At 36.2% G+C, this 144,179-nt stretch overlaps 5 protein-coding genes and 1 long non-coding RNA gene across 10 annotated transcripts; 4 read left to right on the top strand and 2 right to left on the bottom strand.

Moving 5' to 3' along the window:
• The first annotated feature begins 7,657 nt into the window (after positions 1–7,657).
• LOC147396528 (putative uridine nucleosidase 2) lies at positions 7,658–14,523 on the top strand. Its single transcript, XM_086451264.1, has 9 exons — positions 7,658–7,821; positions 9,068–9,183; positions 9,543–9,602; positions 10,275–10,460; positions 10,540–10,644; positions 12,160–12,256; positions 13,332–13,439; positions 13,523–13,658; positions 14,208–14,523. The coding sequence occupies exons 1-9, from the start codon at positions 7,776–7,778 to the stop codon at positions 14,314–14,316; spliced, it is 963 nt and encodes a 320-aa protein (XP_086307390.1). The 5' UTR covers positions 7,658–7,775; the 3' UTR covers positions 14,317–14,523.
• A 7,092-nt stretch (positions 14,524–21,615) lies between these two features.
• On the top strand, positions 21,616–27,182 carry LOC147396527 (uncharacterized). 3 transcript variants are annotated; one of them, XM_086451261.1, is made up of 6 exons: positions 21,616–21,775; positions 23,028–23,299; positions 23,382–24,033; positions 24,292–24,491; positions 24,819–25,063; positions 25,357–27,182. In XM_086451261.1, exons 2-6 carry the CDS (start codon positions 23,028–23,030, stop codon positions 26,445–26,447), a joined length of 2,460 nt encoding a protein of 819 aa, XP_086307387.1. In that variant the 5' UTR covers positions 21,616–21,775; the 3' UTR covers positions 26,448–27,182. The 3 variants fall into 3 exon arrangements, with proteins under 3 accessions (XP_086307387.1, XP_086307388.1, XP_086307389.1); XM_086451262.1 differs by lacking the exon at positions 21,616–21,775 and adding an exon at positions 21,811–22,540; XM_086451263.1 differs by lacking the exon at positions 21,616–21,775 and having other exon boundaries at positions 23,164–23,299; positions 23,370–24,033.
• A 16,805-nt stretch (positions 27,183–43,987) lies between these two features.
• LOC147396526 (protease Do-like 10, mitochondrial) lies at positions 43,988–82,305 on the bottom strand. 2 transcript variants are annotated; one of them, XR_015180753.1, is made up of 9 exons: positions 81,811–82,305; positions 79,435–79,680; positions 71,614–71,809; positions 59,339–59,598; positions 57,552–57,679; positions 46,943–47,146; positions 45,136–45,332; positions 44,990–45,040; positions 44,385–44,476 (listed from the first exon to the last, which is right to left on the bottom strand). XR_015180753.1 is itself a non-coding variant. In XM_086451259.1 (8 exons), exons 1-8 carry the CDS (start codon positions 82,187–82,189, stop codon positions 44,237–44,239), a joined length of 1,704 nt encoding a protein of 567 aa, XP_086307385.1. In that variant the 5' UTR covers positions 82,190–82,301; the 3' UTR covers positions 43,988–44,236. The 2 variants fall into 2 exon arrangements, 1 of the variants encoding a protein (XP_086307385.1); XM_086451259.1 differs by lacking the exon at positions 45,136–45,332 and having other exon boundaries at positions 43,988–44,476; positions 81,811–82,301.
• A 3,131-nt stretch (positions 82,306–85,436) lies between these two features.
• LOC147396525 (uncharacterized) lies at positions 85,437–102,548 on the bottom strand. The gene is made up of 2 exons (XR_015180749.1): positions 102,365–102,548; positions 85,437–86,028 (listed from the first exon to the last, which is right to left on the bottom strand). It is a non-coding gene; the product is annotated as an uncharacterized LOC147396525 (long non-coding RNA).
• A 1,529-nt stretch (positions 102,549–104,077) lies between these two features.
• LOC147396524 (la-related protein 6B-like) lies at positions 104,078–115,908 on the top strand. The gene is made up of 10 exons (XM_086451543.1): positions 104,078–104,528; positions 109,907–109,988; positions 112,644–112,738; positions 112,863–112,934; positions 113,149–113,228; positions 113,452–113,551; positions 115,021–115,068; positions 115,150–115,218; positions 115,309–115,458; positions 115,549–115,908. The coding sequence occupies exons 1-10, from the start codon at positions 104,253–104,255 to the stop codon at positions 115,744–115,746; spliced, it is 1,170 nt and encodes a 389-aa protein (XP_086307669.1). The 5' UTR covers positions 104,078–104,252; the 3' UTR covers positions 115,747–115,908.
• A 21,451-nt stretch (positions 115,909–137,359) lies between these two features.
• Positions 137,360–141,901, top strand: LOC147396523 (endoglucanase 12-like). 2 transcript variants are annotated; one of them, XM_086451517.1, is made up of 6 exons: positions 137,360–137,579; positions 137,939–138,433; positions 138,528–138,835; positions 139,537–140,131; positions 140,351–140,523; positions 141,295–141,901. In XM_086451517.1, the coding sequence occupies exons 2-6, from the start codon at positions 138,061–138,063 to the stop codon at positions 141,694–141,696; spliced, it is 1,851 nt and encodes a 616-aa protein (XP_086307643.1). In that variant the 5' UTR covers positions 137,360–137,579; positions 137,939–138,060; the 3' UTR covers positions 141,697–141,901. The 2 variants fall into 2 exon arrangements, with proteins under 2 accessions (XP_086307643.1, XP_086307642.1); XM_086451516.1 differs by having other exon boundaries at positions 137,360–137,590.
• The last annotated feature ends 2,278 nt before the right edge of the window (positions 141,902–144,179 follow it).

Genomic DNA, 144,179 nt, shown 5'->3' with positions numbered 1-144,179 from the left:
TTACCCCATGTAGAGCAGGAGTCTACTTTCCCTTAGCTTCATTTATTATTTTCTTTAGCATATTGATCGGAACCTTGTTGTTATTTCTACCTGCAAGTTTTCCTGAGGGTATTGTGGAGTGGAGAAGGTTTGTCTGATCCTATGCTCTTGGCAGAAGGCCATGTTTGTCTCTCTAAAAATTATTTTCCATTGTCAGATACAATTGTCTGGGGTACCCCAAACTTACATATGATATGTTCTCATATGAACTTCTTTACTTTTTATTTTTTAATCTTAATTAGAAGAACCACTTCAGCCCATTTTGTGAAGTAATCTATTGCCACCAGGAAGAAGATTAGGTTATTTGGATCCTTTGATAAGGGTCCCACCAAATCCATTCCCTACTGAGCAAATGGTCACGGATTCAATACCGAATTCAACTACATAATTGGTTGGTAAATTAAGTGAGTATGTATTTGACACTTGTCATACTTCCTTACATACCTAAGGGCATCTTTCTAAATATAAGGCCAAAAATACCCATGGAAGAGTATTTTGAGTGCAAAAGATCTATCTCCTAAGTGGTTCCCATAGTTTTCTTCTTTTACCTCCTTCAAGGCCTACTATACTTTTTTCAAGTTTAAGTATCTCAATAGTGGTCCCCCATATGAGTTCTTATAGAGCTGGTCTCTGAGCATGGTGTGCTTCATGGCTTTTGTTCTGATCTATCTAGCTTTCTAAGCAATGTTTGACAACTACCCTGTCTTCAAGAAGTTGACTAGTGGATCCATCCAACTTGGATCCCCTTCTAATGATATGAACATGACTTGGTCTTGCTCTTCAATAGCTGGCCTCTCTTAAAATTTGAGTGAAAGTTCTCTCTTCTCAGTTGTCACTAACATCGAGACTATAAATGTCAAGGCATATTCATGGCTATTGTCTACTCAAAGGATGTGCGTTACTCAAATATATTCGACTCTACTCAATTGTTCTCTGGTTTTGTTCAGATACAATTGCATTATCTCGTTCCTTGCCTTGAATTTCCCGTTCACATGATTGATGATGAGCTAGGAATTACTGTAAACTATGGCTTGTTTCACCCCCAGTTCATTTAGCTTTGTATTGCCGATCAATATTGCTACTTTGTTATTCAAGGCTTGGTACCTTAATTTCACCATTTTTTCACTTCTCGTGTTTTTCGGGGTAACCAGTACTGCCCCCACTCCTGACCCTTCCGAATTTGATGACCCATCCACGAAAAATTTCCAACCAGTTTCCAACTCTACAAGCTCAAAATTGTTTTCTTTTGGTAACCCTTCTACTATAACTTCTGCACTTTCTTCTATTGAGAAGTTTACTACCACTTGGCCCTTAATTTAAATCCTCGGAATGTATTCAATTCTGAATTCTACTTGTTGGATTGCCTATTTAGCCATTCTGCTAGATCCTTCTGTTCTACCTAACATGGTCTTGAGAGGGTACTCGGTGATCACATGCACTCTCTGCGCTTGAAAATATGGCCTTAGTCTCATAGCTGAGTAGACCAAGGCTAATCCCAGCTTCTTTAGCTTTGAGTACCTTGTTTTTGCAATAGTCAATGTCTTGCTTAGAAAATACATTGATTGCTTTTTGGCAACTCCTGTCCTTACCAATACTGAATTGATTGCACATTAAGATGCAACCAAATATAATTTGAGTTCCTCTCCCTCTTGAAAGGATTTGAGGTCTTCCTAAGTACTCTTTTAGCTGACCAAAAGCCTATTCACATTCTTTTGTCTACCCAAACTTGGTTGTCTTTTTGAGCAATAGGTACAATGGTTTGCACTTATCTGAAGACCTCGAGATGAACATTTTAGGACTGCTACTCTCCCTACTAACTTTTACACTTGTTTCTTAGTCTTCAGGGATGACATTTCCAGCAATACTTTGATTTGCTCGGGATTAGGTTCAATCCCTCACTTGCTTACTAGGAATCCTATGAACTTTTTAGAGATTACCGTGAAAGCACACTATTTTGGATTGAGATATATCCCAATCTATTTGATCTGAGCAAACACCTCCTCCACATCTCCTATGTGTTATTTCTTTATTTTGTTTTTTACCATTAGATTGTTGATGTCTACCTCAATATTCTTTTCGAGTAGATCTTTGAATAGGTATGTCACTAGCCTCTAATTGCCTTTGCATTCTTACTCCGAACGACATAACTTTGTGACAGCACAAGCTTTGTTCAGTTATGAATGTTGTTTCTTCTCGATCTCCTTTATTGAGCTAGATCTGGTTATAAGCAGAGTAACCATCTGTAAAGGATAGCCTCTCATGCCCTGTTGTTGTGTTCACTAATTGATCGATGTGTGGCATTGGGAAGTTGTCTTTTGGGTAGGCTTTGTTTAGGTTTGTGAAGTTTATGTAGGCTTTGACTTTCCCATTTTTCTTTGGTACTGCTACAATGTTAGTTATCCAGTTAAGGAATTGAACTTCTCTAATGAACCCAACCTAATCACTTTATTGAGTTCCTCGTTGACAGTCCCTTTAAGTTGTGGTGCTAGTCTTCTAGGCTTCTGTTTGACTGGCCTCATCTAATTTGATACATTCAGATGGTGGCTAATGACCTCTAGGCTTATCCTAGGCATATCTTCTAATGACCATGCAAAGACGTATTTGTTCATCTTACCAATTCTTCATTATCCTATAATTATAGCTCGAATATGATCCCTATCTGTCTTCCATCTCCAATATCCACCATCTGGACGTCGTCCAGACTAGGGGGCTACTCTCCTCGACCAACCACCATTGTATTTGATATTGATCATCATGTGGGTAGCAGATCTGCACAATTGCTTGGTCACCTCAAATGCCCATATCCCTTGAGAGGTTGGGAATCTTAAGACTTGATAGTAAGTCGAGGGGACTACCTTAATCTCATGAGTCCACTACCTACCTAAGATCACGTTGTAGGGGAAGGAAGCGTCCACCACCGTGAACTTCACCATCAATGTTATTGGTCTTGCTTGGATAGGCATGACTATCTTCTTTAGGGTTGTTTTGATATCCCATCCAATCCGACCAGAGGCTCCCTGACAAGGTTGAGCATGATTTTAGTTAGACCCATATTTTTTAAAGCAGATGAGTACAAAATGTCCATTGAGCTCCCACTATCAACCAATATCCTCTTCAACGTAAAGGTGCCGACCTGGAGAGTAACTATGACTGCATCATAGTATAGATAAACTACTCTTCCAAATACTTCTCAGAGAAGGCCACTGTTAACTCACTTTCCACAAAGTTTTTGTCTGTTAATCCATTCTGAGTAGAGTAGACATGTTTTATATGTTTTGCTCTACGCACTTTTAATCTTTTGTCTGTGTTATTCTTCTTATGATTTTTTTTTGTCTTTCTTGAGTACAACGTGGATTACAACTAATCTTCCACCCTACTCGCCTTCCCATTCGAGTTTTCGGCACTGCTTTTCCTTATGTGGCCTCTCAAGCATTCTCTTTAGTTTCATCTTTCCTGTGAAATCTCCAAGGAGACCTTGATTAGCCAAACCTTGAAGGAAACCCTGAGTGCTTGGCACTTGTTTGTCATTTGAGCTCGGACCTTATGATACTCATAGTAATCCTCATTCGCAATGCTCTTGGTTACTCAAAGTATTGTTCGTTTTGGATAACTGGTAGAATCTCGCTTGGGGAAATTAAGAAGTAAGTGCTCTTCTTTTTTTATTCTACTTTTTTGCTCGAGTGCTCTTGTATCATTTTCTTCTGTTCTTGTTATTTCTTGGTTTTCACTATTGCGTGGACAATTTTCCTTTTGCTAGCTATCTTCCTTGGATCATCTTTGACTCTGATGTATTTCTCTACCAGCTCGACCAACGTCGAAGGTTTCTTCTTCAATATAGATTTGGACATGTTAGATTTCAGAGGCAGAGCATTCTAATGCCACTACTACTATATTCCCTTCATAACTTTCCATTGACATAGCCTCCTCTCTAAATCTTTTGGTGAAATCTTAGAAACTTTTTACTGGGTTCATTCTTATGCTGAGTAGAATATCGACGTCTTCATCTAGCTTCTTATTGCCAATATAATGCTTAATAAACACCAAGCAAAGCTCCTCGAATGAAGCTATGATCCCACTAAGTATCTTGTGGAACCATGTTAACATGTTTCCTTGTAAGCTAATAGGAAAAAGGCTACACAATAGGGCTTCATTGTTCTCCCACAATGTTAAGAGTTGTTTAAAGTGATACAAATCTTCTATCAAATCTTTCATTCCAATGAATGGTGTGAATCTTGGTGCAATGAACTTCTTAAATAGCTCGGTGGTTAGGATCTCAACAGTGAATGGAAATCCCGATGTACCTTTGATGGCCTACGTAGCTGTCAAGCTAATTTTGTCACTTTTGATGACTTTTTTCTCTCTTCTGATAAAATCCCTGACTTCTTCTCTAGTTAAAGGTGTTGGGACTCCCGTTTGAATTGTTGGAGCTCATGTTTGAACGACTAGTGGAACCACATCGTTTGCATCATCCTACTCACAGGCAGGCCTTGAGCCATTGCTATTCAAGGAGACATTATCATCAACATATGCAGTCTGATGCTGGTTTTCTTCGTGATTGTCATTCTATTGAGCCTCCCAACGTTGAGTAAGAGCTATATTCTCATTGGCCAAAGCGTTTATCTTTTGTTGCATCTCTTTCTGCATCACCTCATTCATTTGAGTTACCAACTGGTTTTCAGTGATGGGAATTGCAGGAGGGGCTTGTGGTTAGTCGTTACCAGAACGAATTGATCTCACAATTCTCTCTTTCTCTCTCTCTGACAAGAAAATAAAATCGAATCAATTTTTTAATTTTTTTTCCCATAGACGACTCCAAAGATATAGATGTGATTTATGGTTACCTCTGACAACTCAGCTTCGATGTTCCATTGAATGATCCTTGCTCCTACGATGGAATGGTGGCACAGTGTGGTACTTGCCAAAATCCTCCAACGATTAAGTTAGTTCCTCAAGAAATAATAATGAACTCCCAAGCTCCCTAAAAAATGATCGACCCCTTTACCTTGGGTCTTCTCCTCTATTTATCGTGTTCCCAAAAACCTTCTCAAAATAAAATTTTTTCCATGATCCCTGATTTTCAGGGATCTTCATAGGGGAACTTTTATTTTTTGAGGAACTTACCTAATTTGGAAGGAGTCCATGTTGGTCGTATTATCGTCCTCTAAGATTCTTGGGATCTCCCATGAAATCAAGAAGTCTGGGGGGCCCTGGTGTTTATATGTAACCCTGCCCTACTTTTTTTTCTGTGCAAAACAAGTTAGATGCTCTTCCTTGCCCTTTGTCTGGGTTAGGTTGACTTAGATACCACATTGAACATAACAGAACTGCTCTACTCAGTTTTTCTACTCTGCTTATATCTAGGCACATGTAAGGTCCAGATGCGTTATAGTTTTTACCCACTACACTAACCAATCAAAAACTTGATGAGGTTAAGAATGTATTGAAAAATCTCAAATTGTTTATCCCACATCTCACTCACATCTGTGATGGAAACCATAAGCCCCCACCCCCACATGTATAACATGAAAATTCCTGTAAAAAAAACAAATCATATTATGTTTTCCCACATCCCACTGGCATGTTTGATGGTAAGCATCAAAACCTTACAAAAATCACACAAATTTATTCTTTTACTCATATCTCCACATCATGACCTATGTTTATTGGAGGCCATCAAAACCCACGATGAGATCAAAGATGATTAGAAGAAGAACAAACTAAAGGAATAGAAAAAACTTGTAAATCTTCTTTCTCTCCTTAAATCTTTGAAGTTGAAGTTATCAATTTTTTTTAAGAACTGTACAAGGAGAAGATCAAATCAACCAAGATTTTTTTTTTTTTTTTTTTGTTGAAATTTTGATGAACTAATGGAAAACGAACTTTCAATTTCTTCAATCTTGCTTTTTAAATGGAAAGCGAAGTTTCAATTTCTTCAATCTTGGGTTTTTTTTTTTCTTTTCTTTTTCAACTTCACTTTAAAGAAAAATGCTAAAGTGACCTCCTACAATACTGTCGTTGATGTGGTGATGTGCATAGAAAACATAGATTTATTCCCTCGAGATACGAGTGTTGCACATTCGAGGAAATTGATGGTTTTCTATGTAAACTTAGTATTGAAGGTGGTGTTGTTATGCTGTAGGAAGTCGACGTAGCTCTATTTTAAAAGCCATAATTAAAAGTTAAAATAGGTGTAAGCCAATGAGAGTTGAGACTTTTTGTATTTTTATATAAAACAATGGATCATCTTTACCATTATCATTTTGGTGAAAACCAATAAAATTGCAATCCCACGGAATTGTAACGACGTTCTTTCTGAGATAACAAAAATATCTTTTTTTTACTATGTAATTTTAGAAACACCTTTAATTAATATTTATAAATTATAAATAAGTCTTTTTAATGCATTTATGTTTGCAAATGCCACCTTATGGTATGTATAATAATAAATAAATAAAACTTTTGTGGGTGTCACAACTCCTTGCCTCCATGTAATTCCATCCACTGGTCATAAATATGCATGATATAATATTATAAAAAATTAAAATTTCATGGGGCCACAGCCCCTAGTCCCTATGTAATTCCACCTTAACAATCAGGGGCGGAGCTAGTAAAGACCTGGTGGGGGCAATTGTCCCCACAAAACTTGAGATACCCCTCTATTTTTAACTAATTACATACCCCATTTGTCCCCACTCCCCCATTTCTCTCCCCATTTGCCCCCACATCATCACTTCCCTCCGATTTTTGTCCTTCACCCTTCAATTTTTTGTTGATGATATTGCCTCTTGATTGGGACTTCTCATATATTAATTGAAAATGACCTAAATATCCTTTTCTTCAACTTCTAACAATTTTTTTTGAATTTCTCCTCAAAACCATTCATCTTCAAGTTCTTTAACTATAAAACTAACCATAGTTTACCCCCATTACAAGAAAATTCCCTATTAACAATCGAGATTTTGAGGGCAAATCAAGTAATGCAATGGGTCAACAATCACAACAACAACAACTTATTGCATATTTGATAACACGATTTTAAAACAATAATATCATTGAGTTGGGCAATGATTTAGTGATGAAGCAACATTGCCTCAAGTGTTGAGGTTATGTTTAATAGCTCACTTTTTTATTTTTCATATATTAAAGGGTAAATTACACTTTGAACCCCTATAATTTGACATAATTTTATTTTATTGACTTTCCTCCACTTATCTTTTCCAATAATACTCCTTAAACTTTTTTGCCTTTTATCTTCTATTCCCTTAACCTCAGAGAAGATGCTTGTGCCGAGTTAGTCATGTTATCATATTACAATTTACAAGGGAGATGGGGCTGAGGGGGTGTTTGAAAAGAAATTTTATTCTAATTAGATTATTAAATTACTACCCAAAAATTAAGGGTATTTAGAAAGAAGTTACTTATTCAGGGTCCATTAAGTAATTTTCCGAGTTTTATTATTATTATTACAGAGTTACTATTGCCACACCAACTGTATCTATATGCAATTTCTTTGGTGAATTTCATAGGAATTGATGTGGGATTAGTAAAAGTTGGTGTGGCAATAGCAGTTCTCTATTACTTATTATACTAATGACGGATGCTCCACGCCTCCAGCACAAAACAAATATTATATTAGCCTGCGCCCCAGTGCGTAAGGGTTATTTTATTAAACAGAAACACTGATACTCTCTTTTCAATCTCTTCGGATTTGGATTTGATTTGGTGAAATCGACGCCATGGGAGAACCGAAGAAGATCATCATTGACACAGATCCTGGAATCGGTAAGATTTCTCTTCGATTTTATGTTTAATATCGTTTCATTTCAAATTTTTTTTTAAAAAAAAAAACCCTAATATTATTAGCTTTAAATTATTCAACATTTTCTTCTATATTTGAAAGATCTAACGATTTCAAGATTCTTTCTATGACCATACAGGAAAAATGAATTACTTAAGAGTCAATGATAATATGACGCCTCCATCACAGAACCGTAGATCAGTTGCCTCGGGATACTCAAGAAAATTTTATGATTATACGTATCCCGAGGCAACCGATCTACGGTTCTCTGTGATTAAAAGGATGGGGGCGGGGGCGTCAGAAACTCATTACACACAAATGTGAACGGATCAAGGGACATATGAAAAAACATATGTAAAAACAATGTAACATTAATAAATTTTTAAAATATGGGTTAGAAGTTTGGGATTGAGTTTTTGTGAGGATGATCTCTATGATGAGAAGATCATCTGAAAAAAAAAAATCAGTCCAATCTGAAACTTCTAACCCCATTAAAAGTGATTTAGAATGTGGACGTTCGATTCTTTTGCCAACTTTTGCCAATAATTTGTAAATCACTTTTGATGGATTTAGAAGTTTCAGATTGAGCTGATTTTTTGTGAGGATGATCTTCTCATCATAGTGACCATCCTCGCAAAAAATCAGTTAAATCCAAAACCTCTAACCCATATTTTGAACAACCATTGTTTTTTCATATGTTTTTACATATGCCCCATGAACCGCCCCCCACACAAATTATGTTTTAGTTTTTCTTACTTCAATTCATGGTTTCAAAACTCGGTAACTCGTCTTGTCCGGTCTCGTCTCGCCCCAGATATCAAGTTGACTCGTCCTAGTCATCTCGTCTCACAGATAACATAAATCATTTAACTCGGTCTACATACAATCATTATTTATTAATATTCATTTATATGAAACAATAATTATTATTTTTATATATAAAAGAAGGTGGATTGGAGGATACTCATAATTAGAATATATACATAAACCCAGTTGAGTTTTACTGACTTAGCCCTTATTTTCTAAATATTGCCCAAGTCATCTCGGTTATCAAACAAGATAATGTGAGAGACGATTTGCATTTAATAATCTGTTTTTGAATGAAACTGAGAGATGAGATTTGAAACCATGATTCAATATTAGCTTAATTTATAATTTTGGTTTAAGGTAGAAACTTTTAGGGTTTTTATTTAATTTAATTTTTTTAAAATCTATTGATGATGCACACAGATGATGCCATGGCAATATTTTTAGCACTCCAATCGCCTGAAGTGGAGGTTATTGGACTCACAACGATTTATGGGAATGTTTATACAACGCTAGCCACAAGGAATGCTTTGCATTTGGTATTGTATTATACATTTTAAATTGGTAATTTGTTGATTGTATTTGTAACATGCTTTTAAAACTCATCTAAGACTGAGACATATCACCCGAGTTAACTCGGTATCGGAGCTGAACGTGACCAACTCACAAGTCACTTTTTTGACTGAGATTTAATACCTCAGTTCAGTTTTTTGATTTTTTGAACAAGACGTCTCAAACGTATCAGAAAACTTGTCCGAGACGACTCGGTATCAGGCCAGGACGAGACGAGACGCAAAACCGAGTTTTAAAACCATGATTTATAATGGCATTTGTCTAGATTTGACATTGGCTTAGTTTATCTTTTTAACTGATTGAAATATTTTTACTTCTTGTTTAGTTGGAGGTTGCAGGTAGGACTGATATTCCAGTGGCTGAAGGATCTCATGTAACAATCACCGTACGTAATCATTGTTACCTCTTGATGCCATGGAGCGCTTATTTCTTTTTGTATTTTTACCTACTTCCTTCTATGATTTTTTTTATTTTTTGATACACATTTTAAATTGTATATGCCTTTTACACATAATCTTGAAATGTCTTACAATGCCCACTTAGGATATTCCATGCACGTTTCTAGTTAATTTGTCAAGTTTACCTGATTCACATATTTCAATTGTTTGCTTACATCTCAAATATATTCTTTTTATAGTTTCGTTCCATTATTAGTAAAATGGGTTATAGTGCTGATAAATTTTTTTTTTTTTTTGGGTAAAGAGTTAATGGTTAGCAAGGTGAAGTTGGGTTCAAGTGGGGTTTGAACCTAGGAGCTGGGAACAACACTCTACACGTCTTACATGTTAACTAGTTGGTTCTTCCCCCCAACCGTAAACTTGAAATGTTTTACACTGCCCACTTTGGACATTCAAGGCAAAGTTGTTGATCAAATTTTCAAGTTTATCTGATTCACATCTTTCAATTGTTTGCTTACATCTCAAAGATATTCTTTTTTGTAGTTCTTTCCACCATTAGTAAAATAGGACACAGTTCTCACACGCATGCAATGACATAATTTATTCATTAATTACAGTTACTTTGTACCTGATTCCATTTTTCTTCTATTCTTGTAAAGAAAGGTACAAAGCTCCGTATTGCTGATTTTGTTCATGGAACGGACGGGCTTGGAAACCAGAACTTCCCTCCACCAAAAGGGAAGCCAATTGAACAGTCAGCTACTGATTTTCTCATTCAGCAGGCAAATTTATACCCTGGAAAAGTTACTGTGGTTGCACTGGGTCCACTTACAAATATTGCCTTGGTTAGATTCTTAACCTTTCCACACATGCTTTTTATAAAATCCAGTTCATGATTGCTAACTAGATTACTTATTGGTGCAGGCCATGCAAGCAGATCCTGAATTTTCGAAAAAGATTGGGCAGATTGTTCTTCTTGGTGGTGCTTTTGCAGTAAATGGGAATGTAAATCCTGCAGCTGAGGCCAACGTATGCAACTTGAGATCCTTTGGCCTTTTGTACTCATTCCTAGTTTCTACTTCAACATAATAAATCCATGATAGTTTAATCCTGCTAGACTCTTAAAATTTTAGTAGGTGTGAGATATAGAATAATGAAGAAGAAGGAATTAATGAAAAAAAGTCAAAATCATTCAGAAAGATCTTGTGTCGGAGTCCAATGTTTTGAAATAAGTTGATTGTATATTATTATTATTATATTGGGATGGGACTAGTCCCTACGGTCTCACATCCTGATCCCATGGAAGTTTCCCAACAGGTTACACAGCAAGTTGATAGGCCACCCATTTTTGAACACACAACCAGAGGGAGCTAACATGAAGATTTTATTGTAGACATGAGTCACCAGAGGTTTATGCTGCAAGCGAAGAGGGACTCATGAAAGATTGAATGAGTTAAAATATTGCATTATCTTTCTTGTCAATTTCAGAAATTGCGTGTATTTATGTATGCCATATGAGTGTATACGACAGTGAGGTTTGTCTCTTTGGTTTCTTTTTTTTTCTCGGTTGGAGGGTAAGCCGGGTTTAGGTGTACCTCCTAATTGACTTCTATAAAGAAAAGTCGATAAACTCACATGGTGTGAGAAAAGCACTCAAAGACTTGACCCAATCAACAATCAGACTCTTGGACACCTGGATAAATCATTCAAGTATCGAATTGCTTTGGAGTTTACTAAGCTCAGCAGGGATTCCACTAACATCCTAATAATCAGTAGTTTTATATAAATCTTTGTACATTAAGATAAACTGCTTAAAAAATCTAATAAATAATGAAGCTCTAGAGGGATCATCCTTCTGTCTAAATCAAACCATATATAAATCGGGCAATAGCAGATCTAAATACAATGTACAAAAAGAAGCTAGCAGCATGGGTTACTTCATTCCGATCCACTACCCATGACATGAGATTGTTGTTAGCATTTGGAGTTGGAGGTTAATCCAAAATGTGTTTCTCCATTATATACATCTTTGGTTTGTATATTCCAATTAGGTGACTAATCTTTCTCCTTTGTCATTATCTTTACATATTTTTTCTTCATTTTTACTTTGGGGTATTCATGCACTTCTGGCACCCCAATTTTTGTCATGCAATAACTTGTCGAACATAGAGTTAACACAAAGGTAGATAATGTGAAACCCATGAATAGACTGTTCTTATTCATTGCCATGGACTTCAGTATCAACACAAAAGGCTATTTTGTACTCAATTGTGCCCCAGCATTACTTTTTCCTTATTTTAGTGGTCTACAGAATCATTTCTGATGGTTATCAGTTGTGTGGTTCTGTCTTAGAGAGCTCTCTTGAATCAAGTTCTTTCTGGCTTTCTGATTGAGCTTCCCCTGTAGAGTTTCTACTAGAAAATATTACGATCCTATTAACTAATATGATCTCGAGTTTCTTGAATTTGGGTTTATTTTTTGTCATTTTATATTATGGATGGTTTATCTTACCATTATTTTTGGAATGTGGATTGGGATAATCAGATCTTTGGCGATCCGGATGCTGCTGATCTTGTGTTCACAAGTGGGGCAGACATTTTAGCAATCGGAATAAATGTTACCCATCAAGTTGTTTTGACAGGTACCCCTTTTACAATCACATGTTGCCCAGTTTATTAATCATGCTTGGTTTAGCTATTTCATATATTTTTTACTTTCAGTACTTGTGTAGACATGAAAACATATAGTAATACAGATAATAATGTTAAATATCAACTCGATTGCTCACAATGAATGGGCATGGGATTCATGGTTGATAGAACAGTTTGTGATGGCATGTCCTGGGAAGCTTTTTTATTTCTCTGAGCCCCATTTTCTCCATGAAGCTCTTACACTTCTTGATCACAGTTAGTTTTATTCATTGACAGAATAGTTTGTGATGGCATGTCTTGCTGAACCTTTTGTCGAAGGTGTTGCTCCAGCTTTAGAGGTCTTGCTCTAGGTCCCACTCCCATATATTTGTCTCTTGTTCTCATCATTGTCAACCATCATCAGAATTCCTTCACGACCTTGTTTGCCTCCACCAATATCTTATCGAGAATAGTCTTAAAATGTTCATCATTTCTTATGATTTATGATTAGAATCTCAAATCTTATCAAATTCCTTGATTCAAGTCGAAAACAAATGTAAATTTTCTTATCAAATTCCTTTTCTTATTTATGTGTTAATTTTTCAAAAAAGGTGACAAAAGTGGTTTTCCATTAGGCGTTTCACCTATGCTCAATGAAGTATGGAACAAAGCTACTGAGAAATTATTGTGAGGATTTATATACTAGCAATTTTTTCTTGACAAATCTCCTCCAACGTTATAACTAACGGCCAATCAAAAAAAAAAAAAAAGAAACATTATAAAAACTAACATGCCGTGGATACATGTCTGAACAATGTGATACACAAATTCAAATAGATTTTGTTTATAACATGAAGTAACAAATAAGCAAGAGTTTACACATGAGGAAGAAGAAAACAAATGAAAGATATTAAGGTGACCTAATTGATGATTACATTCCATGATAACATTTTACTTTCACAAGTCACAACATTGGTTCTAACACAGCAACATGGTTGAAAGAAAAAAACCTAAAACTAGTTTTTTTCGTTTTCAATTTTTATTTTTTTAATATTAATTTTGTAACCTCTGTCCTGCACATTGCAGATACTGATCGGGACAAACTTGCACAGTCCAAGGGGAAATTTGCTCAATACTTATGCAAGATCTTAGAAGTCTATTTCTCATATCACCACCATGCATATAATACAAAAGGTCAGTGGATGGGGCCCATCGAAGCGATACATTCATCTTTATTTTATAATATGTTGATGATGGAAGTGTTGGATTTGTTGCAGGTGTTTACCTTCATGATCCAACAACTATTCTTGCAGCAGTAAATCCTTCATTGATGACTTACACTGAGGGTGTTGTAAGAGTCCAGACAAATGGAATAACGAGGGGCTTGACAATTTTTTATAACACAATGAAAAGGTGAGACTATTTTTGTTCTCTTGGATAACAAATATAGTTGAGGATTTTTTTTTTCCAATCTTGATGTGAAGAACAAACCCATTGTATTTTGGCACATGTGCATGAGGTTATAATTGATTCACTGGGTCCATCAGGAAATAGTAGTTTATGCACATTTTACATATTCTAACCTATAATCATGTAATTTAGATTTGCCTTTATATATACTTGTGGGTGGCATGTGCAAACACACATGAATTTGAAGGGCTTATTTGTAATTTAAAATATTAATCAAAGGGCGATTTCGATGAATTGCATAGTAAAAAAGGATATTTTTGTAATTTTGAAAAATAACCAATGTGAAGTTAGGGATTTGTGATTGGAATTTTATTGGTTTTTGACCAAAATGACCCTTATTATATTAAGTTTAATTGTTAAGGTGGGGGCATTTATAGAATCCAAGTTTTGGTGTTGAACCACTTCTACTCTGCCCTCTCTCATTAAAATAGGAAAGATTTATTTGTATCCTTAAATCGGTTATAAATGTTTTGACGTAGTAAAATGAATCAGGTTTGGTGAAGTCACTGAATGGTCTAATAAACCCACAGTGAAAGTGGCAGTGACTGTGGATGCTCCTGCGGTGGTGGAGTTGGTAATGGAACGGCTCATGAACTCCTAACAATGTGGCTGTTGGCAGACTCTACAAACGTAAAAAGTACATCAATGCAATGGTTATGTTAGATTATCAATTGTGATAATATCACCAACCACATTGCTGTAAGCTTCTTTATACTATCATTGAGGAATCAGCTTTCATGTAATCTTATTAATTCATGTCTGTAAGGACACAATCTTTTTTCTTTTATGGTGGTTTGCAAATTGTTTCCATTCAAGCTCATAATATATATATATATATGTATTTTTTTTTGTGTGTTTTATCTCGAATGAACTAAGGAGTCTTCATTTTCGGATGTTGAATCACCAAATATTATTTTGTGAAATGCAGCAAGTCCACTGCTTTCTTCAATGTCAAGTGGTGAGTTCGCTTTCTTACTTTTTGTTTGTTTGTTTGTTTGTTTTTGTGTGTATGTTTAAATCGGTGAAATCCAACCATATCTTGTTAACTTTTAATCTGGTTGTCCATTTTAATATTATTATATATGCATTTTGAGTATTATGTGAAGTTCTATTTAGTAGTGAAATTCAGCAATCCCGCTGTTTTTCAAACAAATAAAACAGTTGTGATCCTCTATTTGCCATTTATATATACATTTTCTAGACCCTATTTTGAGTTTGGGATTTCCTAGAATTGGATCCCTAGGGAAGTTGTACAAATAATCCTTTGGGCTATGTTTATTACTAGGCGGTATAAACTTTTCTACCCTATGACAGTTTAAGTTTTTGTTTCACAAGTCGTTTTTTTAATGGGTAACTTTAAGTTTGTTTCACCCGTTTCTTTAGTAATAATTAAAATTGTGGGTAAACATAAGAGAAACCATTTCCTTACTAAGGTAGGAAAAAAGATCTCGAGGAGATGCGTTAACAATACCTTGAGATTTTTTTATAAATATCAAGGACTTGTTTTACAAATCTCAAAGTCTTTTTGATCTTTTGGATGGTGGATGCGTTTTTTACTGAGGCCTTTTTTCCTCACTATGTTAGTAAGGCTAGTCAGACTCTTCTTAACATAACTGCAAAAACATAGAAACTGGAATCCCATTTCAGGGAAAAATTATTATATCTTCTCCAGCCTCAGCTGTTGAGGCCAGAAAAGTCCAAATAACATTTTGGCTTGTTTACAAAGGACAAAGTAGAACATTTGGTGGAATAGTTTTTAATTTAAATGTTTTATTTATGTGGCCTAAACACATGACACATACATGGTTTAATTAGAAAATTCAATTACTGAATTGTAAATTGTCAAAATCAATCTATAAATAATCCAATAGAGAATCCATAATCAAAATTAATGGGTTAGTGGTTATCATGTTCTAACTCAGACATGTGGTATATATATAGGGTCCCGTTCCCCACCCTAAACTTTACCCTACACTTTAACAAACGTGTTTTGTCTTACATGGGTTAAAAGTTTTGAAATAGACTGATTTTTGGTGAGGATGATCTCTATGGTGAGGAGATTATCCTCACCGAAAATCAGCTCATTCCAAAACTTTTAACCCATCAAAAATGGTTTATAAAAAATGGATGGTCCAATTTTTCAACTTGTAAACATGGGGCTAAACATTTTGGAATGGGCTGATTTTTGGGGAGGATGATCTTCTAATCATAAAGATCATCCTCACCAAAAATCAGCCCATTCCAAAACTTCTAACCCATGTAGGACAAAACACATTTGTTAAAGTGTAGGGTAAAACTTAGGGTGTTGAACATTTCCCATATATATATATATTATATATATATATATATATATATATATATAGGGTCCCGTTCAATGGCCAACATTTTGGCAAACACTATTTCAAAACATGGGTTAGAGGTCTTGGAATGGGCTGATTTTTGGTGAGGATGATCTCTACGGTGAGGAGATCATCCTCACCAAAAATCAGCTCATTCCAAAACTTCTAGCCCCAGTTTACAAGTTGAAAAATCGTGAACCGTCCATTTTTTGTAAACCATTTTTGATGAGGTTAGAAGTTTTGGAATGGGCTGATTTTTGGTGATGATGATCTCCTCACCGTAGAGATCATCCTTACCAAAAATCAGCCCATTCCAAGACCTCTAACCCATGTTTTGAAAAATGTGTTTGCCAAACTGTTGGCCATTGAACGCTACCCATATATATATATATATTATATATATATATATTAGTCTCTATAGAGAGAAATGTCTCCTCATCCCTAATTTAAAAGAGTTTGGTTTATAGTCCAAAATTGCTTTTTAATTTGGTCTATGGTCTCTTTTATAAGATTTGTAATTTTTTCTTTTTATAGATACTAGTAGGTGACATGTGCAAATGCACATGCTTTATTTTGTGACTTCTCTTTAATTTAAAAATATGAGACTTAGAAGACTAACATGATAATAGGGATTTTTTTTAACTCAACCTGACAGGGGACTCAAACCTCACCGATGTGGCATGGGCAAAGAACCGTAGATTCTGTCCCTCAAGATATATAATCGATCTGACCAACCTACCATCTGCAATTGTGTATCCCTACGGTTCTTTGCGCATGACTCGTTAGTGAGGTTTTGAGTCCAGCTGTTAGGCTGAGTTTAAAATCATTAGTCATTTTTTTTTTTTAACGAAAATGACCCTTATATTAAGTTTAGATATAAAGGTGAGGGGCAATTGTGGGATTCCAAATTTTGTTGTCGAACCATTTTTACTCCACCTTCTCTCTCTCTCATTATAATAGTAAAAATAAAGGACTCCATGAAGGGTACATCTTGCCTTGATTAGTAAGATGATCCACCTTGGTAGAGGGAATAGATTATTTTTTAATTCTTTTTCCCTATAGATCGCTACAACATTTTTTAACTATTGAGAGAGCATCGCATCAACAAAATCAAGTTGTTGAAATTTGAGAACTCATTGATTGTTAATTTTTCAAATCCTTGATCAGTAAAAAAAGATTATTGTTTTTTATTTTTTTATTTTGAATTTTTCTTCTAAACCTAATCTAAGACATGAACCCAAGAGGGATGCGGTGTTATCTTTTCTCAGCATAGCACCAATCATACCTTCCTTTAGGAAGAAAAACACTTTTGTTAATGCAAGATGTAGGTTTGGCAAAGATTTAAACTGGAAGCATTAGAGTGTTGAATTTGAGAGTTTGAAATTCAATCAACTATAAATTTACACTAGTCGAAGTTTATATCTTAACCCCCAATCTATTTGAATATTTTTACTAGATTGAATGATTTAGTATACAAGGCAATAAAACTTCAATAATGCTTAATGTGACAAAAAGATTATCAACATCCTAACCCTTTTTTCTTATTGAGATAAAACCATGCGAATTGCAGTAATAAAACATGATTTATGAAAGAGATCCCACAACTCTATCTAAGTTCAAATCCCCTCTTAGGTGTCACCCTTTTGGATTTATCCCTTAAATTATCTGGTGCATGTGAGGAGAGAGAACTATACGAGCCCAAGGATTAGTTAAGTGCTCTAAGAGGCTTAGATACCATTACAATTTCAAAAAAAAAAAAAAAAAAAGACTCGGTCCAAGATTTTCAAAATTTTTGGACAGGATGGTTTGGATTTCGGAGACAATGTTATGGGCGATTCACATTGACTATCTTGCTTGACCGCCTTAGGGACTGAGGGGACTTGCCCGAATCATCTTAGTCTTGAACAAGTTTAAAAATCATGCTTCGAAATTACGGATAAGTCATCTCGGTCTTGGAAGAGTACTAAAACAATGGTTTGAACTTTGAAATTATACCCAACTTTTTTTTTTTTAATGGAAAGCTTTCTACTAACCCGAACTTTTGGTTATTACGTCCCAATTACTTAAATTGTTTATAAAAGCCAATTTTAAAGATCATCTCTCTCTCCAATATTCACTCCCAAGAGAGAGAGAGAGGTGCACACCTGATGATCAATAATTGTTTACTTCAACCTCTTGACGTTGATGTACTGTTTTTCACTTTTTGCTATTTGTACTTTGTTTACTTCAACCTCTCAATTCATTTAATATTTTTCTTTTAAATTTCAAATCCTCTATAACGTGATTGGCCAAAAATTTTAAAGTCTTGGATCGGGTCAAAAATTTATTTTATCAAAATCAAATTTATTTTATCTGAATGATACCGACTTGGGGTAAAGGAGTCTGTTCCTTCTTTGGTCTCAAGTTCGAATCCCACAACCCATAAAAACCTTGGTGGCCACGCATTGTTTTATTTAAGTGGGGTAAAGCCTGGGTGCAGGGCGTAGGGACTAATCTAATGCGCGCAAACTGACGCAGATACCCTTCGTTATCAAAAAAAAAAAAAAAAAATCTAGGTCATGAGCACTACAGGCACATGTTATTTTTCTTGAACATAGGCCTCTCTCTCTCTCTTTGTTTGTGGTGGAGAGAGTGATATAAGAAACTACAGGAAAAAAGAACTACAAAGGATCCACTCCCTCTCCAATGACAAGCTATTTGAGGTTAGTGACGCCAAAATTTTGATATGACCAACCAAAAAACATGATCCAATGCATGTGTTAAAAGTTGTCTTAAATATGAAATATGGTATATCCTATGATAAATTTGGCATTGGATTTAATATATCTCAAAATATAGAATAAAAAATCTTTTGGGTTAGAAAAATTGCCTTTCGGATTATTTTATTTTATCAAAATGCCATCCAAAGCATAAATAAGTGTGTTATGAATTATTTTGTTTAACTAAATTGCCATTCGAAGTCATACCAATTGCATTTTTTTGAGATGGTAGAATCGTAGAGGCATGTGCCAAATAAAATAATTTTACTTAAAGGACCCTGGCCAAAGGACTTCTTTTTAAATAATCCCTAAGTTTTGAGCGATCCCTTAACATGACATTTTGTAAACTTTTCTTTTCTAAATAGTCCCTCAACCTCATTCCCCCCATTTCCAGTGAGTGAAATCCTGAAATTACCCTTTCATTATTTCATAATGATGTGAAGCCTTGGAAACCCTTCTAATAGATCAATCTTGTTCTCATTTTCTCAATTTCATCTTTTCAATCTTCTATACGACAAAACTGGCACAAGAGCTGAGTTTTTAACATTATTTACTAGTTTTCTATAAATATAAAAGATTTAGGGTTTGATTTCATGAAACTTCCAAGTTAATAGGGTTTACGGTTCATCCATTATGTTTTGTTTGTCATTTTTATGAAGAAATTGCGTTGGAACCAAAATCGCAAAAACTGAGTTGCAGCGTTAAGTTCAATTTTTTATTTTTTTTTGAACTCAACAATGCTTATATTTTAAAAATGTCGATCTCGATAGTATTTCAACTTGGCTATAATTTAAATTTACATCCTCTTCAACAACCTTCATCTCCTCATCAACAATATTCAAACTCCTTCCCCTACCCCTTCCCCTTCCCCTCTCCCTCTCACTTTCACTCCCACTCCTCTCCTCAACTTCATTTTCTTTCCCTTTGCTTTTCTTCTACTTATCCTTTTCTCATATATGGATGGATGTTCCATCTACGGAAAATTTTAATTTCTTCACCAATTTTGGTTCATCCTCCTTCCCTTGTGGTTTCTGTAAATATAAAAATATAATGAATTGTTAAAATATATGATGAACAACTTAATTTAAACGAGTTGAACTAATCTTTTATACTCTTACTTACCTGGTAGGTATTTATATGTTTTAGAGGGTCATACTTTTTAACAAATTCTTCATCAATTTGTCATGTGTCCAAATCTAAAGCATCCACAAGAATTTTTTCTTTCTTCTCTTTCTTTTTCAAATCTAAAGATCTTATGACCTGTGTGGAAAATTTAATTTCCATTAAACATTTATACAAAACAATCATATTGTCATAGTTTTTTTTTTTACCTTGCATTCTTTTAAACTGCCCTACGCAGTCTTATTCCAAATGAAAGTTGTGGGTTCCCATTTCAAGCATATGGGCCATGCTTCCTTCATAACCAACTTGTCTATCTTTTGGGGTTACAATGTGTTTATATGCCCACAATACAAAGTAAATATAAGATATTGAATTAACGAGTGAAATCATTTAAAAAAAAAAACAATGGTAAAATTCATTATCAGTAGGAGATATGTCCATCCATAGATATTATATGTAGCCCTCTCCACCACTTCTCCAACTATTATCATGACATGTGCTAGATTTTTATACACAACCAACTCCTATGGATAATTGTTGAAGGTTGTCAAATTGTTCATAAGCTCAACATATTTTGGTAAAATAGTGTCCTTGTTAGTTATAAGCAAAAAAATATCAATGACATAAAGAAGACTAAGCTTCAAGAAATCATTACTTTCTATTCCTAGAGTCTCTAGTGTTGTAGCAACATCCTTCATAAGGATCTTTTGAGACATGGGGAAATATATTTTTCTTATGCTTTTTTTTACTCTTCACATACCTCATTTTCTACACATTTGAATCCTAATATAAGCTAATATCTAATAGTTTTCCGAAGCACGTACCTTTAAATGCTTTGGTCTATGCTTTTATTAAACCATCCAAAAATTTTATAAGGTTCACAGTACTTGATAGTAGTGTTCCTTTCCCCTACAATGTTCATAAAAATAAATAAGCAACAAGAAAAATAAAATATATGATATTTGAATTAAAAAATAAATAAACAACAAGTAATACATAAATATATATATATATATATATATATATATATATATATATATATATATATATCATATTCAACACTTACATTGATAAAAAAAAGTGGTATTCCATTACCGTCAAGTTCATAATATTAATTAGTACGAAGTTCGATGGTAATAAAAATTGAACTTGACACTGTAAAAATCAAGCTGAATCGTCTTTCTCCAACTAAAAAATGCCGGGGGGAAAAAAAAAAAAAAACCAAAATGAACATCTATTTTCATTTTCAAACCAAATGAACCATAAAGATTGGATTTTTATGATAAAACAATTAAAAAAACTCAAAGAAATCCTAAATTTTACATACCTCTTCAAATTGAATGAAAATATCCTCGAAAAAACCTTTATCAAGTTTTTTCGATCTTCTCCAATGAAAATGGTGGCTCTTACATACTGAATGAATGCCGAAAATTGGGGTTTCTCTGATGAAAGTGGTGAGTGTAGGTAATTTTGGAATTTTGGTTACTGAAAGGAGGGGGGAATGAGGTTGAGGGACTATATAGAAATGAAAAATTTACTAAATGTCTTGTTAAGAGACCGCCCAAAACTTAGGAAATATCTAGAAATAAGTTCCTCTATGAGAGTCCTTTTTTTCAACATTTTTTTAAATGAAATTGAGTGTCAAATGTAACATTGCCACTGGAGTTCCTCTGCTAAGTAAAAGTTGAGGTGCCAATAGAACCTCTTATTTTTAATATGATCAAACGTAAGGCGGGGAAGGGTTTTGTTTCCTTTTATGCAGCTCTACACTCTACAGTCTCCTCATTCTCTGTTCGTTGCTTCGCTTTAGCAATTAACAACTAACAACCAAACACTGAAGGTTCCTTCACTCTCTCTCTCTCTCTCATATTTCCATTCTTCAATTCTATTTCAGTTCTAAGTTTTCTTTCAAAAATCAAAGTACGGATTATCTTCGGTTTTAGACCAAAACGCGTTTCAATTTTCGAAATCGTTGTTTCCATTCGATTTCGAGGATCTTTCATGCGTTCTAATGGATTGAATAAATCCTATCTTTGAAGTTCTGCTTATGTTTTTTTTGCAGATCATTAAACATTAATATTATTATATTTGTTTGGTTCTTCTTCATCTCTCATTCTTGGTTTTCAGGTAAGACATTTGGGGCTTGAAAGAAATGAAAATGGAAGCTCTGGACTATTGAGAGATATTTATTTTTCTCCTATTTAGTTTCTCTGAACTCGTCGGTTATAATAAGAATTGAAGTGTTTTCGTCCTTCCTCTTTGGTTTTGATTGATCGTTATTTAGGATTTTGTTCGTCACCAAATCATAATTAAACCCTAGATCAGTATTTTTTTTTTTTTAATAAGTAAACCCTATAGCAGTTTAATCATTTCATGATTTTTTTTTGTTATGTTGTTAAGAACCTAAACCAATACACCAAAAGGTCTAAACCTGTTGGAATGCATCAAATTTAAGCCCTTATCCACTTAGGCACGTTAACTAACCACTGCGCTCCACAGCCAACAGCTTTCACTCTGAGCTTGACACTTCTCGGGGCTTTTCTCATGGTTTTCCTTGTGGCCCATAGCTCCTCCAAGTAACCTTTTCTGTGACTCGGAACTCGAGGTGTGTATGGCTCTGATACCAAATGTTAAGAACCAAAATCAATACACCAAACTGCCTAGAACTGTTGGAATGCATCAAATTTTAGCCTTTATCCATTTAGGCACGTAAAACATGTTTTTAATGGAATAACAATTTGGAAGTACTGAAAGATTTTAATTTTACATTTCTTTGAAATTGGGTTTTCTATTCTATCTGAATTTAAGGTTTTTCTAAATAAATAAGCCAGATTTTAATTATTTATTATTCCATTCCCCAAAACGGAGAAGAACAATTGAATTGTTTGTGTAACCATGGTTCAAAATATTGGAATGTATCAGCGAAGACCTATATGAAACATTGAATGGTTTAGGAATGTTTCATAACGTATTGGATTTTTTTTTTTTTTTTGTTGGAGACAAAATCGATCAACTCTTGATCAATTCATTGCTTCAAGATGAGATTTTAAACCTTGTGCTGGTCGTATAATTATTGTTTGAGTCTATTGCAGATGGCCAGATGGGATGAGATTTTTTCCCTCCCAGTGCAAAATCCTCCAACTTTAGAGTTCTCTTCTTCCGATCTGGTATGGTCCAAGGTGGAAGGTTGGCGTGACAAGATGGATAAAGTTTCTCTCATTCCCTTCACTAGGGTTGCTGACTTTGTCAGGGGTGAATCTTCCAACAAAGAATGCCCCACTAGATTTCATGTCGAAGCGAGGAGAAGAAGGCCTCCTGGGATGCCTTACAAGCCAAAGGTCGATGGCATTCTTGAATATATTCTGTAAGTCTCCTACTATTTTTTTCTTCTTCTAATGGCTCCACCTATCATGCATTATGGTTTAGAGACGTAGTTGAATGTATAGGTATTGGTGCTCCTTTGGCCCGGATGATCACAGAAAGGGTGGCATTATACGGCCCAGCAGGAACACTTATGTCCCCAAGAAGAAATCTGCTGGACGTCCAAATACTAAGAGAGGTTGCACATGTCATTTTATCGTTAAACGTTTAATTGCCAAGCCATCAGTTGCACTTATCATATATAGCCAAGATAAACATATAGACAAGAAAGGGCTTCCTTGCCATGGCCCACAAGACAAGAAGGCTGTTGGTACGCAGGCCATGTTCGCTCCTTACATCTCAGATGAGCTCCGTCTCCGAGTCTTGTCGCTACTTTATGTAGGGGTATCGGTGGAAACCATAATGCAGAGACATAATGAATCAGTAGAGAAACGAGGGGGGCCGTCTAACCGTGATGACCTTCTCACTCATAGATATGTGCGGAGACTGGAGAGGAGTATCCGACGTTCCAGTTATGAATTGGACACAGATGATGCCATTAGTATTCGAATGTGGTGTGAAAGTCACCGGAGTCACCTTTTCTTTTATGAGGACTACTCTGATTCAGATCCTTTCATTGTGGGGATTCAAACGGAGTGGCAGTTGCAACAAATGATTCAATTTGGCAATCGCAGTCTCTTAGCATCTGATTCTAAATTCGGAACAAACAAATTGAAGGTCCGTTTTTTTCACCTTATATTTTATTTTTGAGTCGTAACATTGAAATTGACATCGTTTGGGACATTGGTGTGCACAGAACCATAGATGCTTCTCACTCATTTCTCGATGAAAAGCATCTATGGTTCTACAGAAACATCCATGTCAACAATGTCTGAAACGTTGTCAATTTCAGTGTTATGTCAGCATTTTCCTTTATTTTTTTCAAGTTTGTTGAACATTTCGAAATTTAATGTTCTTTTTTGTGCAATTTTTTAGTATAATGTTCACAGTCTCTTCGTGTTTGACTCGGACAAGAAGGCTGTCCCAGTAGCCTGGATAATAACACCACAATCTGCAAGTGGGGATGCATATAAATGGATTAGGGTTCTTTACGATAGAGTCCGATCAAAAGATCCCACATGGAAGTTGGCTGGCTTCATAGTGGACGATCCTGCAGCTGACCTTCTTACCATCAGGTCTGACTTTGCACCATCTCGTGTTATATCTGGCTCTAAATATCTTCAATTTTGTGATAAAAGCATGAGATTAGTCTTTTTGTTCCAAAATATGGGCAAGCCTTAATGACCATTTAAGAACAGATGTTGAGGGATATATAGTTGGTCTAATAATCCAAGAGATGGGTCATTAATTGGATGGTAGAAAAGGGATCAAGGAGGGTGCACACAACATTTGTAGGAGAGACCAGACCATATCACCCAACAGAATAACTTAGGGTCATAATCTCCCGTTTATGGATGACCTCATTTGCAAATGAGTGATAAATCTTTCTCTATTTTACTCAGGGAAGTGTTTCAGTGCCCTTTACTAATATGCTTTTGGCGCGTTCGTCATGCTTGGCATAAAAACTTGATAGAGAAATGTCCAGAAACTGAGATGCGTTTGGAGATGTTAAGACAGCTCGGGCAGACAGTATATAGCATCTGCAAAGGAAATGGCGATGCGCAATTGTTTGAGAATTTCATGGAAGATTTTGTTGACTGCTCAGAGTTTTTGGACTACTTTAAGGCAATTTGGGTTCCAAGAATAGGTTGAATCTCATCTTTTTAATCAAGGGAATTTTCTTTTCTTAGATAAAAAAACTTTCTTGTGCTTCACTCCATGCCATCAACCCCCTCTGAACATTCATATGTGACTGTTGGACTGGTGTGCTGACTCAAATGTTGACCAGATGACCCGAAATATACCAATTGGAATTGCCAACTTATGAAATTTGAAAAAAAATTCCTGACTGTTAATCATAAACTTTTCTATGGTTAAAGTTTTATATTCTGATAAGATAATTTATTTATCTCTATCTAATCAAATTTCATCGTGCCTTAGGTATGTGGACCACTATATTGCAGACTCTTCCTCTTGCTAGTCAGGAGACTTGTGCAGCCATGGAGTGTTACCATCATCAACTCAAGCTCAGATTGTTAAATGAGAAGGACCCAAATGTTTATCAACGCAGTGATTGGCTAGTCGATAAGTTGTCTACCAAAGTTCATTCCTACTTCTGGCTTGATGCATATTCAGGGAAGGATGATTTTGCTCGATACAGGAAAGATGAGTGGATGAGTGGTTTAACATCTTGGCGCCGAGCATTGGAGATTCCAGACTCAGATGTTGTCCTGGAAGGTAGATATGCAAGAGTAATTAGTCAACACGTTCAAGAGAAGTCTCATGTTGTGTGGAACCCTGGCTCCGAGTTTGCATTATGTGATTGCAATTGGTCGGGAATGGGCAATCTTTGTAAGCACGTGATAAAAGTGAGCAGAGTCTGTCGGAACAAAGGGGTTTCTGTACCATCTATGAGCCTCATCAAGTATAACCGGATTTTGAATGATATGCTGCACTGCCCACCTAATGATTCTTTGCTTCGTGATCACGCAGTTTCTTTGGCTGTATATGTGCAGATGCAACTAAATGCATTAATTGGTCTAGAAAGTAGGGGGACTGTTGGTGAACAAAGTATTGGGGGATTTTCTGCTAATAGAGATGGAGATATAGTAAATGAGAGCCAATGTTTAAACGAGAACATAATATCATCTGTTGAGAATACCTCTCGAGTTGGATATGAGGCTCAAGATGGAGAGCAAATGATGGCTTGCAGTGAGATGGATGTTGATCCATTATTGCCTTGTAATGAGATTCCATGCATCTTAGAAAAAGGGAAGGAGAATTTTTCTTCCAACAGTAAAGCTGGGGATCAAGATGATTTCTCAAATGAACACTGTCAAGAAAAGATAATTTGCAATGGTGTTTGTGGTGATGCTTTGGAGGAAACCATTGTTGGCAGAATGATGGATGTGGATCGAAAACCGACCCATAAGCCCTCATCACCCGTGGAGGCTGCAATTGTTGCGATTGAATCTACTGATAACATCTTAGAGAATGGAAAGAGTGATCTTCAAACTGTAAGTCAGACCTGATTAAGAACTTTTCCTCTGCTGGTCCTGCTTTCATAGAATATGGGGATCAATGTGCTATTGCAGAAGAATCTTGTCCTGATGATGTGATCGAGGTGTCAGCGAATGACAATGGCATATGTCGGATCGTTGCTATGGGATCAATACAAACGTCCCTATCAACTTCTAGTTCTTCCAAGAAGCAAACATGTGAGCTTATGGTCTCTGGGACCGATGATGTTTCAGAGGATATGGATCCTGGCAGATTGATGAATGTTACTTCCAAAAAATATCCAGACAGGAAGTTAAACAAGTTTATGAGCCAGTTGTTTTGTATAGACGTCTCAGATTATGGAGAGAAAAATGCGACAGGTGAGAGTTGAAGCATGATCAAGTGTTCTTAGAATGCTGAGCCTCGCATAGTTAGATGTGGAAGAACTTTATGAAGAGGCAGTCAACCAGGTCAACCAGCTAATAAGTAAATCATTCACGGATCTTTATCAGAACAGTCAATCGCGGCCTCGGCCTCTCCTTGAAAGGTCATGGAGTTCAGCAACAAGCACCTGTCAACCTTGGTTTTGATGAAGGTGTGTGTGCCTTTGTGGCAAATGGGGCTGGCAACAGGTCGGTGAAGCATACGGCTGTATCCATATCTGATATCCTATTTGTCCAGGATTTACATTCCGACTTTAAAGGATATCTGCATCCATACCCGAATTTCAAGTGGATGTCTGAGTCTAATATATACGTCATTGTGAATTTACTGTCTTAAAACTGGATAAACAGAAATTTGGGCTGGATGTGACACATATCTGTATTTGACCTTAAAAAAATTTCGGATATAATAATTACAGATAATTTTATCCGATTTCTTAACCAGAAAAAATTATGTATCTACGAAGGAATAAATCTCTTAGCCATAGAGGTAGCGAAGTAGGGTGGAAGTCCATTTGATACCGACTTGTAAAAGGTATAGATCGGGTAGGTCTTGTTTTCATCTTAGTAATCGTTCAAAGAGAAGGAGATCCCGGAAGAAAAGGCGCGCAAATCCTTGAATTCTTAGGATTTCAATGCGAAATACTAGGAAAGGTTCTATAATCAAAAGATCCCACGTTTCCTATCCAAAATAGAAGGAGATAAGATTAGAAACATAGAAAAGGGAAGTTCCTCTACTATAAGTAGAGGAAAAGGGTCATACCGTCAGGTACGCAATTTTGGACCTCATAAGAACTCTATCGAATTTTCTAAGAGATCCAAGTTGGGCATTGGAGGTTCTGTTTTTCAGAGAACATGGACGATTTGGAGGAGATTCAACACACAGGGAAATCCAGATGCCGAGGTGATCACAAAAATCGCCTCCACTATAAGTAGAGGAAAAGGGTCATACTGTCAGGTACGTAATTTTGGACCTCATAAGAACTCTATCGAATTTTCTAAGAGATCTAACTTGGGCATCGGAGGTTCTGTGCATCAGAGAACATGGACGATTCGGAAGAGATTCAGCACACAGGGAAATCCAGATTCCGAGGTGATCACAAAAATCGCCTTTACAATTGGCGTCATTCATGGGAACAAAAAAAAAAAAACACGACATACACATGGCAAATACCAGAAACACTGGCAAGAGGACCACAGGTAGTAGTAATGGAGATCGTCGATTTTGAGGCAGCAGCGGAGGAACAAACCAATGGAGGCCAAGGCGGGCAAAGAAATTGGCCTGCTTTGGGCATTGGCGCAAATCAGAGTAAATCTGTAGCAAAACATGGAGCGTTAGTCGAAAGAAGTCCAAACACTTGGGAGGGAGAATGAGCGTCTAAGGTAGCAGAGAGGGGAAGAGTCAGAGAACCATGGAAGAACTGATAGAGATGGGGGTCAATGTTCTGAAAATCACGATCCAAAGGGAATGAGTGAGGGAAATTGGGATAGTATGGAACAGTATGTACTGTCGAATCCCCTTACCTTAGGGGAAGTGGAAGATCTTTTGAGGTGTAGAGAGGAGGATGTTGTGAAAGGAGAACATGTCGGTCGACTCGCCCGGTCGGTCATCAGAGATTTGAGGACCTCCCCGTTTATTGTAGCAATTCGGAATGCAAAGCTGCCAAGGAAGTTCCACATGCCAAAGTTCGACTCCTTAGATAAAACAAGGGATCTTGTAGAGCATGTGATGCACTACAGGAGCATGATGATCTTGCACCAGGGAGATGATTCACTGATCTGCAAGCTATTCCCGTCCACCCTTATGTCAGGAGCCCATTCCTGGTTCCAGGGTCTTTCGCTTGGGTCGGTCGAAAATTTCCAACAATTGGAAAAACTCTTCGTGGCCCAATACATTCCTAACAGGCGAAGGAAAGTCAAAGTCAACGTTTTATTTTATTTACGACAATAGGAGAAGGAGAATGTTCCAAATTTCATGGCTCGGTTCTGGTCGCAATTTCTCTCAATCGAAAACCTAGATGACAGCATGGTGGTTCAGGCGTACGTCAACATGGTCATACCAGGTACCAGACTACATGAAGAGTTGATCACGAATCCTCTAGAGAGAATGGAGGACCTTTACGTGGTGGCTGAGAAGTTTATTACACTAGAAGAAACTCTTAAGAACAAATCTCGAGAAACGGTAGCTATGGCAAGCACTGCACCCCCGATCAGCATAAGTCAAGGTAATAAGAGAAAAGAAGTAGGCAAAGGGTCAGAAAGGAAGAATGTGAGAGAGTCGGTGAATCGAAATTCATGGAATTCAAAGCGAATCCTCACACCGTTGACTATGAAGCCTTCCGAGATATTAAGGCACATCAAAGATGATTTGAGCTTTCTGCTAGCCCCATCGAATTATAAGAGATGACCATGTATGCCTTATTGCAAGTATCACAAAGCGAATGATCATCTGACAGACAGTTCGCTGGAGATTGAAGCGTGTCATTCAAGACATGATTGATCAAGGTAAGCTTAAGAGATATGTGGCAGCAACCACAGAAGAACCGAGGAGACGGGATTTGCCACCCCCATCACCATGAGACCTTCCAGTTTAGGAGGACAAAGGTTGGAGGGTGGTGAATATGATAGTGGCTGAATTAGGATTTAACAGGGTTCTTGAGATCTCATACCGCTTTAAGGTCAGGAAGTCGTAGTATGAGCGAGAAGTCTATCAGGTTGCAAAAGGAGTAGTAGTGGCTCGAGTACCAGAATCGATTTGGGGAAGCAAAGAGACGGTTTTTACCCTTGACTTGAAAAGGGTGTCAAGCCCCCACAATGACGCTCTTGTCGTTACCTTAGAAGTGGGCCCAGTAGATTTGAGAAGGATACTTATTGACGTTGGGAGTGTAGTCAACATTTTGTTCCTATCAGCTGTCGAGCGTATGGGTGTGCTTAGAGGATTAGAACGATCGGATGTCAATATTTACAGGTTTAATAGAAGTCCAGTGGCACCTGCAGGAGAGATTACCATTTCTGTGGCGACCAGTCCTGAGGTCGTCATGACCAGGTTTGTTGTGGTCAACGTTAGCTCTGTGTACAATGCCATTCTGGGATGAAAATGGATCCATTCCATGCAAGTCGTACCCTCCACGTTCCACTAGGTTGTATGCTTCCCAACCCGACAAGGCTCGATGGAGATATGAGGGGACCAAACAATGGCTTGGCAGTGTTTCTCCTGCATAGTAAAGGAAGTAAGAAAGATGGAGTATCGGGAAAAGATCGAGGAAATAAAGGCAAGCCCGTTTGGTTCGGGAGAGTAATAGTAATTACAGGACGCATTGTTGCTAGGTTGGGTGTCAGTAGTGGAACAGGTAATGGAGGTAGACTTAGAAGGGGATGGTATATATCGAACCTTCGTTGGGTCGAAGATGGGAAAGGATGAGCCAGTTAAGATAATCAAATTCTTAAAGAAGAACAAGGACGTCTTTGCCTGGTTGTTAGAAGACATGCCCGGTATCGATCCTTAGGTAGCGAGCCATCAATTGCACGTAGATCCTGGATTCCAACCTATGCTGTAGAAGCCACAAAGATTGGCACCAAGGTTAAGGCAAGCAATTAATGAAGAGATGGCAAAGTTATTGAAGGTCGGGTTTATAAGAGAGTACAATTTCCAACATGGATCACGAATATCGTGGCTATACCAAAAAAGGATGGTTGAGCGAGGATCTGCATTGATTTCACCAATCTCAATAGAGCATGCCCAAAGGATGGATTCTCGCTTATAAGAATTGACCAGTTGGTAGATGCCACAGTGAGGTATTAAAGACTCTCCTTCATGGACGAATACTCGGGTTATAACCAGATCTCGTTAGATCCCAAAGACCAAGAGAAAACTGCCTTTATCACATAACAAAGGCTTTTTGCTACACAGTGATGCCGTTCGGACTAAGGAATGCGGGGGCTACATACCAGAGGCTGGTCACGAAGATGTTTGAGGACAAGCTCGAGGACACTATGGAGGTTTACATTGACGACATACTGGTAAAGAGCAAGTAATCAAAAGACCATATGGCCCATCTGGAAGACACTTTCACTCGTCTGAGAGAGTACAAGATGCGCCTCAACCTTAAGAAGTGCACATTCAGGGTATCCTTAGGAAATTTCCTGGGGTACATTGTGACGAGAAGAGGAATAGAAGCTAACCCAGACCAGATAAGGGCCTTGACAGAAATGCTTTCACCAACCAATGTAAAACAAGTACATAAGCTGGCGGGTTGGATAATTGCACTCAACAAGCTAGTGTCAAGGTTTTCAGATAAATGTCGACCCTTATTCACCTTGCTAAAGAAGGGGGATGGGGTTCGTATGGTCGGAAGAATGTGAGAAGGCATTCCTAAATCTTAAAGCTTACCTTAGGGCTCCCCTCCTCTTGAGTAAGCCAGTGGACAAGGAAACCTTGGGCATATACTTGGCAGCTACGCCTACGGCGATCAGTTTCATCTTGTTCAGAATGGAGGAGAAGAAGGAACTGCTTGTTTATTTCGTGAGCAAGACGTTGGGGGCCTTGGAAGAAAGGTACAGCCAAACAGAGAAAATCAGGCTCGTCCTAGTTTATTCGAACCAAAATCTCAAACCGTATGTTCAAGCTCACAAAGTCAGTGTCATTACAGATTACCCGTTAAGGGAAATATTGCATAGAGCTGAAAAATCCCGGAAGATAGCAAAATGGGTTGTTACGTTGGAAGAGTTCGACCTTATTTTCGAGTCAAGGAATGCGCAAAAATGTCGAGTAGTTGCTAATCTTCTGGCGAATTTCCCTATAGAAGATCCCTACTAAGAGGAAGAGGAAGATGCGAACTCGTCAGAAGAAGATATACCTGACCCAATGAATCCTGACATAGGCTGAAAGTTGTTCACTAATGGGTCGGCTAACTTCCATGGGTTAGGTGTAGGCATGGTACTGGTTACTCCCAACAACGATTGTTTAAAAAAGATAGTGAAGCTTGGGTTTGAAGAATCGAACAATGAAGCGGTATACTAAATAGTGCTCGGCGGATTAATAATGGCTCAGGATTTAAAGATTCAGGAGTTACAAGTTTACTCAGACTCCCAGCTCGTTGTCGGACAATGCAAAGGAACATACCAAGTTAAGGATTGAAGGATGGCCAAGTATGTGGAGCTTGTCCGAGAGGAAAATGCCAAGTTTGAAAAAGTGAATATTCAGGATATTCAGAGACGACAATCGCCATGCAAACTCGTTGGCATACGTAGCCTTAATGCTCGGGGATATAGAGGTCTGGACCATTCTCGTACAATTTCAGGCTTGCGCAAGCACTTATCTAGAAGAGGAGAAAGAGTATATGTAAGTAGACCCACGTCCAAGTTGGAGACATGAAAGAATAAGTTATCTCGGGTTAGGAATACTACCAGAAGACAAGAAAACAGCTTGGAAAGTAAAACAGAAAGCGGGACGGTATGTTATCATTAAATGAAGGCTCTTCTGGATGTCCTATGGGGGACCACACCTAAAGTGCGTAAGTTTAGATGAAACGCAGTTGATCCTCGGGAAAATACACGAAGGGGTATGTCAAAACCACTCTGAAGGAAGGTTGTTGGCTTACAAGGCCATTTCACAAGGATATTATTGGCCCTACATGTAGGAGGACGCTAAGAGATACGTCCACAAATGTGATAAGTGCCAAAGACATGCTCGCATGATATGCCAACCCTCGAAAAAACTCCATCTGATCCTCAGTCCTTGGTCTTTCACCATCTAAGGACTAGATATTAAGGACCATTCTCACGAATAACTGTGAAAAGGGAGTTTTTGCTTGTTGGAACATATTATTTCACTAAGTGGATAGAAGCCGTCCCTTTGACCCAGATCCAAGAAGAAGAAGTTGTAAAGTTCCTATGGAAGCACATCATAACCATGTTCGGAATACCATACGCCATCATAACTAACTACGGAAAGCAATTCAAGGGTAAGTAGATCCTCACTTACTATCAAGAGTATGGAATTTGAAGATTGAATTCAACTCCGAGGTATCCTCAGGGGAATAGACAAGCAGAGGCATCCAATAGGCAATACTCGGAAACTTGGAAAAGAGGTTGGATGAAAAGAAAGGTCGATGGGAAGATGAACTGCACAACGTGCTATGGGCATACCGAATTACTGCGCGTAGTGGCATGGGAATGTCTCCTTTCACTCTGACTTACGGAACATAAGTTATAATCCCAACAGAGATTCAGGTACCACTCATACTGGCACAGAACTTGGACTAGATGGATGAAACAAGAGATAGTGTTAGAAAGGCTCGGAAGATACCACCAGGAGCTAAAGAGGTTTTACGATCAAAAGATGCACAGAAGAGTGTTTAGGCCAGGAGATCTTGTGCTAAAGAAAGTTTTTCAGAATACACAAGTACCGAACAGGGGAAAACTTGGGGAGAATTGGGAATGACCATACGTGATAGACAAGCTCGGACAAATAGGGGCGTATTACTTGAAGACGATGGCTGGAGATTCACTTCAGTCATTATGGAATCCATTCAACCTTAAGAAGTATTTTCAATAGAGGTACGATTTGCTGATTAAGTAGAGTTTTTTTTTTTTTTTTTTTAAAGTGTGTCGTTTAGAATAACTTAATTTAAAATTCCAGTCTTTTAAGTTTTTGTATAAGTTTCGAGGAATTCCACAATGCTATTTCTTATCTAAATTTCTTTATAAAAGTTGCCCATCTATTTATCGAATTGTTGAAAAGGCAATAGAGTCAATTCCTTTTGGACTTGAGCATCACTTTATGAGGTGAATGATGCGAAACTCAATAAGGTCGGTTCCTTTTGCACCCGAGCACTACTCTATGAGGTAAGTGATGCAAAATTTCTATAAGGTTGGTTCCTCTTGGACCCAAGCATCACTCTATGAGGTACGTGGTGCAATTTTTGGACATGGCAATAAGGCCGATTTGGAACTAGCCGAACTTTACAACAAGGGAAGTAGCAAAAAAGGCTATTATAAATTGATAAGGAAAGGGGGTCATTGTTTGTTGATATAGAAATAGACAAGTCCATAAGACATAGCGAAACTAACTCTCATTAATATAAAGTCTACTACAAAAAAGAAACAGAGAAAAATGGAAATGAAGAAGAAAAGAGGCCTATTTATAAAGGGAGTATCCTCAAGATTCACGTTCAATCCAAGGGTCAGAATTGCCTAGGGAAGATAGCACATTATGGGTTGTCGTAGCCATCCTTATGCCCCAAACACGAGGTGACTGAACATATTGCGCCCTGTGTCAGGCCAATGTAAGAACGCCACGTGGAAGGAACTCAACTGCCCAGAACGTCAAATGCAAGCACTTAATGCATCTTCATAATGAGGCGACGGCTCATAACTACAAACTTATCGGCAAGTGACATGTGTAATGATTAATAAATGTGTGCATTGGGACCATACAACCTATTTAATTTGTGCCATTCCAGGTATCTGAGATCAGGAATCTTAAAGCTCAAGTGTTACTCGGAACAGGTTTGCGGAAGTTCTCGAAAGGACAAGATGCTCGTGACCTTCTGAGAGGGGGCATTGTGGAAGAATAAATCTCTTAGCCACAGAGATAGCAAAGTAGGGCAGAAGTTCATTTGATACCGACCCGTACAAGGTATGGATCGGGTAAATTATGTTTCCATCTTAGGAATCAAGGCTCAGGGAATGGTCAAAGGAAATGAGATCCCGAAAGAAAAGGCGCGCAAATCCCTGGACTCTTAGGATTTCAGTGTGATTTACTAGAAAAGGTTCTATTATCAAAAGATCCCACATTTCCTATCTAAAATAAAGGGAGATAAGATTATAAACGTATAAAAGGGAAGTTCCTCCACTATTAGTAGAGGAAAAAGGTTATACCACCAGGTACTCAATTTTGGACCACATAAGAACTTTATCGAATTTTCTATGAAATCTAACTTAGGCATCAAAGGCTTTGTGTATTAGGGAACATGGATGATCCGAAGGAAATTCAGCACACAGGGAAACCTAGATTCCAAAGTGATCACAAAAATCACCTCTACAGTACCCATACCTGAATAACTAAGGTTAGATGAATCAAGTAAGCAAATATTATCCAAGCCATTGCCAGCCTCAACGGAAAACTTGTAAAGGAAACTTGTTATAATGGATTAGGATCAAGAGTTCATCCACACCTTTTCCTTAAAATAGAGGGGGTGATTTTTGGAAGCAATTGGCAAACTAAATGTGATCTCATCATTAACTCTTAGAGAGGGGATGATTATTGATGAGTCTGTTCTATTAGTAAGAAGAAGATTCAATTTGGTGGTGTGATGATGGAGATAATGAAAGAAAAATAGGTTTCCTTTCTTGATTATACTTAGCAATTGAAGGGTGTCTGCGTATCATTAACTTGCATGGAATGGATTCATCATATTGCACATCGAATGTGGCATAAGATTATTTTCCTTGACATAAATCCATTTGGTTGGGTTTAAGTTTTGGCCCATTACACAATGTTGACTATTTGTGATCTGATCTGAGACCCCCCTGGCGAGGAGTGTTCTATGTCTTGCTTTTGGTCTTGAGTGTTCCCAAAGCTTATTGAAGAGTTATTCATTGAATCATGTAATTATTAGGTAAAAATTGTCATCATTGGGGCTATCAATGGATTGGATCAGACCTGAAATTTAATCCATTTAGATATGATAATTCTATTATAATTCTAATTAGAATATATTTATTTTTCTGGCAAACCGGAAACAATTCAATAAACCCCGTAAAATTGGCTTAAAAAGTCGAATTCTGCACAAGAGGAGGGAGCTACTTTTTCTTCTTGGAATTAGAATGAGCTGGAACGTGAACAAACACAAGAGCAACCCCTCTCCCTATGGGAGTGCAAGTGGTGCAGAAGACTCTTCAATCTGCGAGTGACGTGCTGTGTTGTCCAATTCATACTCTCTTGGATTAGCAGACGATGATCGTCTTCTCACCTTAGTACACTGAACACTGACCCCATCTCGCATTCATTAAGAAAACTAAAAGCATCGATTTTAGTCTTTTTCTTTTTCGGCAGCTCTTTCTCTTCTTCTCTTACCGGTTGTTACTAACTCTTTCCTGCTCCCCATTACTCAATGAAAGTCGGGGGAAGGAAGACCTTTCTTACCAAGCCAAGGACAGGAATAGCTAATCCTAAAGGACAGGACTGATATGATAGTTTACCTCCGCTAGTGAACGCCCCTCAACTGACTCTCTCATGTTAGATCGACTCAGGTACAGAGTAGATCGCTCTCGCCCTGTATATACGAAGACTTATTTAAAGGGAAAAGCTCATCAACTTTTACTGATAGTCTCGCTCGCGTATCACCCGCTGGCGGATCGGCCGCTCTTCCCTTTCCCTCTGGATTGTGGTTCATCCCTCATGGAGATCGCTCCCTCGCTCGTGTACTTGAGCCCGCTCTATTCGATACTGCTTTCTTTACTCGACTTGTCTAATGGTCCCGTTGTATATGGACTCGACTCGCACTAGTGACGCTGTGCTATGCACATATCCGAAAGCGGTGATAGCTTTCTAAGCTAAGCGAGGGTCGATGTAATTGAGCTTATGTCTCGCTTTGATACCGCTTTCGCCCCCCTTTGGGCATGGTCGGGGTACCATTATCTCTCGTTATCAATTGAATCAGTCAAGAATACAATCAAGCGTTTATCGCCTTTGATCGCTCCCGGCTCGCTTTCGGGGCGAGCCTGCACTCTCGCTTGCTTCTTACTCGCCTACGAAAACAATACTAGACTCGACTTCCACACCTGCGCTTCCTCACCTGCCTCTCCACTCGTGCCTACTTTCACCAACCGGTCTTCCCTTAGTCCTCCCCTACTCCATCCCTCTGCTTGGCTCTAGCCTTGTCCGGACCTCCACCTCTTTGAGTTCTCGCCCCCTGAGTTGCGCTCTTTGTCTCGTCCATCTGAGGCCGACGGGTGCGTCACATCCTTTGTGAGCGAATCTCTTCGCCCTATGCTGAGTCGTAGTTCTATTTCGCTTGGGCTGCTCCTTAGTCATTGGCCTCCTTTAGTTCTTGGTCGTAGCATTTCTCTTGTGTGCGTAGATTCCCCTAGCTCTGTTCATGGATCCATTCTAAGACTCCAAATTTCACTATTTTTCTCGTGATAGCTCTTACTCCTTAAGACAAATTATGACTTACTCCTTCTCGTTATAGCTCTTAGTCATACTTCTTATAGCTTTTCCACCTGCTTTTAGCCCTTCCCTTACACCTATTCCTCAAGTTCGAGCTCTTACTCATTCAGATAGGATCTTACCCCCCGAGCTGGCGCTCGACCCCTAAGGGGTCTTTTGCTCGGGCTTTTTTGCTCTTGAAAACAGCTACCACCCAACATATACATGGGCATTTGTGCCGTAAGGCCCGGGATAAGACAGCGAGGACAGCTCTTCGTCTTCTTCGTGAGCTGAACTGAGCCTGAGCCTATCCATTGAGGAAAAACCGCTTTCTTCGCTTTCATCCCTTGACTCGCTAGACTGCAAAGCTGGACCTCCCTACTTACTGGCTTGACTGCATTGACTTACTGGATTGCCCCTTTTTAGTTACAGAAACCTGAGGCAAAGAGCTTTTGTGACGTCACATCAAACAAGAGCAAAAGTGCATTTCAAAGGTGAAAATCGAAGATTACAAGCTTGTGCCTCTTCTCACTCTACTCATATTTTTTGGAAATAAGGAGTGCTACAACACACATTTAGGGCACCCCCCCGGTCCTTTACTTGGACTATAAGAAGTCGGAATGTAAATTCATCCAAGCAGGATGGGGAATCCAAGTTTACGAGAGTTGGGGCACGTAGAAAAATAGATCGGATGAGGCTTTGAATCAAAAGACAATGGATAGGCCATTTGAAGACCGTTGAACGATCAATACGATGTTTTAAGACTGAGATCGAAATCGAGAAAGGAGGTTTTCTTCGTCAGACTGTGGGTGGGACACTTTCACAAAAGACTGATCTGATTCCTCTTCCAGGGTGCATTGAATTTAAACAAAATCCTTTTTCTTGAAGTTCCAGTAGCAGTAGCTTCTTTGACAGCTTATCCAGTAGCTGGTGAGACAGTACTTTTCAAAGTTGTTCGTGCTGTTCAAATAACTATAGTTCTTGGTGTTGCAGGTGAAGCAGTAGCTCCAGTTCTTGCTTCTGAAAGAGTTCCATCTTTTCCTGTAGCTGCAGCTGGCTGTGGTTCGTGTTCAGTACGAGTCAAAGTAGCAGTAACAGGAAAAGAAGGGGGAAGCCAAGCCGCAGTAAAGGCGATAGAGAGAGAGGGATCAGGATCCGGAGAAGAGAGAATCGATGAGGACTTTCACTCCCTTTCAGTTTGTCTCTGTCCGCTACCTTCTTTATCAGAAGAAAGAAGGAAGAGACAGAGGAAGAGGAAGAGAGAGAGAGGATTGATGTAATTGGGTTGAGGCACAAGCCAAGATCTTTACCGTAAGGTGAAGGAGATTCACAAGGAACGAAGAAGACTTTGGAGAGCAAGTTTGTCCTCAGCTGAGGAACATATAATAGAGCATGAATCATAAGGGATGGAGACATAGACCCACAGTGTGAAACAGGTAAGAGAGTGCCATCTGCAATGTTAACAGAATCATTGATAGGTAAAGGAGAAAGAGATAGGAAAAGAGATCTATTACCTGACATGTGACTGGTAGCCCCGGAATCCAGAATCCAATCACTGGGAGTGGAAGAGGAAGCAGCAGATCCAGATACCTTTAGTGCCATGTTTGCAGAATGAGAAGCCCCGAGCTGTTCAATCTTCTGAGTGATAGCAGACATCAATTGCTTAAGAGTCAGAAGAGTCAGAGGACCTGACTCAGAAGGAACAGCAGAAGAGAAAGAAGCACAGCACCCTGCAACTCTGGTCCATGAGATCCATGATCCTAAAAAGGTGGAGGAGTAGATGAGGTAGCAACATTGGACTGAGGACGTGTCCAACATTTATCAATAATGTGGCCATGGCGCTTGCAATATCGGTAAAATAGGCTATGTCTTCTTCTGATATCTAGTGTAGTACCGTCAAGTGTAGTATAGTCAAGGTCCAAGGGTTGGTCGAGGTCCGTTGGAACCTTTGGGCCCTCTTCCTTAGGTATAGTAGGATCTGTACTTGGATATGCAACTGTTGGTACTCGTACTGTCACCCTCGTATCTGCTGGATATGGATCTGTGGTCTCTACTGGTTATGCTTAAGAAACTGTAACTTAGTCAACAGGTTCTTCGTTCTTCAACTGGATAAAGGACTAGCTCTGGTAATGCTGTTGGTATTAATGCTCTACTACAGGTTCTGTTTTTAATTCCGTTCCGTCAGGGTCTTGATCTAACACTGGATTAGCTGCTAGGTCTACTGCTTGCTTTGCTCTTGCCATCCTTGCCTCTGTTGCTATTAGGGCTGGTTCTCGATCTGGAACAACTGACTGACGTACTGGTGCTTGCTTTGCTTATTGCGTATATGGTTTTCGGTTGGCTCACTCTTGTAGTTCGCAGGGTCACGCTCACGAACGTCAGAATCAGGCTCTCGATCACTACTATAAGAATCTGGATCTCGACCGAAGCAAGCAGTTTGAGACCCAGCGGATCCCCCTTATTTTAGTAGGCGCCAGTAGCTACGCTAGAAGTTTTTCCTGTGTTTGTTGTTGTAGATTCCGTGAAAAATCCAGCAGCAGCGATTGTTTAACTGACTGATCCAGTTACAGTGCCAAAGCGAGCAATTCCATACCTGAGAGCAATTCCAGGAGCAGCAGTTCGATAGCTCGTTGCCCGTTGAATAACCCATTAAAGTGGCCGGGGGCAACAAAGGCATAAGATCCTGTTGATTCCGCAATCGATTATGTTGCTTACGAGTTAGATTAAACCACTAATGAAGCTATGCCATGCAGTCATTTCTTATGTTTTTTCTTTTGATTTCCGGAGGGAGCGCTTGTCTCATTATACGATGCATAGGTTACTACCCTGACTAATGTTGTTCTCACCCTGACTGTGGTATATAGTATCTATAGCGGTGCAGTGGTCACCATCCGGGTGGGGTAGTTTGGTATGTCTGTTGTCAGATCGAGATCGAGATCCAGAGCCCGTTGTTGGAAAGCCAGTAGCTAGGGTTGCAGTACCCATTTTAGTAGCATATCTATACGCATATCTAATTTAAGCAGCCGATCCACCTATATTATAGTAGTCAATCCTATAGCATTTCCACCAGAAGCATGAAAGGTATCACCCTTAAAGAGGCAGAGGCATCACCCATAAGGGCCATAAGGGCATATATCAACAATTAGCACATCCGGCACTTTATGCACATCGAAAATGTGTTCCGAGATTTTTCACATCTGCCTCTGTTCCGACTTCATGCACTTTATGCACCACGGCTTTGGTATTTTACCAGGTCTTTCACCAGCACCACCTTGTCCAGCAACATGCCTTCCAGTTCTAGATCCAAATCCAGATGCAGATAAAGAAAAAAAAAAAGGGATCGAGAGGCAAAGGAAGCATCCGAGTAGTAAACAGAAGCATAGGTGGAAGCAATGGTTGATGTTCATGAACCACAAGCAGCCGTTAAAGCAGTCGAAGGAGCGAAAGTAGAGGCAAGGACCGGCAGAAGCAGATCCAGTTGTTTCATATCCTTTGGCTCCTACCTCTATATTGGAAAATCCAATAGTAACTTATCCAGTAGTAGCATCTGCTTCTAATACCAGTAATCCAATAGCAGCACTGTTGAACTAGCAACATCAGAGCTAACTTTAGATGACCCGACGGAACATAATGAAACTAAATCATCAAGATTCAAAGGGACAATGTAATATGAGATGATCAAGAGAGAGATTATGATTTGGGTTAGAGAGATGAAGATGAAGATTATTGAGCTAAAGATTCCGACCTTCGTGATCATGATGCAGTTGCTGATGATCGTGATCCTACAGGTGTTCCAGATGGTCCAGATGTTCCAGATGCAGCTCTTCCTGTTTCTAGGGATCTTCCACTAGCCAATGACAAAAAATCTTATCAAAGAATAAGGCACCATCAATAAGGAAAGATAAACCAAAAAAGGCCTAAGCTATTTTATCGACTTTAGCCCGTGGTTTTTCCAACTCAGTAGGGCTTTGTAGATTGTCCAGTTCCATACCAGCTTCTTCTCCAATCTATGTCTTTGCTAGTGTTTCCTATCCAGATTCTTGGTTCCTGTTCTAGCTCCTAAGAAGGGTCGATGTAATTGAACTTTATATTCTCTACTGCTCTCCTATTCTTATTCCTACTGCTACTATTAGTCCTTTCATTAACTACAACCAAGACTCCGCCTCTATCTCCACGGCTCGAGACTGGATCAAGGATTTGGTTTAATAAGGACCCCATCCAATAACTTATTAGATCAGTTTTTTTAATTTTTATTATCAATTATCTTCAAAACCGGATCCAATAATGTGTCAAATGTACAAATGATGTGCTTATATTTTTTATTATTTAGATATATCATTATGTCTATAGATATATTAAATCGATTCCATTTTTTGGATGGATCAGATCTGTAGCAAGACATCAGATTGGGCTTAGACTTTAAACTGGAAGATCCAATTGGGTCAAAGTCAAACGGTACCAATCTGATCCATTGAAAACCCTAGTCATTAGTATCAGCCCATGTTGGCTGTGACAAGGCTTGGATTTAATATTTAAATTAATGGGTAATGGCCCAAAAGACAGGACGAGGATCTCAAAGAACTTTCCCTCCATAATAGATAAAACCTGACTGGGAATGATAAAGGTTATAGATACATAGATTTATTGAGGTGGTAATGGGTGCAGTTTTTCACTTATTATTCTTTTTTTTTGTCGTTGTTAATTCCCCGAAATGTTAATAAAATATGGATTTTAGTATTTTCTTGAAAAGGACTATAAAGTACTATTGACGTAGCCAGTCATAATACACTAATGGTAACTTGAGGGACTGTTGCATGGATAGGAGAAGAGGAACAAATACAAGAAAAGAAGAAAATTCCTTCATTGATAAACTATAGAGCCAAACAGACCCACATCCGTATTGTATTATCGTTGAAAAGTCGATTGTTGGGGTTACAATAGATTCATTTGAGATTAGACAAATTTGGATTTGATTAGGTGTAAGATCATTTTGATGACTAGAGACACGCATTTAACCTATAAGACCGTGATTATACTAATAAAGGTTTGGAGCAAAGATTTTAGATGAAACATCAGGTGAGACGTTCCATACATTGACATCATTAATGACATTCTATGTAGGAATGGTAACTTGGTATGGGTAGGTTTTCCTGAATAGATTAATTGCCACACATGTGAGGAAAGTTTCTTGGCATAAACAACATAGTATGGATAGATCAAATATAAGGCTGGGGGTTAAGGGGGGTAAAAATGGAAAAATAATAAAATTAAAGGGGTATTTATTTATAATAAAAAAAACTTTGGGATGGAAAGGATAAAAGAGGAAATATAGTTAAACTAGAGGGGTTTATTGAAAAAGGGAAGTTAGGAGATTAAACTTTCCTCTCTCTCTCTCTCTATAACTTTTTAAACCTCTCTCTCCTCGTTCTCTCTGGTTTTTCCCAATTTCTTAAATATTACCCAACGTTAATATAATTATTATTTAAATAAAAAATCATGAGATAGAATCTTACTTGGAACTAGTAAAATTGCAAAACAAAAAATAAAAAAAAACAATTTTTTAAATATTGACGTTTTTTTTTTTTTAAATATAAGAAAAATGAGTGATAGAATCCTACCTCATTAATTTATATTTATTTTTTAAATTAAAAAAAAATTTAATTGTGGGATAATAGTCTTACTTGTGTTAATTTATATTTATTTTTTATAAATTTAAAAAAAATTATTTTTTTTAGATTTAGGGTATTAAAATGAGTTTGGGGCAAGTTACGTTTAGGCACTATCAATGCTAATATTGACATGTTTGAAGCAATGGGGTTTCTTTCCAAAATGAAAAATTAACATGTAGAAGTTGGTATCATGTAGTAGATGTTTAAAGTAAATTGTAAGTGATTAAAAAAAATTTGGATTTCTATTATAATCTTGGTTTAAAGAGTATTATCGTATGACCTATATGAAAATGCTTTGTCTATAATTTTTTGATTTGTTCTAAAGTAATATGTAACTATTTATCCTTTTTTATTTAACTTCAAACAAGATTTTAAAAAGAAAAATAATTTTTTTCTTTTTTTTTTATGTTTACGTGATAATCAAGCAAACGTAAAATTTTCCATTGGAAACAACCAAACACTCTAATCACAAAATTATGTAAATTTCAATAAACACAAAATTCTGCAAATACAAAAGTTTGTGTTTATGGTAATTTATGTTGCAAACAAGCAGGACCTAAAGACAATAAATTTGAGGAATTAAAAGGGTAAACGTGGGAAAAATAAAGTTGGGGGTATTATAATTTTTTTTTTTTTTTGTTGAGGTTATGGGATAAAAGATTAAAAAAACAATAGAATAGATCAAAAGAGTGAAAAATAAAATATCATAAAGTTAGAGGGGGTAAAGAGATGAGAAAAGTGGTTGGGATGTATCCTAGGTAGATTTCTCTCCCACAAACAATAAAAACCACGGGCATGTGTGGATACACCTCTCCGTGCAAGAGCAAAAGCTCAATCACTCCCCGCAAGAGCAAAAACCTCTCTACGGAAGAGCAGGTCCTTGAAGCTTCTCCACAAAGAGCAAAAAACCTCTCCTCGCAAGAGCAAAAACCTCTCCACGCCAAAGCAAAAATCTATCCAAACGTTTGCTAGCTCCCCGCAAGAGCAGAAGTCGTCAAGAAGCTTTATCCAAACGCAGTGCACATCCCTCTAGGAAATTAAGTAAAATATAATCAGTTCATGAGAACTCATTAGAAGATTTTATAAAAGAAATGAGGTGTTGAGGAGAGCTTTGGTGCAAGTGGGGAATTGAAAAAGGGAGAAAGGGAGGCCAAAATCGAATTGGACTTTTGTAAATTGTTTCTCTAGATAAAGTTAATAAAGATTAAAGAACTCAGATACATGATGATTGGGGAAATTAAAAAATTTCCTAGTAAGTGTGGTACATGATTCAACATGTCAATCTTTAAAATATGATTACCCATTAATTTATAAAAGGGAAACATCAATGCATTGTTTGCTTTTTTTCTTTGTTCTTTTTTTTCCTTTCAGAATCTGTATGATTGTGATGGAAAATACAATTTTCATCATATAATCTGTATGATTGGATGGTTCATTATGGCTCTTCTTGTATAAGTTTCTCCACCAAAAAACTGCTACAAAAATTTTTGTTTGTCATTTGTAAACAATAAATAAATTATATGATGAATTAGGCCTGGTTTAGACGCTCTGTTAATCTAATGGAGCATCTGTAGCTCTGAACCTGCTTTCTGTTCGTCCATCAAGTCACTGGACATTGCACAAGGTATTCTGTGGCGCTTTAATATTCGAGATGTGGCAACTTTGGCCAATTGATAATTCAACACCACCACTCTCTCTTCATCCAAATCAAATCTCAAGCTCTCTTCGGTGCAACCTTCTACTAGCCGGCATAAATGTTTCAGATTCTCAACTTCCACCCCATTAACTTTCTTCACCTGTCCGCCACATGTGTACAGATTTTTTAGACCAATGTATGGGAAATTTTCTTAGTAGTGGAAAGAGATATCTATGTAGCAGCGGAAGCAAACAATTTAATGTACTGCCACTTTAATACCATTTTAGGATGCACAAATCAGTAGCCATGAGAGTTAGAAATCAGCTACTTATATGATACTTTGATGGGTCCAACCCGGATCTCCTACATCAGATGTCAACCTCATCTGATGATTGCACCCATTAAATGAATTGACTATCTTTCCAGATAACTCATTAACTTTTTTTCTGTTTCACCATCTAAGAAACAATGGGAAATCAATGGTTATGATAATCAGACAAGGTTGACTTTTACTAGGAGATCTTGCAGCTGAAAGGCTGAAAGGCGGGACATGAACCCTCCCCCCCCCCCCCCCCCCCAAAAAAAAAAAAAAAACTGTATGCCATAATTACTGCCAGAGTACAGCCTAATCCCACAAAGACAGGCTGCAAAGACAAAACCATAGTAGTAATACCTGTAATTCGGCAAGACGCTCGTACCCAGCATTGATATCATCCATTAGCATCTGCAACAGATCAAGGGGCTCAGGTACATTGGATTAAAACAAAAAATTTAAGCACATCCATGTATGTCTTTTTAGGGGTCAAGATTTTAACATACTAGGCCACTCCTTATGCCATGCCAGACACCATAGTCGATGTGTTGGAAGCATGCCACACCTTTTCAGAATAATATTCCCGATTGACCAATCGCAAGAAGCCTAACGTGGTAGTTTTGTAAATTAGGGATGCCCTCAATACATCTGGGTTTGTGCGATTGGTCGATCTGGAATTCTGTGAAATCTGGAATTGACTTTCCTATGAGAAAAAAAATTTGTCCAATCAAGGCCTCTCCAAAATAGCTTTGACAAAGAGCAGTGTTGCACTGGAAGAACCATCCATTTTCAACATAAAAAGTTTGAAACTTTTAATTGATTGCAGCTCATTAAGAAAAGGAAACATGATAGATGGAAGTTCATTCACAAGATGTGATATAGGACAATCTAGAATGTAATAAACAACTCGAAACTAGAATATAATAAATCTAATTTTCCCCCACTTCCTAAAGTAGAACAAATCCTAGGTTCGAGTTGTTTGTTCTACTTTAGGAAGAGTGGGGGAAAATATGTTGGATTTTGTCACATAATACTTCTTTTCTTTCTTTTTTTCCTTTTGGTTTGATTAGTATGTATTTCTTTTTTTTTTATAAATATAAAATTTTTCATTGATGAGAAAGGAGAAAAGGAGGCTGTGATAGCCCCCAAACAACATAACAGAAAAAACCAACGAGGCAAAAACAAGAAAGAAAGGAAAAAAAATATATGCACACCCGACGAGGGGCTACAAATTACAAATGGTTTTTCAATTAAAAACAAAATCTTGAAAGCATACTCTTGCAAAGTCTTTACTTTATCTTCAACCAAAAGAAAAGAAACCCCAGAATCACCATGTAAGACGAGCTCTCCTTGCTCTGGAACACCCTGTTATTGCGCTCTTTCTAGAGACCCCAAGCAATTGCGGAAGAAAAGATACATTTTTCTAGAAGAGAAGATATTGTAACTCCAACCTTCCAACAACGCGAAAAAAGATAAACTAAAAAATTCAATCCACCTGGAAACTAGATAAGAACATCCAAACAACACGGGAGAAGGAACAATGAATAAGAATGTGGTTGGTGGACTCCCCATCCCTCGAACAAAGGTAGCAAAAATTTGGGCTAATCCATCCTTGAGTGATCAAATTATCCAAGGTGAGGATTCTATCCAAAGAGGCAAGCCATAAAAAGAAGGATACCTTGGAGGGAATAAGAGCGGTCTAAATGATAAATGGAGAGAAAGATACCTCACACAGCGGAAGCAAGCAATAATAGAGGGATTTGACCGAAAACCTCTTATCCTTAGGCTTAAATCATTCCCTCCTGTCATGCTCATTCTCTTTGAATTGGATTGAATTAAGGAGATCAAGGAGAGATGTGACCTCCATCAACTCCCAAACACATGACACTCCAAAAGCATATACCATCTAAAAGCACATTCCACTTTAAACATCCAGCATCTCAATATCTATTGATATTGATAACATAACCAAGGTAATAAAAACAGTCATTTTGGGGTACTTCTGCATATCAATTCTTACCGACCCTTCATTAAAGCTGAACTACATATGACTCTATATTGGGTTCCAAAGTAGCTCTTCAGACCCAAGAGTTCTAGTTTCTGTATCAACTCCCTCTTTAGTTATCATTTAAAGATGTTCTCCATACATCCCATCAATCAATATATGTCAAAAGCATACTAGCACCCACTAGTAGAATCAACACTTGATACAAGAAACTAAGCTGAACTGCAAATTTTGGAGTTCTCAAATATTGAAATCTAAAGGAGTATGACTTAAAAGGACCTAAAAAAATGAAAATAAAAAAGCAATACCTGAGAAAGAATGACAAGTTGTTCACCAGCCTTATTAGGCAGTTCCTTCAGTGCACGTTCACACAATCGACGGGGTGATGTATTGTACCAGTCCTCCCCATACTCATGGAGGTATGGCTGGGTCAATGGAACAAACACAAGACCAGCAAAAATGAAGTAACTAGGCAATTTATCAAACTGATGAACAGGGACTAAAGACTGTAACTGCAGAATCATCAAAATTATGTGTTAGCTACAAAACAAAATACTAAATTAATCTAGCTAAACAAACAGAATATGAAACAGAAGACTCGACCATATACTCGTGCATAGGAGGAATTCCACAAGAAAAAAAATCATAAATTCTTGTGATACCAAAAATAAATCCTATTTCTTTATCTTGAATAACAAAGAGAAATAATAATTAAATTAAAACATATCAAAGGGTGACCTCAGTTGGGTTGGAATTGTAGCTCAATCGGACAGTGCCTTGTCAATCCACCATTTACCATTAATGTTTGTTACCAGCATGGGTGTGTAGGGATGTATTGGAATTTATATTATTAGCAAATTTGGCAACAAAATCTCAAAACATACGAGATTAGTCATTATTCATCTGAGATTTGTCCCAGGTTCTCTAGTCTTATTTTCTACAACCTTGTAAAATAAACAACTAAAGTTTTGTGAAAAGATATCTTTCTCCTGATTCTCATCTATTATCACAAAGATTTTTTTTAATATATAGCAATAGATGTGAATTTCAGTCATAATAGCTGTTGGCGGATAAGAGGAAGATCTATGAAAAAGTGTGGGGGCAACACTCTTACAAGATCACTAATAAAGAAATAAGAACTCATCTGGAGCACCAAGAATGACAGAGATCATCCCGCTCTCGGTTCAAGAATTAACATCCTTCTTGCCTACCTTCGGGGATAAGAAAGAATAAGATGAGTACACGATACCTATCATAACCAAACTATTTTGTATTGGAAATAATGCAGTTTACTATTAGCTTTCTATTATTTCTGTTTATTACTATGTAAGAGCATTTACGTCCGTTCATACTTTAATTAAGATATATATATATATCAAGGTCTCATTATGAGACTTGACAATTACCTTTCTACCATTCTTTTTGGTATCATAGCCTAGAGGACCCATCGACCCCCCTTGGGTTCCCCTATCTGGTTTGTGGGATCTTGAAGTCTCGTCTCCTCTTCTCTCTTCTTTTTCCTTCATCAACAACCCTAGATCTTGAGACCTAATAAGCTAGAAGAACCTTTGTTAGGTCTTTCTTCTTTTCTCATCTTCCCTTGATCTCATGTTGCGATTGGGATTCTATCAAGTTTTTCACATGCTGCGATAATATTTTCTGTGCTGTGCTTCTACCCTACGATAGGGTTTCTATCTTTCATAGGTCTGTTGATTTGATTTTTGCCCACGTTAGGGTTTCTGCTTGCAAATAGCCTGTAGGAGTGCTGCTGGTTGCCTGTGATAGGTTTTGTGGGCTGTGTAAGGTCTTGCGACAGCAACTGAGTGTTGCGACAAGTCTTTTGGACCATGTGGATACTTGCGACAACAGTAGGACTGCTGTTTGGGCTGCTTAGAGATCTGCGATAGTAGCAGGACTGCAATGTGGGCTACGTTGAGACCTGCGATAGCAACATACAACAGCTAGTATGTTGTGGAGACCTGTGATAGCAGCAGGACTGCTGTTTGGGACCTGTGATAGCACCAGAACTGTTGTGTGGGCTTTGTGGAGACTTATAACAGCAGCAGGACTGCTGTGTGGACTGTGTAAAGCCCTGCAACAGTGCTGCTGGCTATGCTGTGGACTATTTTTCTTTTGACTGCCATAGAATTACTTTGATTCCCTAGAAGGCTGCCCGTTCTACATGTGGTTCATTCCACCTTGGGTTGATACTACGCAAGATCTCCCTCCAAACCAAAGTTACTTCTTTCCTAGCAAGCAATCACGATGAATTCATAGCCCAAGGATTCCAACACGACTCTTGAGGTAAATTTCTCAGCCCAACATATCACCAGTGCCTATTAGATACTCGGAATTTTCAGTTCTGGTCTCGGTTTATGCGTCTTTATTTGGGTAGTAGAGGGAAAACTCGATGGCTTTTGAGCACCATTACTAAGCCACCCCTCACTGATCCCAAATTTGAACAATGGGATATCGACAACTACACTATTAAAGCAACGCATCTATACCATGTTTATATACCATGAGACTGTCTCATCTTTATGATCAACACTCACTCAGTCATATGTGCATGCCAAGAAGGACTCAAGTATTTATGAGCTTTATCAAATCATAACTCAAGATACCCATGGGACTCGGAGTGTAGTTGATTACTTTGGGTTTCTTCAGTCTCGTTGGGAGGAACTATCTTGTTATGAGTCTATGACTGAGTTGTCTACAGAGAAAACCGGGTATGTGGTTAAGAGGATTTCTCGACATCAAACATATTAGTTTCTCATGGGTTTACGTCCTAAGTTTGAGATACTTCTGACCCAGATTCTTAACACCAACCCTTTACCTTCTCTTTTTGAGACATTTGCGACCATTGATAGTGATGCACGTCGTTGTCGTGTCGTTCCCTCTCAGGCCCTTAGTATTCTTTCTGCTCTAACTACAGATCAGAAGGCTTTAACAACAAATTCGGATTTTTCGAATTCTCGTGCCTAGGGATCTGGGAGTCGTGGCCGTGGCCATGGTCGTGGTAAAGGAAGTGGTCTTATAGCCATTGTGGGAAGATTGACCATGAGAAGGCCCGATGTTTTCAACTCTATCTGTTAGTTCCATATTGTCAATCCCGAGACTTGAATTGACTGTCAGATCGGTTTACATTTGAAAACATGTGAAGACTACAACAAAGTTGCTCAACCTGAAGCACATCAACAAAACGCTCATATGTGTGTGCACAAAACCTAAAAGGTAATGAGACCACTAAGACTATTCCCCAATACCTAGATGATTGTTAGGCTGACTCATATTGATAAGAAAATCTTATTCCTTGACTCATTCATTCATCGAAACTTATGGGAGCAAAAAATGATCATAAAGTGTATTTTGGTAATTTGACAACCCTTAGACCATACCCCCCCTTGGTGAGTGTTTGGGGATCTTATATAGGCAAGATCTACTAAATCCCTGAATTTGTTTAATCACCGGACTTCTTGAGAGCTCAATTTGGCCCGAAATGGCTAAAAGGGTATTTTGGTAATTTTACCCCCTTAGGCCGGCCCACCTATTGGTGAAAGTTTGGGGACCTTCTACTTGATAAGATATACAAAAACCCCGAACGGTTTGTTTATCAAAGCTTCTGAGAGTAAGGTCTGGCCTAAAATGACCCAAAAGGGCCTTTTGATAGTTTTACCGACGCCACCGGGTAACACTACCAGGGGCGCCGACAGCAAGCACCCTAGTTCCACCAACGCCGCCGGTAGCACACTCACGGTCATATTTTCAACCGTTGAGCCTCCGATAATGACAATGGCGCCACAGGTAGGTCTCGAAAAAACCCCCAAATGTGTATAAAACTTATCACTTGAGTTCATTTGTGGGTTGAATAAATCCGTAGAGAACTTATACTCACCCCTCTCCCTTGTTAGAGAACATTCACTACAACATTGGAAGATCATGCCTTAGTTGAATGCACCCCCAACATAAGCAATCTCCATGAGAGTCTAGCATTAGGTGAGCCTTTCCTCAACCTATCTTGATCTCTCATTTGATTCCACTTCAACCATCAAACCTTTTCTTGCACACACATTGGTACATTCATGGAGTAAGGAGAAAAGGGAGTAGATGGAAGAAATGATCACAAGGAGCAGACAAACTCATAAGCTTGATTGGAAGATCCAATCGTCGAGATGCACTTGTGAGCTCAAAGACTCGAAGAACTCAAGATCGCCATTGGCAAACATTAAGCGTTGAGTGAGTCCTAGTTATTTTGGTTTTTCATTTCCAAACCCTTGTATGTAATTACTTGGTTCAGCTCTAAAAAATCAAGCTCTTGTTAGAATCGAGGATTTTTGACAAGAGTAGAGGTTCGTGAGTTTTCGAGGTACAAAACTCACAACATTTCGAAAGGATGCGTTTCTCTTGATCTTAAAGTTTTAGAATTTAACCTAGGTATAAAAAGTTCTATGTATGGTTCGAGATGAACCATAAACCTCATTAATTAGTGAGCACCAAGACCTTTGCGAAGGTGACCTTGGGAGTGGATGCAGGCATATTGCCGAAGCACTATAGAATTGATTGTCTCGTGTTTGTGGAAATGTCTTTATCAATTTATACTTAGATGAATGCATGCCATGAATGGATATTATGCTATGTATGACATACTATGAATGTTTAGACTCTAAGTAAATCTCAATTGCATTGCAAACTAAAGATAAGCCGTGAAAATGAATGTAGGCACATTGTTGAATCATTATAGTCTTATGTCTCATGCATGTTTTATGATTCCGCAATTTACACTTGAATGTCTTGAATGTCATGAGATGCCATGAATGCCGAATAGGTAAATCTTATATGAATGGACCATTGAATGACATGACAAAATGAATGTTTTTATTTCAAGTGTATTTTCCTTAAATGCAAATTAGTGACATGAGTGCAAAATCGAGGTTAGGTGATTAACTTAGAACACTGTCAAATTATCAATCTAAATTTAAATTAGATTAATTGAATAAATTTTTAATTATCCTATTCACCCTCCCTCTAAGATTAGACGCAGTACGAAACCCGGAATTTTCACTATCCTCATCTGTTGATCTTCTGTCACTCCCTCTTTGGGGCATTCTGTTCCCCATGCTACTATTGTGGAATCATCTCCAGTTCATCCCATTGATCCCCATGTTTCTCTTGGCACTATTGATCTACAACAACTCCAGACTTAGATTGCCACTATTGTTCAAGATTAGATCTAGACTCATACTTACTCATCCTCGACTGTGGCCTCAGTTACCACGCCTCAAGTACATCCACTACATTTCATGTCTCTCTGTCTGGCTTTGCTCCCTTGACTTAGGTAATTGATTTTGGTGTCTCTGATCACATCCCCGGTGAGTCTAGCCATTTTACTTCTTCCATTGTTCTTACTACTCATAGGGAGATTCGCCTTACTGATGGATCCCTTACACCTATCCACAGCAAAGGTACCAACCCTTTATCCTCTGATTTTTCCCTTAATTATGTGTTTCATGTTCATAACCTATCTCTTGACCTTTTGTATATGAGTAATATTACAAAATCTCTAAATTGTTCAATTACCTTTTTTCCTGCTCATTGTATTTTTCAAGATCTAACTTCGAGGAGGATTTTTGATAAGGGATATGAGAAGGATGGACTGTACTTGTTTGGATCTCAGCCTACTGTTGCTTCGGCTTTTGTGCTCCCTCTGTAGGAGTCATGTTTTTTCTTCTCGGACTTTAGATTTGTGGCATGCTCCCTTAGGACATGATAATTTTTAGCATTTATGTTCTTTATTTCTTCCTTTGAAAAATTCTTGTAGTGGACACAAATTTTAGTGCTCTATGTGTGAGCTTTCTAAACACACACGTACCTCATATATTCCTCGTATGCATCGATTTAATACAATGTTTTATTTAATTTACTCTGATGTGTGAGGACCTTCTCCTATTACTGCTTTTATTGGTTATCGATATTATGTTACATTTATAGATGATTATTCTCATTGTACTTGGGTTTATTTGATGCGTTCTCGTTTTGAGGTACTTTTGCTAATTTTCTTAAAATGATTCAGATTCAGGATAACATTACTGTTAAATCTTTTAGGTCTAACAATAGTGGGGAATATATTTCTAATGGGATTCGTTCTCACCTTCATGAGCATGGTATGTTTCACCAGTTTACCTATCCTTACACTCTTGAGCAGAATGAGGTGGCGGAACGCAAAAACCGCCACCTGATGAACCTTGTCCGCTACCTTCTTTAAAGAATGTATGTTCCTAAGTTATACTAGAATATGGCATTCCTTACTATGGCCTTCATGCTTAACCGGGCCCGAGTTGCACCTTAGGGGGACAGGTGTCTCTTCATGTTCTTCGCCCTAAAATCACCCTCTTCTTTATTACACCCAGAATCTTTTGGTGCACTTGTTTTGTTCAGGACAAGACCCCTCAACGCACTAAATTAGATGACAAAGCCATTCGGTGCTTCTTCTTAGGTTACTCGTTTCTGTAAAAGGGGTATCGCTACTATGATCCCATTTCACATCGTGTCACTCTCTGGATGTCACTTTTTTTGAAAATGTTCCCTACTTTCGTGCCACATTTTCTTTGTAGGACACTTCTACTTTGCAGGATCATTCTCCTATAATATTACCATCTCTAATTTTCTTTCCATCTTCACTATCGCTTCAGGTTTATTCTCGTCGCCATCGCTCCTCTCCAACCTTGCCCACCTCCTCCTTAGAATCAGGTATATACACTTCTATACCTACTCCCATCCCTTCTATTTCTGACTCTCACTTGCCTATTGCAATTCATAAGGGTAAGCAAAGTTGCGTTACTGATCAACCTATTGCTCAGTTTGTTTCCAATCAGGGACTCTTTTTCCTATCAAACCTACGTTGTCGACATTGATTCTATTCAAGTTTTTTGGTCTGTATCAAAGGCTTTGTGAGATCCTCAGTGGACTAGAGCTATGACTATTGAGATGGATGCTTTGCAAAAGAATCACACTTGGAAGCTTGTTTCTCTTCCCTCTGGTGAGCAGATAGTTGGTTGTAAATGGGTTTTCACTGTCAAATATCTTGTGGATGACACTGTTGACCGGTAAATAGCACGCCTAGTTGCTAAGGAATTTACGCAAACTCCAGAAAAGGATTTTGGTGTTACATTTGCCCATGTAGCTAAACTTTCCACTATTCGCCTCCTTGTTTCTTTAGTAGCCTGTCACTCATGACCTCTCCAACAACTTGATGTAAAGAACACCTTTCTGAATGGTGATTTGACAGAAATTATTTATATGGACCCCTCTCTTGGGTTTCATCTTCAAGGGTAGTATTTTGGGAATGTATGTCGCCTTCTCAAATCTCTATATGGCCTAAAGCAATCTTCACGAGCTTGATTTTAGCGTTTCTCTAAAATTATTTTATCTATGGGATTTTCTAGATGCCATTAATAACATACTTGCTTTGTTCGTCAAGGATTAGATGATCGTTGCACCATTGTTCTGGTTTATGTGGATGATATTATCCTGACTGGCGATGATACACAGTGGATTGACAGGGTTAAGATGTTATTGGGTCGTGCTTTAGAGATTAAGGACATGGGTCCCCTCAAATACTTCTTGGGGATATAAATGGCCCACTCTCACCATGATATTTAGTTGACTCAGCGCAAATACACATTGGATCTTCTTCAAGACATTGGTATGCTTGATTTTCTTCCTGCTTCCTCTCCTATGAATCAGAATCATCGTCTTCATGTCGAATCTAGTAATCTATTATCTGATCATTCTCCTTACCAAAGACTCGTAGGACATCTATTCTACCTAACTAACACTAGACCGGATTTGACCTTTGCGGTTAGTATGGTTAGTCAGTTCATGCATCCTCCGTGCACTTCTCATCTTGATGTTTTTTATATTCTTCACTACTTAAAGTCACATCCTAGTCTTGGGCTTTTCTATTCGTCACTGCTCAACGTCAGTTATCTTTCTTCACTAATGCCGATTATGTTGGTTATCTTACTAATAGGAGATCTACCTCTGATTTTTGTACTTCTCATGGTGGTAACTTGATCTCATGAAAAATTAAGAAACAGTATGTGGTTTCCCGTTCTTCTACTGAAGCAGAGTATCGTGTTATGGCTCTGGGCAAATGTGAGCTTATTTGGCTTCAATCCTTGTTAACAGAGTTGGGATTTCCAATCTCTAGTTCTTCCACTTTGTTTTGTGACAAGTCTACTATCATGCTTACCTCTGACTCAGTTCTTCACGACAGAACCAAGTATATAGAGGTTGATGTTTACTTTCTCAAAGAGAAAGTTCGATCTGGTACTCTTCAAACAATCTTTGTATCTTTTTCAGATCAGTTTTCCAACATGCTTATGAAATATGTTGGTTCTTCTGTCACTAACTCTCATCTTGTCAAGCTGGACTTAGTCGATATATTTGCCCCAGCTTGAGGGGGAGTGTTGGAAATAATGTAGTTTATTTCTATGTAAGGGCATTTATGTCCATTCCTATATATATATATATATTTGCCAAGCTCTCATTATGAGACTTGACAATTACCTTTCTACAAATACCTCCCTTTGGTTCGTGGGATCTTGAAGTCTCCTCTACTATTCTTTCTTCTTTTTTCCTTCCTTCATCAACAACCCTAGATCTTGATACCTAATAACCTAGCCGCAATTTCACTAGGTCTCCCCCTTCAGCGGCTTTTTTTCTTTTCTCATCTTCCCTTGATTGCATGTTGCGATAAGGATTCTATCAAGTTTTTCACAAGCTATGATAATATTTTCTGGCTATGCTTCTACCCTACGAAAGGGTTTCTATCTTTCATGGGTCTATTGATTTGATTTTTGCCTGTGAATAGCCTATAGGAGTGGCAACTGAGTGTTGTGACAGGTCTATTGGACCCTGTGGATACTTGTGACGACAGCAAAACAGTTGTTTGAGAGTTGTGATAGGTCTGTTGGATCCTGTGGAGACTTGCGACAGCAACAAGACTATTGTTTGAGTGTTGCGACAAGTCTGTTGGACCTTGTGAAGACTTTCTTTACTATGGGTGGATTTCTTTTCCTATGTTTTCTCCCCGGCCCATAAAAGTTCCTTGTCATAATAGACATGTTTTGTTACTTTCAAGTTCTCAAAAAGAGGCATAAGAATCTAGTGGACATTACAAAATTCACCAATAACACATTCTTGAGAGAGCATATTGTTGAGTTTAGTCCCACATCGAACACTCACTGCCTAGTCTCTCTCCTTATAACTCTTGGGCCTCTCTACTCATTGCCAATTAGTTTTAAGTTGGACCCCCAAATTTATCATAGTATAAGAGCTAGCCTTTCTCTCCTCCATGTCCCCCAGTTCATATCCCCGCGTGTTTTGGCCCAATCCAACCCACACGTGCAGGGACGTGAGTTTAGTCCCACATTGGACACTCAGTGCCTTGTCTCTCTCCTTATAAGTTCCTGGGCCTCCACTATTGCCAATTGGTTTTGAGTTGGACCCCCAAACTTATCATGATATCAAAGTGGGCCTTTCTCTCCTCCATGTCACCCAATTTATATCTCCACGTGCTTTAGCCCAGTCCGACCCACACGTGCCGAGGTGAGTTTAGTCCCACATTGGTCACTCATTGTCTTGTCTCTCTCTTGATAAGCTCTTGGGCCTCTCCACACACTGCCAATTAGTTTTGAGTTGGACCCTCAAATTTATCATGGAATCAGAGCGTTGGTTCGTATAGGTCATAGGCTCAAATCTTTCCACCCTTATGGGTGAGGGGGAGTGTTGAGTGTATATTTTCCTCCACTCTCGGGTGAGTCATACCCTAGTTAAGCCTCGTGATCCTCTTATATTTATAGTTCTCCCCTTCTCCAACAGATCGATCTATTGGAGTAGTTGGTTGGTTAACATGGTATCAAAGCGTTTGTTCGTATAAGTCACGGGTTCAAATCTTTCCATCCTTATGGGTGAGGGGGAGTGTTGAGTGTATATTTTCCTCCACTCTCGGGTGAGTCATACCCCAGTTAAGCCCTATTACCTTCTTATATTCATTGTTGCACCTTCCCCACCAGATCGGTCTTTTGGAGTAAATGATTGTCAACATGGTATCAAAGTGCTAGGCTCATAAAGGTCAAGGGTTCGAGTCTCCTTCCACCCTTGTGGGTGAGGGGGAGTGTTGAGTGTTGTGTTATCCGCCTCCGCTCTCGAGCGTGCTCACTTATCGGGCCCCAATTCGACCCATGACCTCTTATATTCATTGTTGCACTTTCCCCATCAGATCGGTCTTTTGGGGTAAATGGCTGTCAACACATATATGTATGTGTTATGGCCTAAGATTCTTAGAAACAGTACAGAAATATAAAAATTGATATGGAAAGAACACGTGGAAGTAGGAGCGAGAGAAAAAAAAAATATATCACAGAGAGAGAACAGGGTTTGTCAATCCACTTTATATAATATAAACGGGGATTATGCATAGTGCAGAACCACAAGACTTGATAATTCTAAGAAAAATAGATGGTGCACGGCCTACTATACCATCACTTCTTCCTTCTATAGTGAGCCATGTTTAATATATTAACCTTTTGTTTTCCTGTAATTAAAGATATTCTAATAGCTAATCAATGACGCAGTTTCTGATCATCAAACTAATATTGTTGTTATAGTCCATAATTCAATGAGAAAGGCCTCTTATGAATAGTGGTACAGCATTATAAGAAAATAAAAAAAAAATTATGAATTGTAAGACACTAGACTCCCCAAATTCCCTTGTTATTATCGAAGTTAAGAGAACAAAAATAGAATGTTTAATTAGTATTTCCAAGGGAGCTAGCTGTCTCCCAAATAAAATATACATAACTTATAGCTAATTACAAGATAAGATTTTAAAAACCATGTAAAACCAAAACTCACAGGTCGAAGGGTAATGTTGAACTCATATTCTATACCGCCTCTTAGTACTTTAACTTTTGCTGTTTCGTTGGGTTTCTTCATAGAGACCAGATGATCGAAGGTTATCCGCTCTCGATTCCGAAAAGGAACTGCAAACGTCATGCTATGATTTAGTAACGAACAAAAGAACCCAAAACCTAGAAAGGAGCAGTGAATAAAGCTAAAAAAATGGCAAGAATTTAAATTGTTCAAAATTGCAAAAAGCAACCAATGCGATGACACATGGTCAAAGTCATATAAGACACGGTGACAGTACCGAGCTTCAATAAAACCAAGGATACATAACTTGGCCAGTATGTTATATCCTTATACGAACATGCCTAGCAATATATATATGTGTGTGTGTGTGTGTGTGTGTGTGTGTGTGTGTGTGTGAGTGTGTGTGTGTATGTGTCATAGTATCAGTTGCAGAGGGTAACCACCATCTACAAATGACAAACCTAGAACATAAGCCAGCTGACCACTAAGGAGAACTCCTACTGCAAATGTCAACCCAATCAAATGGCCACAACCATCAAATCTATCACATTAGAACCAGCCAAAGAACAAAGCAGGCCAAGAAAGGATAAACAGATAGGCAACCACTATAATCAGATCCAGTTGAATTTGAACTATTAGATCCCCAATGTGGATCACATTGAGGGTTGACTTCAAATAACTTGTATGTGATTTCCAGATAATCCTATTCCACAAAAAATCACCCCATTCTGAAATTTCTAACCTTAGTTTATAAGTTGAAGAATCGTGGACCATCAATTTTTATCGTTAGTTTGTAACCACTTTTCATGGGGTGAGAAGTTTCGGAATGGGCTGATTTTTTGTGAGGGTGATCTCCTCACCATAGAGATCATCCTCACAAAAAATCAGCTCATTCCAAAACTTTTTAGCCATATAAGACAAAACTTTGTCTGGAATGTTGTCTACGAGTTTGTCTAACGAACGCTGTCCTATATATATTGAACGCCATCTCTCTCGTTTATTTTATTGTATTCATATTCGCTCTTACTACATCAATCCACCTTCTTCTTGGCCTTCTTTTCATTTTTTAGAATTTTCAACTCGCATATTCCTTCTAACTAAGGCTGTATTAGCCTTCATCACATATGATCAAAGCATTTCAATAGACTTTACCTTAGTTTAACAACTATTGGGCCATTCTTACATTTCATGAATGCATTCATTTCTAATTTTATCTTTATCAGTTGTCCTATAATAATGCATTTTAACCAATTGTGTTACTTTTTAAGATGTATGAAGTTAATGTCACAATTATTTTCCTTTCATGTATAATATTATGGTTTATGGATGTTGGGCTCTTAGATAACCATGCTAATGTGAAGCAGAATACTATTGATCTTTATTTCACATTCCATATGGTTGTTCATTATAGTTCAATTACATCCATTTTATTGTTTCCTATAGTTTCACTGAAATTTTCTTCATATTTTCATCATTTCTGCAATATTTCCATTATTTCTATGAAAATTGTATTAATTACCACATTGATCGAATCTATTTCTTGGTTGGCCCCATAATAGATAACAAAATCATACTTTAAATCAGTCATTCTAAATTTACATTACAAATCTAGCCATTTTTAGTAATTCTTTTATGAATATTTTTGTGATTTCACCTCCGATTGAAAGAAAATATCACATTGAATTCGAAAGGTTGAGCTGGGCAGGCCCAGTATTAAATTCAAAGAAGTTCTAGTCCAACATTGAAATTAAAATACGTTAATGATCTACCTGTTCCGTCATTTGCTATAGGCACGTCATCAAATGCAAGGACAATATCATCTTTTTTCAGTATCCTATGGGCATCAGAAAGAGGATTAATTTTGCTCACAAGGACACCAGTCATTTCAGGACGCATCCGGAAGTGTTCCCTTAGTTGTACATTTTCAGTAGGCTGGCATGACAAACCCAACGAACAAAATCCAACATATTTTCCACTTTCCTCCACGCCAGCTATAAAATGCTTTATTACAGGGACTGGTATGATATACCTGCAGAATTGAGTAGATGACAAGTCACGAAGTTAGGCAAAAGAGATAACAACATAGTTAATGTTAAGGACTCTTAACATGATTTTAAATAATTAATGCATAGGATAATGATTTAGACTCCATACAGTAGTTATGATCTAGAAACTGTGTAGGCACACACATGGTGCAGGCACAAGGGGGCAGGACCACCTCTCTGACATGACAAATGGTATGAAGATTGGCAAAGTGGTAATTCCTTAGTTATAACATGGATGTGAAATAATATGGAATCCCTCTATTTCCTCCAATGTGATGTATTTGGATACAGCAAAACATATCTGGCAAGCCATACTAGAGATGTACTCTCAAGAAAAGAATGTTTCTAGGGTATATAATCCATTTAAGGTCATATTCATTACTAAACAAGGAGACAGATCCTTGAATGACTATTATAGCTCCCTGCAAGGTATGTGGGAAAAACTTCAACAATATCATCCATTGACTATAGAATCTTGAGACCCGGAAAAGTCAACGAGAAGATTTTCAGGTTGCACTATTTCTCTCTAACTTGAATCCAGTGTGCTTCTTTGGAGGGTCCAATTCTTGCTAGTGAGTCTTTACCAATTGTTGCCAATGCCTTCTATCGTCTTCAACGTGCTTCTCTTGGGAGTGTCTCTTCTACAAGTCCTAAAGAGTTATCAGCATTGGTTTCTAGTGATTCATCCGACTCTTCTCATGACCCTGGTAGAAGGGGGACATGGTGGTAGTAGAGGTGGCCATGGTGGTGATTTGTAATGTACCTATTGTAGCTACACTAGCAACACTGAGCACTTTTGTTGGGATAAATGGGGTAAACCTACTTAGGTTAAATAGGCTCAAGAAGAACCTTATCAGCACACAGTTAGGAGAAATTCTTCAGAAGTTGATTACCTTGACTGCAAAACTTACTCCACCCACAACTACCAAGGCTACTTCAGATAATCCCACATTTATGGTTGGCAAGTCTCCCTCCTGGGTCATCGATTCAGGAGCTAGTGCGCACATGTCTAATATATCTCGTCTCTTTTCTAATTTTCATTCTCTTAATTCTCACATTGTACTAGCCGATGGGTCCACTCGTAATGTAGTTGGGAAAGATGATGTTTTTCCAAACTCATCTCTTCCCTTATCTTTTACTCTTTTGGTCCCTGATTTTCCTTTTAATCTATTTTTCGGTAGTCAACTTACAAAATCTTTGCAACACTCCGTAACCTTCTTCCCTTCTTATTGTGTCTTTCAGGATCTCAAAACGAGGAAGGTGACTGGTTTATGACATGAAAAAGATATATTATGCTATTTAATGCGTGATGCGCCTACTTTTGCCTTAAGTGCTTCAGTGACACTATCAGTTGGGTCTTGCGTTTTTCTCAAATTTACGTCATGTTATTCCTAAATTGCGTTCAGTGTCAGTTTTAGAATGTGAGGCTTGCCAATTAGACAAGCATCACCGTAGTTTTTTTCCTAGTCGTACTGAGAGTCATCAATCTAGTCTTATTTATGTAATTCAAATGGATATTTGGGGTCCGTCAAGAATAAAAAGTTTATCTGATTTTCATTACTTTACGGCGTTTGTGGATGATTATTCTAATATATGACATGGCTCTTCTTATTGAAAGTCCGCACTAAATTACCTCATGTTTTGCTTACTTTTTATAAATAAATTTCAGTCCAATTTGGCAAACTTGTGAAAATTATCCATTTTGATAATGCCTTAGAATACATACAATCTTCTATTTAGTCTTTTTGTTCAGATAATGGCATTATTCATTAGACCAGTTGTGTTAATACTTCTCAACAAAATGGTGTTGATGAGCGAAAACATCGTCATTTACTTGATGTTGCTCGCACTACTATGCTTCAGATGCATGTACCTCAACCTTGTTGGAATGATGATGTCCTCACAGCTCATCATCCCATTAATTGCATGCATCATCAATTTTAAATAGTCAATCACCTTTCTCTTTAATTTATCTTCAAGTTCATCATTTTGTTGTTACTCTTATAATCTTTGGTTGTGTTTGCTTTATTTACTCATTTGAGCCTACGTTGGATAAACTTTCCCCAAAATCCATCAAATTATTCAAATGTCTTTATGGGTTACTTTCGTACACGAAAACGGTGTAGGTGTTATTGTCTTATCACTCAAGGCTACTATGTAAGTGGTGATGTGACATTCTTTGAGTTTGTTGGATATATCGATATTTTGTATGTGTCATAAGGGCATATGTGTAATTTTATTTGTTTTCTAGTTATACATATATCACAGTTCATAGTGAGAGAGTCAAGTTCGATTCCTCCCATTTTCTCCATTATTTTCTTCTCTAAACCCTAATATGATCTTCTACATGGTATCAGAGCTTCTCTGGTGATCAGATTTTGATTTTCTCTCTGCTTCCGCATATTTTTCTTCTTTTCTCTCTTGGTATAAACCAGATTTTTCTTATCTGATTTGTACCTATTATCCACGCGGTGATTAAAATCCTCTGTTTGGAGGATTTTATCTTTGTGGTTGGAAGATATCACTAATGTGATCATAGATCAAGGGATTTTCGTTAGTCATTAATGGTAAGTTGTGGTGCAGCGATTAGGTTTCAGATTGTATTTCTAGCCTTTAAGGTACCTTGCTACTTCATCTTGAAAGATATTGGAGATCTGTGATTTATCTAGAAAGGATTTTGTAACCTTGCAATTTTATCTGGAGGAGTTTTAGAACCTTACGACTAATAGAAGGCCAAGGGTAAGAAATCTCATCTAACCAAGATGAAGTCTGATTCTCTTGATGAAAAAGTCATTGAGGTATGGGAACAAAAAGATACTCGGATTGTACTTAGTTGTGGAACAATATGGAGCCACAAATAAGTATAAACTTTATGTTTTTGGATACTGCGAAGGAGATAGGGGAATGAGTGAGGCACATGTATTTGGGATCCAACAATATAACAAGAATTTATGAGATCACTTAGTAGTATTTCTCCTTACAGCAAGATGATAAAACTCTGGATCAGACCTTCACTTCATTGATGTGTAAGCGTGAATAACTAAATCAATATTGACCTATATCTAGTGATATCCTTCAAATGCAGAAACAAAAAAAGGATATGGATGTTTTCGTCTTCTTTCATCCCTCCGATCAGATTATGATGCAGTCAAATCTTAGACTTTAGGAAGACCTGATCTTCCTTCCTTGACAGATGTTTTCTCAATGCTAAAGAGAACACCCTATCAGATAGTAGCCAACCTACAAGTGATCGCTCTACTTTAGCTACATTTGGAGATTGTGGTGAACATGGTTATAAAGGTAGTCGTGGGGGGCGTGGTGGTGGTCATGGAGGTAGAGGTAGTAGTAGAGATTCAAGGAAAGCCCATGAAACCCGAAAGTGTACCCATTGTGGTAAGGATGGGCACACTATTGACTTTTGTTGGGATCTTTATGGGAGACTAGTTACCCCTCAAGCATTATTATCTTCAGCTCAATTTGTTGTGCAGCCTATTATTTCATATTATCAAAGTATAGAGAAGGAATTCGCTGTCCTTTCTCGAGAGGAGTATGACAAGCTAATCTCTAACTCATTAGCTACTGCTACTTTAGTCGAAACAGGTAAGGTATCCACTTGGCTTATTATCATTTACGAGCCCTTGGATCATTGATTTGATGCATCAAATCATATAACAGGTAATTCTCACCTATTATCATCTCTTTCTCCATCTTGTCAAAACATTAAATTAGCCAATAGATCATTTTCAAAAGTTGTTGGATTTGGAACTTCACAACCCAAACCCAGTCTTTCTTTGTCATCAACATTTTATGTTCCTACATTTCCACTTAGTCTTCTTTCTGTGAGTCAACTTAAAAAAAAATTGAATTGTTAAATGTCATTTTTTTCTTCTCACTATGTGTTTCAAGATCTAAAAACGAAGAAGATGGTTGGTAGTGAGCATGAAATAGATGGTCCGTACCTTCTCGACAATGCTCCAGTTCCAATAACTCTTCATTCATCTTCTAGGACCTTTCAGTGGCATTGTTGACTTGGTCATCCTTGTCCTTAAGTTTTACAGTGTCTAGTTCCTGCTTTAAATAACGACTTCACACTTAATTGTGAAACGTGTCAGTTTAGCAAACACCATCGAGTGTCTTTTCCACTTAGTGCGAGTCGTAGAGAGTCCAGTCCTTTTTGTTTAGTGCATTTTGATGTATGGCCCCACACTTATTTAAGTTTTAAATATTTTGTTATTTTTGTGGATTATTATTCAAGAATGACTTGGTTATTTTTAATAAAGGATCGTTCTGAGTTATTAATATATTTCAACAGTTTCATATGGAAATTTGAACCCAATTTTGTACTTCTTTATGTATTTTATATTTTGATAATGCAAAATAATTTTTTCTTGGTTGTTATATTACTTATTTGCAGTCTCACGATATCATTCATCAATCATCTTGTGTTCATACCCCTTAACAAAATAAGGTACCTAAATGTAAAAACTGCCTCCTTCTTAAGGTTGCTCATGCCTTAATGTTTCAAATAAAGGTTCTCAAATATTATTGGAGTGAAGTTGTGCTTACTACTTGTCATCTCATCAACCGTATGCCTAATAATGTCCTTGATGGTACTCTCCACATCAAATCTTATCTCCTGATCGCCCTATTTTTCATCTTCATGTTTTTGGGTGTCTGTTTTGTTTATCATTTGGGTCCTGATCGTGACAAGTTAGATCCCAAGAGTTTGAAATGTGTGTTTCTTGGGTATTCTCGTACCCAAAAGGGTTAGCAGTGTTATAGTCTCACATTACACAAACACTTTGCTTGTGTTGATGCTACATTTTTCGAATCTACACAATGTTTTTCTACTAGGTCATATGTTGATGCTATATTAGAAAGTATTCATTTACCTGTTCTTATTCATGTTCCTATTTTTGAACTCAATCATACTCCCTAACTTATCACAGAAGTCCACTACTACACCACCAACACCAACTTCTTTGACGTCTGAAGACCCATCTCCACCTCCTGTACTAGTACCTCCTTCTACTTAGGTAATGGATGTTGTTCCATCTTCGAGTGAATTACCTATCGCTATTCGCAAAGGTACCCGTTCTTGTATTACTAGACATCCTATCTCTAATTTTATTTCTTATGTCTCGTTGTCTACTTCAATGTCTTCTTTTATCTCCACCGTCTCTTCTGTTTCTATTCCTAAGAATCTCCTAGATATCACTTTTCAAAAAAAAAAAAAGAATCTCCAAGATGTCTTATCTCACCCATGATAGAGGACAAATATGGTTGATGAGATAGATGCTCTACATCATAATGATACTTGATCTCTGGTTTATCTTCCTCCTCAGAAGCATGTTGTTTGGTTGTAGGTGGATCTAAATTGTTAAATTTCATAATGATGGCACAGTTGATAGATTTATAGATTGAAAGTTAGGTTAGTTGCTAAGGGATACACACAGACTTATGGAATTGACTATGCTGAAACTCTCTCTAGTTACAAAAATTACTTCAGTTAGAGTATTGATTGCATTAGTTGTTAGGTTGACTGACTGGCCCTTGTATCAATTAGATGTTAAAAATGCCTTTCTAAATGATGATTTACATGAGAGTATATATAGAGCAACCACTTGAATTCGTTGCTCAAGGGGAGACTAGGAAAGTGTATAAGCTTTGGAAAACATTCTATGGTTTTTAAAACAATCTCCACGGGCATGGTTTGGTAAGTTCAATGATGCAATTCTTGTATTTGGGATGATGGGTGTTAACTAAATCATTCAATTTTCCATCAAAAATTGAAAACGGGTATGTGTTGCTGATGGTCTATGTTGATGATATTATTTTGACTAGTAGTGATGCTGATGGGATACAAAGGTTGAAATCTTATCTTCAACAACAATTTCATACCAAGAACTTAGGAAAATTGAGGTATTTTCTTAGTATTGGGGTGGCTTTTTTCAAATCGTGGTATTCATCTCTCTTAGAGGAAGTATGTGCTAGATTTGTTAGAAAAGACAGGGTTACTTGGATCCAAACCAGTAAGTACCCCCATGAATAGGAAGTTGAAACTTACAGTTGAACAGGGAGATGTGTTTGATGATCGCAGATACAAGAGGTTAGTTGGAAAGTTGAATTACCTCACCATTACAAGACCATATATCTCACATCATGTTAACATTGTGAATCAGTTTATGGAAGCACCTAGGATGCGACACTGGGTAGTTGTTCAGCGTATTATGAGGTACCTAAAGGGATCTCCAGGATGTGGTTTATTATACAAGCCTAATGGACATACTTGGATTGAAAGATATACAAATGCAGATTGGGCTGGTTCTTCCTTAGACAGGAGGTCTACGACAAGTTATTGTACCTTCATAAGAGGTAATCTTATATCAAGGAAAAGCAATAAGCAAATAGTAGTGGCCAGATCAAGTACAGAAGTTGAATATAAAGCCATGTCTCATACTTCTTGTGAACTTATTTGGTTGAGTCATTTTCTCCAAGAAATTGGTCTCACAGTAGAAACACCTATAAGTCTTTTATATGATAATCAGGCAGTCATGCATATAGCTTCCAATCCAGTGTTTTACGAGTGGAAGAAACATATCAAGGTGGACTATCATTTTATTCGTGAGAAGCTTTTGAGTGGTGAAATTGTCACAACGTATGTTAAGTTTGAAGATCAACTTATTAATCTGTTTACTAAATCGTTGGGAAGTGATAGGGTTACTTTTTATATAACATAACATGCCGAGATTATATGATATATATTCTCCAACTTGAGGGGGAATGTTAGATATATCGATATTTTATATATGTACCATAAGGGCTTATGTGTAATTTCATTTATTTTCTAATTTTATATATACCATGGTTCATAGTGAGAAAGTCAAGTTTGACTCCTCCCATTTTCTCCATTATGCTCTTCTCTAAATCCTAATCTAATCTTCGACAGAGTTTACATCTTATTTTTCTTTTATTGCTACCCAATTCATTTGATTGAATTTTGTGTCTTCTCGTCAGAGGGAGTTATCTCTTACAATTTCCTTATCTCTTGTGCTTTCAATTCTTCCTGTAAGTGACCTTTCCACTGTGCCTCTTCAAGTATATCAACGCACTCGTTTCCGAGCACCAACATCTTCTTTACTATCCCCAGATCCATCATAAGTTACTCTTGAGATTCCTTCACATCCATCAGCATCTACTTCTACCTCTAGTGATCTTTCTATTGCCTTAAGGAAAGGTACTCGATCTTGCACTAAGCACCCAATTGCTAATTTTGGGTCTTTTCATCGGATGTCACCTTCACTTCGTTAGTTAGCACTTTCCTTGTCTGCTATTTATGTTTTTACTTCTTATACGTAGGCATTATCCTCCTCTAGGTGAAAACTAGCCATGGATTAGGAGATTGCAACACTTCATCATAATCATACTTGGGATCTATCTCCACTTCCACCTGGGAAGCAGATTGTGGTGTGTAGATAGGTATATATAGTCAAGTATCTTCCTGATGGAGCTGTTGAGAGGTTGAAGGCTTGCCTTGTAGCTAAGGATTACGCACAGACTTATGGGGTTGATTATAGTGAGACTTTCTCTCTAATGGTTTTATTAGATTTCTTATTTTTGTTGCAATGTGTTATGTTTAGCCCCTGTATTAATTGGATAATAAAAATGCCTTTTTACATGGAGAGTTACATAAGGTATATATGGAGCAACCACCTGGATATGTTGCCTCTGGTAAAACTAGACTAGTGTGTCACGTACGAAAGACAATCTATGGTTGAAACAGTCGTCTAGAACTCGGTTTGATAAATTTAACTCAGTTGTTCTCGCCTATGGATTTGCCAGGTCCATAATCACCAAATCGGGGTTTAGAAATAAGTTGGTAAAGGAAAAAAGACAAAAAAATGAAAAAAAAAAAAAATCGAAATAGTGTTAGGACAATGTAATTTTTTCTACCAAGTGGTGTTATCATTTATATCATCAAATCCTATGTTAAACTATAAGAATAAATGTGCTGCCATTATAAAGTGGACGATTAAATTACATTTTTTTGTTTAAAGCGTGACTTTTTCAAAAAGTCGCGATTTATTCGTGATTAAATCGCAACTTTCATTTAAATCGTGATTTATTCGAGATTTAATCACTTGTCTTTAAAATCGCGATTTAATCACAACTTTTTGAAAAAAGTCATTGACTTTGGTGACTATGGCTAAATCTACTTCTGATCATTCAAGGTTTGTGAGGCACACCTCTGGTGGAATTATTGTGTTGATAGTTTGAGGATGATATCATTACTGGAAATGATCCTAGTGGTATCTCAGATTTGAAAACTCATCTAGCTAAACGGTTTCACACTAAAGATTTTGGTCTTCTTTGCTACTTCTTGGGTATTGAAGTAGCTCGTTCTAAAGAAGGTATTAATTTGTCTCAGAGGAAGTATGTTCTGGATTTATTATCTGAGATTGGTACTTTAGGTTCTAAACCAACTGATACTCCCATGGGCTATGGATCCCACTACTAAGCTTGATGCTAAACAAGGGGAGATTTATCTTTGATGCAAAGCTTTACCATAAGTTAGTTGGCAAGCTAATCTACCTGACTGTCACTCGCTTAGATATTACCTTTGTTGTGGGAATAGTTAACCAATTTATGCATGCTTTGCGAAGACTCATTAGGATTCTATGTTTAGGATATTGAGGTATCTAAAGGGTTCACTTAGCAAAAGATTGTTACACTGACATTCACCTCTTATATCCATTACTAGCTTCTCAGATATTGATTGGGTGGGAAGCCAAACTGATCATAAATCTACTTTGGGTATTGTACCTTTGAGGGAGGTAATTTGGTGAATTGGTGGAGTAAAAAATAGAAAGTTGTAGCTCATTCTAGTGTTGAAGCAAAAAACAGGAAGATGGCACATACCGCATATGAGATGCTTCAGGTTCAAAGTCTTCTAAAAGAGATGGGGATTGAAGCTCATACTCCTATGCCTATGTATTGTGATAACTGGGTTACTAGTTATATAACAAGTAATCTAGTATTCCACGAAAGAACCAAGCACATTGAGATTGATTGTCACTTTATTCGTGATATGCTAATGGCTAAGAAGATATCTACTCCCTATATTAGGTCAGAAAATTTGATATAGTGATAGGCATACTTTTGAAGACAAGGAGCTTTCAATTAAAGATCTCTTAATGTCCATTTTGGGGTAATTATTTTTTGGGGGGAAAGTTTACAAAGGGTTTAAAGGGACCTTCTTGAGGATTTTGTTGTTAGGTGGGATTTGGTTTGTAATTTAGAGGGCCTAGGGGTTTTCCTCGTCTCTTTTTGATAAGTTTGTATTTTGGGGTCATCTTGTCCCCTCTATTTTTTTATATAAAAAAAACTTGAACTTCAGAAAATCAGTTCAGAGATGTTCTCACAAAACCATTGTCTAGGTGTTCCTTTTTTAGTTTTTGCACCAAGTTGGACATGTCAGATTTATATGCTCCAGCTTGAGGGGGAGTGTTAAGAGTTATTTAATATTGTGTGGGCCCAATACTTAAGCCCACACGACCAACCACATGTTTTTAATATAAAAGAGAGGTCGAACCCTATTAAGAATGACCTACTCATCTCTTCTCTAGTTTCCTCCTCTCCTTAACCCTAAGCTTCTAACATATGTTTGTGTAAGAGTTTGGGACTCACTATTTGGTATGACTAATTATAATATCTCTTATGCGGAGAGGCAACTAAATTTGGATAAATAAAATGTAAGAAACCGTATTAAGTTAAAACCTAGTTACCAAAAAGTGCTAGGACTAGGCTCTATGTTGGGTGCAAGAGCATCATCAAAAACTATAGATTAAACTATTTTACAATAGGAAGAAGAGCGGAAGTGAATTTCCAAAGAGGGGGCAGCAAGCAAGGTAGAATATTCGTACTACCAAGAGTCAAAATATCACAAATAACACTACTCATGGGGGGAATTGTTTGTATACGCATACACCAGGTAAGCTCATAACCATTTCAGTTTTACCACTCCAATTAGAGGGAACCCCTTGTAATCAATTGAAGGGAGAGGGAAAATTCACTCCCTTGACACTTCTGTTTCAAATTTGAGGGATGAAATACATCCATGAGTCCATCTCAGTGAGGCATAACTCATATTTTCATTGCTTGCCATGCAACAAAAACACTCAGCTTACCAAGAATTTATCGTCTCAGATGTTTTGTTGGTACCCATGTGTCTGACACACAACAACACAAATTAACCAAGAAATCATTAATTTATAAAAGCACTTCATTTTCATTTTACTTTTATATTCTTGGTATGATTTTAATCTATATCAACTTATCCAAAAACAAAGTTTCATCCTGTATTATATACTTATTTCTCGAACATATGAGACTAATTGTACAAAAAAGTTGGCTGAGTTGAAGTTCTTAGAAATTCCAGCAGAGTCCAGTAACGAACTGGCCAGAGTTGAATGGAACTGAAGACTTGATGTGCCTAAAAGTTAAAGCCTTGAAAAACGAGAGATTGATTTTGACCTTGGTTCTGCGGTATGGCTGACTATGTCAATTATTGAAGGATCAGTGCCCCTGTGTGAACACTTCGTAGCTGTGTCCAACATCGCTGCATGGGTACATGTCTTCGTTACAAAGATCATGAAGCAAAACCTGGCTGATAAGCTTGCAATTTTTTGCATCAGCTAGGATTCCATGATGATATGGCACTAGACCTCTTGTTTAGATGCTTGGATCATCAAGATCAAGTTGGCTTTTTAAACTTCATCTGTTACATGCAATTCTCATTTTGTTTCATAAATTTTTTCTTCTACTTGATATTTATATTTCTTAGGGGACAAAAAAACATTGTGTCAGAAAATAGATCAATTAAACTGACTTATCGGAAATAAAAGATAATCAGAGATGGTCGACTTCTATATAAAATTGTCTTGTATGTAGAAATAGTAACAAGGCCCAATAATTACATTACTTTTACATCCCACTGTTCAAAGCTAATTTTGAAACAATGGTACATAACATATGCAACATGTGCAACACGTGCAAACTGCAATTTTTATATTTATATTTACTTATATAAGAACAGATTCAGTAAGAACAAAATGATTGGAGAAGTTATTCACTACGGCTTTTCAGCCTACTCCTTTCTAGTGTAGTTCCGTCAGGGCCGAAGAGAAAGTGTAGTCAGTTAAGCGGCTACTAGCTAACTACGGCTTAACTGACGTCACTACTGATATCAGGTGGAGTTCCGTCATGTTCTGGCCGTATCTTGCTACTGGCGCGCTACTTTCAGCCTACTTATTGATAGTGTAGTTCCGTCAGGGCCGAAGCACGTCAGGTTATTTTGTTATGGGGGGAAGGGGTTGTTGAACTAAAAATAGTGTTCAAACAAAAAGTTATATCAAAGCAAACAAGAAGACTCTTTAGAGGAAATTTTTAGGGTTTGGCACACAACTAATCCGGTAGATGAAAGAATATGTATAGACTATAGAATGCGTCCGCTTGCGATCTTCAAGGGACTTAGGAACAGAATGTAGAGTATTTGACAGCAATGAAATAGATTTCCTTTTCTTTTCTTTGGTATGTCACCTCAACATTCCTTTGTTGTTTTCAGCATTGGCCTTGTTGTAAAATGAAATTTATATTATATACTAAAATAAAATAAACGGGAAAATTAATTAACAGACCCTGGTATAGGGACATCTTTCCAAATGCACTCTGACTTTTGGGGCAGTATCTTAACAACCCAGTCAGTAAAAAAATCTTTCTTAACGCCCCCTTACGCCGATAAAACATAAAACTCAAATCCGAGATCAACGGTTTGAATGGTTCATCTCTTAGGTTCAAACTATGGTGGTTGAAGTTTTTGAGTGTTGATACCACAACTTCGGTTCGAAATCAACCTTCACCTACTAAGTCCTAACCACTAACCTGCTTGATTGTCAAAAAAAAAAAAAAAAAACTGAAACTCAACTCACTTTAAAACTCACCCAATATTCTCCGCACCTGAAAGGTTTTGAAAAGCTACTCCGGCAACCTTGTTTCCCATGATTGCAGGGCCACCACTGTTCCCTGGGTTAATAGCAGCATCGATCTGTATAGCCATGAGTTGAGTTGCACCATGGACATATTGTGTTGGTTCAACTCTGGAAACGACACCTTTAGTGACAGATATATTGTCTCCACCTGCAACCAGTGAGGGTATCTTGTCATCTAGAAGGAGAAATAATTAATCATTATAGTAGGAAAGCATTTCCCCTTACACCATTTCTCCCTGCCACATGTTTCAAAGAATTCTGTGAAAGTTCATATGGCAGAACTTCGTGAATCCTAATATACAGCTGAACCCAAACAGATTTGTCTTCCAAATTGCAGAATAAACCAAATGCCTCCAATTCTTTAACCGTTTCCAATATAAAAATCTGAACTATAAAAAATAATTCCTTATTTAACAGCAATTGACTTAAAGAATTCCAAATATTATTGGGTCTGAACAAGGGGCGTTCGTAAAAGGTAGACAGATATTGGATGGGATACTCTTTGCAAACAAGTGCATGGACTCAAGACAAAAGGAGGGTAAACCAGGATTGGTGTGCAAATTAGACCTCCAAAAAGCTTAAGATCACGTCAATTGGACATTTCTTAAGACATCTTGGAGTGGATGGGTTTCGAGGGAAGGTAGATTGAATGGATAATGTTAAGGGTGACTTCACCTTCCTACTCGATTCTTATAAATGGAAGCCCAGCGGGCCATTTCGAGAGCTCACGGGGGTTGAGGCAAGGGGATCCATTGTCTCCTTGTCTATTTGTATTGGTGACAGAAGTATTAGGGAGGATGGTTAAAAGGGCAAGGAGTATTGGTGAGTTGTCGGGCTTTCAAGTGGAAAATGGTGGCTTTTAAATGGGGAAGAGGGGAGAGAATTCGTTTTTGGGAGGACAGCTAGTGTGGTAATTCATTACTCTCTACACAATTCCCAAGGCTATATGCGTTCTCTCTAAAAAATGGGAAAGTGATTGCCGAATTTCTGAACAACTCTACGAACGAGCGTGCTTGGGATTTTGGCTTTAAAAGGAATTTAAATGATTTGGAAATTCAAGAGTTGGCAGTATTGATATTCAAGCTTGACCAATCCTTATTGGAGAGGGCGAAGCATGATAAAAGGGTATGGATTTGTACAAAGAATGGAAATTTTTTGGAAAGTTCATTTTGCGAGTCGATTTCACAACAAGGAGTTCATTCTTTCCCAGTGGGCCATTTGGGGTCACAAAGTTCCTTAAAAGGTATATTTCTTTATTTGGTTGGCAGCATTGGGTAAAATTCTCTCATTTGATAATCTTATGATTAGGGGATTTGTGGGTCCAAATGTTTGTTTTTTGTGCTTAAAAAGTGGGGAATCGATTTCTTAGTAGTTGATTCATTGCCCTATGGGGGCGAAGGGTATGGATTTATTTCTTGTACCTGTTCAAATGTTCTAGGGTGTTTCCTAACTCAGTTTTATTTATTTTTCAAATTTGGAACCAAAATCCTTTCGTGGGTAAGAAAAGGTACTTATGGTCTATTACCCCCTTTGTTGTGTGTTAGGAGGTTTTGGCAAGAAAGGAACAGAAGAGTTTTCAATAGGAAGGTGACGATATTTCAAGATGTTATCATGGAGGTGTTGGGCCTCATGTGTTTTTTGGAGCAAATTGGAGGCGAATTTTAAACGGGTGTTCTTTGATGATTTCGTATTTAGATGGGATGATATGTGTGATAATTAGTTGTTTTTTAATTTTTATCTTAAGTGTTTTTTATTTTGCAATGTTTGCTAATGTTATACCATGGCTAGTTATCCCAACTAGTCGTTTTTATTACAATTGATCTGCTTATTAAAAATAATTGAGTTAAAGATTTATCAATTTTAAATTGTGTCCAAGTAGATAAAAATGACAACTATAAAAGAAAACACCAAACATGATGTAATCCAGATCAGAGGTCCCTCAATTCCAATATTTTGCATGCCCTGCCTAAACGCACCACGGAAAAGGAAGCAAGTTAAGGTTTTTTGTCTGTATTATTTTAGAAATAACTGTCTTTCACATAAATTGATGATGGAATACTTTTGGCCATCCTATGTTCCAGGGCTAAGTGGTGATGATGATGATGATTTTTTTTTTCTTTTGTGGGGTGGGGGGGACTATGATCTTTGTAGTGCATTAGCCATTAGCCTTAGGCATGATTCAAAGTATCATTTTGTGTCCCCAAGGGGTATGGAAGGCAAGATGGAGAAGTTAATGAGAGATTTTCTTTAGAATGACAAAAGGAGCAATAGAAAGTACCATATGGTCAAGTGGAAAATTATTTGTTCTCTCAAGAGAAATGGGGGTTTGGGGATTAGAGTTCTAAAAAGAACCATTTGGGCCCTCTTGGCCAAAAGGACTTTGACGGTTTGGGGAGGAAAGAGAGAGCTTGTGGAGAAAGGTAATCACGTCCAAATGGGGAGAAGGCTAAAGGTGCATATGGGAGAATGGGGAGGAGGCTAAAGGTGCATATGGGTGTAGTGTTTGGAAAGGAATCTTAATAGTGTTGCATGAGTTCAATAAAGAAATAAGATTTAAGGTTGGGAAAGGGGACAAGGTTCGTTTTTTAGAAGATAGATGGTGTAGAGAGAAGAGTAATAGAAAGAGAATCGTACAACCCCAATGAAGGCTGGAAATTGTATATATAATAATAATAATAATAATAATAATAATAATAATAATAATAATAATAAGAGTGAAAAGACATAAATGCCCTTATAAAGGGAAAAAAACAAAAAAACTAAACATAAAGATATAAAACCTAATCATAACATATTCCAATACTCCCCCTCAAGCTAGAGCAAATATATCAACTAAGCCCAACTTGCCAAGATGAGAGTTAGTAACAGAAGGACTAACAGACTTCATAAGCATGTTAACAAGCTGATTTGAAAAAGATATGAATATTGTCTGAATGACACCAGATCAAACTTTCTCCCTAAGAAAGTGAACATCAACATTTATATGCTTGGTTCTTTCATAAAGGACAGAGTCAGAAGCAAGAATAATAGGAGACTTATTGTCACAAAACAAAATAGAAGAACCAGAGACAGGAAATCCAAGCTCTATCAGCAAAGATCGAAGTCAAATGAGTTCACATATACCAAGGGCCTAACCCGATACTCAGTTTCAGTAGAAGAACCGAAAACCACACTCTATTTCTTATTTTCCCACGAGATCAGGTTAACACCATAGAAAGTACAGAAACCAGAGGTAGATTTCTTATCTATAATAGAACCAACATAATCAGCATCAATGAATCATGACAAATGAGGTTGAACAGTGGATGAATAAAAGAGCTCAAGACCTGGACACGACTTCAAGTAACGAAGAATACGATAAACAGAATCAAGATGAGAAGTACGCAAAGCATGCATAAACTGACTAATCACACTAACCGCAAAAATCAAATCTGATCTAGTGTAAATCAGATAAATCAGACGGCTTACGAGTCTCAAGTAGGAGGAATGATCAAATAATAGATCATCAGATTTGGCATGAAGGCGATGATTCTAATCCATAGGAAAAAAAAGCAGAACGACAAGCAAATATGACAGTATCCTGAAGAAGACCCAATGTATATTTACGCTGAGATAGCAAAATACCACAACGAGAGCGGACTACTTTTATCTTTAAAAAGTACTTGAGAGAACCCAGGTCTTTGACCTCAAAAATACTACCAAATAACATCTTTACCCTCTCAATCCAATGAGCATCATCTCTAGTCAAGATAATATCATCCACATAAACCAGAACAATAATACAGCCATCTGATCTTCGACGAATAAACATGTATGATCTGAATGGCATCTAAAGAACTCCATAGATAAAATGACCTCAGAAAAGCATTGAAACCAAACTCGCGAGGATTGCTTCAGGCCATACAGAAATTTGAGAAGGCGACGTACCTTCCCAGAATACTCCTCCTAAAGATGGAACCTAGGAGGAAGGTCCATATAGATAACCTCAGTCAACTCACCATTCAAAAAGGAATTATTCACATAAAGTTGGTGAAGAGATCATGCGTGACACGCAATTAAAGAGATAAGAAGGCAAACAGTAGAAAGTTTAGCAACAGGAGCAAAAGTAGCACCAAATCCTTTCCTAGAGTACGTAAATCCCTTAACAATAAGGCGGGCCTTGTATTGATCAACTGTATCATCCACAAAATACATGACAGTGAAAACCATTTACAATCAACAGTTCGCTCCCCAGAGAGAATGGGAACAAGCTCCCAAGTATGGTTTTTCTGTAAAGCATTCATCTCAACAGTCATAACAGCAGTCCACTAAGGATCTCGTAAAGCCTCTAAAATAGATTGAAGAACTCGAATAGAATCAGTAGCAGCAAAGTAGGCCTAATAAGAATATGAGAGTTCCTGATAGGAAACAAACTAGGCAATAGGAAACAAACTAGGTAATAGGATGATGAATAACTTACCCCCGCTTACTTTTGCGAAGTGCAATAAGAGAGTAAGATACAGAAGGAATAGGAGCATGGGTAGGAGAGAATATACCTGAGTCCAAGGAGGGGGTTGACAAGGTTAGAGAGGGGCGAGGGCGACGAAAGTAAACCTGAAACGTTGGTGAAGATGGAGAGAAGACCAGAGAAGGTAGCACTACATGAGAAGGATGCTGCAAAGAAAAACAGTTTTATAAAGAAGAAGTGGTAGGAAGTAGGGAATATTTTCAAAATAGGTTACATCGAGAAAATGTAACACCGATAACCCTTCGACATAGAGGAGTGGCCTAAGAAAACACACCGAACGGCTTTGTCACCTAATTTCGTACGATGAGGGGTCCTGTCCTGAACAAAATAAGTGCACCCAAAGACTATGGGTATAATAGGAAAGAGAGTGACATCAGGACGGAGAACATATAGAGGTACCTAACTCCCTAAGGTGCGACTCAAAATGCGGTTAAGAAGAAAAATCGTGGTGAGGACCGCCATATTCCAATTTAACTTAAGAATATGCATTCCTCAAAGAAGGCAACGGACAATGTTCATAAGGTGGCGATTCTTACATTCCGCCACCCCATTCTACTCAAAACTGTAAGAACAGGTCAACTGGTGAAGCATACCATGCTTATTAAGATGAGATCGAATCCCATCAATGATATATTCCCCTCCGTTGTCGGACCGAAGCACGCATTAAATAGACCCAAATACAACGAGAATAATCATTTATAAATGTAATATAATATTGATGACCAAGAAAAACAGTAATAAGGGAAGGTCCCCACACATCAGAATGAATCAAATCAAACATTGTATTAAATCAATGCATACGAGGAATATATGAAGTACGTGTATGTTTAGAAAACTCACATACATAGCACTGAAACTTATGTTCACTACAAGAATGTTTTTAAAACAAGAAATAAATAACATAAATGCTAGAAATTAGCATGTTCTAAGCGAACATGCCATAAGTCTAAAGACTGAGAAGAAAATGTACGACTCCCAATTTGGCGTAATGCAAAGTTAGAGAAAACAAAAGAGCAATATGGAAACTATCATTTGTCATAGGTGCGACGTAGGAAAATGTCCTTGAGCAATGGCATTTGTTGCAACTTCATGTATGATAAGCTTTGATCAAGATCCATTAGGTAATTGTTTTAGTTGAGAATGTCCTTTTCCATCAACTACTGTCATTTCAACAAATTGATTGTGCATGCACGCTAGATCATCAAATGTCCAGTCAATTTAAACGACATTGGGTTTCATCATCATTTCAAAATTTAGGGTTGGGGAAAAAAGAAGGAAACTATGACTATTTCGATTATTTCAAATTTGTTGGAGCAGTTTCGTGGTCATTAGGGTGGACACCCTAGAATTGTGCAGCTTTAATTCCAAAATTCAAGCAAAACCACCTCTATAACCCAGACCTTAAGAACCCAAATACCTGGGTGATTAAATACCTAGGTGATTGGGATCATACTTCACGTATCCATGTTCATCTCGAACGGCAAGATCCTGATCGCGATTGTATTACTAACCGACTTTCTCAGGATCCATTTTATCAGAACAACCAAATTTGCTCATCAGATGATCAAATGGACTTTGTCGTCATCTCCAGATCGGCCCAAAACCTCAAATTACGTAATTGCATATCCAAAAGGCTACATTTTCCCCTCTATCAAAAACACAATGCATCCATGCAACACCGAACCATTTGAATAACATATTCATGTGATCGACAAATCTTACTCTCCCAACAGTCAAAAACCTCTATATATCAAGTAGCGTCTTTAGATTCCATCAATTGATCCTCCATCATAGCCCTGAGTACAAATTACCCACCTGATATGCTGATCCCTGTACCTACGAACCTAATTTTTCCTCTTGTTCATTGCACCCATGCAATGGAAATCAGATCCAGGTATGCCAATATATAAAGAATGTTCATACGATCTAACTGCATTCCAGTTCTGACAAACTCAAGCAATAATCCCTTTTTTGAGAGACTAGAATTTTAGGTGGAAAGCTAAAATGTGAATTTGACCAGGATCTAACTATCAAATTGACCCGCATATGGAAAAAATCATACTCCTCCCATCAACAACCTTGAAGTACATGAGTACAATCATAATCAAAGCATGCCTAGAGGGCCGAATTTGGAGGGTGTATGATTTGAGGTATGTGTGTACATTGAAGTATAACCCAAAAGTAAATAACACAAAAGTTACATTGCTATGGCTCGTTTTTAGACCCACAGGAGCTAGGAATTAGAATTCCACCTCCCCAACCTTCTATAAATTAAAGCCCCCTTTTTAATTCAAAAGACACAATCACAGTCAATCCTCTCCAAGTTTGATTAATTTTTAGAGACCCATAAGATTTTTAAGAAATTACCAAAAAAAATCCTAATTTTTTTCAAACCCCCAACCCGTGGAAAATTCCTAAATATTTACTCAAGTTTTAAAAGAGTACTAAAATACCCTTTTAACCCCTTGAAGCCCCCAAGTACAGAAGTTCTACTGAAATCCAGATTTCTAAAGATCCTAAAGCCCTGAAGTATCAAAGTGCAAGGGCCAATGTTGTAATCGTATCATATTGTCTTTAATCATGTGTGAAGCTTTTCAACTGCCCCTTTTCTTTTTCATTCTTCATTTTCTATTTTGGATAAGCAAGGGTGGCGGTGGGTTTTGATCACAGGCTTGTAGTATTACCACACACAAATTTACCAACTTACCACTATATATATAGATATATATATATATTTCCTCCAGTTTTCAATATTTTCTTTTATTTTTTTCCTCCATTTCATCCATTATGTCAATGCTAGTTGCTATTTATAGCATAAAGTATGAAATGGAAGGAAATCATTTACCTATTTTTTTGGGATCTTGGTACAATTATCAATATATTATTTCTGGTTAAAAAGAATCACAAGAACCAACCAATCTGATTCAGTTCCAAACCATTTTGATTTCTTACATAATTTACCATCAAATATTAGTCACAACTCAAAGCCACTATGTGATTCTTGTTTTATCTCCCACAGCAACAATAGGTGTCTTTGATTCTACTAAACTCAACCATAAAGAAATGACTAAATAATAGCAAAGCCTTGATGATCAAACAACTTCATTTCCTGGAACCAAAAAATAAAATGTACCTTCTAAATGAAGCATGGCCTGCTCTAAATAGAAAAGGAACCGAAAAGAATAAATAAAAGAGAGAGGAAAAAAGGGAAATCCCATTGCTTGAAAATAACTTTGAATTCATTCATCCAAGGTTAGATTCCAAACCTTGAGGGTATCCAACAACAGCTACTGCTTCCTGCAAAAATGGAATGGCACCAAGCTCCAAAAAGTTCATTCCCTTCCAAAACTCTTCACTTTCAACAATGAGAATAGCCAAATCACATTCATGTCCAACAGCTAGAATTTCTGCTCTATACTTGGTAGGAGAACCATGCTTTCTCACAAGAACAAATGTATGATCAGCTACTACATGAGCATTTGTAAGAATCCTTCTCCCAGCAAGAACAAATCCTGCATAATCATTGTAAAGGCATTGAGTTTAAATAAGACAGCACTAGGATGAGATTGTTTTCAAAAAAAGAGGACACACATCAGAGCTACTTCTGATATGAAAAATTCTCCATCGAATGAGGATGCTTGGGTGTGGACCAGGACTCGTATGAAGTCTTTATCACCAAATCATTATATTAGTCTTTGTCTAGTTAGTGTTTCTCCTCCTTGTAGCCACATGGATTTTCATATCCGGACTACTACATTTGGAGTTGCCACCATTCATGAATTCAAATGAGTGTCAATTGAGTTTGAATAGTCACCCTTAAAAGATTTTTCCTTAAAAAACATTTTTAAAAGAAAGTGACGCCAACTTGGTCTTGAACCAAAAGATTGAGGTAAGAAGGCTTGCCTAAAGAAGGGGAAGGTATTAGGCACTCCCCTCCTCTTTTCTATCTTTCGACTGTAACCTTAGACTTTGCCAATTTAGGAATGCCTTCAGAAAAATCCAAAACTTAAAACAGGTCAACTTTTAAGAAAACTTAATCTTAAAAGAGTGTTGTCCCAGCAGGATAATAGGAAAAAAAATCAGCTACTAACCCATGCTAGATGAATAATTTCCTTTTTGATTGTACATGTGAGGCAAGTGTGTGAAATGAGAGTAGAAGTGCAACCTCTTATTGGAGCCACTACCTTCATCCAAGCCTTTTCCGAACGAAGCATGAGGTGGGGTGCGTTTAGAAATGTACAAAATCAAGTAAAATGGGTTCTAAAACCTAAACGTGCCGTCCCTCACCTTTCCGCCTAGACCCTCACATGCATGCAACACGCAAAGAGGAATCGAAGTTATTTAGGTAAGTAGGTGTAAGGAAATCCGGCGGCTCACATCAAAATCATATTCTAATTAAAGATGGGAATTAGATAGAAGAAGGGAGGGAAAATGCAAGTGCAAGCCTTACACTAATCCTCCCACGTGAGTTTACAAACTCTATCCCAATTGAACAAAATCCTCAAAGTAAACCCCTCTCATTTCCTTAAAAATTTACACCAAAAGAACAAAGAGTAAAGAATCGAGTTAATAGTATCTTCCACCGTGCCCTCCTTATCTTCGAAGATTCTCCCAGAGCTCGAACCAAATTCCCTAAACTATAGCAAAAAGAGACAAGCTCCACAAGGTCCGCTTAAAATTGGTGAACGAGTTACCCAACTGGGACCACTGAGCACAGATTTCAATAGGCTTTCTTTGCTTTATCAAAGGTTTTCAGAAATTTGGTAAAATTTCTTTACTTTTTCAAAAAGTCCTTAACTTTGAGAATGAATGGGCTATTTATAGCCATTCCAAGCTTGGGCGCAAGGTATCTGGTTTTTCGAGACCAGACAAGAAAAAATGTTCTTTGTCCAGCTTCTAAAACCGGACAAAGTGTTGCAAATCAAGTTTTCAAGACCAAACAACACACTCATAGTGAAGTCCATATTCCAAAGTCAGGTTAGAGTTGTTGGGTGCTATTTTCTTCATTCCTATAATGGTTGGTGACTATTGGTTGCCTGTAGGAATTGCAGAGGTAGACTTATAGGAAACATTGACCGTGAAACACTGAATGTTTTGGGAATGTATTGGATTGTATTGAAATGTATCTACTGATTCGCTATATATTCTTTCATTGACCAAAACATCCATTCGATTCGACATTTTAAACCTTGGGTCATCAAAAGCATATTTGGTTTGTTGTTTTATTGGTGCAAGAATTTTCGAGAATTTGGGGATTCATTTTTTAAGATTTTTATATTTATGTGGGAATCTGTGATGAGCAAGATGTAGATATTTTTATATTTATACTATTTAAAAATAAAAATAAAAACCTAAATGCATCATGAGAGAGTCTAAAGGATTCAATTTGATGATGAAGTCAGAAAAAAAAAAAAAAAAAAAAGTGCCAAAGAATGAAAAGGTTGACATATTCAACTTTTTTAATATTTATCAATGGGACATTGGAAATAAGTGAATAATTAATATCTAAGTTGCGTTCTTCTGATTTTCGAATTATATAAACAACAGGAAAATTAAAATGTAGAAATATGTGGGGAGGGATTGAAAATAGAAATAGATAAATTGAGAAAAATAAAAGTTAGGGGTGTACGTATTATGATTACCAGAACCCATAGTTTCTCGCTGAGACTTGTTCTGCCATGGAAGGAAATAGTTGGGACTACTTGACACCGTGAATATCTTCACCACTGAGTCCAGAGCCAACTCAATGGCCGCATACGCATTTGTGTATCCAACAATTTCTTCACTATCCGAAAGTGGAAATGAACTATTATTGTTATCCAATAACTTATTGGTATTGGTTACAGAAGAACAAGTACAGTACAAGGAGGTGGTACTAGTACTAGACTTATAGGGAGAGTGAGAGTGAGAGTGAGAATGAGTGAGGGTTTGGTCAGAAATGGGAACAAGAGAATGGATGAGGAGGGGACGACCAAGACACCACATCTTCCGAACTGTACGGATACACGGAGAGAAGAGCATGGTTCGTTCGGAGTCTTCTCACTTCTTGTGGGTCTCTCGAGTCTGAATGAGAGCGAGAGAGCGAGAGAGGGCTTGGCAAATGGCGAAGGACATGAAAACTCTGTTGATCCAACTTAGAACTACAACGAGTCAGCAAGTTCAAACCCTAGTTCACTCGGGCTGGGTTCAATTTGACTAGGGTTGGCCTTAGGAGTTAGGACTGCAAATTCGGGCGGGATGCCCAACCACACTTGACAAACGCCAACCCGTGCGTTTGCCCAACCCAAGGGATGTTGGCGTGGTTGATCAGATTGGTCGGCTCATTCCTCATTAATATTAGATAAATTAAGTAATAATGATGGTTTATTTAAAAATAAGTGGTATGTAGAAAAAATGTAAACTTTACAATTATTTGTCCATGAAAATATGATAATGATTAACTAAAACTTGAAATGTGAATTGTGAATAAGATAAACAGATATTTAAAAATATTTTTTAATTATAACCATATTAGGTTTAAGTCCAGGCAATCCAATTTCTATGCCCGAACCTACCCGATTTATTGCGGCCAAAAAGATATTTGCCCAAACTCAAATCCTAGCTAATTGTGCTCAAACCTAACCCAAAGTCGGGTTGAATCCATCAAGTTCAAGTTTGACCCGTCCTAGTTGGCCTTGTGAAGCCCATTTCTGTCACACTCCGAGATAAGGACACACGTCCTTTTTGATCTAATGGGCCTGATCAAAATATTAGAAGTTAACTCTAGGATCTGAAATTGTCATGGGACGAATAGTATAGCATCCGTCGAGAAAACTATCGAACTCAAAAGAACCACATAATTATCCCCGAAATCAAGTCACCCGAGCCAAAGTAAAAAATCATAGTTCGGAGGTCAGCAAGTCTGATCAACCGAGAGAGCATTTCAGAATGAAGTTTCATTAGTTAGGGTGGGTAAATCTCGGTCATAATGAGACAAAGAATTTATGACAGTCAAAGCTTGATCATGCGTCAAATCTTCACATTAAATGTGATATCCACAAGTAGTTATCAGAATAATAATGACAGTAACATTCTCTGACTTACCAACCCTACAAACAGTGAAATCAAATCAACTAAATAATTAATACGTTGAGACACTACTTGTCGACGTTGAATGCTAGCATTTATGAGGCATAAGGCACAACAACCAAGGGCAGAAGCAGCAGCACTCGTCCATCTCAGACCCCACGTGGCAAGAACTATAAAACCTTATCTCAAAGATTGAAGGAGGGTTAAGAAAAATCAATTCCTCACACACCTGAAACAAATAATCACTCTTCAACCCACTATTCATCATCTTCCCCATCTCAGACCTCCACCATTTCTTTTATTTTTCATATATTTTATTAACTTAATCTTTAGAAAAACTTTGGTGAGCCTCACCCTTCTTCTTTCAACCTTCAAGGATAAGAAATCTACCTTATCAACGACGTCCATATAGAAAGGTCAGGAGATCAAAAGTCTCGAGAGTAGAGTCAGAGGATCGTAGATTAATTAACTTTTTCAAGAATCCCACACATCTCGAGGTGTGGAAGCCCTAAAAAGCCTCCACACTTTTGACGTTGTTCGTGGGAAGGTGATACCACACAGTCTTCATACTCAACTTAAGGAACCACAGTACAACCTAATAGAGTAAGGAGATCAAATAACCTACTTGCAACGGGAGAATACCAACCTAAGGGCACATTTAGAAGCTTTAGCAAGCGACCAGCTACAAGAACAACAGACAGTGTATCCAACCACAAGAACACCAGCAACAAAAACACAGTACCAAGCATGGGCAACAGATTTAGGGCCTAGGGAACTTTTCCCCTCAATAAGCCACGTAGATGAAGCAGTAGCACAAAGAATATCGGATATGGTATATACCCCAGAACTTTTATCAAGCTTGGTCAAGCCGAATTACTCCCTTATGAAACTCGAGGAGAAAGGCCTTCATCATTATGATATTTCAATCATACCTGAAGCTACATCGGGAGATATCAATGAGGTTATGATGAAACAACTTGATGATGAGTATAGTAAGGCACGTTAGGTGGTGTTGAGAGACTAATCTACTTCATCAGTTAGTCCTGTCAATATGATGAAGTACTCGAAGCATCAAAAGAATGGGGATAACATTGGCATGCACCACTCGGAAGATAAGGCCCGATATCTAAGCACATGCAATTGAAGTTATCGATAATACCACCTCAAGATTGCGCCATCAACTCATACCTATCAGGAAGTCTTATTGATAATAAACATTTTTGCGTAAATTTTTAACATGGGTATGTACCAAATTAGACATAATAATAAATACACCCTCGGAAAAAGCAATATCACCGAGTTCATTTTTCAAACTCCAACAATGTGTTTATGTGTATGTTGTAACATTAATACCGAGTAGTTTTCAACACTCATATATCTGTGAGTAACATTAATACCGAGTAGTTTTCAACACTCATATATCTGTGAGTAACATTAATACCGAGCTCGCCCTTGAAGCATTGTCCAACTCTAAGAAAGGCAAGATTGATAATAGCATCACACGAGGTCATTTAAAACACACTCGTGTGACTCTAAGAGAGGTAGGACTGGTAATAACAACACATCAAAGTCGTTTAAAACACATTCGTGTGACTCTATGAAAAAAAAACTGATAATAACAACACACTGAGGTCGTTTAAAACACATTGGTGTGATTCAAAGTAAGGCAAACTCATTTATAATAACACACTGAGGTCATTTAAAACACACTAGTGTGATTCTACGTAAAACAAACCTAATAATGACAACACACTAAGGTTGTTTAAAACACACTCGTGTGATTCTAAGTAAGGCAAGCCCGATAATAGTAACACACCGTGGTCGTTTAAAATAGACTCACATATCCAAAAGAAATATCCGAGTAACATTGCACCAAGGTCATTTATAACACACTCATGTTGTTATAGGCAAAAAAAATCTAGGAAAGGCAAATCTGAGCAACGAAAAAAACACTGAGATATCACTCAAAACAAGCACGTGTAACCCTAAATAAAACAAAACCGAAGTCCCAAAAGTATACCATGTTTAATGCTCAGGGGAAAAAAGTCTAATATCCTTGAAGTAAACCAAGAATATCTCCACTACAACATGACAACAACCTAGAGTTTTCTAAGCATTAAAAGGAAAAAAAAAATATAAAATGTCCAAATATAAACAAAAAATAAAAAATAAAAGAAAACATGATGAGGAAATATGATAATTGAGAAGTAAATATTTTTGTTTATTAAAATCAAGGCAATTTACAAAATACTTAAGGCATACCCTGGTGATACGAGGTCATACAAAGTATACTTAAAGAGAAGAAAAACTTCATTACATTAATAAATAAAACATCTATTTTTTTAAGGTTAAGTTCTGCTAAAAAGGAATCACCGAGCTTCAAGGTACCTGCAATAAATTTATTTTCCTTAGTGGTACTCAAAAACCATGGTGTGCTCATACCCTCTTCTTCTTTGGAAGATTTCAAAAGGCACAACGTGCATCTATGGTGACGGACAATTGCAAAAGGAGGTAAATTGCATTTGATGAGGAAATGACGTCATCTAGTGGAACATAGGGTATGGCGCCATCTATCTTTTATATTTTTCCTTCCAAAGAAGCTGTTACCAAAACCCTTACCCTTATCAAACACGTTGTGCCCAAACCTTTTCGAGTGGAAGCCACGACCTAGACCATGTTGTAGTCAAAGTTGTCGTCCCCTTCCAATTATATTTAATTTGCAAGCAACATCTTGAAAGAAAGGTCAGACACTTTACCGTACCAAGCGCATCGTTGTCTACTCAAGGATGGAACTGAAAAAGTTGTAAAGGGCTAAAATCAAAGTTTGAAGTAGAAGATGATGCAGATACGATGTCGTGCGTGCTATCAATGAGAGTGAGAGGGCATGTCATCGCTATTGATGTCTTCACCATTGGGACACATTGAGCAAAAAAAAAAAAAAAAAACGCTCCCCATAACCACGTGGTCCCCTTGCATTTATCACAAACACTACTAGAAAGAAGGTTGAATCTACTACCCAAGATAAATAATTTTATGTTCGTAAGATATATTATTTCTTTAAAGCATTGATATCATATAAATTATGACATCATATTTTTCCTTTATAAACAAAGTTTCAGATAATGATGAAGTAAAAGGATTAGATGAGGACACAGTTAGCAACCATGAGCCATTATATTTTTCATAATGTGAGTATTTTTCTAGTTTTTATGCTTTTGGTTTGTTACATTCAAATATAAGAGTTTTACTAGGTGATATTTTATGAGTTATCAAGAAATAAAACATACCCTTGTTCTTCTTGAATTTATGAGATGTTAAATGACCTCATATTGATGACACTACAAAAACGGCGTCTTTTTGCGGCAGAACGTTAGCGGCGTTTTCAACATAACCGCTGGGTATACCATAAGAATAACGGCATTTTTTTGGAAACGCCGTTAATTAATTTGATTAATTTATTAAATTATAAAAACGATTTAGCGGCGGTTATGATGTGCCGCTAATACGCATGAAACAACCGCTGGTAATACCATCAAAATAACGGCGGTTTTATACAAACGCCGTTAATTAATTTGATTAATTTATTAAATTATAAAAATGATTTAGCGGCGGTTATGATGTGCTGCTAATACTTAGGAAACAACGGCAGTTTATACATAACCGCTGGTAATACCATCAAAATAACGGCGGTTTTATACAAACGCCGTTAATTAATTTGATTAATTTTTAAATGTATTTAAAACGATTTAACAGCGGTTGTTATGTGTCGCTATAGATAGGAAACAACGGCCGTTGCTAAATAACCGCTGGGAATACAATAGAAATAACTGCGTTTTTAAAAAATGTTGTTAATCAATTCGATTAATTTTTAAATGTATAAAAAACTAGTTAACGGCGGTTATGTTGTGCCGTTAATACATAAGAAACAATGGCAGTTTCCACAGAACCGCTGGGAATACTAAACAAATAACTATACAAATGCCATTAATTAAATAGATTAATTTTTAAATGAATAAAAAACGAGTTAACGACGGTTGTGATGTGCTGTTAATACTAAAGAAACAACGGCAGTTTTATAGAACTGCGGGTAATACTTATAAATAACGGTGTGTTTATAACCGCCGTTAATTTGATCGAATATTTTATATATACATCTATTAAAAGATTTAACGGCAAGCATAAAGTGCCTCTAATACACAAGAAGCAACGGCATTTTTCTATTAAACCGTCGGTAATATTTAAAATATAACGGCAGTTTATGGAAACGCCGTTAATTCGCTCGAATATTTTTAATGTATAAAAAAGATTTAACTTATGAGTTCCCTGGGTACTCCCCAGATCGCGAGTACTGATAGATATTGGGTCTACCAATCGGCCTTCTTTAATAGGGCACTCAATCAATCTCCTTTTATATCGATTTTCATTAAAGGGCTGGGAAGAAAACTACAAGAGAGCTGTTGAGTGGAATGTGTATTACCGTTGGGTTAATGGTGCTGTAGCAGTGGTAACTGCAGTAGCACCGACCGCAATGGGAACAGTCTTCATGTGCCACTAATACACATGAAACAACGGTTTTTTTCTTAATAATCGCCGATAATTTAATCCGATCATTCTTTTTAATTAATTAAATTTATAAAATATGTTTTACATCGTTTTTTAAATGTCGGTAATTCAATTTTGAATGGTAGTAATTAATGATTCGTCGTTAACACATTTAGTTTGTTTGGGTATAAATGGCAAAAATTTTCTTTCGACATATCAATTGACTCAACTCCTCATCTCGACTGAGTCATCCAAAAAATGAACCACCTTGGATTAGAAATTGAACCAATTTAATCAACTATATATATTGTTTAGGAGATGTATTTTAAAAATACTTATATGTTAAATATATTTGGATAGTTTTATATATTCGAATCCTTATCGGATACGGATTCGGATATTAACATTTCGAATCCTTATCGGATACGGATTCGGATATTAACATTTCGAATCTGATAATATCCGAATCAAAATAATATATTATATTATTTTATTTTATTTGATTAATTTTTTTTATATAAATAATATAATAAATAATAATTATTTTTAATAATGAAAATAATTATATTATCCTTTCAGATATCGAATAATATCTGATTCGAATTCAAATTCAGATATTAGATAAAAATTTCGGATTTGGATATTACTACCTCCGAACCAATAAGCATCCATTGACAGCCTTACATTGAGTTGAATCTCAACTCATTTAAATGGGATAAAAAAAGAGAGTTTCTATTGTCACACCAACTTTTGCTAATGCCACCCAATTCATATGTAAATAAGGGAGTTTCTATTGTAACACCAACTTTTGCTAACGCTACCCAATTCATATGTAAATCAGAGAATTATCTATTTTTTTAGAGGCGTTTTGGTTGTGAATCGCCACCAACACAGCAACACTGCCGGCAATTTGCGGGAAATCGTCGAAGAATCACGAATTTTTGGCGCCAACATTTCATTTTATTCCTCTCTCCCTCTTACACTGTACATCTTCCTCTTTCATTCTATCTTCCTCTCGCACTCTCTCTGTCTATAACGCACTCTCTCTGTCCATCTCACTCTCTCGCCCTAACTCCTAATCTCTCCTTCTCACACCCTCTTCATCTTTGTTGCGGTTTTTATCCCTACGAAAGGCGTAGAAGCTCAACTCATTATGGGTTTTTTTTACCAAGGCTCTCTAGATTTGAGGTTTGTAAAGATTTTGCTTTTTAAACCTCATTTACTATGATAAATCCCATTTACTTCGTCTTAAATATTCTTTTTTTTGTGAATTTTTGAGTTTTTGTTCATTTTCTTCATAGAACTATGAATGTTTTTGGTAAAATTTTTACTTGAATGCTAGGTTTTGTGTAGAATCTTGAGGAATTTTTACTATAAATGTTTTTTACTTGAATGCTAGGTTTTGTATACAGGTTTCAGAAAATCTATGGAGGAATTTTTTGATTTTTGGTTAATAATTAAGGATTAAATTTTATGGCATTTGTTGTGTTTCTGGTAATTTGATCTTTAAAGATACCCAACTTATATGGGGTATTATTGAACCAATTTTTTTTTTCATGAATTTTGGAGTTTTTGTTAATTTTTTTTATAGAATTATGGATTTCTTTGGTAAAATTGTTACTTGGATGCTGGATTTGGTGTAGAATCTTGAATTGGGTATGCTTATACAGGTTTCAGGAAATTTATGGAGGAATTTATTAGTTTTTGATTAATAATTAAGGGTTAAGTTTTATGGGATTTATTTTGTTTCTGGTAATTTGATCTTTAAAGATACCCAACTTATATGGGGTATTATTGAACCAATTTTTTTCATGAATTTTGGAGTTTTTGTTCATTTTTCTTTATAGAACTATGGATTTCTTTGGTAAAATTGTTACTTCGATGCTGGATTTTGTGTAGAATCTTGAATTGGGTATGCTTATACTGGTTTCAGGAAATTTATGGAGGAATTTTTTAGTTTGTTATTAATAATTAAGGGTTAAGTTTTATGGGATTTATTTTGTTTATGGTAATTTGATATATAAAGATACCCAACTTGTATTGGGTATTATTGTTTACTAGTTTATATTATAGCGTGAACTTGTATCTACTTCTTGAGGGTTGATTTTGTTGTGATTTTGTTACTCTAGGTTCCAACAATGGCGTTCATATGCAGGATCAAAACCAATAATGCTGCCTTCCTTGGCAAAGCTATCTCCACTACAAGACAAACCTGTAAAGAAGAGCACACAAATCTGATTGTAGTTCACTCATAAGAAGACCAATACATTGAACAAGATTGATAGCAACAAAGGATAGTCCATCATCCCATATCGATAAAATGAACCTGGTGCTGTTTTTTTAACCCAAATTAAGCTGAAAGTTTGACAATAACATGCTAGCCAATAATTTTCTTGTACAATTAGAAAAATAATGTCTCATTCGTTGTGCAGGGTGATGCGGCATTAGTGCGTATGATCACTCTCATCTATTCTTCCTAAGGCTGAACATGACCAACCACTTCTTGAGGTAAGTACCCCTCTTTCACCTAACTCAAGCTGGCCAACATCTTGTTTGTGTTGCTGATGAGCCACTCTGTTCCACTTTCTTTACTACTAGTTTTATAATTATCAGCATAGCATATATATTCTAAATCTCCTTTTTCATGTTAGACTTCTTTGTTGTTTTAAGACCGTCAAATATGGGCTTTTTTCACATAGTATATGCCAATCCACAAGTAGAAAATCCAAATTCCATCCGCTCCTAACATAAATTTTGGAGGTGTATTTAATACACCTTAACGTGTACCGAGCACAAATTAACAGCACCCTAATAACAATATATTCTTAAATTGTTAGTACACACAAACACTTTCAGTAGTTTAGTATATCATAAACCTATGAAGGAGGTCCATGTTCTGAAATACACAATACCTTCAGAATAACCGACTCATATGCAGGATCAAAACCAATAATGCTGCCTTCATGGGTTTTATTGAGTTTTAGTAGGTCTTTACGTTTCTATTTTAATAATAGTAAAGGTCAAGAGACAGGACACATTTTAAAAACACACGGGTATCTCAAATGTGCACAAGAGCACGGAAGGATGACATGTACAAAGGCCACTCTTTCAAGTCATCTACTTCAAAGCTTTTTCTCAAGAAAGGTTAGGCCCTAATTATATATGGGTTTGAGTGTTAAATTTGATTGACATGTATATTTGTGCTTATATATTGGTTTAGATGAACTTCTAATGTTTTTTCTTTTCTCATCAATGAAATATGATGAATTAAGCAAAACATAGTTGTGTAAAAGGTGCGCGACAATGAATGCTAAATTGAGGTATGCTCCAAAGTTGATATCCACTCATTGAAGTTTGAGGGTGCTTTGTACCATTGTTAGATTTTCAATGAATGAATGATCTAATTGGCTTATGTTGTTGCAATGTCTGGTTAACTTTTCATCAGCTTCATGTGTACAGATATTTTGTTTGATCTATCATGGCATTGTTATATAAGGTACATAACATGTTAATTAAATTAGCCCATTGTAAACAATCGTATCTGATATGGATACACCACCAATTTTGAGGTTGCCATGTAACATATGCTAGGTAAGCCCAGATGAAAGGATTTTAAATTTAAGTTGTGGGTTTCTCATAAGATGGCTGGGTGCTGGTTTTCCTTTCCATGGCCTTGAAATTCACCAACTTATTGTTCCTTAATGTGTTCCCACCCAAATAACCTTAGCTTAAAATAGGAGCACTTTGTTTTGAATGCTTATACCTTAGTGTTCCCTAGAACCAGATCTAGATGATTCCTCTCTTTTAAGGGTCTTTGCTTCTTTATGAGTGATATTTTTCATACAAAATATTGACATGGATTTACTATTTTCTGTTTATAACTTTATGTTACTGTACACATAGGTCTCATAAATGAACACATGTGAAGTAACAACATTTGTTATTGAACAAGCTTTCTTCCATGCCTTCTTGATTGATATGTAGGTTACAGTGCTGTAAGATAAGGCATTTTTAAGACTGGACAATGATAATGCATTGCTAAGCACCTCTACTCTTTGTGCATCTAACTCTGCCATCTGACCAGCCCTTAAGAAAACCTTTGTTTTACCAATCTGCAAACCATTTGGTGATCCTTTCAATAAGTAAAAGCATTTGCATTCACAAAATGTATGGCAATTTATGAGGCACAAACTACATAGATTCAACTTATAGAAGAAAGAGTTTCTTTAGCTAGACAACCAAATGCTTCAGTGCATCTGAATTTTACAAAGGAAGTCAATTCAAGCAAACATCCATGAAAAAAAATGTGAAATTTTTATGTCACATAAATCAGCAAAACAGACCTACTGCACAGTTTCTATTTAGTGGCAGAGAGGTCGCCAGGGCAGTGGATATTGCAACTCCAGTGGATAAAAGTATCTGCACATATATAGCACCATAATTATATCCAATCTCAAACCAATATAAAGCCAATACATGGAAAGAAATCAAGGGAGAAAAACCATAGGACTTACCTACAAATTTTTTTAGTATACCCATCATGAAGAATAGAAAACTCCATAATACATCGTGAAGATGAACTGAACAAGAATGAAAGATTAAAATCTATTATTGGTTTGATGGGAGACTAAAGCAATGATTCCACTGTCTTGTGCAATGCTAGCTTATGATGCCTTATAGACTTCTTTAACTATTATTTAAATTATTTCTAGTAAAGCACTTGAATGGTTTTATGCAATTTTTTATTTTTCTGGAATATTTCGCAAATGGGTATCTCTAATCTTCTTGTTTTCTGCATTTTTTTAAAGTTTTTGGTCAATGGGGTACCCACCTCTGTTTTTATTGTTTTATTGTTTTATGCATTTTTTTGTTTTTTCTGAAATTTTTCACAAATGGGTATTTCTAATCATCTTGTTTCCTGCATTATTTTTGTTTGTTGAAGTTTTGTCCATATGGATACTTCTGTTTTAATATTTTTAGTAGGGGAGATATAATTTAGTTCAGTTTATTAAGTTGGTTAAGAAAGCAGGCCTTTATGTTCATCTCAGGATTGGTCCCTATGTTTGTGCTGAATGGAACTTAATTGTTACATCAAATTTCATTCATTTGTAATTAGTACATTTTGTCATAAAATTGTTGTACTATATAATAGTTTAATATATGATAAAATGATGGTCTGTTTTATATGTATTTTTGTTTATTTTTGAAACCATAAGTCTCTTATAAGATTTTCTCAATTGAATCATAGGTTTAACCAAGCTACAAAGTCTATAATTCAAACTATCTGAAATGTGCCCAACTAAAATTTGGAGTGGTAGCTTTGCAAAAATTCTATTTGGACAGAGTGGTAGTCGTGTCCTTATTTACATTCTTTTCATTTTCCTCAGCCTTCTTTTGCAGCGTTTGTGCTACATACATATTGCACCATTTTAGTGTAGTGTGGGAGTATCATGTTGTTTCTTTTATTCATTATATGAACTACATATTGTATAAATTGTGGAATCCTTCTCAGGGATTTAGGGAGAGAGGTTATGAAGAGGTTGAATTTATATTTCTAGTTAACTAAGCCATTCAAAATTTGTGATGTTGAGTAGTTGAATCGCTCACATTTGTTCTCTTTGGCAGGTTTTGACACCAAACATGTACAATATGCAACTCTGGGAAACCTCCAGTCATGCTGCAAATTACAAAGAGAACATGTTTATATTTGAGTAAGATTTTAATTAGGCCATTTGGATGCCATGCGTAAGATCTAGATGTTCATCAATTTGTTGGGTGTTAATAGGCTGGGTTGGTATGATAGGCTTCAAGGCCCATCCTTCTATAAGCTTGTGCTACATCTTGTTGGTCTGTTAGGTCAGGCCTGGGTTTGCTTTAACGCCCGCTAGATAATTGGCCAGACCTGGGCCTAACTTTTAAATAGAAGTTTATGCTCACCCACTATACCCAATCTTTTCTAGGCTTGGACCGGGTTAAGGCCTATCACGGGTGGCATGGTGTTTGTCCCAACTACTTATGTTGCGAGCCAAGCTTAGGTAGAGCTTGGTCCATCCCGTGTGTCTCATCAACATTCGGCCAACTAAAAGATTCTTCCCATCCTCTTCAAATGATCATATTAGGAGATTTTCTGCATAACCCAAGCCCAAACAAAATGCATCAATTCAACACACGCTGAAATTCTTACATGCTAGTTATCAAGAATACTTTTTGATTTATAGTTCTTTCACCTAATCTTATAATCTCATTGCTTTCCATTTTTATGCACCTCTTTTTCTCCATGTAACTATGTGATCGTGCTATTACAGCAAAATAGGTCATTTATTATTAAAGGCTCCTTTATTAGTTTCATCTTTAAATTTTGTCCTAGCATACTGTGCCCTGGTGCCTTTAGGACACTCTTCTCCTCATTATCACTCTCACCTTCTCAACTTTATTCTATGTGCTATAAAAAGTACCAGTGTGCTAGTTAGCTAAGTGGTAAGACGTGTGGAGAGTTGTTCCCACGTCTTAGGTTCAAACTCCCTTGAACCCATACTTCTCATGCTAACCACTAACCATATTACCTGTCACTGACCACTAATCAAGCATTTACCTATCCCAAAAAAAAAAAAACTTTATTCCATGTGCTTTGTTCAGCATATATGTTGGATGACAACACCTATTTTCTCTCACAGAAGTTTGCTTTATTCCATGTGCTTTGTTCACCAAAGATTTGGCTATGCCACCCCATATATATATATATTTTTTGATAAGTGTAATATATTGATGAAAAAATGAAGAACAAAGTACAAGGAGGCCGAGGAAGCCTCTCAAAGAGCAACAGCTATGCCACCCCATATTAGCATTTGCTCTCTTGATAACAACTAAGCCTCCCTCATGCCCTGTTACACCTGAGAAGATCAGCCACACATCTATAATGCTCAAGTTTTGGCCTGATTTGGTATCATTGAACAATCAATGCGTTATCCCTTTGCACCTGACCTGTGTGGACATGCTGGAACCCAAGAACCCAGAAAGTTGTATTTGTGGTTCATTTCCCCACAAGCTGCTCTCGTTTACAAAACTCCTTCCTGAACCATACTATTACACGAAAACACATTTTTTGAGGCATCTCATAAAGAGGACTTGTACTCAATGTTGCTGGGGGCTTAATACTTGAACATCCATCAACATTGCCTTTTGTTCAAATAGTTGTTAGTTCTAACTCTTCTCAATGTGATTATGTAACTAATGATTTTCAAATGCATATTTATTAGAAAAAACATGGTGGTGTCAGGGATCATGGATTTGCATGGCCCACTGATTGATCAATCTAGACCATTCTATTGGTGGGGCCCTTGGGCAATCACCCCAAAAATTCTCAATCTGATGATCCTAACATCCGAGGCATGGGTTCTTCTCACGATAGATATCGTTTTGGGATTATGGCCCATACAAGAGATGGCTGACAGAATTTCCATAAAAGAGTGACGATTTAATTTCATGTTACTCCACATTCCCCATGTATTTTTCTGCTCATGAACCGATTTATGTTGCTATGCAGATAGGGGCAACGGATAGTGTTATAGGGCTTCCCAAGTCTCTTACAGAAAATATCATACAGGAGGTCCTCTAGCTTCTTCAATGGTTTGTTGTACCGTTCTCTCCATCTTGGCGTCGGTAATTACCCCATTTATCAATGTTTCGTGTTCTTCTCTGCACTTTTAGTTCAATCTTATTATTTGTTTCAGGTGGACTTGGGTTAGATAGATTCGAGTCATAAGTTGGCCATGAAATTGAGTATCACAAAAGATGATCATCCACGATCCATTCTTATTGATTGTAACCATGGACTATAGTGACATAACCACACAGATGGCACCCATATGGACCTTGACCCACCATTCAATGGGTCACACCTAATTGAAAAACAATCTATCAGACAGCTGTTTGTCCTTGTAGAGGCAGCCAATTTGGAGCGTTTTCAGACTGAACCTTGATTTTAGCTGCCTTATTATAAGTTTTTGCTACACTTTGTTATTCTCTTGATGCATTTTACTTTTTGGGGGTTTGAGCGTTATTGACAAGATTACATAGACAGTAAAAATGTGAAAGTTGTGGGTGATTTAGATATACCTCTCCACATTTTGGTGAATATTTGAGATACCATTGTGTTTTCAAGCTGATGACATATAATCCCTATACCTTGGTCTTTTTTAGAGAGACACAAAAAATAACCTAAATGGCCTCATCTTCAACTTGTAGCTAAACTCCACCATGTTTCCTCCAAAAGGTTGACATTCTAGAGGTGAAAATTTTATTTCCTTGATTTTTCTTCCCAAAACAAGTCATTTCAATCTCTTGCTCGCTCGTCTTCATACATGAGATTCTAGCTACTTCAAACCTCAACCTCAATAATAAGACATAATTTTAGGGTAAGTAGAAGATGATGGGTTTTGGGTAGGTTTTCTACAAGAGGGTATGAGAAGGTTGAAAAATGAAGGATCGAAGATGAAGTTAAAAATAATTTATTGGAGGTTGAAGATTACTTGTTTTGGAAAGTAATTATTCAAGTGGTGAATTTCTTTGTGGTAGCATTGTTTGTTCTGTGTTGTAACTTGTAAGATTATACCCGTTATGGATTTTGTTCTTCGTTAATATTTGTTTCTTGCCTAGGGAAGGTGTGAATTTACTGGTGCAAATCTTCGTGGAGCAAATTTAACTGGAGCTAATCTTCAGAGTGCAAATCTACAAGGTGACCTGTAATTTGTTTTTTTTTTTTCCTTAAAATAAATTAAATTACCATTACCAATTTTTTTTTAATTTTTTTTTATAACTATAGGTAGTGTATTAATGAATTTTCATTGAGTACTCTTTAATGCATGAACAATCCACTTAACAACTTGAAATGTAGCTAAGGTAGAAAATATGGACTAGAAGAGATGATATTCATGTACAAATTATTAGGTTTTAAAATACTATTGATCAATGTTTGAGTTACTTATTTTGTTTATAATTCATAGAGTTGCCTATTTTTTTATAGTGAAAATATTCGTGAATGCGTACTTTATTTTTTAATTTCGTAAATGCATGTTTGGTAGATTGTAGTTTATGTGGTGGAGACCTCCACACAGCTTGCTTTCGGGCTCCTAATACCCCATTTATAACACTGAAGGTAAAGATGATAATTATGTCTTTGTTACGGGAACTGATTGCTTCTTTACTGATTATAATTCAAATGTTCTATCATTTTTGCATGCATGTGAAAGTTATATAGACAGAAAATACCGCAAGAGTCACACTTCAGAAAACTAAAACTTATACCTGTCTATAAAAATCCTTATACCTGTCTGCTCTTACATAGTTCCATTTTTGTACTCTTATAAAAATCCTTTTTACTTGCATAGCTCCATTGCATTAGAACTTATGTTGCAAGAAATTATTATGTTGCCACAGGTTTTCGCAAAAGGTGTCGACAAGGATATGGTTGTACTGATGGCTGCTAGAGCTTCAAGATTGGAGAATCAAGATGCTATTGATACTGCCATTGTCTCGATGTTGGGAGATCCTAAAGAGGTATTGAGTTTAATTTATTGAACATCATTAAGCAACGGTCTTTGTTGATTTTTTTTTTTTTTCATTTTTTAACAAATTGTTAATGCTAAAAGATCCTTGTCCAGCATTCTTGTGAACTCATTTGTTTATGTTTGAACCCAACTTCTATCGTATTTTACTTTTATCTTTCTACGCATTCCAATTTGTTTCAGGCCTTTTTATCCTTTGAGTTAAGTGTCTTCATAGTTGAATAATTAATTAGATGTTGTATACAAGACAATAAATTTTCAAGTTCAGCAAACCAATTTAAGCTGGATTTTTTACAAAGAAAACATAATGAAAACTAGAAAACAATATAAATTGGTGACTTACATGGTGGGAATTGAAAGTACCCTTGTACCTCTAGGAGTTGAAAAATACTACAATGGATTTTAAATGCGTGTAGTCATAGTTCTAATTTCAGGTTAACTGTAATTTTATTTATATGTAATAAAATTATAGTAATTTTCTAATAGGGATTTTTTTTTTTTTTTTTGTATTGTAATTTTATTACCGACGGTTTCTAAAGCGCCACTAATGAATTATTTACCAGCGGTTTTCAGTAATGCCGTTAAAGTTATGTATTACCGGCGGTTAATCAACCGCCTCTAATGCCTGATTTACCGGCGCTTTCTAGGAAATGCCGTTAAAATTATATATTACCGGCAGTTTATTAAGCGCCTCTAATACCTTATTTAATGGCAGTTATCCAAATGCCGTTAATATTATTACCGGCAGTTTTTATAGTGCTGCTAATACATTTTTCAGTGGCGGTTCTTCAAAAGCGCCGTTTATAGTATATATTGCCGGCTGTTTATAACCGCCAATAATAGAAAATAAACGTGTTCAAAAGAGTTGTCTCGGTATTTTAGAATAGTCGGTAGTTGGTCATAAAACCGTCGGAAAAAATATATTATTTCTGGCGGTTCGATAACCGCCGCTATAGCTTTCCTTGACACCATAATTGCCAGCTAAAGGCTAACCGCCGTTGATATGTAATGCCGATGCTTTCCTAGCATATGGCGGCGATTTGGAAACGCCGGTAAAGACCGTTTATTTTGTAGTGTGATGAATGGTACTCGGTATGATCCTGATTTTGAAAGTTTGATATATATTTATTGTTTGGTTTATTTGGTTCACAATGTGATCAATCACCAATAGTATAAAATTATTTATTTAATACGACTAGATGGTTAGTTCTTCTGAGAACTGTTAGATCGTAATCTTATTGTAAAATTCAATTTATTCTTGTCAAAATAGTAATTAAGATTATTAGATCATAATCTTACTATTAGACTATCAATTTTTCTTATTTTGATATTGTTTTTCATACAAGGTTATGTAGGAAATAAATTATAAAATTATATTACTTTTTTGTTCATCACCCGAGAACCAAAAGATATTTTGTTTGATTGAAACTTTATAATGAACTTGCTTTCAAATCCTATTTCACCATTCAATTTTGTCTACAATCATGCCTTTTGATAATTCAAGTATGTTCGTATTCTCTCTTATCATTTCAACTCACATCTTTTTTAGTTTTTTGCTTACTCTTTTAGAATGTTATGGATTGCAAACAGAGATGTTGACTTATTAGCTAAAGTGGTGCATCGGTAAGTTACATTGGGGGAATTCCATTATCTATTCTTATGTTTTTAATCAACTTATTTTATCAAGGAAAAAACTACTATTGAGTAGAAGTTAAAAGAAAAAGTAGTGGGTTGATTAGTCGCACTACACTGAACAACTTCATCATAAACAAATAGTAAAACCAGGACAAACACTTGATTATAGCTTAGTTTTATATATACATAAAACACTTATCTTCAATGTAGTTCTTGATGAACTTGGCAGAGTTAAAAATAGGTCATAATCATCAATTTTAGTAGATATGACAAGGGTGTGTTTTAAGTAATGATGATATGTTGTTTTTAGGTGCATCAACCAATTGGGTACCTATTTAATATATCAAATAATTCGCATTGTCAAAAATAGATTTAGTTGCTCTTTTTTTTTTAAGTCTTATTGTATAAATGGTTCCAATGTTAGATGATTTTAATGCATCAATTTGACATGTATTTTTGTATTATTATTTTTTGTCATTCCATTGGTAGACGTTGAAGAGGAGAGTGATTGAGTCTTGCCCCTAACCATCTTACTTGTCTCACCATAATTATTCTTTTTTTTTTTTTTTTTTTCTTTTTTTTCTTTTTTGACTATGAGAAGTGGTGATATGTATGTACAACTGCTAATAACAAGCCCTTCTATGTATGTAATATTTAGTTATTTTTTCTTATTAGCTGTGAAGTAACTTAGCTACACTTTACCTGAAAATAGTTATATTATGGTAATCTAACATTTGGTTCTATTTAATATCTTTATTTTTCCCATGTAAAAGATAATCTTGAGGGGTTTAGATGGATTGAGAATTAAATAAAATTTTAGTTTAATTCTTATTGGTTCTAGTTCTAGGTATGAGACCCTTGGAATCAAAATTATTTGTAACACTTCAAAGCACAAAATTATGAGAAACATCTCATGAAAGGGCCAACGCCTTTATGATAACTATGTAATGAAGGAAAATTTATGTGGAAATATAATTTTTCTTCCAAGATTAATTTGTTTTTATCAAGTTAACTAAGTCACTAAAATGAGATATTTTCTAGTAAGAACCTACTTTTATATCCATTACTAAAATGAGATATGTTGTGTTTTCAAGAGACCTTTTGGATGATGGTTTATATGCTTTTATAAAGTTTAGTCTCCCTCAAATGTATGGTAGATTCTTTCGTCCTAGTAAAAAATCTGCATCTTTCAAAATTGTAAGACTTTATATTATTGATAGAGAATCGCGCAATATAATTTCAGTGAATTATTTCACTAATACAAATGATAAATTTTAGTATATGAAGTTAGATTTAGATGGGCGTCTAAGAGCTTATCAATATGATCTGGCTAATGTTGTTGACAACATCTTGACAAGCAATTTACGTGAATGTACTTATCCCACAGTTTGAGAAAATTATGGGATTTGCTCAAATGGACAATGTAGTTGTCATATTGGAATAGATTGACATCCAAGTTATTTTAGGCAATTAAAACTACGACAAATCATTAAGTCTGACTCTTTGAAATTAAATATCTCAAATAAATACTAAAGTCGAACTCGAGTTGCATTTTAAAACATAAAATTTAAGCTACTTTTAAAGATGTCTACCACCCATAGTCTTCTCAATGCCAAGTGATGAACATTAAAGCCATATCAAATTAATAAGTTTGACTCTTTTAACCTTATTGATATAATACTCAAAAGCATTTGAATTAAATAATAAAGAATTAAACAAAATTGAATGAAAAAAAAAATGTAACATTAGTTCATGTAATATTCTTGGAATGAAACTTTCAAAATAAACAATCATGGTCAACCAAACCATCCCTAAAAATCATTCACCCATCAAGGTCCAAAATCACCTAATAAATACATATAAGGTCAAAACTTAGGAAAAATACAATTATTCCCTTAAAAATAACTATTAAGTTAAAAGTAAATACATACCCATAAATAAAGGCAAGATGAAAATAACTATAAAAATTATATGCAGTCTCTTCAATTCATTGGATTCTTTTTTGAACTTCACATGTTCCACTTTATGGAATTCTTGTTTCCCGTCATAGTATTGATCATCTTTATGAAATTGATCCTCTACTTCATGGAATTTATCTTCAACTATATCAAAATGATTTGTAACATGTTAACGAGTAGCCATTGATGTATTGGTGACATTCTTCCTAAGTAAAAAAAAAAAATACTCGTCTTTGTCCCTACGAATACAACATAAAACTTGCTCATTTTGGTAGTAAATTTGACAAAATCAATTGTTAGTGGTTTCACAAAATCAATGAAAAATCTAAGGAATACTATTGAATGCTAAAAAGAAAAGTATAAGTATGAATTAAGATGCAGTTAAAAGATTTAATTCATGTTCTATTGGTCAATTGAGTACTAAAATATTGTAATTTGGTGCCCATGGTTTGAAATATGTTACAACTGTGTTCATAAAATTATAATATGAAATTTTTAACAGATTTAAAGATTGTCATTAGATCCCTTAAAAAATGTTAGTTTATCAACAATCATATTGACTTCCACCCTGTTTCTCAAGCTTCCAATTTCCCCTCATTAAATGATTATTTATAAAATTTTATACTAAAAAAGTAATTTTCTTAAAAAAATATATTATCCATGAAATAATTGTTTTCAATTCTAGGAAAGTAGATGTTCAAATCAATCAAATAGAAAAAATATATATTAGAACTAATTGTAAAATATGGTTATCAGAATTAATCCATGAGCATTGTTTTGGGCTTACATTAAGAAGTGAGTGATCTTTGCGACTAACAACAATGATCTTGCCTTGCCAAACAACATTTTGTTAGTAAGGATGCATAAATAAAATATAAAGAATATAATAAACTTTTGTTTTGAATATGAGTTCAACTTGTGAGTTGTATTGTTCCCATCCGAAGCATATAAAGATCAACACTTTAAATGTGACCTCACGACCATTGAATCATTATTACATCTCAAAATCAAGGGTTATCCATTTTGAGTTGAGCCAAAAATATTCCTAAGATTCAGGTTTAAAACACGAACCGAGTTGAACATGATCTGTTATGTTCTATTCCCACTACCTTAAGTTAAATCAAACTAGCTAGATCAATTCTAGTTATTTTCCACAGTGGGTAAGGGTTGTCTAAAGTTAGACTTGATGATTAACCCATGGAAACAATGCAAGATAAAACAAATCTTGATGTATTTTTTCTTGATTATAAATCAAACTAAAGCAAGAAGGAACTAATAGATACTTAATCTGAAAATTAATAAATAAAGTAAGAATAAAAAATTGTAAAGAAATTGATTGGGAAAAATATTCATACTGGAGAAGCCCTAACCCTCTATCCATGAAAATAAATTTCTCAAACAAAATAAAAAATAAAAATATGGAAACTTACACAAGAGACAAAGAATGACGAGGTAACGATGCTAAGGCAAAACGATGGAAATGGAGAATACGCTTTGGAGAAGATGAACTTCTAGGGTTTCGAAGTTGATGCTTAATTGAGAGAGAGAGAGAGAGAGAAAATCGTTAAAAAAAAATCAACTTTGCCGAGAAAAAGAAAGAGGAGAAGAGATAAGTGTTTCGTCTAGGTCTGTGTGTGTAGAGGATGATATTAGATTTTAGACATAATAGAAATTAATTATTTTGTTTTTATTTTATTTTTAAATCACATGTTTTAGAGGGATGAAGATCGAAATAGACTTAAATATGTTGTCATTCAGTCTCAAAACGTGTGACACAACTGTAAAGTGTGTTTTAATTGCAAACGTAGATCGCTATCGTTTAATGACTCGAAATCCAATGACTTATATCCATCGTTTTTGTGTCTGCTTTCCTATCTAGGCGCCTTTCCCATATGTATATGTGTATATATATGAACCATGTAGAGCATGGACCAAGGTCCACATTTGGACTAAGTGACCATGTAGAGTATGGATCGAGATCCACATTTGGGCCACTTGGACTGTTTCATTGGTCAAAATAACAATTCAACCTCTTGTTTGTCGTTTAGATTGGACTTGAAAAAAATCCTCTCAAAAAAGTATTTTTGGGCGTTGGATCTTGAGTTTAAAAATGGACGGTCATTGAACTCATAGATTTAAAATTTAAATTCAATGGTGAAAAAAATCTTTTTTTTCAATTCTATTTTTTTGAGAGTTCATAAAATTTTATGCTATACATACATGTGGCACCATATTGACATGTGGTCCATCGAGATGGATAGTCCTTCGATCCATTTAACTCCATCTCATTTATATAAAATAATCTATGAAAAAAACCGTGTCACATGTGTGAGTTAAATGTCCAATTTTTCATACTACAACATCATCCCTATTTAACTTGTAATTCCAACCAAATTTCATTTTCCAATAGCACATTGATCCAAAAATCACATTTTCATCTAATCATTGGATGTTCAACTTTGCACATTCTTACAGTTGAGAACATACGTTCTCAAACTCCAACAAAAAATATTTTCTTTTCAAATATGCATCAAACTTTCTTTCTTTATAAATCATTTTCTTATAATTAGTTTAATCTAACTTGAAAGCATTATGTTTGATTAACTCATTGTTATAAGGTCAAAATGGACTCAATGTCATTCATCAGTTTGTCAGAGAAGACACAGAGGAGGTTGATCTAACCCTGGTGTTGGTCCTTGATGTTCATTTTGATAGATCAAGATCGGTGAGACTTTATTGTTATGGGGTAAAAATGTACTTGCATATTTGGTATGTACTTGGGGTTGATTTACATTTTTCTTAATTAATTTGTTAGAATAATTGTAAGTGAATGAGTATTTTGTTGATAATAATTGTAATTGTAAGTAAGGAAGTTAATGATAATTTCTAAAGAATTTTCATCATTTAATTAGAGGATAATTCTTAGAAATATACATATATGGAGACATAAATAGAGATAGAAAGATTAGAAGTGAGATTTGGAGATCCAGGGTTGGGCTTTAATATCCTCCCATAGCTTGGCCCACAATCCGACACGTTGAGTCCGGCCCATAATCAACTACAATCCAAGTGGGCTTAAGCAGATTTGAAATCTTACAAGTAGTGAGTCAGGTTAGTCTGACTGAAAACAATGTTGAAACTACACTTCTCCACTGTCCTTAGAACATCTCTGAACTTACTTAACACTTGTCTTGATTTCGAAAGAATCTGAAACTGAAAGTGAAGAACTTCACTTCGTTGTTTCCGCCCTAATGGACTTTTTATTCGAACAACAACTCCCCTCATCTTCTCCCTCCCTATCTGGAAACTCTAGAAACAATGGCTCAAGAATCCCTTGTAGAGAAACTAGAATCATCTTCAATCCATGAAACAAATGATCGAATTGCGGATCAATCTCTCAAAGGAATTGTTTCATCTGGCCATCTCAATGCTAGTGCTCCTGAATTCATTCCTCTCATTTCGAATTCTGCATTGTATGTTCCGTATCAGAACTGCTACAGTGGTTTTGCAGAAGACGAGGTTGCTTATCAAGGTCATGTTCTGTGGAAAAGAGATGTCATATCTGAGGAAAATTTCCAGAAAATTTTGAATCAGGCATGTTGATTTCTCTATTTTTATTTTTCCTAGTCATCAGAAATTTTGAATCAGACTTGTTATTTGGATCAAATTCAAGTTTCAGCTTATGAAGTAGTAGTAGTAGTAGTAGAAGAGTGAACTTGACTTGTATCTTTTACTTCATCTTTCTAAAAATTGATTCTTGATACGCTTAAGTGTTGGTATATGGGGAAGTAAATGAATTGAATGAACTCAATGCTTGGGATTACAGTCACATTTTAATGTTTATTTATTTATTTATACAAATTGTATGGTTTTCTCATTGTGGCTACTAAGGTCCACGAAAGTGAAGTTGGTATTTGGTGGGGAAGAATTCTGATTCTCCAACTCCCAAATTAAGCAAAAAACACAAATTTCCCTCAAATGTATTTCCCAAGGGCTAAATCCTTACCTCTCCTTTACTTATATTTATAGATAATCATGGATCAACTAACCTTGCTAGTGGTCCCTGGATTTTTCAGGGTCTTCTTTGATTGTCGGATTATAGATTTCCTAGAGTACTTTTTTTATCTTAAGATATTGTTTTTTTATCCATGCTCTGTGGTAGGGCTGCACCCTGGGTGGGTTGGAGGGTAAACCCAGGCTCAACCCAAGGGACAAAACCCTCAACCCGAGCTCAACTCAACTACCATCAGGCCTGAGTTCATTAACCCGAGCTTGAGCTTCTAAAATCATTCTGTGTTCGGGTTAGCCCGAGGTAGGTAATTTTGGGGGGGTTGGGCTTGTCGGACAACCTTAAATATCAAAGCACACATAAATAATATCCAATTGTCCACAAGCCATAATAAGATGAAATAAAAAAGCTAAATTGAAAAAAAAAAAAATCTCAATGATGATTCCCTTCACTCCTTAGTCCTTAATGTCTATAACATTAATAAAATGACTCCTCATCTTTAAGAAATCCATGTATAAACATCTATAACAACGCACTCAAATAGAAAGAAAAGTCTTTTTTTTTCCTTAGTTATAGGAAGAAATAATTAAAAAATACTTTAAAAAAATATAACTAATATAAAAATATTTATATATTAGTATATAGCATTGGGTTCGGGTTGAGTTGGGTTGCCCAAACCCTCAACCTGAGCTCAACCCAAATCGAGGTCAGGTTGAGATATTCTAACCTAGGGTCACCTTATCTTCTATACAACTTGGCCCTGGCTCATCCATCAATCGGGTTGGCCAGTTTGCCCAAGTTGCAGCCCTATTCCGTGGTAGATACCGACGATGCAATTTTGGGGATTGACTCGAATCCTAGGTAGGGATACATAAATGATGTGTATATGTATCCTAAGTTGATATGTGTGTGCTTGGGATTAACTCATTATTTTTCTTCACAATCATTCCATCTCCAGAGCTTAGGATGGGAATCTTGGGGTCTCAAGATACTATATTGGCATGCATGTCATGTCTCCTAGATTTTGAGTGTCATGTTAGCCTCCACTTTTCTTTGTTTTTCTTGCCACCGGGTCTTTTCTAGATAATAATGCCCATGTTTGAAGAGAGTGATGACGACTTCTCGATTTTTTGAGAGGTATCCATAAAGTTGTCAAATAAATAATGGGAATGAACCGAGAATCCCCAATTTTTTTCCTTAAAATTTTCAACCCATTAGAGGCATAGTCACCAAGTCAGGGTTTGGACATAATTTGATAGTGGGAAAATTTGGGACAAAGGGAAAAATTCGGGAAGTTCGGAAAAATAAGGAGAAAATCCTGCTAAGGTTAGGATTGTGTAATTTTCCTTACTATGTGGTATTCACATATTATATCAACTCTTATTATTAAAGTATTAAACTACAATAATAAAACACCAAATCTCACATCGATATCATTTATACATGAACAAAAAATAACCAGGTATATATTGTATAAACACCCCTCTTCCTTTCTCACCGAAGAGAGAGATACAAAGGGTTAGGGGCCAAGACTTGAAAAAGAAGGGAAGCAAGTGCTGAAATTGAGGGAGGTAAAATCCAGAGATAGATCAAAGGGCGATAGAAGGAGGGTTAGGTTTTCTTTCAAACTAAAAAAAAATCATAAGAGGTGACATTTTCATTTTGAATGCGAAATTCGCTTTTTACTCGTAAAGTCGCGATTAAAACCAAAAGTTGCAATTTATTTAAAAAGATTAAGTCGCAATTAAGTTTGACCTTCTTTTTAATTTTGTGGTAGAATCCATCCTTTAGATAGGCATTGATGGGTTCCATCCAACATGGCCCTAGCTATCTTGGGATGGTCATGAGAAGAAGGGAAGATCATATTGAATTTATTTTTTGTGTCTTGGGTGTTCACAAGAATGGAAGTGAAGGTTAGATTATCTTGAAGAATTTCTCACTCCACTCACGCAGTCTCACTTTCTTTCGATTACTTCACTGTTGAACGTTATTGTCAATGCCACCACAACAATTTTAATTATAGTGTAGTTATTGCTTGCAACATTCTTGCCGTTGTTAGAATACATTTTGAAGATAACCGCCTAGGAACCATAACAAGTGTTGTTTATGAAGAGGGAAGCTCTCTATTAATACTATACATGAGATGTAAAGTTAATCTCAATATTACATTTTTCAGAAGTAGATTTAGTTTAATAAGGAAAACTTGTTAAATGCAAGCAAAAAATAACCAAGACTTGAAAAACCAGGTATATATTGTATAAACACCCCTCTTCCTTTCTCACCGAAGAGAGAGATACAAAGGGTTAGGGGCCAAGACTTGAAAAAGAAGGGAAGCAAGTGCTGAAATTGAGGGAGGTAAAATCCAGAGATAGATCAAAGGGCGATAGAAGGAGGGTTAGGTTTTCTTTCAAACTAAAAAAAAATCATAAGAGGTGACATTTTCATTTTGAATGCGAAATTCGCTTTTTACTCGTAAAGTCGCGATTAAAACCAAAAGTTGCAATTTATTTAAAAAGATTAAGTCGCAATTAAGTTTGACCTTCTTTTTAATTTTGTGGTAGAATCCCATCCTTTAGATAGGCATTGATGGGTTCCATCCAACATGGCCCTAGCTATCTTGGGATGGTCATGAGAAGAAGGGAAGATCATATTGAATTTATTTTTTGTGTCTTGGGTGTTCACAAGAATGGAAGTGAAGGTTAGATTATCTTGAAGAATTTCTCACTCCACTCACGCAGTCTCACTTTCTTTCGATTACTTCACTGTTGAACGTTATTGTCAATGCCACCACAACAATTTTAATTATAGTGTAGTTATTGCTTGCAACATTCTTGCCGTTGTTAGAATACATTTTGAAGATAACCGCCTAGGAACCATAACAAGTGTTGTTTATGAAGAGGGAAGCTCTCTATTAATACTATACATGAGATGTAAAGTTAATCTCAATATTACATTTTTCAGAAGTAGATTTAGTTTAATAAGGAAAACTTGTTAAATGCAAGCATATGGAAAATGTGATTTCATTAACGAGAGACTCACATAAATGCATGCATGAGATAAGCGAATAATGTTTTGTTTAGTAAGGAACTCGCATGAATGCATGCACAAGGTTTTATATTTATAATAGAATTTTTTATAAGTTTTTTCGTTTGATAGGAAGATTAAATGCATGTACAAAAGAAATGAATTTTAAATTGTCTTGTTTAATGAAGAGGCCCTCCATATATATGCATGCACAAAATAATGTAATTTCAATTTTTTTGGGAAACCCTCTATTAAATGAATGCATGTAGTTATGTTTATATGAAAAAAATATCCCTAAGTTATTTTTATTACATGCATATGGTATTGTTTTCTCTAAAAAAAGCCACAGGTTATAATGAGGGGTTCCCCTCACACAAATACATGCTTATGTATTACAAATTTATTGGAAAAAAATCTTTTGCTTTATTTTGTACAATGCTTTTAAGCTAAATTAAATATGAAGTCCAAATATACTATTTAATAAACTTATAACATCTTGTATTCGTTTTTGAAAACTCCCACGCGAGCTGATAAGAATGCCATCGTGCTCCACCCTTTAACGATATGGAGTTTATTGGAAAAAAAAAAATCAACCGAACATTTAATCACATCGTGATCTTTTCGCATCACTCAAGCATCCTATGAAATAAAAGATTTCAAATGTATTTTCAAAATATAATATATGTGTGTATAATATTTAAAACATATTCGATAAAAAATTATTTGATCAATACTCGCCGGTTGGCATTTTACTTGTTTCTCCAAATATTAAAATGATTCAAGATGTGGAAATACATGGTATGGCCATCCTATAAAATCTCTTATTGACATCATTATGACATTCTCATGAGTTCATCTACATTTCTGAAAATGCCTAGTATATTGGTTTATTAAAATCTCAAGCTTTTTATTAATCAAATGATCATAATTAAAACTCATAGAATCTCATATAATTCTTAGGTAAATGAATCAATGTGGATTTACCCAAAATGATCATCATAAGCCTCATTTAATGAAGTCAAAATATATTTGACTAATCATAGATCTAGTGGGAAAACTGAGAGGATCTTTTACACGGTTCTACATGTCATGGCCTTGAAAAATGAGTTGTCCCAAACTTATTCCTTATAATATTTGTCAAAATTGAGGTTTGTAAGGATCTGATGCATTTGGGTTTCCTCCTAGACCCATCATGGCCCAAAGTCACTTACAATATTGCCTCAAGATGAAAACTCTCATATTTTATGAGTCCAAAACTAGTTACCAATAATACACAATATTAATAATTTTGGGCTGCATTTTGAAAAGGTTGCCTTACGGACTCAAATAGGGATCAAGCCTTAGGTGGTTCAAATGGATGAAAAAGATTGTCTCAAATAATAATTGACTTATACGGGCATAATAATATTAACATTTCTCTTGTTTTTGGCTCGGGTTTTTTGGGGTTCTAGATCTTCTAGGGTTTTTGACACCAAGTACAAAAGTAAAGATTGGAGAAGAAAAAAAGAGAAATAGAAGATGAAAAGAGAAGTAAAAAAAAAAGAAAAGATGGAAGAGAAAAAGAGAGATTGTGTGTTATGTTCCATGGCTCTTTTCTTATTTATAATAAAAGATACTAGAGATGACAATATTACCCCAAGACAAAAGTAAAATAACAATTTTTGTAATAAGGATAAAAATATTATTCTACTCTTACAACAAGGAACCTATTTGTGAAAGGGTTTTGATGGGACAAAAATCAATTTGCAAGTAAACAATCTATTGGGGGATGTGAGTTTGGTTGTGGGCCTCTAATTGGACCTTGAGTTCACATTGTGCCATCATGTTCTGTTAGTTTAAGTAGTCTACTTTGTTACCATGCAACCAAACACTTTTCTTTTAAAAATCTTGTAGGTGGTAACTTACCTTCCTTTTCTTTTATCTTTTTCAATTCTTGCAGGTGGAGTACTATTTCAGTGACGTCAACCTGGCTACTACTGACTATCTAATGAGGCTCATCAATAAAGATCCTGAAGGGTTTGGTAAGATATATTCCATTTTATGCTAAATTGCTACATGGCATGCTCTATGGATTTGCTATTTTTTGTTTCTCAGTGATATCTCCTTGATTTCCTTCCCTTATTTTCTACTGTAGTTTTGCATTATAGTTTCTGAGAACTTGATTTTTTTAAGAAAGGTTGTGGTGCTAGTCTTCCATAGTGGGATTTATATAAAGAAATTTCTTAAGATTTGCACTCTTTCTACCATGGTTGTGTATTGTTGTTTTTGTGATTCTCGATGGTGATGATGATTTGACATGGGCTACAGACATGCAACCTTAGTGCAAAAGACTGGATCCTGAACCTTCCCTAATTCATAGTAAATTTTAAATTCTTTGTTGTTTTGATATAACATATCAACCCTGTTTCTCTTCTAGTCTCGGCACCTGTGGAGACCGAGTTGACTTACTTGGATGAGTCATCTCGTCAAAATCTGTTTAAATGCTTTTTTATTAATGTATATTTATTAATATCTAAAAAAATAATTATCTTCTCTGTTATAGGAAGGATTAATGGATATTCAATTATAAAATTTTATTTTATATAGATCATAAATATTTAAATTATCAATTTTTATATATGAAAAACATCAAACTGGTCAACTTGACTAAGCTTTCATTCACGTGGTTGAGATTTTCAAAATATCAGGCAAGTCATCTTGGATCTCGGACAATTTAGTGTGATGGACGATTCACATTGAATCTTTCACTCGATTACCTTTGGGACCGAGAGAACTTTCCCAAGTCCTCTCAGTCTCAGACGAGTTCTAAAATCATGTGAGGAGTCTAAACCAACCAAATGTTGTCACTTTTACAACTTCTTGATAATGCAGCTATAAATGTGAGACAAGGACAAAATCCTTTGCCAAGGGAGATACTAGCAATGAAAAAAGTGAATCATTTTCAAGCTATGTTTCATGGACTCTTCTATACGGGCAAAGTACCTGTGCAATATTCCTGATTTGGGTTAGATTTCAACATGCGATAGATTGTGGTGGTTACTTTCCTTACTATTATTATTATTATTATTATTTTAAATTTCCATACATACAAGACGTTAATTATAATTGGGCTTAGACCCAAAGCTCAATTGGTTGACATGTTATAATGCAAATTTGAGGTTGTGGTTCAAGTCCAACTTACCTATCAAAAAAAGAAGACATTAATTAGAATTATTTATGTTTTTTTTTCCTTACATGCAAGACATTAATCAGAATTATTTATTAAAAAAAATATATTGATTAACATTTACCATTGCATGTAAGGTATACTTTTTTCCATTTGATGTTTCTTATATAAATTTTTGTTAAGGATTTTATTAAAGGAACAAAAAAAGCTGTATTACCAAGTGGTTGAGATGACCTACTTGGGGAAATAAAAGAAGATTACTCTTCGTCCTTAACGATACTCTTTTATCTAAATAATCTTCAAAACACAATCCTCTAAATCTAGACTTTAAAAATGTCAATGACCACTAATACAATATCCTTCAATGGACAACACAATCTCTTGGACTCTTGTTTCTACCTCTCAAATACCCCCTATTTCTTTCTTTCCAAATCTCCCAAAGAATTACAATGGGCAAGAAATTCCGTAGGCAATGACCTCTAAAAGAGAAGGTGGAGCACAGATCTCAGTATGATCCAATACATGCTAAACTAAGAGAAGAAGATGCTCCAGATATCTTGTGTAGAGGTTTGATGGAGTAGAAGATGATTCATGGATTCATTTATGCATGGAAGATAATTTGACTATGGTCCAATTTTTGGTAATCAACTGATTGACGATTATGATTTTTTCAAGGGAAAGATGTCAAGAAAAACAGACATTTTTAGAAGGAACTTTTGAATCCCACACAATGGAGGCCGAGAAACAGTCGGAACAAGCGCACAAAGAAGAATAAAATGTTCTCTCCTTAAATAAATTGTTCCAGATCCATGCCCAACATCTAGTGTCTTCATTCGTGGTCCATATAGATTTAATATTATACAATCCAATTGTATAGTGAATAATTTTTCATACCTTGGATATCATCCTTAAAAATTTAAACCTCATGAAAAATTGACATTAATTTGAAAAATCTGTATTTTCATTGAGATTGTTCTGTAGGAATTTTTTTTGATGTAGTAATGCTAGAATAGACCAATTTTGGTGACATTGATAATCATATGGAGAATGATTATCAATATACAGATAGAACATCCAAAATGTTATCCATATGGGCCTCATAAGTGGGAGTATAAACAAGGATTAATGAATAAGAGCAGGGGTTAACACTTGGTATGCTGATGTGGGAAGAAAGTTTTGCAAGAGTAGCACTAGGGATTGTGGTGTATTGAATTCCAACTGCATCTCTGTCATACCATATTTATATAAGGCTAACATAATATTTCTCATAATCTTGAAAACTGCATATTCCCTGTTATAGATGATGTGAGCTCTGAGAATCTTATGATTGGCATAGACTTCCTCTTAGCCCGATTCACATCTAAGTTAACAAATCCCGATTTGGGTTTCATCTTGCATTAGAGTTGAATGACTTGTCCTGTTTTCTCAGCCCATTCCTTTGTTCTTTTATATTCAATTATTCATTTGAGTTATCATTTAATAAATGGCATGACCCTGCTATATTGAACAGTGCCATTATCAGCTGTTTCTTCTTTTAAGAAGATTAAAGCTCTCATCACTAGTGATCCTCAGCTTGCTACTGTTCTCAGGAACTCATCAAAGCTTGTGAGTTCATTTTATCTACTCTTAATTTTCTTCAGGCCATCCTTATGTTCTACCAATAGCCCTCCTATTTTATTTTATTTTTCTTTATTATTAGTGTTACCTATTTCGATGCTGCATTCTACAGGTTGTAAGTCATGATGGGAAGAAGGTCAGACGACAGCATCCACTGACTGATTCAGCTATAGAAGAGTTGCAGGTTGTTTTTATGAACTACTTTTCTGATTTTCATCCTTGTTTGTCTCACTTGAGTTGACAATATCAGTCTTCTGTGTCTAATGTCTCCAATATTTTGTAACTTTTGCTTTGAATGAATTTAAAACCAGACTTTATTTCATGCTAATTGCTGGACATTTTACAGAAAGAACTATTTTTGTGACCATGTATTTACCTTTTCTGTACTTGGAATGCAGTCACGGATCGTTCTTGCTGAAAATTTGCCTGAGGATCATTCCCATGCAAACCTCATGAAGATTTTCTCTGCAGTTGGGTGGTAGGGAGCTTATTGTTAATTGAAGAACTATATTTTTTTAGAGCTTCTATTGCCACACCAACTTTTGCTAACGCCACCTCAAGATGTGTGCTAATTCTTTGGTGATTTACATATGAATTGGGGTGGCATTTGAAAAAGTTGGTGTGGCAATAGAATCTCTCATATATATATATTTTTCCAGCAAATATCATTGGGCCTTATGCGAAATGGTTCTTTGTGCTAGTGTGAAGTCAATCCGCGCTTGTCAACCTCAGAGCTCTTATGGTGGGGTTTCTGCAGCATCCAGATTATCAAAAATGGAGAGCTTGCTTTTCGGTAACAAGGTATATGCTTCCACGCTGGTCAGCAGATCTGAATTTGAATTTTAAACTGGGTTGGGACTTATAAGAAATTATGAAAACAGCCAGCCCGGGTCGGAGCTATTGACACTCCTAGGAATAGTTGCTTTCTTGAGGTTTTATCTTATTTCTCTGAGGTTGTGGAGTTTGGTTATGGTTGAAATGTAAGGTGGTTATTCATTGTGTACTCAAACTTTTGTTTCTTGTCAGGTGTGTCCATGAATTACCAACTCACGTAGGCAGGTTGTAGAGAAAATAGGGATATAATTTAAATACATAACCAAATTGTTATTTGGTTTTTTTGTTTTTCCTTTTTAGGGGTAAGGGGTGTATATGTTGAAGAGAAAGGACAAGCTTATTAGCCTATTAATAATAAAGAGAAAGAACTAAAGAAGGCTTAATAATACTTAAATGCCTAAAGCTAAGGCCTACAAATATTTACAAAATCCTTTAAAGATACCGAATTGAATTCCTTGAAGATGATGGTGAATTCCTTGAAGATGATGGCCGAATTAGAATACAAGTTTTAGCCTTTTAACCACCGAATCTTTGTTGCTAAGCCTTTTTTTTTTTGAAGGTATGCTTGTTCCTATCTTTCTGAATGCTCCACCCAATTCAAATGGGATTGTCCAACTATCTTCATCTTATCATCCAAACCTTCCAATTTCCACATTTCATGAGAGCCACAAACAAGCTTTTGGAAGAAAAAGGACAAAGAAAAAAAACCCATTGGGCCTTAACTTCTTCAGCATTTTATTCCAATACGAGGAAATGCGATTTACCTAGAATGGTAGGAATCGCACGCTAGGTCTTTTTTTTTTTTTTTAAAGGTAATTTCATGGTACTGGGTTGCAACATGGGATTTTCCCCTTTGCTAAATCAGGAGGATGTTAAGAGAGTTTAGGAAGGGTTTAGAGAGCTCTAGAATGTTGTTGAAAAACAACAATGTTGGGGTGGCAATAGAAGCTCTCTCATTTTTAATGTTAATTTTTTTTTTTTTTTGGGTTTAGGATTTTATATGAGCCTAATCATAGTTGTAAACAACTACTGAAATTGTTTGAACGAGTGTTACAATGTTGAGATAAATAATTTTAGCCAAACCTTTGTAACATCTGAATAGTGTGTTTTAATCTTTAATTGGGGTGTGATAAATAATTTAAGAAAATGCGGTGTAATAAGTAAAAGTTGGGGTGCCAATAGTAGCTCTCTTTGTTTATGGTCGACTGATGAAAGGTGATCTTTGGTGCTATATTGATCTTCTAGTTTAGGCCCTCCAGAGGGATGTCTTGTTTGACCCTAACACGGGTTATATGGAAACAGAGGTTGGAGTATGGACTATTAAGAGAAATACAAAACTACTGCTTACTGAGTTGCTAACCATGTGTACGATTATGTATATTTGATAAGTTCAGTAGTTCTATCTTGAAATTGACAACTCTTTGTTCCACCTGCAGGTGCATGCGTATGTGGAGTATGAGACTGTTAAGCTAGCTGAGAAAGCAGTACGTGTTTTGGTCTTTGAAGTTATATGTTTTTCACACTGACCTGTTTTGACTGACGATATCTCATTTGTTGCGGATTAGGTTTCTGAGCTAAATAATGAGGGGAATTGGAGAAGTAGCCTAAGACTGCGGATACTGCTCAAGTGCATGGTATTACTTGAATTTCTTATTTTAGTTGATTTCCTATACTTCAGTTGACTTGTTGAGCTGGATGACCCATTTTGATTTGTGTTGCTACAGCCAAAACTTGTCCATGCACAAGGTAGAAAGGCTGGAGATGAATGCAAAAGGCACTGTGAGGGAGCCGGCTTGCTGAAATTGGAGCTTCCAACTGATAAGCACTTGGATTATCACCAGCAACCATCTAATGTGACATTGCATGAGAGCATGGTAAGCATTCCTCATTCTGAGATAAGTATGCTTGTAACTAAGTGTATATGCTGCATTTACTAGTCTTTGGAACTAACACTGCTTGGATAGGGTGAGGAGGGCAGTCCGAGGAGAGGTCGAGGTCGTGGTCGTGGCCGTGGTAAGGGCCATGTGCATGGGCAGTACCACAATAATCGTGGCACTCATTTAGGTACTCCTGCCAAGCAACCTCCAAGGCCACGTATGCCCGATGGCACAAGGGGTTTCAAAATGGGCCGGGGAAAGCCAGTCGCTACTGATGGTGCATGATGACTTCTTACATAACAGATGTTTGCTCCCATGTGTCTATCCATGCTGGTGTCTTTGTCATCCATTAGGTGTTTTAGAGGGGAGGGGTATGCCAATGCCAAAAGTCACTTTAGTTTTTTTTTTTTCATTTTTCTGTTTTGTGTGTGTGTGTGTGTGTAGGTATGTGGGAAAAGGGTGGTGTGGGGTAATTGTGTTAGTTTCTATAGGGTTGGTTAAAACAAGTATCTTTTATGTTCTGTGTGTTTATAATTTGTAAAAAAAAAAAAAAAAAGGAAAATAAAAAAAAGGGGGTTGAAAAAATCAGTTTATCATTAGCTTGAATACGTTAAATTTAGTTTATCATAGAGGTTAACAGGTTGAAGATGAGTTTTTTGGGTTGACAAATCAAAGGGGTTTTTGGCCAAAAGTTGAGAATGAGGGCTTTTAATTAGGCCGTTTTATATCAGTCTCTCAGATTAAACCTAGGTCAAGGTGGATGTCATCAGTTTTAAAACGCATAGTGGGTAGGGGGGTTTTTATGTCTAAATCACCCAGGAAAGTTATTATTGTTACTAATTACTAATAAATAAATATGAGTCCAACCATTTTAGGCTAAGGTAAGGTAGCTACTCTCAGACCTATTGTGTACAAAATCTGTGTTCATTTTTCATGACATTATGCATGCATGTATTAGATGTATTGTGGCCAAAATCCTCTGAAATAATTGTGAAAGACTCATCTCCTTTCCTTTCGAACAAGATAAATCATTTAACTCGATTTGCAATTATTTATTAATGTATATTTAAATCTTAATAATATTTTATTTTATAAAATAAGATAGATTAGAAGGTGATAAGTCACAAGATCATATTTTATTTAGATAATAATATCAGGAAGACTTAGCAAAGTCGTCTCAGTCTCAGATGAGATTTGAAATCATGTGAATCGTCTTAGTCTTAGACGAGATTTGAAACCATGTGAATAATTAACAATGAGTTTTGATTTATTCAAAATATCATCTAATAACTTAAATTATTAAAATGATATTATACCTATTTTTTTTATTATTATAAAAAAAGATAAATATATTCTTGAAAAATCTACTTTGTTTGATCAAATGAAGAGATATTGCATTCGTTTGATTGAATCAAGCTTTTCTTCGTCATCGAATTTCATCAATTAGGGTTTTTTTCATTAGATTGTATAGAATCAAATACATTCCTTGTCCATATTTTCATTAGGAATCATCTCATCCATTACTCCTCCATCTCCTATCTAACTCTTTGTATTTTTGTAATTACTGACTTCCATTGACATCTTGATGTAATCATGCAATCAAGTTTAAAAACTTTCGAATGAAGATTAAATGGATGAATTTCTACACATATTTCCAATTCAAAATCTTTATTTAATTATTTATATAAACAAGATTTTTTTTTTGTAGGGATTCTAGTTCAACGTAGGATGAAGGAAGGTTATACTAATTTTATTTTTTTGTTAGTGAAACTCTCAAAACATAAATCGAAAACAAAATTAGTATTATCCTCTTGTATAAATCTAAAATTAGCGTTACTTCCCCATGGAGCAGATCTTAAAATGTTAACTCATTTTATTTTATTTTTTGTTAGGAAATGAAGATTTTGAATTACAATTATCCCTCGTACGAAATGAGAGCTTTTAAGTTCAAATTTCATACCATTACTTCAAGATTTCAACAGAGTCCTCTCTAGTGGAGAAAACCTTAAAGAATGATCGGTGAAATAGCTTCTTAACTGATGAACAAAATCCTAAATAATAAGACAAATACTACACCTTAATTAGGTTAATTTTAATATTTTAAATATCCAATGGCCTTTTAGTAATTTACTTTGCTTTGAGAGGATATTTTGAATAAAATCAAAACTTCCTGTCAATTCATCATCAGTCAACGATGCTTACTTTTGACCAAGGGGGTTGGACCAAATCTTGCATTTTGTAAGAGGATAACTCTAATATTGATAATTTTACAGGAGGTATTACTAAATTTTCCTTTTCTTAATCACTGAATGGCCTAAAATAGGCTATGAGACCTGCATGGGCCCATTCATGCATTGGAGATCTTTGTGCAAATTATTATTATTTGATAATGGTGGGGTCCGGACTTAAGTCCGACTAGGGGGACCGGATGAGCTAGGGTTGGAGCCAAGGTGTATGGGTCACTCCCCCGGTCACGTGCAATGCCCGCACATCAAACACACTAGGTAAGCGAGGAAGCACCCTCGCAGGTGGCCGTGGGGAAATATTGCTAATATTGGGTATCGAACATGCAATCTATGGACTCTCACTGCTTATTGGATCCGAAATTGCCATTGAGCACTCCCTCGGATTATTTATTTATTTATTGGTAAGCTTATTTTTAATGAGTTCAATAACTAGATGTTGGTGGGATTTGAACCCAGGTCTCTGGTATCATCACCCAAAGACTTTGCCAACTAAGCTAGTTGGCACTTGCATATTTTTTTATCGGTAAACCTATTTTTTTTAATGAGTCTAGTAACTCGGTGCTGACAGGATTTGAACCCAGGTCTATAGTATTATTAGCCAAAGACTTCACCAACTAAACTAGTTGGCATTGCTTCTCTTTTTTGTTGTGCAATGCCCCCATATCACATGCATTTGCAATTTTATTCGTTTTGATAAAAAGATCCTAATAATTAGTAAGTTTAAATGTATTGTGGGAGCAATTTTTGAAGAATTGTTTTGGTTTTCAATACTCAACCTTCTTTCATTATAATATTAAAGATAAAAATTTAAACATATTTGTGTAATTTAGAAAGTATGAACTAATGTGGATTTGCATCATGATTCCAAAGATCCCATTAATAAGTTTAAATATTTTGTGGGAGCATTGACGGAAGAAAGTGTCAATACTTAGCCTCCTCTCATTATAATATATAGTAAAGATTACAGTGTGAACGTTGAAGATGACAATATATATATGATAGAATAGACGGTAGATAAAATGTCTTAATTTTTTGTCGTTAAGCTTTTAATCTCAATTCCTGAATGAATAAAATAAATAATAAGATGAGTAGATGACTTGTGCTCCCATATTTTATCTTCACATGTATATAAGATTGGAACCATAGTTTTAGAACCTCATATACTCAGTTTACTAGTAGAAGTCATGTTATATTACTTTTAAAATTATTTATTGTATAATAGGTGCATATATAATTACACCTCTATAATAGTAGTTTGACAATCTTGAAAGAGGAAAATAGGGATTATTAGAAAAAGAGGAAAATAGTGAATCAAGATAGAAGTGCTAAATCGATTTGCACTTGTAATCTGATATTAAAGAGTACGTAAATTGAGAAAATATATGATTGCTAATACGTTTTATATGATTGCTAATATGTTTTCAATGTATTAAGGCTTTGACTTATATATATATAGGGACGGTTCAACAGCCCTAAAGTTTGCCAAGTTTGGTGTCAAACATTTTTCAAAATATGGGTCAGAAGCTTTGGAATGAGCTGATTTTTTGTGAGGATGATCTCTATGATGAGGAGATCATCCTCACCAAAAATTAGCCTATTCCAAAACTTCTAGCCCCATCAAAAGTGATTTACAAAAATTGGACGGTCCACAATTCTTCAACTTATAAAATAGGGTTAGAAATTTCAAAATGAACTGATTTTTTGTGAGGATGATCTCTTCACCGTAGAGATCATCCTCACACAAAATCAGTCTATTCCAAAATTTCTAACCCTATCAAAAGTGATTTACAAAAAATGTTTGACACCAAACTTGACAAACTTTAGGGCTGCCGAACCGCTCCCATATATATATATATCTAAGGGCTTACGTTTGAACCAGTGCATTTATCTGTTGAGAAAGAAACCCATACAAAGACTTTAAATTAAAAGAGACGACTGTTGCGATTTTTAGACCAATAATCGTGATAGTCTGACTTGACAGGTTGCATATTCAATTAACTCTCTAATGTCATAAGTTTGGAAATCGTAAATCTGTATGGCTTGGGATACATGATTGTAATTTTTTTATAAAAAATGTGTAACTCAAAGGAGTCATGTATCCCGAGGCATATAGATCTACGGCTCCCTCACTTACCCATGTTAGGGAGTCGATTGAATATGCAACCTGACGAGTCATATTATCATGACTCTTAGACCAAATCAAAGAGAACCCATGGGCAAGAGGCCAACTGCTTTCCTTTTCAAAATTCAAATACAAGACTTCGTAATTGACACGGCAACTAAAAGATGAATTAGAACGGGCACGTGTTGTCCAATCCTCAAAAAGAATTGACTCGGTTGATTAGTGATTTAAGCCGAAGTCTCTGCATGCCTACTCTTCCGTGATAAAAAAAAAAGGACAAATCCAGAGTGACATGTGGCATAAGAAAAACACTTTGGTGAATACAACCGCGTGAACGTATTTGTAAAGGAAATATGAAGATACATGGAGATCTTAAGGAAAGAGTTTCAAAGATCTTTAGAATTTTAATTAGAGGTGTAGCTGATATATTTTGGTCAAAGTTTAGAGGTATAAATCTCATCTACAATAGGTTTAGAAGTCTCTACAATTTAAAAAGTTTAAGATATGAATGGACACTGTGGGGACCATATTAGCCACACTGAAATGACGTAAGCAAACAAGAAAGAGAAAAAGTGAATGAACCAAAACAAATGACAATAAACGATCGAGGCCTTGGTCTCAATCCAAGTAGGATAACACCAAGGATTTACGAAATTGGTTGTTGGGAACGATCAATTATAGGAAAGGATGAATGAGGGCTCAATGTTGATACGTGAGGAAATAAATGACATTAACTAAGCCGAGATAGATCGAAGTAACCAAAGAATGTGATACAAGGCACAATGACACACTGAAAGTCAGTATAACCATAGCTCAAATCTAGAAATGGATCCCTAATAAGACAAGGAATTAAATGTAATATATATTTCTCTCCATAAGAATCCTTGCAATTAAAGCAAGGATTTCGTGAGCATTTATTAGATATTTCTTTTGATTCACCTACCCCCAAAATGATAGATATATGGCAACTTCACATTAATAAGGTTGAGAAATTGAGAATCAAGCTAGAGAAGGGCATTAATGAAGATATTTGCACGATTCTCAAGAATCAATCAATCTCCATTGAATAATATGGGCAAGCCTTGTAGTGATACCTGTACAAGGAGTAAAGTTTATAAAATAATGCAAGAAAGAGAAAGAAAGGGGTTGAAAAAAAAGGGAAAGAGAAAAAGAGAAAAACGAAAGGAGATAATATCAAAAAAGATGTTCTACAATATACTATCCATCGTCTTCCCTATTTACTTAAATTTTCTACTCTTTATTATGAAATTTAGTACTACCAAAATCTTTGGAGGAATGTTGGCAGGCACTACACCAGTGCCTTAATCCTGTTTCCAACCCTTCATCTAAAAACACAAGGAGGATTTAATGAAAATCATTCTGATCAAGATCATTTGAACCATTCGCATTATGGTATATCTCGAGGAGTGGTAAGGCTCAAAAAACCTTTCCACACTTCTGGCATCTTTCGTGGGAAAATTTTGAAATTTTTTACCTCATGACTGTGGTTGTCAAATTGCGAAATGGTTGATGTAGATATGTGGGACTCGAAACCTTTGGGGAGGTTTGAGCTCATCTGTAGACACCCCATTTTTGCACTCGCTTGATTAATCAACTCGTCAACCTGATCATGACGATTCCCAATGATGGATGGTTATTCCAATGCTTTGTTTGTTACCAGATATGTTTGAGAAATTCAGATGAGGTATCTCAAACTAACAAAACTGTAGAAACCACGCTACGCTAAGAAAATATAACTCCAAAAACACAGAAATCATCATTTTTCAGATAAAAAGAAGCTTTACGATAAAAATCACTAAAAAATGATCAAATTATCAAAATACCCCTAACATCAAAACATCCCTAGAGCCTACATTATGCTTAAAAAAATTCTTTCAAACACATAAAACAACAAATCGAAATCAAATAAATCATTTCGCCAATTTTCACAAAATTCGACAAAATTACGAAAATGCCCCTCATAAAGTTCACGACCATTTTGCACAAAAAATTTCATAAATGACACAAACTAATAATCTCATTGAATTCCTTACAAAAAATCGATTCCAAAACATCTTGGAACATTGAAAAACGACTTAAAACACAAAAAGTCCTCTCCGAGGGCAAAATGGTAATTTTATAATTTTAATAATAAAAAATTCTGAAATTAATAATTAAAAAATTAATTAATTTAGAGTAAAATCCTAATTAAAATTAAAGTCAATCAAGTAAGACTTAAGTCAAAATCCTAAAATCTAGTCAATCAAGTAAGACTTAAGTCGAAACCCTAAATTCTAGTCAATCAAGTGAGACTTAAGTCAAAATCCTAATCAATCTAATAAGACTAAAGTCAAACCCTAACCCTGATGAAATTTTAATTAAACTCTAAAACCCTAATATAATTCTAATTAAACTCTAAAACTATCTAAAAGAATTCTAATTAAACTCTAAAACTATTTAAAAGAAACATAATTCAACTCTAAAACTATCTAAAAGAAACATAATCTAACTCTAACTTTATCTAAAAAACTCTTAAAAAAATCTATAACAACCTATTTTCGTATCTAAGAGAAAATCCTAGAAAAAGTAGGTCAAAGAGCCTCCTCAAAATCCTAATTTTGAAGCTCTAACCCCTTACCTATCATCCAACCCCCAACTTTTGCTAAAAAAACACCCACAAATCCTTTAAAAATACCTAAAAATCCATAAAAAATTAGGAAACACTTAGATCTAAGGAGAAGATACTTCATCTTGGAGATCCGAAGCGGATCCAGTAAAGAAAACGAAGTAAGGAATCTCTCTGTCAACTTTGAGGAAACTATCGTTGTGATCATCTAGATATTTTTTATTATTTATTTAGGTCTTTTAGCAATGTAGTTTTATTTGAAAAAAGTAGAGACCGGCGTTTGCCGAACGGGGTTGGTGCTTAACACATTCCAACCTCGTAACGTGATCTCCGGACTCGTATTTTCTTTCGTAGATTAGTGTTATTTGCCTTTTAGAGTCAATATTTGATTTCTAGAGCGTAATAACTAGGTGGTGACTCCCAAACCTCAAAAATCAAAAGCGGATCTGCGCACCCCGCGGATAGAGGGCGTTTTCAGTGGCGACTCCACTGGGGATTATTGAGGATCAAACTTGAAAAACCCTAAGTATGGGAGCATTGCCAGGATGACCTAGTTTTTTATTATTATTTAGTTCGATTTATTTTATTTATTTATTTTTTTATGGCTTAATTGTGGATCATTTACTTGGATTTTGGATATTATATTTTTGTTTTTTTTAATCCAATTAAAGGTTACTTTTTGGTGACCCTAAATAATGAAAGATTCAAATTGACATATGAATTGAGGACAGAATGATGGTGGTTGGGATGAGAGTTATGGATTTAAAAAAAAAAATATTGGATGAATTTTGTTTTAGCACGTTAATATGCATGGGTGATAAGTTATGAAAATAAATTATTTGTGAGTGATGTGCTAAGAAATAAAACAATTTCTTTTTTTAATGTTGTTTGTGATGAGGAGAGAATTCCTAGAAAAAAATTTCAAAAAAAAAATAAAAAAATAAAAAAATAAAAAAAAAATATTTTTTTCTGTGTGGTGTGCCGTTAGAAGAAAACGATTTTTATTTTTCATCTTCTTCTCAAATAAATTATTTGTGAGTGATGCGCTAAGAAACAAAAAAATTACTTTTTTTAATGTTCGTGATGAGGAGAGGATTCCAATAAAAAATCGTAAAAAAAAAAAAAAATTCTATGCATGGTGTGCCGTTAGTAGAAAACGATTTTTATTTTTCATCTTCTTCTCAAATAAATTATTTGTGAGTGATGCATTAAGAAATAAAAAAATTACTTTTTTTAATGTTGTTCGTGATGAGGAAAGGATTCCAATAAAAATCATAAAAAAAAAAAAAAAAAAAAATTTGTTTCTAAAAAAAAAAAAAAAAGTCATCACCCCTTATCTCAACGATTATCATTCTATCTTTGATTCAATATTCAATAAAATCTCAATTTATTTTGGATCGTCGAAAGTAACCCTTGATTAGACTATAGAGAAAGAGTCATTTTGTTTTTTATTTCGTTTTGAAAAAATAAAAAATAAAAATTTTTGTGCCTATTTCATCGATTGGCCAATGATTGATTATTTTTGTGCCATAATTTTTGCCTATTCGACGTGCCATAATCTTGATTGAGATATGTGTTTGACATGTTTATTTTGATCTTGATATGATGGGTTTGTGTATTATCTTGTTTGATATTTCTATGATACCCATGTTGTAATAATTTGATCTGGCCCATTCATCTGAAAACGCCCCGGGCACAGCCCACCCTATTTTGCACACACCACTAGCATGTTTATTTTGTTACATTGCATGCTTGCATGTCCCTTATAGCCAACGTGGCACTAGTGTGTGACCCGGTGTCCTCGGAGAAGCGACGTTATTCATGAAAATCACAACTCCAGTCACGTACCTTAGGGTATATAAAACTGGGGCATTAGTATCGTTTGATCAGGTAACACTGAAAGGTATATCGATGTACCCAGGCTGGAGCGACCTGAGCCTTTTGTCATATTGTAAGCCACAAAGTCACATGTCCCGATCGCCAACCTTGGACTCGTACATATATGGTATATCAAAGTTAATCTAAGTTCACTAGCTGCACTTTTTGGTTAAAATCAGTGCCTAAGCGAGATCCTGCCCCGCTGTACCCTACTGTACGAAGGGGATAGACAACATCTATTCTAGATGAGAGCTATTTAAGAGGGCCCTTGCTCAGCATCGTGCGCCACCTCTCAACTGAGGATTAAATTGGCTACTTTTGACTTCAGAGATGTGGGTTGGAGTCTTAGATTATCACCTATACAGTATATCAAACCAATTCATCACGTATCGTCTGATTGAATACGCTCGAGAGGTATATATGTGCACTTGGGCAAGGGTGGCCAGATAAATTGCATTACATGTAGTAAACCTAGAGTTTAGGAACCTTCCTATAGGTTAAGACCCGAACCGACTATAGGTGTTCCCGGATTGTTCTGATCAATCAAACCAACAGGTAAGTGGGCGGACCGGTCTAGACCGTTCAAACTAAACCCGCAATATCGGTCCAACCTAATATGTGAAATGTAAATCAATTGGCCCAATCGACAAATGCATCAAACTGATCAATACTAAACTGGTTGGACCAATTGGTTTTACTTTCAAAGATTCAAACTATTTTATACAAAAAAGATTCTATCTTAGGGTCAAATTATTTTGTCTGAACAAAGGCTCAATCCCAATCAGGGGTAGACCCATTTCTAACCTTTCTCACCTTCTTGGTCACTATAGACTTATAGTGCATTTGGATTTAATATTTCCCACCAGACTTGGGTTAATTTCAAAATTTTAATCATGTGGTTAAGAGTCAAACCTTCAGAATCAATGGTTAATTTTGGTGTATTTCCATTCAAGTAAGAATTGCTCCTAGATGTTCTAAACCCCTTTCTATGCCACTTTGGGTTCGTCAAAAAAGTCATCTAGGCAAAGTACTAATGTCAAGTCCAAGAAGTCTACCCTTGCACCATGGTATTATGTCCATCTCATCCTAAGATGGTCATCAACATATGACCATAGGTGAAGATTAAAAAATTATTTTTGGATTTTTAAAATAAAGAAAATTATAGAGAAAAATTAAGAAAAATTAACTATAGTCTAGTTGTAGAAAATAAATAAATTACGACAATGAGCAATTTAAAAACAAAAGAAAGTGCTTGTTAGAATTTTTTGTGAGCCTAGGATTTTGGTGGTAATCTATATGGATTTCATCTTCTTGGATCCCAATACTGTTTTAGAGGGTTATGTGCTTACTTGGGAGCATCTTTTTGTTAGTTTAACCTTTAATAGGTATTCATGAGTTGGACACCACCATGGAAATTCTAGAGACTTTATGCATGAGACGTGTCATCTTTGAGACAATTTTTCTTTAGCTTAGAGAGTTAAGTGTATATCTAGATAGATCCCACATTTGACCCTTAGTCATTTGAGAGAAAACATTGTGATGTGTGTGCACATAGTGTATGCATGTAATAGACTTAGAAAGAAAAGATTACCTCAAATGATGGATTGCTCTCTACCTCTTAAGCCATCAGAAAAGAAAAAAAGAAAATCTATTTTAGGAATTTAAATTTGCAAGAAAAATAAAGAATAACTAATCTAGGAATTTAAAGTTTGCTAAGAAAGTAAATAACAATTAATATAGGAATTTAAAACTTTCTAAGAAAGTAAAAAAAATAATTATTCTAATGCTCTCGAGAGCGTATTGATTGTCTATAAGAAGAGATTACCTCTAGGAGATTTTACTCTCTACTTCCAAGCCTTAATCTAAAGTAAACTAAGATCTGCATTGCTAAAATAAAGAAATCTTAAAAGTAAATTTTCTTAAATATAAAGAGGGGAGTAGATAGAAGAGGGAGGTTTAGAAGGGAATTATATAGGAAAAATCTAAAAGATTACAATTAAACCCCACCTGGATATCTTATTCTTATTCTTTTTCTTAGTTATGGCTTTTTAGGTATTTGGGAATGGATTTGGACAGAATTTTGGTAGGCTAGAGGGCTTTGAGGAGAGACTTGGATAGAATTTTAGATCACTTGAGCTTCTCCTCTTTTCGTTTGCCTTGGATGAGGGTCCTATTTATAGGATTTTGGAATATTCTTGTTGATGAACTTGTCATAAATCTTATGGTTCCCAATATTTTCAATAAAATCTTTAGAGAAAATCTAAATTACATCTCATCTCCTTGGACTTGATGGTTTTTAACTCACCTATAGGTCTCACTAATCATGATGATCAAAAAGATAAGATAATAAAAGATCATAATTTTTAGAGAAATCTTTGAGAATCTTAGGTCATTGGTTTTGGGTCAAATCCTAGAGAATTAGGCTAGATGGCATATAAATATAAATTGAGATTTTGGATATTAAGGTCATCTAGCTTAGTTAACTCTTTGACAACCTAGGGTTAATCTAGTCTTTGCTCACAAGTTCTAGAGAATTCTATAGGTTGGAAAAAAATGTCAAAACCTATTGAACTTAGTCTAATTACATTAACTCTTCTAAGATTTAAGATAGACTTGGGGGGGGGGGGGTAAGGGTAATCTACCTTAGTTTAGTTATAACAAAATGAGGTTAGGGTAGTAATTATACTCCTGTGGGGATCAATTTGACTAAGAGTCTTTATTAGAAGAATAGTAGAATTATGAGAAGACCAAAATGGTAGATTTATTGGAAAGTTAAAAAAAGGGCAAGAGAGTAAAATAGAGAGATATTCTTGGGGGAAATGTCATTGAGGAGTGGGTTAAATGGTAATTATCCTTAACAAAATTCGAACTCACGAGGGCTTGTAACTACCTAACAGAATTGGCCTTGGGTGAACCAAGACGTGAACAAAACTAAGCCTTACTGTGGGTCACCCTTAGACTAAGTAAAAATGTTTATGGCCATGGGTCATCCTTGGCCAAGGGTTAGGTATTGCCATGCTTAATCTAGAATCTTGCAAAATGGCCTTCAGGCCTTGTGATTTTTTGAAAATAGGATTTTTGAACCTTCTTGAGAATTTTCTTGGGTCAAGCTCTTTCTTAGAAGATTTTTTGGTGTTCTCAGGCTTGACCTAGGTAAAAATGAAGTGGCTACAATTGCCCCTCTTTGAGAGAGTTGTGTGCATCGAATCACAAAGACGTAGATACAAACTCCTTTTTGTCTGATCGAACTCGAGCCTGCTTGTTTGTTTGCATATCACTTTAGTGATCTCAGATTGAATTTATTGTCCTCCCAAGTACTAGGTCTAACAAGAATTAGACCTAAAATTCTAGGCTTCTTGGCTCGATGTATAATTCTCGAAGCTTTCGAAAAGAATAAGTTTTGTGACACGATATAGAACTTTTGAAACTGTTTGATAAAATAAATGATTTTAAGTAAAAAATTTCAAACTGTGTTTACTTTGGTAAAAGTTGACTTTGCATTTGAAGTTGATGAAAATTTTCAAGACTGGGTTTAACTTGAGTGTTTTCGATGATTGAACGTCCACAAATAGATTATAAGGTGAAGAAAATTTTATTTGAATCTTAATCTTGAAAAGGTGGCTTGAGTTTGAAAGCATACCCCCTAAGGAACCTCAAGCTCTTACCATTACGCCACACCTTAGGCGGGCTTAGATTTGAATGCACACCCTTAGGAGACCTCAAGCTCTTACCACTACGCCCACTTAAATATTACTACGCCACACCTTAGGTGTGCAACATGATGCTCGATTCATCTTCAAGAAATTTTCATTTTTGATTCTATTGTTCTTTTGCTCTTTGTGTGGTTCGAAACAGCTTCTCGGGATATTTTTCATTCTCCCTAAGTTGCGTGTCCCTACATTAAACCAAGTAAAAACTCTTTTTACTCTTTATGCTTCATTTTTTGACTTTTTAGCTTTTTTTTTTTTTGTCTGTATGACTTTTTGAGCTTTTTGAATTTGATTTTTTTTTTAATTTTGTTATTTTTTGAATTTTTTATTTTATTTTTGATTATATATTTTTTCTTCGACGTGGGTGAGGTTTGACCAGGTTAAATTGTTTTGCCTAGCCATAGGACATCCCCATACCAGAACATTTCTCAACTTTTAAGAACTAAAATTGAGCATTGTTGGCTCGAATTTCTCTAAGAATGAACCTCTCTTGCTCCTTGGTTTGTTTGGATTTTGACCCATGAATTTTTAGATTTTTACTTTCGTGCTTGACCCACGGTGTGTACTTGACTCGTGGTGAGTTGCCTCAGTCTGATTTTATTTGCCACATTCTATTCACGACGATTTGAAGATTCGCAACTACTTGCGAACGAATTGATCTAATTCTTCGCCTTTGGACCTCAAATTTCTTTATAAAGTATGTGGTAATTATGTATGAATTTCTTCAAATTGGTCATTTAATTCCTTGAATTCATGATATTGGAGTCGATTGGCATGGAGATTGGGTGTTTTCGAGTTGGGTTATGGATTGGGTTGAATTCTTTTTTAAATTGGGTTGAATTTCAGGATTTAATAGGTGTTGGAAGTGTATTGGAGTTGGATTGATGGATTAGGATGGGTTGGAGGATGATTTAATGGCATGAGAGGCTATTTCATTTCAGTATTCCACGTGTTTGATGAAATGCCTCAATGAAATGGGATGAAGAAATGATGAGGTTTATGGATATGTAAGGTATTTGATAGGCTTAGGTAGGGATTTGGATGGTTTAGGTGAGGTTTTTATTGACTTGGGATAGTTAATTCATGTTGAGCACGCCACGTGCTTGGCAAAATGCTATAACGGGGTGGATATGGGTTTGGGAAAAATAACTTGGAGTTTGAATTGGCAGAGGCATGGGATTTTGGTATTTTCATATTTTTAAAATTTTTTTGTGATTGTTGGTTATGACTTTCGGTTGGCTTCTGACATTTATCATACTTTATATTTTTCTCAGATGGGTCGATTTAATATCTTCAAAGTTTTGAGAGGGAAGTCTTCTGGTAAGGGTAAAAACAAGAAGGTCACTTCTCTTGAGGATAATTTTTCGAGCAGTTCTGATGAGGCGATGCCTCTAGTACCCTCTGATAGTGGAAAGGAGTACAAAGTAATGCATGATCCTCCTCCAATAGCATTTGAACCTGAGATTACGGGTGATCATACCTTCTGAGATTGCTGCTCAAATATATGATACTCCCCTGCTATTCAATTTTTGCCATTATATATTTGCTTGCATGCATGCCGGCATCAAATTACCTCTACTTGATGGATAGTTCAAGGATAACTAGTACACTTTTTGCAACATTTATGACTTCATGGTCGATAGAACTCTGACCATTGCACTCATGGAGATATGGTTTTTTCAAATTCATACCGTTCATATCCCTAATGTAAAGCTTGGAATCCGACCCTTTGATTTTGTTGGTATTATCGGGATTGGAATAGGATGACTACCTATACCTTTCGTAAGGGTTGATGATGAGGAGATGGTGAAACTTCTAGGTCTTCCAGCTATTCTTGCTTGTGAGTGGCTGAAGGAAAGAAGGTTGAGCATCACATAACTAAAGGATATTGTAATGATCTGAAAAATCTTAATATGTATCTCAAGGAAAGAATTTTAAATTTTTATGTTGATTTAAAAGTATGGATTTTTACTTTCCAATATTTGAGGAAAATTAACCTCACCAATAGATTTAGAAGGATCGAGAAACATACTTTAGCTTTTAAGCACGCCTAAATCAGAAGTCGATCGAAAAAATTACCAAATCCTCGAGTTTCACATCAAATAATTATCAAGTAGGTAAATGACATTTAGAAACGAAATTTGAGGAATCCAATCATACCATTAGGTTCGTGTCGAGAAATCATTCAAAATAGAGTATAAGAATGTTCGAATCGACATTCGAAAAAATAATTCCCAAAATGACACTTACGTTCCACTTAAGTTATAAATATCTGAATTCTTAAGAAAAATCTAATTTTTCTTATTATTTTCTCCAACCAAAATATCAGCCCTAACTTTTTCTCAAGATTTGAAACTTAGATCTACGTTAAACGAGAATAATCCGAGATGCGGACACACTGTTCAATGTAAAGAAGAGGGCATGAGAGCCATTAAGGGAATTTGTAAAATGGTTCCGATCGAAAATGATTCAGATCGAAATTTGTGATGACCGAACGACAATGGTTGCGTTAAAAAAGAAACACCCTCAAACGTTGAAGCTCTTTGATTCTCTTGTTAAGAGAAAACTTGAGAGTATAAATGAGTTATTGTTTCAAACCGAAAATACTCACGATTGGACGACGTGCACCGAAGCAATTCAAAGGTTCTGATAGTACAAGTACAAACACTGATACCGATTTATAATAGCAGTCAACCGGATTGAATAACTCAGCCAAACTCGACGACAAAACTTAGAGGAGCGCCCCAACAAAGTTTTAGAGAAGGAAGATTGGATGGAGGACAAAGGATTCTGTTAGTAAACCCGAGAGTCGTCCCACCTTTAGAAGCATTTTCGCAACTCATTCCTCTTAATACCACTATAGAGAAAATCCTTGAGATTACACACCACGTGCCATTTTTAAAGTGGCTGAGTTTTGTAAAAGGAAATCCGAACGAGAAAGATCATAACAAATATTGCACTTTTCATAAAGATCACGATCATACAGTGTAGTGTCGAAGTTTAGAGTTTGCTGTGGAAGACCTTATCAAGTGCAGATATCTGAAAGAGTTTATCGATTGAGGATTAGAAGGATAAGATGGGCAAATCGAGATTTAAAGACAAGAGCCACCCCAACAAGAAGAACTATACGGAGGGAATGAGCAACTAGAGAACGTCATCACAACTATCCATGGAGGGCCGTTAGGATCTGTTGAAGGATCAGTAAAGTCAGGGATGAGAAGCCAACTAAAAAAAGCAAAACTTATGAAAAAGATCTTTCAGATAAATCATCGAGCTTGCCAAGTTGTGGAATTCCTGCCGTACAGCCCTCAAATCAAGTTAGATTGTCAGATTTTGGCCTTATAAAGGTGCAATGTTCCTATAATAACACCTTAGTATTTACCCTAAAAGTGGCAAACCATACAAAAAAGAAGTGTTGGTCAACAATGGAAGTTTGATTGACATCCTCTTTAAGGATCCACTAGCTTACATGAGATTGGAAACTGAGGCGATTGAGAACTAGACCAGTAGTTTGGTTGATTTTAGTAAAGAAACAACACGGTCAATAGGAGAAATAATACTCCCTGTGATAGTGGGACCCAAAACCACACTTACTTGGTTCATAATAATCGATAGCCCCTCTCCATATAACATTATATTGGGATAATCGTGGCTACATCATATGAGAGTTGTAGCCTCATCATGCTACTAACTCTTAAGGTTTCAAACCTTAAAGGGAGTTTGGGAAATCAAGGGGGATTAACTCTTAGCACGAAGATGCTATATGATACTACTTTACTACCACCACCACAAAAGAAACAAAAATTTATTCATGAGATTCAAGGAAGTAAGGAAAATAATAAACACAACGCATAACAATTAAAGAATAGCTTAGTAGAAAGTATGGGACCTGGATCAAAAGACGAAAATGAAGCCCCAACCTTGGAAGATCTTGAGAAAGTTGATATTAGTACCAATATGAAGTCAAGTAAAGTTTTTATAAGAACACAATTAAGCATTGAAGAAAGATCTGAGCTGATTTTTTTTTTTTTTTATTATATAGAAAAATGTAGAGGTATTCGCATGGTCTTTGGAAGACATGCTAGGAATCGACTTGAACGTCTCATGCCATAATCTCCATATGGATCCGACTTGGTTGGCAATAAAACACAGAAGGCGTTTTATGGCCTTCGAGAAGATAAGCAGTGAATGAAGAAATTGATCGATTACTCAAAGCAAGGCTCATCAGAGAAGTATTCTACCCCTTCTAGTTGGCAAATGTCATCACGGTACCCAAAAAGAATGGGAAGATGTGTGTTTGTATAGATTTTACGAGTTTAAATTGAGCTTGCCCAAAAGACCCCATCCCGAGGATCGACTAATTAGTTAATGCCACCTCATCTCATTGGCTACTCTCATTTATAGATAGTTACTCAGGGTATAATCAAATTCAAATGAATCCTAAAGATGAGGAGAAAATCGTTTTCGTCACGGAGAGAGGAATATTTTGATATCAAGTCATGCCATTCGGACTAAAAAATGCTTGTGCAACCTATTAAAGACTTGTAACCGTCATGCTTAAAGAACAGATCGGGGAATCAATTGAAGTCTACGTAGACAACGTTATCATCAAAAGTCTCAAAAGAGGGACCATCTTGGTCATTTAAAACGAATATTCGCGACCTTGAAGAAATATGGGATGAGGCTCAATCTGACAAAGTGTGTTCGGAGTTTCGTCCAGAAAATTCCTAGGATATCTAATAACGAAAAAATGAATTGAAACAAATCTAGAACAAATCTGAGCTTTGATAGATATGCCTTCACAAAAACTAAATGAGATGTACAATGAATCACGAGAAGGATAACAACTTTAAATCAGTTCATATCAAAGTCTTTTAACATATGTCATCCCTTCTTCCAGGTGATCAGGAAAAATAAAGGGATGGATTGGACCTAGGAATGTGAATAGGCTTTCGATCATTGAAAAAGTATAGCGCACAAAGTACTTCAAGCATACCTGGTAGTGTCTACGTATGTGAATAGTTCAGTGCTAATAAGGAGTAAGGATGGGGTTGAAAAGCTGATCTATTTCACAAGCAAATCTCTTCTCGGTGTGGAAATGCGATATTCAAATATAGAGAAAATAGGACTTGCTCTAATCCACACAACTCAAACATTAAGGCATTATTTCCATTCCCGTACCATTCAAATAATTACAGAGTATCCATTAAAGGAAATACTGAGTAAACCCAACCTATCTAGAAGATTGGCAAAATGGGCAATAGTGCTGAATGAAATCGACGTCAGTTTCATACCACAAACATCAATAAAGGGAAAGGATCTGACTGATTTTCCAGTGGAAGAAATGAAGGGAGAGAAGACGGTTCAACTTGAAGAAAGAGAGAATACACCGATAGGTCAGCAAGAATTGGAAGAGGGTTGGAGGTTATATGTAGACGATGCAGCTAACTCAAACGGGTCGAGGCATGAATAGTACTAATTACTCTTGAAAATACTATACTAGAGCAAGTCATACATCTCGGGTTTGATGCCACAAATAATGAGGCAAAATATGAAGCATTGATATCTGGAATGAGAATGGTAATAAGTCTCGGTGTGACCAAGTTATCAATTTTTAGCGATTAACAATTCGTAGTAAGGCAAATGATTGAGGCTTGCAAACCAAAGACAAGAGAATGATTGCATATCATGAAATGGCCAGACCATTGTTCGACCAATTTAAAAAGGAGATTTTGAAACACAAGTCATGGGTCCTTAACCAAGATGCAGATGTACTCAAAAGCTTGGCTTCCAACTTTAGTTAGATTCAAAGGAGAAGTGTCCCCGTTTTATACTAAGAAAAGCCGAGCTTTTGTTATGCTGAGACCCTAGTGCCCCAGTTCTACCTGGAACACTAGGCTGGATGGACCCAATTAAAACTTTTCTCATGGAGGGGTTTCTTCCCAAGGATTGTAAAAAAAGACAATTGTTGAAGACTAAAGCTGCAAGATACTCGCTCATCGAAGGACAACTCTATAAGAGATCACTCGAAGGACCCTACCAAAAATGCATAACGGTTGAGGAGCCACGGGGTATCTGGAAGAAGTACATGAAGGAGAATGCACAAAGATAACCCCGAGGGGTTGGGTCAATGGCAATTTTGGATTGATAAGTGGTTAAAGACCGTAGGTCATGAGTTCGATACCCAGTATGAGCATTTATTCCTCATGGGCCACCCGTGAGGGCGCACCCTCACTTAGTTGGTGTGTGTGATGTGTGAGCATTGCATGTGCCCAGGACTAGTCCTTGGACAAGGCCATGGTCTATCGTCTGTGAATTGGACAAAGCCTAGATACGGGCCGGTCTGCTGATACCGATTATAAAAGAAAAAAAGTGCACAAAGATTGAAAGAGAAATTCCAGAAGCACCAGAAAGAAAGATTATAGAAAGAAGGGTTGAAGGAGCATGTTTTATCCTCCACAATATCAAAATATGTGATGGGATTTTTGGTCAACCAATGTAAAGTTTGAATACAATAGTTATTCTATTTCAATAGAAAAGAATGAAAGTACAGCTGGAGGTGGGATTAATGGGAATGCACAGCTAAACGTGAAGAACATTCCATATGCCCTCTTCAATGAACGACCAAAATGCCCTTTAGTTTTAAAGCTGTTGTTTCATTAACATCATCTCTCTTTGACTGGTTCCAACTTCCAACTGGTGACAACAACAACTAAGGCTTTGAATATTGAATATTGGAACTCGATCGCCCATGGGAAATTAATAAAACTCCAAGGACTGGTGGGGCCAGTGAAGTCAGGACATAAAGAAATCAACATTTATCATAAAGACAAATATACCCCCCAGTCAACATTTATCATAAAGACCAATTTAGGCATGAAGGGTAATTATGTCTCTTTACGATTGTTGTAATTTTTGAGACTATTGTCATCAAACATCATTAAAATTTAGTATAATTTATAAATTATTAAAATTATTGTTGTATTTTATATTTCATAAAGATAATTATAGAACTCATCCCAGATAATTAAATGTCTAACATAAACTCCAAACGTTGTTGTTGATGGAATGATATTTTATCACTCAAAAGAAAGATTTAGGGACTGTTGGATATGCCAATTAAGAGAAGGGCTATTTAGACATATTCCTTCATGTTTTCGTTTAAAGTTGATGACATGCATCCTTTGACCTCAAGCTTCTCTAATTGACCAGTAAAAATGATCTAAATGCCCCTCTTTGAAAACACATCATATACCTCATTAATATATTTTATCAAAATATGGAGTGTATATCCAAATGGCTCTCTTTTCAATCAAGTAGGGGGCAATGGGTACCTATTTAATCAAAATCGAAAACCTTGGTTTTGGTTCCTTTTTTATTGGAACAGATTATAGAGTCAGGTCTAAAATGGGACTGATCGATTGGAATTGGAATTGGAATTGTTAGCTTTTATCCAATGGGTACCCAAGGGTACCTGAAACTGCTTTGTTTTACCATTTTTTATTTTTATCTTTTATATTATAGATTATTTAAGATTTTAAAACTAATGCATTTTACATAAAGTTCTTTAGTTTTTCATATAGCTATTTATTAAAATTTAAAGTGGGGCCTTTTTTCCTAAAAAAATTATCACTGTAAAGAAGATGAATTGTGAATTTTGAAAAAACAAAATCATTAACTCCAATCTTTAGTAGAACAATTGTAGTTAAATTGATATTTTTGTAAGTAATATATATTAAATTTTTGAAAGGAAAAGTTTTAAAATGACTCGAAAGAATTTTTTTCAAGTCCATCTAACTTGACTTCTTTCGACACTGTGCTGACATGGTAGTATTGAGAGATCCATAGATATTTTACTTGACACCAATGCAGTATCGAGCACAATGTCGAAGGAAGTCAGTGTATTTTTCACTTTTTTTTTTCTCATTCAATTGTTGAGAATCGGAACTGATGAGTACTTGCATTTTTTGGCGACTGCGATTCCAATTCCAATTATTTTATAATCCAAACAAGTATCGACAAGAACCAAAATCGAACAAATATATTGGTTCTGGATCGAAGTGTAATCGACCGATTGACACTCCTAACCTCAAGTTATTGCAAATAAGGGTAATTCTGTCATTTAATAATTAATATATTTTGTAGAACCACATTAAAGTATAATCTAGAAACAAGTTGGAAAAAAAAAAAAAAAGATTTTGAGAGTGCTATTCTAAATGAGAAGTGATTATGTGTGTAACCTGTGTTAGGTTGTAGGTGTATTCATGTAAAAGAGTCTACCATCAAGGACGTTACGTGCCTTGATATCTTATTATATGCTTTTGCGTTAGTTGGAGAGTTGTGAGAGTGCAAAATTATAAATTAAATGTTGACTTCGACCTCCAACGCATACGACGCGCCTGAAAATTCTCTCTTTTTAGTTCAACCTTTCATTATGTATATAAATAATTTTATTAAAAAAAAAAAAGCTACCTGCCCAAGTGACCACACTCGGCTAGGTTAGGCTTGGCTTGGCTCGGCTCGGCTCATTGCATATGTGAGAGATTTGAAATTTGGACCACCATTTAATGGTTATTTGGAACTAAAGGCACAAAAATAATATATTCTTTTGACCTAAGTGGCATTATTAGGCATAAAATGCCATTATAAGGAAGATTTTATTTTATTTTAAAGCACACCTTAAAATGCAAAAAATACATTTGGTAATAAGTTTCAAAAGACATTTTGGTAAAAAAAGATATTTTAAAAGTATTTTCGGTACAAAATACAATTTCTCAAGAGTATTTATTACAAACGTGTGCCCTTGGGACACAAGTTAACAAGACCCATTTTTAAAATTAAGAAACCCAAAACGGTAAGATTTTAAACCAGAGATAAAGGTAATTTGGACATTTTTGATCCTCTGTTATTATATTTTTGAAATTAAGCAACCCAAAAAGGTTAGATTTTAAACCAGAGATGTAATTTGGACAACTTTGATCCTCTGTTATTAATGAAATCTTGGTGGAGGGCACCATGGCGCACGCTAGTCTAAGTTTTTTGAAGAAGTAGAAGAAAAACCAAGCAAGCCAACTCAAATAGCTAAGCTCAACTATATTTAAATTTTAGACTGAAAAAAAAAAAAAAAAAATACAAAGAATGTGAGAAAGCAACAGTTTTTATTCATTAAAATCAGCAAAATTCCATTGGCGTGTCCGAGAAGACCGCTTCTCCTTCTCCATTATAATCCAAATAAATTTCATGAAAATCTCTTTCAAACACCCCCCCCCCCCCCCAAAAAAAAAAAAAAAAAAAAAAACACACACACGCACACACACACATACACAACATCAACATCACATCCCTCACCTCCCCAACCAAGTCAACTGTGTCTGTCTTCTCTGTATCACTCTATATTAGAAGAATTATATTTGTAGTAGAAGAAAAATAACAACAAGAGAGGAGAGAGTAAATTACAAGAGTTAGGAGAGAGTAAATTACAAGAGTTGGAATCTGTTTGAATGTTTTCTTGATTGCAAAAGTGGGATTTTATCTATGTAAGTTAAAGGTGAACTCTATCTTTCTCTTCAACTTGTTCTTGTTTTCCTTCTAAAACTTTTTAATCTATATTCTTTAGAAGATCATCTTTGATCATTTATATCTAATTGATCATTTCTATCAATTTGGAATCAAACATCTGAAAATTATCTATTTTATAACATGTGAAATCTTTTGATATCTAAAATGGGTCTTCTTTGAAAAACAGATTCAAAGAACATTGATATTGGTCATTGAAGCATTCATCAAGCACCTGCAATGAAAATTCCTATATATTTTCTAATTCTCTGTTTTAATTGAATTATGGTGTTTTTTTTAATGAATTTTATTAATATCTAAAATGGGTTGTCTTCCATAGATCCCATTGTTGATCGAAACAATCAGACAGGGTGCTCAATTATGTTTCCACCACAAGTATCGAGCCGGGTTGTTTTCATTCCTAGGATGAACTTTTAGTTATTCTTTTTCGCGAAAAAGACCATGTATTCGGCAAACAATTGGGGAGGTTCCTTCGAGATCAATGGAGGGAACTTGATAGAAGATGATGATCGGAGCCGGAACTCGGATTTGGACCGAGCGGCCCTATCACAACAATTGGATGAGACACAACAGAGTTGGCTCTTAGGACCCCAAGACAAGAACTCGAAGAAAAAGTATGTTGACTTTGGCTGCATTGTTTGTAGCCGAAAGGCCTTGAAGTGGACTCTGTGGTCCATTGTCATTGCTTTTCTTGTGATCGCCCTTCCAACCATCATTGCCAAAAGCTTGCCCAAGAAGAAATACCAATCTCCTCCACCTGACAATTACACAAATGCCCTCCACAAAGCCCTTCTCTTCTTCGAAGCACAGAAGTGTAAGCTCTCTCTTTCATCTTCAAGTGGCTTAAAATTTTTTCAATTTTAGTTTTTATTGGTCTTGTTTGATCTAGTATTGTTGTGGGTGAATAGCTGGGCCGTTGCCAAGGAACTATAGTGTGCAATGGAGAGGAAGTTCGGGCCTAAATGATGGGTCTGATCTGTCAGATTTGAAGCAAAAACTTGTTGGAGGATACTACGATGCTGGAGACAATATAAAGTTTCATTTTCCGATGTCTTTTTCGATGACTATGCTTAGTTGGAGTGTAATAGAATATAGTCACAAATACAAAGCCATAGGGGAGTATGATAATGTAAGGGACTTGATCAAATGGGGAACAGATTACCTACTCCTCACCTTCAATTCTAGTGCCCCTACCATCAACCACATTTATAGCCAGGTAACTTAAATTTCTAAACACTGTTTTAGTTACCTTGTTTTTTTGGCATGGCGACACAAATCCTATTTTGCTTCCATTCAACTCTATATGGGCAATGGGTGTATTTTTGGTTTTTTCTTCTTACTACCTCAATCCACATCATTTTCAGCCTTTCTAACACTTTTTGGAGTGTTCAACTTGGACCAAAGCTCTTATTCCCACAAAAGAGAGACTGAGAGTGGTCATTTGAAACCCATGTACATGTCAGTTGACATTGTTTCGTTTTATGTCTTATTGATTTTGGATTTGCTTTAGTGTACTTGATTTCGATCATGTTTTTCCTAGTTGCCTTACCATTGATCTATTCTAATACCTTGATAACAATGTCAATAAATTACAAAACCATCAGACCCAAAATTTGAATTTTATCCATTTTGGCCCTTCATTCTACTAAAATTTATTTAGAAACAAAGAACCCTTGACATTGTAAACTGTAACACTTGGAAACATGCAATTGTTTCCATTGAATTTTGTATGAAGAGAATTATATTAATATCCAGTCTAATTACCTCAACAAAGGTCCGTTTTGGTCCCTCTTTCTCTTAAAATCTTTAATTTGCATTTTCCTTCTAACCAAAACTTTTTTTATGGTTTAAGGACTGTAGTTAATTCACTTACAGTAGTTAAAATGATCAATGACGTTGATCTCTTTATGTGGTCAGGTGGGTTGGTCACAGAACAATAGCAACCCAGACGATCACTACTGTTGGCAGAGGCCCGAAGACATGAACTATTCGCGGCCGGTGCAAACCTGTGTACAAGGGCCTGACCTAGCAGGGGAGATGGCTGCAGCCCTGGCATCTGCATCGATTGTCTTCCGCGACAATGTCAACTACTCCCAGAAACTCGTCAATGGGGCTACAGCCCTCTTCAAGTTTGCAAGGGACTCAGGCAAGCGGGCCCCTTATAGTCGTGGGAACAAATACATCGAATCCTTCTATAATTCGACAGGCTACTATGACGAGTACATGTGGGGTGCGGCATGGATGTACTATGCGACTGGAAATTCTAGTTATTTGTCACTTGCAACAAACCCGGGCATACCGCGGCAGGCTAGGGCATTCTTCGGTATTCCGGATTTGAGTGTACTGAGTTGGGACAACAAGTTGCCTGCAGCCCAACTCTTGTTAACTAGATTGAGGATATTCTTGAATCCTGGTTATCCTTATGAAGAGATGTTGAAGAACTATCACAATGTTACTGGTCTAAACATGTGCTCTTATCTTAAGCAATTTAATGTCTTCAACTGGACTAAAGGTGAGGATTTTTCTCTCTTCATCGATCATCCCTTAACATTGTACCCTTTTTGTTAGATAGACCTATACATCAAAATCAGCCTTATCGATGGTTTCTAACCATTCATGGGTCAGGGGGCTCCCAAAAAAAAAAGTGCTGAAACCATGGCCATGGGCCTTAAAATTTTATGATATAAAAACGAAAAAAATTGTAAAGTGGTGTTGAATTTGATCTTTGCAGGAGGAATGATCCAATTGAATCATGGACGTCCCCAGCCTCTGCAGTATGTGGCGAATGCCGCCTTCTTAGCCTCTCTATATGTTGATTATCTGAATGCAACCAATGTTCCGGGATGGAACTGTGGGCCATTCTATATATCATCAGATATTCTCCGCCGCTTTGCCACCTCTCAGGTTCCTTACCTCTCACCCTCATATATTTACGCGTGCATGCTTGTGTATGTGTTTCAGAATTACTAAATGAAAACAAATGTGAGTCTGAAGAGAGAAGACACGTACATTAGACGTAGAATGCACACATGCTTTTGTATGAGTGAAGACTTAGAATCAGATAACAATCTGACAAAAGTATCAAAATGTATAGGAAGTATACTAATACTAGAGTTCTCCCGTGCCCACTGCACGGGCATCCTCTTTGGGGTTAAGGGGATAAAAACAAAAAAAGTTGGAGGGCTATTATTAAAAATCTTTGGGGTTAAAACGGTAAAAGAGAAAAAATAATAAAGTTGGAGAGGTATTATTAAGAAAGGGAGTAAAGAGGCATGGGCATCATCTTTGGGGTTGAAGGGGTAAAAGAGGAAAGATAGTAAAGTTAGAGGGAGAACTACTGAAAAAGGGATAAAAGAGGAAAGATAATAAAAATTGGAGGATGTCATTGGAAAAAGGAAGGGGGAAATACAATATAGTTGAAGGAGGTGAAAAATAAAGGAATAAAGTGAGGTAGTGTGGACCCCACTCTATTGTAGCTATATGAGACATTTATACCCTATAATTGTAGTTTAGCTGGAGTGGGATCCACCATTGTATTTTATTATATAAAATATTATGTTTTTTTGTTCTTTGTGAGTGTGTGTGCGCGTTGGTTTCTCTTGTCGATTGTATGATTTACTGCTATGTGTACATACTAAAAATACTTTGTTCTCTTTGTTGATTCCAATGTGACAGATAAATTACATACTAGGAGCCAACCCTATGAAGATGAGCTACTTAGTGGGGTACGGTGCCAAATTCCCCAAGCACGTACACCATCGTGGGGCATCCATTCCCAATGATAAAACCAAACACTCTTGTACTGGAGGATGGAAGTGGCGCGACAGCCCTAATGCAAACCCTAACACCATTACAGGAGCAATGGTTGGCGGGCCTGACAAGTTTGACAAGTTCTATGATGTACGCACCAATTACAACTACACCGAGCCCACATTGGCTGGTAATGCAGGGCTAGTCGCTGCATTGGTATCGCTAACGAGTAGTGGTGGCGGTGGCATCGACAAAAATACCATATATTCAGCAGTCCCACCACTGTACCCATTGACCCCTCCACCACCACCACCTTGGAAGCCATGAAGTCACCACATGTTGTGTTGGTGGTGTTGTTTCATTAATTTGCCCCTGAAATTTTGTTACAATCTTTTCAATAATCTTCTTTGGGAAGACTGACTACAAACAATTGATCAATGTGTGATTCTATAGTTGAAACTATACTTAGGGTGTTGGGGCTAAAATTTGGCTTATACGGACTCCTATAAATACATACAGACTTCTCATTTAATATTTGAATTATTTTCTATAATTATTTATTTGAAGTATTTCGATCGACTGGTAAATCTTTGGGTCCATCGAGGTAATCAAATCTATGTGGTTGAATCCATTGCTCTGCATATGTTAGAAAAAACTATAACATCTGGTAGAACATAATGGCAAGAAGAAGGTGATCATGAACTAGAATATTCGTCATCACAAATCAGACAATAGGAATACCCATCATATGGACACACTCCTTCGACTCTATTATCTATAATCCAAAGTTCCCGTAACCTCATCATCATCATCATCTTAGATGCTCTCCTTGCATTCTCTCTAGTGCTCCAATCCTTCCATTGCATGAGCCTTTCCTGCATTCTTTGTCGATTCACTACCATGTCTACTAACTTCTAGATTAAGCTTTCCATCGACTTCTGGTATTCTAAAGTGTCTCCATTACTTTTCTCAATTTTCAATTCTAATTGGTTTTTCTCGGCGGCATGCACTGAATCAAGTTGAAACTACAGCGTTACTACTTCCCATTCCTGATCCTCAACTTTCTTCAAGAGTGTAGACTTCTTGGGCCTGTGTGGATTGACTTTTCTAAGTGCTTCTGACTCTTGTGGGGGAGTCAGAAGCACTTTAAAGTTGTTTGGCTAAATAACTCCTGGAAAGAACTACTTTACTTTAGAGTTATTTTTGTGTTTTTTCACGGAGTACCGATGGTGCTACTTCTTTAAACTACTCTTGTGTGGAGCCACAAAACATTGTCAAAATGACGGGATTGGGACAAGTATGCCCTTCATAAATTTTGAAAATTACAAACCTACCCTAAAAAAGGCAATTGGAATAATATTATATTACTATACGTTGATGTGGTGGTAGAATTTTGGTGTAGCATTTGGGACAAGTATACTCCTCTTAAATTTTGAAAATTACAAGCATACCCGCAAAATTTAATTGCAATAATACTATATTACTATCCATTGATATGGTGGTAGCCTTTTGGTGTAGCATTTGGGACATGTATGCCCCCATAAATTTTGAAAACTACAAGCATACCCTCAAAAATGCAATTAAATAATATTTTATTACTATCCATTGACGTGGTGATAGCCTTTTAGTATAGCATTTGGATTTCTAACTCCCTCAATTATTCACTCGATGATTTATCCATGAGGGTTCCAACCATGGTTGAAAGTTTCTTTTGAGAAGATTGATATGAACAATTACACACAAATTTACTATCCATTGATGTGGTAAAAGTTTCTTCATACTTTTAGTGGTTGTATATATTTGCTCAGAATATCTTCCATTTGTTTATAATTGTTGGGTGTTGATAAAAACAATAACTTTTATTTCTTTTGGAGCATAAATGTTAAAAATAGTAACTGATACTTATAAGGGCATTCTGATTATTTTAATAGAATCCAGAATAGTTCCTAAATACAAAACTCTATCAAAAGTACTTCTTAGAACCTACATCCAAACACACAACAGTTATCTACCTACTCCAAACAGTACTTCAAAGAGTACTTATGGAAGTATTTATATTCTAAGTACTTCTAGTTCATGTATCCACACGGGCTGTTTTCCCTCATTTCCCATTTTCTCTCCAATCATTTCAATTTGGAACATTAATTTTTTTTCCCTTAAGAGTTTTGTTTTGTCTTCGAATGCGGGAAAGAGATGGATTTGGAGAACTCCGATTTGTTTTTTGCGGTGAATAACAGCAAGGTAAGAGATTGACGAATTAGATGGACAACCCATTTATATGAGGTAGGGGTGTAAATGGGTCCATTCCGGTTCGGTTCCTATGATATTTGGAACCATAACCTTTATATTTTATTGATTCCGATTTCAAAATAAGTGGAACCGGAATTGGAATCATAAAAAATCACGAGTACTCGTCGGTTCCGATTATCAAGAATCGAATGAGAAAAATTATTTCAAAATCATTATAATAAAAATTCCTACTAAAAAATAATATACTATTTGTAAAGTATCAACTTAATAATAATTTGTTTCACTAAAATGATGATTTAATGACTTTTATTTTCAAATATTAAACTGTATTTCCTTTATAAGTAATAAATTTAAAAAAGAAATAACTCATCTTAAACTCAAATATTTAGTTTATATTTTTATATCATATATGTTAATTTTAAAATATAGGATTACCTTGAATCATGTATAATGTAAAAATAAATAACAAAACAAATCGGTTTTGGGTACCCGCGGGTACCCATCGGATAGAACCTAATGGTTTTGGTTCCTATCGATTCGGCTCCATATTAGACCCGACT

The sequence above is a fragment of the Akebia trifoliata genome, chromosome 8 (genome assembly GCF_017979445.1).
Source record: "Akebia trifoliata isolate Shusen 1 chromosome 8, ASM1797944v1, whole genome shotgun sequence".
NCBI classification, from domain to species: domain Eukaryota; kingdom Viridiplantae; phylum Streptophyta; class Magnoliopsida; order Ranunculales; family Lardizabalaceae; genus Akebia; species Akebia trifoliata.
This window is presented reverse-complemented; position numbering and strand designations above follow the sequence as displayed.

Bases quoted from the DNA above. Each gene is read 5' to 3' on its own strand.
- LOC147396528 (XM_086451264.1), top strand. From the start codon at position 7,776: ATGGGAGAACCGAAGAAGATCATCATTGACACAGATCCTGGAATCG. The intron at 13,440-13,522 runs GTCAGTGGATGG...GATTTGTTGCAG, and splicing joins CCATGCATATAATACAAAAG to GTGTTTACCTTCATGATCCA. The intron at 13,659-14,207 runs GTGAGACTATTT...AAAATGAATCAG, and splicing joins TTTTATAACACAATGAAAAG to GTTTGGTGAAGTCACTGAAT.
- LOC147396527 (XM_086451261.1), top strand. From the start codon at position 23,028: ATGGCCAGATGGGATGAGATTTTTTCCCTCCCAGTGCAAAATCCTCCA. The intron at 23,300-23,381 runs GTAAGTCTCCTA...TTGAATGTATAG, and splicing joins GGCATTCTTGAATATATTCT to GTATTGGTGCTCCTTTGGCC. The intron at 25,064-25,356 runs GTTGAATCTCAT...ATCGTGCCTTAG, and splicing joins AATTTGGGTTCCAAGAATAG to GTATGTGGACCACTATATTG.
- LOC147396526 (XM_086451259.1), bottom strand. From the start codon at position 82,189: ATGCTCTTCTCTCCGTGTATCCGTACAGTTCGGAAGATGTGGTGTCTT. The intron at 59,599-71,613 runs GTGAGTTTTAAA...TCAATTCTGCAG, and splicing joins TCAGGTGCGGAGAATATTGG to GTATATCATACCAGTCCCTG. The intron at 45,041-46,942 runs GTATTGCTTTTT...GATCTGTTGCAG, and splicing joins AACTTGTCATTCTTTCTCAG to ATGCTAATGGATGATATCAA.
- LOC147396524 (XM_086451543.1), top strand. From the start codon at position 104,253: ATGGCTCAAGAATCCCTTGTAGAGAAACTAGAATCATCTTCAATCCAT. The intron at 104,529-109,906 runs GCATGTTGATTT...CAATTCTTGCAG, and splicing joins TCCAGAAAATTTTGAATCAG to GTGGAGTACTATTTCAGTGA. The intron at 115,069-115,149 runs GTACGTGTTTTG...GTTGCGGATTAG, and splicing joins TTAAGCTAGCTGAGAAAGCA to GTTTCTGAGCTAAATAATGA.
- LOC147396523 (XM_086451517.1), top strand. From the start codon at position 138,061: ATGTATTCGGCAAACAATTGGGGAGGTTCCTTCGAGATCAATGGAGGG. The intron at 138,434-138,527 runs GTAAGCTCTCTC...GTGGGTGAATAG, and splicing joins CTTCTTCGAAGCACAGAAGT to CTGGGCCGTTGCCAAGGAAC. The intron at 138,836-139,536 runs GTAACTTAAATT...TTATGTGGTCAG, and splicing joins TCAACCACATTTATAGCCAG to GTGGGTTGGTCACAGAACAA.